This window comes from Epinephelus lanceolatus, chromosome 20 (genome assembly GCF_041903045.1).
Source record: "Epinephelus lanceolatus isolate andai-2023 chromosome 20, ASM4190304v1, whole genome shotgun sequence".
NCBI lineage: Eukaryota > Metazoa > Chordata > Actinopteri > Perciformes > Serranidae > Epinephelus > Epinephelus lanceolatus.
The window spans coordinates 20,658,041-20,783,241 of record NC_135753.1 but is presented as its reverse complement, the minus strand read 5'-3'; the positions used below and the strand labels follow the sequence as shown (position 1 = coordinate 20,783,241).

Below are 125,201 nucleotides of genomic sequence, written 5' to 3'. Positions count from 1 at the left end.
CTTCTCCATGCTCCCGGAAACAAGATCCTGGTAGACAAATCAGATTAGCTCATTGAGGAAACTGGAGTCAGCTAATAACATACCTATCATGTGTAAAGTTTCTAGCTGTATGCAAGCTAACAGAGATTCAAATAGTTAGCAGACGAGATAAATAAATGGTTAAAACAAATACATATTTTCTTCTTACCTGTAGTGCTAAGTGTTAGTGAATTAATCAAACTAGATGGCACTGGGCCTTGTGGTGCTGAAAGCATTAACAAAATACATTTGAAAAACAGCAATGTCTCTTTCCAGAAATCATAACCTGGTTACTCTCCATAATCCACAGACCTTGTTGTGAGCAGTTTCATGTGGGAACTATTTTCTTTCTACCGAACTACACCCGCCAACTGTATCAGTGCGCAGGAGGAAGTGTGTATCTACTACCAGCTTACACTAAAGCCTTTTTCACAGTATCTTCAGTGATAAATTGTTTTTGGGAACTCTGACGTAAAGTAGCAATAACAGTTTATAAATCTTAAGTGCAAAAACAAAAAACGAACATGGAAAAACTTAACTTTTTTAAAAAGTGACTCGGTTATTTCTGCTTTACTGGCTCATGATGAGGAATGGAAACAGTCAAAGTGAGTGAGATGACACAAAGTCATGCTCCGAGGCTGAAGTGAAACTGGGATGTCATGGCTGAACCCCAGTTTAATTAGTTTAAATGTAGAAAGAGACACTCCACACTCAGACTTCTTCTAAACCATTAGATACCCAATCAGCTGCTTTTTGGCTGGACTGAAATCTCAGCGGCACATGGTTGAGAACCGCCGTAGCAGAAAAAACACAAATTATTCAGTTTCTCTTTCTCTTTGCTCCCCTGTCTCTGTGACTAAAGCTCTAAATCTGTCTCTCTCAAATCTAGCGTTACAGACTTTTTAGGAGACTTTTTTCTCTTTAAGTACAGACAGAGAGAGAAATAAAGTTTGTAATAGTGGTCAGCTGCAGGGACACCGCCAGAAAAACAACACAGTCTGACTTCAAGTTTAAAAGGGGAGTGGGAAAGTAGGAAATGTAAGCTGCTGCCTCTGCTGAGGGAGAGCTATTGGAAATCAACAACCAATTTTCATGAAAATGAAACAGCAAGGAAAATATTCATGCCATGTGTCGTAAATTTACGTGGATTGCAATGGCAGGACGCTGGTACTCAAGTGAAATCGACCGCTGCCAAGATTTGACATTTTTGTGGCAATAGATTGGATCAGATTTGCAGCAGGAGAAATCCTATTCTGATACACTGAATGTTGTCAAGTAGTTTGCATCTTTTACAACTGGGTGAAACTGTTGAGGACACTGAGGTCACGTCTTTATTTCAAGTTTCAAAATGTTCATTAATCAATGTTTAATTACAATCACACTGTCAGTGTTTAAGTCTGCTTTGTTCAATTTGCGGTTACCACTTGAAGGTGAGATGTAAAAAATTATGGTGTCCCCCTTTGGCTAAGCTAACGTTAGCTAGCTCAGTGGTGCCAGGTGAGCTAGTAGTAGATGTACACCTTCTTCTGTGTAGTGATGTAGTCGGTGGGTGTATATAAAATAAATAAACTAAGCACAAAAAGTAAGGAAAGTTGTGTTTGGTAGATTATTTCTTTGTTGTAACAATGCTTCTTGGCAATAAATCTTATACTGTTGGAAATCCTGTTTATTTCCCTTTTAAATGGTGCCACATTTATAAGGAACATGCATTTGTGGGATGAGCAGCAGAGCTGAGTATGTGTGTAGCGTCCATAAATTTTTTTCCAAATCTTCTCTGCCAACGACAAACAGCGTTTTTTTGCTGTTGACTCGTGTTAGGTGTTGTTTGGTGGATTGGATGATTGAAGTCTGAAGAAACAAGACATATTGACAATTTAACAATTTATTCATTTAACAGACAGGAGCCTCAGTAGTGTGTGGAAGAACCATACACAGCCACATGTTGGTCACCAGCCTGGTCACACACTGCTGTGGGCATCCCATTCTTCAACCAGCATTTGTCACAAGTCAGCCAACATGGTTGTGTTGGTCACTCTGGCATGAACAGCACTCTCAAGTTGATCCCACAAGTGTTCAATGGGGTTGAGGTCAGGATTGCTGGCAGGCCATTCCATCCTCTCCACTCCCAAATTCTGGAGGTAGTCTCTGATAAACCCCGCTCTGTTGGGACAAGTGTTGTCATCTTGGAGGATAGAGTTCGGTCACAGACTGTGAAGATACGGGATTGCCACTGGTTGCAGAATTTCATCTCGATATCTCTCTGCATTGAGATTGCCTCCAATGAGGTACCAATCAGGCACCTGGGGGTACCAGAAGCTCAAAACAAGAGACAATAGCAAAAGCAATAAAAATCTGTTTGGCATTGGCAGAGAAAATTTGGCAAATTTTTCATGGGCGCAACCCACATACTCAGCTCTGCTGCTCATCCCACAAATGCATGTTCCTTACAAATGTGGCACCATTTAAAAGGGAAATAAACAGGCTTTCCAGTGGTATAAGATTTATTGCTCAGAAGCATTGTTACAACATAGACATAATCTACCAAACACAAATTTCCTTACTTTTTGTGCTTAGTTTAGTTTGACATGAAACTGCTCACAGCAATGTCTGTGGATTATCTTGAATAACGATTTGTTGAAAGAGACATTGCTGCTGAGCTTTTCAATTTTTTTTGTTTTTGGGCGTTTTAAGCACCACAATCTGAGTGCCATCTACGTCCATTATATTTGAGAGAAGGTGGATATCTCTACAGGCGATATCTCCAACAGTAGGCAGCTCACACCAAAACAATCTAAACTGATAAATAGCACTACAGGTAAGAGGAAAAAAAAATTGGGGGGGTGAACTGTCCCCTTTAAAGCAATACAATTTAAAAACTGCAATAGAGGCATGACCTCAGAAATACTCCAAACAATATAATGCAGTATAATGCTCGTGCTAAGAACTGACTACAACTTAAGGGTAGACAACATGTCAGGAACCCTTTTTCTAGTAATTGATTTCACAAACTCAAAAAATACCTCAGAGATCACCTCTCTGACCGCCCAATAAAGAATTAAATCCTACCTCATTACGAGGTGTATATTTCAAGGCTGTTGAGCTGCATTGGAAAAGAGTTATTTCATCCTCTTTAGCTCATGCTACTTTTGGCTTTTTATTTCTTCCCTGCTCTCAGTGTGAAATAGTAAATAAAATCTTGACATTTCTGACATGTCTCTGCTATTGACGACAATGTTTTTGTTCTCTCGGACTGACTCCAGTCAATCTTAAACATTCCTCTGGTTTATTTTCGACTCCACTGGTCCATATCATCCTGTTGCAAACACATTGCTGTGTTCTTTTCATGCATGTTGACTTGAGAACTGACAATATCATTGCACAGTGATTTAGTGAATAATCATGTTAGCACCACAGATAATCCCCTGTGTGAAGCAGGGTCCCTCCTCCTGCATCCTATTACTCATCTTTCACTGAGACAAGCCTAAAAAGACATCTCCTTCATGTCCACAGAGTGGGTAGAGTCAGAAAGTAGATCCGGGCAGGGTGACACATTCTGCTATAAATCCAGAAATACAATCTGCCATGCTATAAAACTCTACATTTTGTCCAGTATGAGCTGCCAGTGGTTATTTTCTGTGACGAATGTTAGCGTGGAGTATGACACTCATACTAATAATCTTATAAATGGCACATGAAGGTCAAAAACTGAGATTGGAGAGAGAAGTACAATTCATCTGCACAGATAAATGAATGAAAAGTCTCTCGGTTTCCGTTCTTTTCTATGTCAAAGAAGAATATTTCTCTGGATAAACAGACCACGTTTCAATTATCAGTGCTTTTAACCGTCAGTTAACAGTGACAAAGTTCAATGCAATTCAGTTTTTATTCAGTTTCAAAAAAAGTTTAAAAAATGTGAAGGCCACCATTCAGCTGGTGTTAACTTCCTCCTCAACAGACACAAATATCTTTAATTTAAAGGATGAGGCTGCTGTTATTCTATGGTTTTCTTACAGAGTGCGGCAGGAATGATCCCTCCACAATAATCCAATGGAATTTTTCCATTGGATTTTGGATTACTGCAGAAAATTTGTCACAGTTCTGGCTGTGATTTAGTGTTTCCCTCCCCCACCCCTCTCTCCCCTCTCTGTCTCTGTCTGTGTCTCTGGAGGGCGCGGCTACTGCAGTCAAGCACTGGGCAGAACTTCACACCTGCAACTCATCTCCTCATCAGCCTCAGTACAAGAGCCCAAGCTTCACCTCCGCTGTTTGCCAGATTATCCTGTCTGCTCCAGTGGTAGATATTGTTGGCCGCTCTAAGACTATTTATAGTCTGTGTATTTTCCTAAGTGTTATCAGCTAGATTTTCTAACGTGATCTTTCCTTGTGTTCAGATTTCACCAGCGTCTACTCCTCATGCTAGCACTCTTCTGCAGCCAGTTCTGAGAGGACTCAGAAAGAGGAAACCACTCTGCCTGCTCAATCTGCCTGCTCTCTGCCATTTTGCTTCAGCCTGCCCTTTCTACACTCTTCATCGACTCTGCCTTGCCCAATCTGCCGTCTGCAAGCAACCAGCTCTACAAATAAACTCACTGAACTTTATTCTGTCTTTTGAGTCTGCTTTTTGGTTACAAATGTTACTACAAACTTTAACAAAATAAGCTCTGTGGTGGGGATGCAGGACAATATCACATCATCGGTACTGGCTAATATTGGCTTTAATATGAAATACTGGAGTCGGCCAAAATGATGATAATACCAGTACGTCATCAGTACGGCTTTTTCTTAATGTCCACAATGAATAATTATTACATTCAATGAAAAGTATTGAATTTCATGTCTCCATCTGCTGGTGGGCCATCACGAGTAAGTGCAAGTATGCATGCATAATATGATGTTAATTCCACTACACAGGCGACTTGATGATCACTATAATTAGGTAGGGAAAAAAAGTGGATATATTGATATCAGTATCGGTTATCAGTCAAACGAGTTGTTACATATTGGCATATTGGATATTGGCAAAAAAATCCAATAGTGTGCTTCCCTACTCTGTGGCAAACAAAAGATGACACTTACGTGTTTTATTCAGCAAACTTCACAAAAAAACCCTCATGATTTATGAGTGAATACAAATGCTCCAAGTAAAAAGTTAACATGCTATAAGGAACTACACCACTGTCATATGACATTAATGACACCAACACTAATGGTGGACGAGTGAATAGATAATGTTAATGTCCTCTTCAGTCTCCATAGTCTCATTTAGCCACTTGTTAGCAGTCACCTTTGTGTTAACCAGAGACCTCATCATGATTTTTCAACCCGGTCTCATTCCAAAGTCTTGTGCTTAGGCAATGACTTCTATGTCAGACATGGACGAAAAAAGCCATCCTTTCACATCGGCATAATACGTAGCCTGGTGCCGGGATACACTAGCAATAGTGGATTGAAGATGGTGTCACAGGGAAATGTGGCTAGACAGCAATGTGTCTTAAAGAGGCAAAAAGTCCAACTAGGGTGGGTGGGTCCAACCACCACTGACTTTAACCTGGTAGGCCGGTGTTCACTTCCTGTATGAATATAATGCCAAACCCTGTTATATCATCCTGAACTGAACCACGCACATGTTGGCTAAGTGTATCCATGTGCGTTTGTTGAAGGAAAAAAACGGTAATTTGCAGTGTTGTCCCGAGGTAGTGCATTTTGAAAGAGACTGTATGCAAACTGTACATTTTCTGTGAAAATGGAAGCGTATTTTGAAAAGACACAATGTATGTAACAGGCTGAAGTTGACACGGTGATAGTCACGGTTCTGGGACGCCATGTCAAGTTCTGGTTGTTACATACATTGTCTTCTTTCAAAATACTCTTTTTCCAGTTTACATTCAGTCTCTTTTAAAATAAATGCACTACATTGGTGCACAACAATTCAAATTGATGTTTTTACTTCAACAACAAAAACACATGGTTGGATTTTGGAAATAAGAACAGGGTTTGGCTTTATAATCTTACAAGATACAAACACCGCTCTTCTAGGTGCAAGTTGGTGTTCCCTCCCACCCACTCTACTCGCCGTGTTTCCCCCTAACGCCGCCAGGTGCCATTAAACTATGACAGTAACCGGCCACTTATCATGCCAACATTAAAGGATGGCTTTTTCATTGGTGTCTGATGCCACAAGTCACTGCCCAGGCGCCACATTTCGACGACTTCGGAGTCAGACTGGGTTGATCGGGCACAGGCCCAGGGGCCCAAAGTGTCAGGGCCTCCCCTGGCCTTTATCTACAAAATGTCACTCAATTTCACACATACTGACCAGAAAGAGACACAAAAAGACCATAAAGTGATGCAAAGCAACCACAAAGAGACACAAAGTGTCCTTAAAGAGACACAAAACCACAAAGAGATGCATGACAACTACAAAGACACACAAAACAACATCAAAAAAAGAGGTAAAACCACAGCATAGTCTGAAAGAGGTGGTGTGAGCTTTGCATATCTGTGCCTAGGGGCCCATTGTATTCTAATCTGCCCAAGCATTGACCATAATCTGGGGTCCAGTGTTGAAGTTTTTGTCTGGTGATGCGGTTGGTAATACTCACTAGAGCACCAAATGAGTATTGTTTGAGTATCTGTTTTATAAAATGATTGAGTTAAAAAAGGAAGTATCTATTTGTGACCTGCTCTTTAGATCTGTTTTTTACTAGGTTTGAGGCTAGGAGCCACAGTCAGAGCTAGTGACACAAGTGTTGTCTTTTCGTGAACATATTATCACCAGCCTTACCCATCAATCAAATATTCACATTTGAACCGACCCTCACCTCCCACTTTGGTTTCCAGACAGGATGTTCACTGAAGGAAACTGAGGACAGGCCAGTCACGTTCAGGGTTATTTCTGGCTACAATCAAAGTCGGGCAGCTGGCGCCCTGTGGAGGGATGTTTTGCCAGGAGGCTCGTCAGAGGCTGTTTAAGGAGGACTGCCCACTCTTTCTGTCACACTCATAAAGCCACCAATTAGTGTAAAAGCTCTTTGGATCTTCCCTCTTTCACCTTGTGAATGTGACATTTGGAGCCGTATGTAATGCTGTTGAAAAGCAGCCAGTGGCCTCTGAAACCCATCCGACAGACTAAATTAATCCACAGCAGATGCTGAGTCAGCCCCCTCAGGTACCAAGAGCCTGAGGTGACAAATATATTTTACAAAGGTTTGTGTTGTTAAAGATCCCTCCACCTCATTTATAAATTAACTTATCGAGGAGGAGCAAAGTTTGAGAGGAACAATAAAATGAATTTAAATGAAAGACACACTTTTGGATCTGCTGTTCGGTATCACCAATCTGTGCTAGTACATTCAGTTATTAAATGATGTAGTGTCTCAATTTACTCCCACTCTCTCTCAGCCAGCCTTCATCATATCTCCTTTGTCGTCAACCTCCAATAAAGGACACTGGCTTGTTGCCCTCTGCTGTGTGTTACAGGTTTTAGCTCAACAGGCAAGAGACGAGTGAGATTTTACACTTCAGAGGTGCAGTTCTTACACTCATGAATACACTATGTCCTCTGGCTGTGTTGCATTACGGTCTGTTGATGCTGCCGCCACTGGAGTTATTGATTTTTCCTGTGCCTCTTGATTCTGGGGGACTGACGGCAGTACCTGGCTTAAACGGTAGACACTGATATGATGTTGTCCATGCTTAGCCAATTAATACAGGATTAAGAAATATATATGGATAGCTGCTCTGTTTACTTTAAACTCGTGTCATTGGTTCTGCTGCCTGCAGTCTCTCCAATAAGAAAGGAATTGTTCCAGTTAATTAGGCAGGACATTGTATTGTTTGTGTGGCAGATGTGACATGCCCAAAATGAGACTGCACTAATCAGCAGCAGCTGGATTTATAATTTCCTGGTTAACGTCATCAGCATTCAAGTCACAACATAATTGTGGCAGGCGAAACCCACCTCAAAGGCATGCGTATTTCCCACTTTGAAAGGTTCAATTTTAATGTAATCTGTAGTTTCTTAGCTAACCCACTGTGTGTGGTGTGTGGTGTGTAAAGGGTAAATGACACTGTTAGCAGCAATTGTGTGGGAGGTTTCTCCCCCGGGTGCTCTAACAGGCATGACATAGGGCTGAGCCTGTGGTCCTTTTGATGAGGGTGTACTGTGGAGCACAGCCTGAGGTAAACGTACGAAATTGTGTCATTTGTTCTGTTATAGAAAATTATTGCTGTGATTGAAGCTGGCAGCAGATGTTGGACACTTAGGTCAATTGTACAGCGATGTGGGCCCCTATTTCAAGAACTATGGGCCCCTATATCGGAACAAGCATTTATGGTAGTTCAATCAGGAGAGACTCATTCTGAGAGAAAAGAATATCTATTTATATGTGCACATAAGTATAAGAAATGTGAGAACTCTTTGGTGATTAGACCCCATCATGATGTCATATGATGTATGACACATCTCCCCCGTGGAGTCAAGAAGCTGGTGGTGGTGATAAGATGAGATAGAGAGGGAGCTGAGGATCTGAATGTGAAGAGCAGTGGGCTTTTGATGAGCTCGTCCTGGGCTCTGGATTCGACGATTCTGCCTAAAATGACAGGTGATAGGAGCAGAAAGGAGAACAGATTTTAATTTTGGCGGTAGCAACATGAATGGCTGAAGAAGATCGTGGTGAAGTTTGATTGGCTAACCTCAGAGAGGGGAGCCCAGACTTACTCCGAAGTAGTCAAAATGCGGCACTTAGGCAGCGACTTGTGGCGTCAGATACCAACGAAAAAAGGTGTTCTTTAACGTTGGCATGATACGCAGCTGGTTGCTGTTATAGTTTAACTGCGCCTGGCTGCATCAGGGGGAAACATGGCAGGACAAGGATGAAAGTTAAGTTGGCGAAAATCTGAGTGGGGAGGTGGGAGGGGCGGTGCGTAGGATGGTTGAGGCATGAACTGCCCTACTTAGCAAGTCTCACTCCTGATGCATAAACCCGACCAATCCAATCAATGGGGGCAAGGAGTACTGGCCAATCAGAGGGCGAGTAGGGTGGGTCATGCCTTCGCCATCCAAGGTGAGCAGCTATCCATCTATTTGTTTGGGTTCAGTGCCAGTGCATCATTTCATGCTACATTTCCATTGGTTGGTTAGTAGACGCAGGTCATATTAGTGGTCACAGAGTGAGATGGTCATCCCAAATCTCTGACACTGTTAGAGTTTTATCCTGGGAGTCTTTGATTGCAAGACCGTGACAACTGCCATCCTTGAACCTCTGAAAGGACGGCAGAGAAGATACACCAAAAGGTTTACTAGCTGAGATCAATGCAAAAAAAAAAGGCAATTTATTTAGAACATCCGTGCACACAAAGTTCAGAGTTCAGTCCTTGACTATCATCAGTGTTGCCGTTTTTGTTCACTTTTTATTCTTTTTCAATCTTTGAGCACCTTTCTGTTTTGTGCACGGATGTTCTAAATAAACTGACTTTTTTTTTTTTTACATCGATCTCAGTTTGTGAAGCTTTTTTGTGGCTGCCCAGCCCAGTGATATTAGTGTGCGGGTATCTCCTCTGCCGTCCTTGGTTGTCCATTATACTGACACATCCAAGAAGAACTTTTCTGTTGCCCTAGGTGGGTGCAGTTTCACAGCAGCCCTAAGACCATCCTTGAACCTCTCTAACTGTGTGATGCAGGACTACCGTTTTAGAACCACGACCAAAGATATCACCACGGCAGTCCAAAATTGCACAGTGTATACCAAGTTTATGGGGGTAAAGTGACTGGAAAGGTTATGGAAAGATTGTGATCAAGGTTAAAAGAAACCAAGTTAACTGATGTAGAAGACGTGATATCAATCATAAACTTCACCATCGAAGTTCGATACTGTGCTTTTTTGTTCATACTCTTCCTGCCTGTGCTTCTGACAGACAACATTATTCACACAGAGACAAGATCCTTCTTTATGTAATCATAGGCAAGATATTTTTTTAGCATTTGCCTTTATTCAATAGCAAAAGCTGAAGAGAGACAGGAAAGGCAGGGAGGAGAGAGGGGATGACATGCAGCAAATGGTGCTGCTGCGAAAAGGAGTGAACTGTAATGATACATGCTTTACCAGGTGATCCCCAAGTCTGAGATTGTTTTGTGCATTTGAGCACAGCTGGTATTTTTATGGTTCTATATAACTTCTATAATAAACGTGTTTCGTTATTTTCTATTTTTATCCTCTGTAAGGTTAGATGCTTGGAAATTATGGGTTAAGGTTAAGCGAGGTAATTTACTGAATGATGTCAGGTACTTCCAGCCAAGAAGTTATTTTAAACCCTATAAATATTCATCAAGACCATTTACACTTTGTAAAAACAAGAATCAATGATGAGTGCCAACATACACGGCGGTCCAGAAGCTGTTAAGTCAGTAAGTGCACATCTTCTTGTCTGACCACAATTGAAGTGACAGGTAGCCGTGTGCTAATTCAGCAGCCTGGCCCACGACTATCTGTGTGCACAAAGAAAAATGTTTTGAATGCAAGTATCTCCATGTACTTTGGTAAACTGGATCCTGCTGGACACCTGTTGTGTCAGCAGGAGGTTGTGAAAAGAAATTTATTCCACAGTTCTCAGTGCCTGGCGAAGGTGCACATGACTTTTATATGAGTTCTGGTTGTGTGTTGATAAATAGCAGTTTCATTTAGAGCCGGCATCAAAAGCTGAGAAAGTTAATATTCTGTCCCACTCTGCATGCCCGGCTGTGCGAGGCGACAGCATAAATACATCAAACACATGGAGGAGAAGAGATGGTGTCATAAAATAAAAATACATATGCCCACAAAACTCATTACATGGTGAGTTTGTTCACATGGAATCATAAATTTGCATCAATATTCTGCGTGTAGGTTTGGCTGTAGGTTGGTCATGGTGAAGCAATGTCTCTGATGCTTTTTATTCAGATGCTGCTGCTGGCTGCTGGCCGCTGGGCAGGTTGCCTGTGGCGAGGGTGCCTTTTGAAATAAATGCAGAGACTGACACACGGACACCTCTGAGTTTCAATTAAATTAATCTGACTTGCAGACGTTTTTTGGAAAGGTGTGTTGGATTGAAAGCAAGTGGTAGATGTGCGTCAGAGGAATTTTAATTAAGTTTTACACTTTGTGAAATAATGAAACAAAGTTCAGTTGAAGATAACGAATAAAGGTTGTGAGACATGTGGAGAGGAAAAGACCAGAAAGCAGCAGGGTGTTTGCTGCAGCGCAGTCACCAGAATTAATGTCGGCATTGTACGTTTCTACAAACCAAGGATGTGTATCATTTGTATGTTGTTATGTAGCTGATATGTTACAACTTAACGTTTCAATAAAGCTATGGGTAATGTGTGGTTATGTTTAGGCACAAAAACCACTTGGTTATGGTTAGAAAAAGACAGATGAGGTGAGGTGTGCAGGTCAGCAGATCAAACATCCAAGTAGGATCGAAACTTTGTCTCGATTAATCTTTTGTGGCGTGAAATAAGTGTGCAGGTGTTACTTTTTTCTTCTTGTAAGCTGTTTTTTCATAGTCTTGCACCTACTACTCCCCCTTAACTCATATGATTAGGGAAAGATCATATTTTGGCCATGAAGCCTCCCAGGTTGAAAATTGAAGAGAACACAAGTGCCAAAAACTGCAGTTTCTCTAATGGCCACTTGAGTCTGGCTCTAAAAGTGTGTCAATCCCCACAGACCCCCATGTTAAAATGCCCAACTTTACAGCAGAAATAAACACGGTAACAGCCTGATTATAAAGACAACCCCAAGGTGTTTGGTCTCTTTAGCTAATTTCACCCTTCATGACAACTGTACAGGGATGAATTTCGCCCAAATCTCTTCTGGCTCAAAAAACTAAGATGGCAACAGCTGAAATGCTGAGCTTGAGGCTTCAAAACAGGAGTCCAGAAACCACTGGTTGATGTCACAGTAGCTATGTACATTATTTTTTTACAATCATTGTTGGAAATGTGGCAGTGTCTCATAAAAAAACAACATTTGTTTGTTATTTGTTGGTCTACAGCCTGGCAGCAGTCTTAAGCTAGGTTTCCACCAAGCAGTACAGTAAGGTTCAGTTCAGTGTGGTATGCTTTTTTTTCTGTTTCCACTGTGAAAAGTTGTGGATGGTACCAATGAAACTGTTCCTTACCATCCCCATTTTTGGTCCCTCCTCTGTTGGGGTACCTAGCACACAGATCTGGTACTAAAAGGCGGAGCTGTGAACACTGCAGTTTGTTGATTGGTCAATAGAGGACGGTCACTCTGCTCAGAGCTGAGTTGTGGCTGGTTTTGAGGCTCATGTAACCGCTGCTTATACCGTGGAGAGTTTTACATATATTAGTAAACTGTAACTATAAAATGAAAGGATGTTTTGCTGCCTCTTGCAGCAGCTGCAGTCGGAGAAAAAAAAATGTAATTCCCTGGGCCGACTGCCAGCGACTTTTAAGGTGGAATGTTACTTGTAATATTACTCAGTGCATGAGTTGACGACATGAATCCATCAACACACCTTCAGTACGTGCGTTTACATGGAGCCATGTATTCCTTTTGCATTCGGGTTGGAAGCCCTACCTGAATAGAAATGCTCCTTGTAAACACCTCAACCCGAATGAAAACAGCCAACCCGAAAGAAAATCTAATCGGTTGCACAGGGGTGGAATATTCCTTTTCAGAACCCGAATGGAAGAGTTTTTCTGTCTTGTATACATCTCCTACCCAATTACAGCCATTCCATTCTTTCTGCGCATGCTCATTGCCGATGACGTATACAGCGTGCATAGCAACGGGCTGAGATTGAGCAGTCGGACACGGAGCATTCACCGGTTTCCATTCGCCAAAGCACGGTCATCTATCTCCCTTCTTCGACCTTCTACCTCCCTTCTCCTCCTCAACAAACGAAGTATTAGCAGAACAAGGTTGTTGTCGTACTGCTGCTTCAAGAATATAAGCAAAACAAGCCCAAAAAAGGCACTAAGAACGGCATCGTGAAGCATCTTGTTATCCGGAACGAGGACTACAGTGTTTTCTTCTGGTAAACGTAACATTGCCGCGCCCCCTATCCAATCAGAAACCTTGCCTGCCCCAAACCTTGAGCAGACCCAAATAAAGGCGATTAAACTGATCTCCCGTGTAAACCCTCATTCAGAATGAATATTTCCCATATAAACTACCCGGAAAAACTTCAATTCCAAATGATTTCATTCAGATTTATTTCTTTCCGAATGAGAAGCCATCATGTAACCGCACCTACTGTCAGGGTGACAACTTTGACCATTATTTAGTTTTTATATGACATGCACTTTTAGCAGTGAGTGGATCTTCAAGTGTATATATATATATATTAATTTCGACCAGGATGACATATACCCCAATCCTCACTCTGAGAAAAAAAAGTGGGGGTCGTGGAGCGTCGTTCCTGTGGGCTACGGCAACATTAAACCCCTGAGCTTGCCTTAGAAGGACTAAATGCACAAACTTGCTATTTTTGAATATCCCATAGAGAGGGACTCTCACTGCAGCCCGTTCTATTTTGTCCTGAAAATGTCGGCATGCAACCTCCTTCTGTGGATGATACACGAGGCGCAGACTTCCATCTGTGTCACCGGTAATGAGGAAATACAGTGAGTGCTGGATGGAGCAGTGAGTGACAGCAACCCTGCCCACATATTGTTTGCAGTGGAAACACTAGGGTCTAGGTACCATGTCTAAAGGGTTACTTTTGGTTCCATACTGAAATCCATCCCCTCCACTTTCCAATGACAAAACACAGCTCATCACTTTAAAAATATTGATATGATACAGATGAAACAATTGTAACACATCTATGGTTCACAAAAACTTTTTAATACCAACATTTTCTTCTGCCCACTGAGCTAGTGTTTGTCTGGACGTGGCCCAGAAGGAAGGTTTAAAGAAGCACTGTGTTCTTTGGCACTGAAACAATATTGATCTATGATGTAATCCCACTGGTATAAAGATGAAAGACCAGTATCTGTGATCACTGGGGCTGCACAGCACCAAACAGTGCTTTGCATAATATGAGGATACAAGTGTCAGAGAGCCACTGCGGCTTCACAGCCTGACATTTACTTATTAAACTAGTTACGCTGTATATTTTCCACAATGCCTTGACTTTACTTTGTCTTTGCTTTCTTAACCAACCGGCTCTGAACTGTTCATAGAAGCATGTAAATGTCAACAACTCGATGGTGAGTGCCCTAATCAAGAAATAGATTTTTTTTTTTTTTAAGCATTGATTTTCTCTGCTGGAGTTAGACAGATGAGGTGGAGTGTGCCGCTCTCAGGTGGAGCTGGAATAATTTAGAGGTGAGTTTATGCACTGAATCAGATGGAGCCTTTAATCCAGTCTCTCTAATTACAATAACATGCTGTTGAGGTCTCAGTCAACAACCCAGCAGACTCTTATTCGCTCAACTAACGTTAATATGGTGAAACCTTGGTATTATAGAATTGCATCTGTTTAGCAATTAATTAACTTTTATATGCAGTAAACACATCTAACTAAGCACCTTGGTATCAGCCCTTTGACTCAGCTGAATGCAAACCATATTTATGTAGAGTGATGTGGAGTTTTACAAAATTTTGAATCAATTTTTAAGCACAAATGGCAAATATTCTTTGGCTCCAGCTTCTCAGATGGGAAGATTTGCTGCTTTACTTGTCATATGTGATGGTTGATTGAATGTTTTGGGGGTTTGGGAAAAAAACAAGACATGATTTCATGACATCACCTTGAAGTTTAAAAACTTGTAATAGGCTTTTTATTGTAAAAACTACAAACGAACTAATCAAGAAAAAAAATGTTAGTTGCACTTCCAGGCCAAGTGATATTACATATAAAATTATGATTATGTTACATGTAATTTCACTTGTCTGAAACATGTGCCCATACAGTATAATGTGAATTTATCACATATTAATGTTCAAAAATAACATTAACTTGTATACAGAGGCTGAGAACTTTCATGCTCACACATTTTTTAATGCAGTTTTCTAGAGACCACACGTTAATTAGTTTGTTATCTCAGAAAACAAGCTTTGTTATCTGCAGATAATGAGATAATAAACCATTATTATGAGAAAACAAAAGGATGTTTTCTTAATATAATGAATAATTTATCATGAGAAAATGACTGTTTTCTTGAGATCATGAGATAATTGTGTAGAACTTGAAAAATGAATGTCTGGTTCATTTGATCACACCTGATTTCAGCATTTATCTCCAGTCTTATGATAATGATGACGACTGATCTTATGTTTTCTCAAATGCTGTGTTGACGACACAAGTGACAACGCAATGGCGTGACCATTATCACCGAGTCACCTTTGAAGTTTTGCTCAAGTGCTCATAATGTAGTTACACCACCACAGGCTTGTGAGTGTCTGCTACTCGCCACAAACCACCTGGACAGAACGTCATCTGAAGTTTGTATTTGGTCAGAAAATGCTTTTGATCCCATTTTAACATCACACTTCGCCATCCCATTGCATTCCCTTGTGTACTGCAATGCACATAAAGCTGGCATAGCATCAGCTAACTAAGCTAAATAACACAGCACCAGAACTAGAGAAAAACATATGATTGGCTTCACCACGTCATTGGAGCACTGAAAAAAGTTGATGCCAGCTCATCTTTGATTTGAAGCATGTCACACAAATGTTGGGCCTCAGTGCGTAGTTATGATTGGAAATGACTTGTAGCCTGTTGCTGTGTCGCTGGTCGTAACGTAGTCACTATAGGGTGACCATATTTTGATTTCCAAAAAAGAGGACACTCGCCCTGGCCACGAGATAGCCTACTTAAATGATACTCGCAGTTTACTCAAAGATGCCTTATAATTTTAATGTATTTAAAGTTTATGTAGCCTATGGATAGAAAATTCAGTTATGTTACAAAATAATATCTCTCAAAGACAGAAATTTAGACAGGCTTCTCAGAGGTTACTCAACTTGCTTTTATTATGCCTAAAATAATAATCTTTTTACAAGTTTCAGTTGTACAAAAATAAATATAAATGTATAATAAATGTAAAATCTCTGGAATGAAATAATGATAGAAATAATGTCTCTTCTGTATTAGAAAAATCAACTTGTAAAATAATAGCTATCTTTTCAAGTCTTACTGGACAAATAAATAATATGAAATAATGTTCTAAATAATACCTCTTCTGTATTAGAAAATCCAACTTTGAGCTCCCCGGCACCTTTATTAGACACAGAATCATATGTGCCAGCTTTGCACACGGTGCACTCAGCCTCCCATATATCCCGACCGGGTCGGGACGGTAAATTGGTAAAAATTTTTCTGCATCTATGAAGCTGCACTTGCGCTTCGGCATCTTGGAAGCGTAAAGAAAAACCGGACATTATCATCAATTTATAAACACCCCATGGACGCCCCGGACAGGACGTGAAAAGTGGACATGTCCGGGCAAAAGAGGACGTTTGGTCAGCCTAAACATAGTCAAGACACAATCAATTTCTACCTGTGTTAGACCCTGATTGAAGCCTACAGTCTGATGCATTGATCAATAATGGTTGCTCCTTGAGCCTGTTTGTACCTGGTATTAACGTGCGTCTTGAGTGATCCAACACAATTGGACAGCACTAAATATGAGTGTAAATGACCACCAAAAAGCATTGTGATCTGATCACTGAAACCACTTAGCGAGGTGGTTTGGGGCATATTTGACCACATATCTTTTGTGGTGTAAACACCAAAGCATCATCATGTGTCCCTGACCCTGAACTTTCCCATTTTATGATGAGTTGGTAAAGTGTTGTGTGACCATTCATCGTTTTGTCCTATGGAAGGAGAAGTGTTGAATTCTGCTGACAGTGATACCTCCATCTGTACAAACACAGTGGCTAAGGTGAATAGTGAGCATGCTAGGAAGAGTGTGGGCAACATAACAGTGTGCTCGACCCTTTAACCTTCTAAGATAAGTGGCACAGGCAGGAATTAAATCTGAATAGTGGTCAGCTGGAGATGGATTATAGATACAGGTATAAACAAAAATATGTCTTGCCTGTCCACTTGTGTTCAGATCACCAAATGCATGTTAATACCAGATATAAACAGGCTTTCAGCTTAAATCAATTGCTACTGTTGTCAAGACACCATCTAAGTATGCATGCTGGCATTGCACTTCTGGAGCTGTCTCCATGAAGCTTCCTGGTACAAAGAGTTTCTCCTTGTGAAAATCTTCTAAGAAAATTATTAGAATTCTGACGTTTTCCAAGACTTTCCCCTCAACGTTAAGACTATGCCATTGTAAAGATAAAAGTTATTCACAGAGCATCTTAGCTCTTAAGAGAACTCCTACGGTGAAAAACTGTCAGGAGTAGAGATGATGACCTTTCAGAGGCTCCAAAGTTTCTTCAGCAGAGGAGAAAATGGCAGACAGATAAAGAGGTCGGAGAGATGACAGTGAGTTAATGAAATTCTACCGATTAGATGGTGCAGGGATGTTTGTGGTCGATCGTATTTGAGATGCGCTCACATCTCCCACCCAACACTATAAAAATATAACACTACGATATTTGAATAACACTTCTTCACTAAGGTAAAAGTTTCTGTCCTTTCCTTGCCCAGCTCTGAGGATTTCCCTAAATCACTCCTAAGCTACGACTCCTTGCTAGAAATTTAGTTACGAGGTGGTAAGTAAGGAGCTCTCTGGGAGTATTCTCAGAGTGTGTCTGAATACCACTCCAGATCTTTGATAAACATTATAAACTGTCATGCACACACTCCTCTGCTCGTTCTCCAGTCAGCACCTGACAGCTTTTCCCACCAGTACACCGTCCACACCCATTGGCTCTCCCTGACTGTCAGTCTATCAGTGACCTGCCTGCCCAGTCTGCCACACAACTGTTGTCCGTCTGCTTGTTTACCTTTCAGCACCTATACCAGCCAGTTTGCCTTCGTTCTTGCCAGATCGTAGTGTGTGCTTCTGCCTACTTTGTATTGCCTTGGTGGATTTTGACTTATTTATTTATTTGTTTATTTAACAGGGACATTGCACAGCTCTCAGTCATACCAGAGTTAGCTACTAGCTAATTTTCATCTGTAGTCCCTGAGCAGGAACGGAAAACATATAGTGTTAAGACAGAAATCTAACACTATAGTATAAAACAAACAAGCACACATGAATACAAACAAATATAAAAACGTCGTCACAGAGCAACATCTTCAGACAACAACAATAACAAAAATTTCACACTGTTAAGACACAACGACAACAATAAAATCACAATGTTAAGACACCACAATAACAACAAGATTACGAACCAGTGAATTATGAGCCTGTGTTTGACAATTTATGATTGATGGGTGCATGATTGGGTTGATTTTAGCCATGATTTTATCTTGGATTTAAAGCCAGTAAAGGTGCTACTCTCTCTGATCTTGCTTGGTACTGAGTTTCAGTAATTAGTGGCTTTGACAGAGAAGTCTGATCTGCCAAACTCAGTATATCTGTGCTGTACTGCACAGTCACCTCTGCTGGTTGTCCTAGTTGTCCTCCTGTCTGGACGTGGTGATATGAACTCCTTTAATGGAGGAGCAGCCAAGTCATTAATTACCCTATACACTAGGCTAACATCAGCAAGACACACAAAACTATCAAAAGTCAAGAGTTTATGCCTTTGTATGATGTTACAATGATGATAACTTGATGGCTTTTTGTCTAGTGCCTTGAGAGTTTGTTTATAGAGTTTTGTTTGTTTTGTAGTTGAGCAAGTGTAGTTTTTCCTACTTGTGACCAGCTTGTGATGCAGTATGCAATATGTGAAAAAATCATTGAGTGCATATATAGTTTGGCGGCATCTAAGGGAAGCTGATTTCGGATATATCTAAAATTTCTTAGGTTGAATTTGACAGTATTACACACCTGCTTTATGTGTTTCTTAAAGGACAACTGTGAGTCAACAGTAATTCCCAAATATTTAAAATGTGACACAGTCTGGATCTTTTCCCCCTTTACAAGGATGTCTGGCTGATTTCCATTTTTTCTTATATAAAAGTACATGCATGCAGTTTTACTGATGTTTAGTGTCAGGCAAGACTCTGAAAGCCAAGTGGAAATTTTGGCCATTGCTGCTGTTAATTTGGCAGCCACTTCACATCTGTCTCTTCCATGCGCAAGGATAACCGTGTCATCCGCGTACATTTGAGTTTCAACGTCAGGACATACAAGTGGCAAGTCATTAACATATAAACTAAATAATAAAGGGCCTAAAATTGAGCCTTGCGGGACACCAACAGAGCTGTCAATGAATGACGACAGCTTATTCCCAACTCTGGTGCATTGTCTTCTCATAGTGAGGTAGGACTCCATCCATTTGATTACATCATCAGAGAAATTAAAATTTGACAACTTTGAAAGAAGAACATTATGGTTCACTGTGTCAAATGCTTTTTTCAAATCCAAGAAGACAACTCCTACAGCACTCCCACTGTCTAGTTTTGATTTGATTTTTTCAATAAAATAACAGGTAGCCAAATTACATGGGATGAAGTAAGGCTTGTCCAGAGTTTAGAAAATCAGTTAGTTGCTCAGTTACCACTTTTTCTGCAATCTTTGATGCCACAGGCAAAATACTGATGGGCCTATAGTTGGCTACATCAGTTGGTTCACCTGCCTTAAAAATGGGAACCACGACTGCAGCCTTCCATGCAGCTGGAAAAATTGACTGTTTTATTGACAGATTAACCAGATGTGTAATGGGGGTGCTGAGGGAGTGAATATTGTTTTTTAGAAATGTTGAATCCCACTTAAATGTATCTTTTGCCTTTGATGACTTTAAAGTGCTTAGGATTTTGCAAATTTTGCTTTGGGGGACTTCAGTTATCTTAAAAATTGGTTTGGTAAAATCTGGTGCTGCTATTTCTTTAATTCTTGCACCAAATGTGTATGATAGATTGTGCACTGACTCAGTAAAATAAGTATTAAATGCAGAGGCAATTTTATTAAGATCATTGGTTAAAATTCCCTGAATTTTCAGTTCATGTCCCTTTCCCTGATTTTGCTTGCTGTCTTTCTTTGTTAGTTTATTAATATTCCTCCAAATCAATTTACTATTTCCTTTTCCTTTTTTGATAATATCCATGAAAAAGTTTGCCTTTGCTTTCTTTAGTTCATTCACTACTTTATTACGAAGGCTTATAAAAATGTGTCTGTCATTTAGTGATTTAGACTTCAGTGCTACTTTCAAAGCAAAATCACGTTTTTTCATCAAGTCCCACAGGTGGTCATTAAACCAGGGTAGATTACTCTTACTGCGTCCATTTTTAAACATTTTGGTGTATTTTTCTTTAATTCTGTTTATTGCACCTATAAAGGATTCACAAGAGGCCTCTATATCATCTGTGAGTAAAACATCACTCCAATCAGTTTGACTTAGTTCTTCCTTAAATGCATTCATGTCTTGTTTCCTTATTCCATATGAGTATTTAATTATCTCTTGTTGGTAAATAAACCTGTTTTTTGTTAATTTCCTTGCAATAAGAGTCATATTGTGATCTGACAAACCAGTGAGGAGATTATAAGATTTAATGATTCTCTCAGGCTTATTACTGAAAATGAGATCAATTTGTGTTTTGGAGACATTTGTTATTCTTGTGGGTCCATCTATTAATTGAGTCAGTTCAAATTGGTTTGTAAGTGCTTTTAGCTTCTTTCTAGTTGCCTTTTCAGTCCAGTTTACATTAAAATCGCCAAGAACTATACATTCTTTCTTTGTATCCAATTCTTTAAGCAGGTTCTTGAAACGCTCATAAAACGTGACGTCAGATGACGGTGGTCTATACACGCCAATCACATTAAACGACATCTGCTGAGACAGAGTGATAGTAACGGCAATACATTCAATTTCATTTGGACAAGTTAGATCGATTTGTTTACATTTAATGTCCTCTCTCACGTACATAAGCAGTCCGCCGCCTCTTCCTTTATTTCTGTCTTTTCTGAAAACCTTGTAGCCAGGCATTGTGAAAGAAGCTACAGGCGATGATTTGGTTAGCCATTTTTCAGACAGACAGAGGAAGTCCAAATTTGAGTCGGTAAACAGTTTTTCAAGTTGTTCAGTTTTTGCCTTTACGCTACGAATTGTGCCTGCTTACCTAGTTTGCACCTTTGTCTGATGCCTCTGTACCTCTGCCTGATAATCTTGATTTTTGGTTTTGACTCCTGGAATGGTCTGTACTTTGCCTTGCCTGAAAACTTCAGTAAAACCTCAGGTTTTGTCTTACTCCTGCCGCTGCCCTGTGATTCTGCTTGTGGCTTCTCTGTGGACACAAATAGCCTAATAAGAGGAAATAACCTTTTGTTTTCTTGGATTGTCTTGTTATGTTGAGATAGTAGCATTAAAAAATACTGAAGCACGGCGATTTTCAGCTTGTACTCACGCTTATTTTCTACATGTTCAATGGTCATTCACATGTGCTATAACACATGGATAATGTGTAAATAAAGTCAAGTGATACACATAAATAACACCCTTTTTATGTGTATCAGTTGTCTTTGTGACAGAGGCATTAATTATATTATACTTGATCACTAATATAGTTTAAAACCAAATTATTTCATACAGCAAATGAACATGTCATGTCTAATTGTTGATTAACAAACAACTAGTCCATACCCATTGAGGGCACAGTTGCCCACGTACAACTGAACCCATTAAGAAGAGCAATGTATTCAGACAGAGTTTTTGTGAATTTGATAGTACGATTGCTTTATTGAAAGTACAGTAGTACCATTGCCAATAGTGGGATAGTTAGTGGGCTAAAACTGTACATTAGTAGTTGAGGTAGCACGTTGAAAGGCAGATAGTTAAAATGTTGAAATGCTGTATTGACTTAAAAGTGGGGCGCACTGGTAGTTCACATGGGAAAGTTGCGGCTAGCCCTTGTTGCAGCAGCATACCATACCATGACTTAGTCATACCAAAAATTAGGGGAAAAAAACAACAACATTGGGCCACAGGGGGAGCCACAGTGATCGGTCGCATTTTAGCCATTTTTAAGCATTTTTCTGTTGTTATAGTGCCACTGAGTTGCCAATTAGAGTTAAATGTCTCCAGTCACCTTGAGGCGTCCTGTTCTACATATCTACCAAGTTTAGTAAAGATCGATATGGTGGTTCGGCCTAGATAAGAAATTAGCTCTCTAGCGCCTCCATTTTGTTTGATGGGGTCAATAATGGAGGGGTCCCCTCAGATTATGTGTGGTCATATGCCTACAAAGTTGCGTGGTGATCAGTGAAACCCTTGAGATGTTATACACCTTTATGTGATGAGCCACACCCTCCACAATATTCATTGCCTTATAGAAGCTCAGTTTTAGTAAGTTTTCCAACTTTTGCCAAGAGGGAACTTTAGATATTGGTCCCTAGATTATGTTTACCCAGTTTCATGCAGATCGGGCAAACTTCCTAGGAAGAGATCAATTTTAAGTGTTTTTCAAAAAATTCAAAATAGCAGAAAATCTATATAACAGGAAGTTATGAGGGAAATTTGTTCCTCATGAGGAGAGGCATCTCTGTGCAAAGTTTCATGTCTCTACGGCATATGGGGCATGAGATATGCCCATTCAAAGTTTGCAATTTCAATCGGTTGCTATAGGGCCCCCCCCAGCGCCCGATTACACACTTCAAACACACTGCCTTAGCATTGTGAAGCTTCTCCCAGCATGCACCAGGCAGGGAAACACATTGGACATGTTGCTAGTGTATGACAGCTCCTCTTTGATTGTAGTCTCCTGAGTTAATGAGTATACATAAACATTATTTTAAATCACTGAGCTACTGCCTGTGAACCGTATTGATTCCCAGGATCAAAACTGAGACTGACAGCACTGAAGCCACAGGCAAACTTGGCCAAGGTTCATTTTCAGTTCAGAGAGTATAAATGTCTCTGTGTAAATTCCCTGAGCCTTTAGCTCACACCAGCTGTCTGTGGCCAAGGCTCAACACGCCTGCAGTTGAAATTGTGACTAGTTTTTATTTATATATTTAGTTTGTTTGTTTCCCCGAACAGCCTGCGATGGCCCGCTACTCCCAGCAGTGATGTAATTCTACCAGACAATCCCATAAGCATATTGTGTCATCTCTGCTCAAAACAGAAAATCACTTGACTTTAAAATAATGGAATATTATCCGGTAAGACAGAACATATCATGCTACTCATGCTCCATTCTGTGGAAGCAGATATGTGCTTTCAGAGCTAATTCACTCTGAAGAGGCGGCAAACAATCCCAAAAACATGTGACAAAGTCCTGTGCTCCAGTTTGAAGCTGCACAAAAGCGCTTCTACTTATTCTCCCTCTGAATTGTAATGCTTTCTGTTACTGACTGACTGGACGCCATCACTCCATAAAATCTCAGAGTTCGTGCTGATGATTTGCTCCTGGAGGCTGTGCATGACTGATGATGGGCTGCTGAGAGATGGAGGCTACATCAGACCATTTTATCTCTTTTCAACATGTCTTGAAGGGAAATGATTGTGACCCAATATTATGATGAGCAGGATTATGTTAATAGTTGGATGTTGACTCAGATGAAATCGCTTTTGTTTTAGTAATAATAAACAACAATAATCATATTCTTAGAGCATTCACAGACAGTTAACTGAAGAGGAAAGGCACATAAACAAGACTACGAATCTACAGCCATGTGAGCTACTTGTGGCTAGGGGGTGGCGATGTCTACCTTTTTGGGTGAAGATGCAAAAAAATGCATTTAGTCAACCACACGAACTGGACCTGACCAGCAAACTGCCAACTTTATGCACTACACTAACAAAATTATCAGGACTGAAGACAGAGACAATTAGGCGGTGCTCTCCAAGGTGTGTGTGTGTGTGTGTGTGTGTGTGTGTGTGTGTGTGTGTATTTCATATAAGGTTTTAAAGTTTGAACAGGGCTCAGTGGGACGTTCAGTGTAACAGCAGCATTTGTGTAATATCGTAAACAAGCTAACAGTGCTAACAATGGATTGGAAATGTGCAACATTTTTGCCCGACTCTAGATATCAAACAAAGCCAGAGATTGTATTGTATAAAGTATTTATGAGCTGTAAATTCACCACTTTGAAGCAGAGGAGAGAAGATAATGTTACCTTGGTGCCTTACAGTGGAAAGCTTCCCCCTCTTCTGTGCCACTGCTTTGCATACGCCAACACATTGTCACTACAACTTCGTCACATATTGATGTTTGGTCATATGGACTTTTCACGTCAATACAAAGTGCAAGGTACCCTGGGGGATTGGTTGTTGACATTCCGGGACACCTGTTACATGCATTGTCTGTTTTCGAAATACACTTCCATTTTCCCGGGAGATGTGCAGATTACATACATTCATTCATTCATTCATTTTCTAACCGCTTCATCCTCTTGAGGGTCACGGGGGGGCTGGAGCCTATCCCAGCTGACATCGGGCGAGAGGCAGATTACATACAGTCTATTTCAAAATTAATGTATACATTCATACATTTTTCCTTCAACAACAAACGTGGTTACGTTTTGCCAACACACACACGGTTGGGTTTAGGCAACAAAAGCACGTGGTTAGGTTTAGAAAAATAAGAACAAGTTTTGGCTTCACACTCTTAGCAATCACTTCTGTTGATGTCCCGTTGCGTTCCCCCTGACGCGACTAGGTGCCGTTAACAAATAATGGTGACCAGTCATGTATCACGCTGATGTGAAAGGGCAGCTCTTTTCTGTTGTTGTCTGATGCTGGAAGGCACAGACCAAGCACCAGATTTCGACAACTTCGGAGTGAAACCAGGCTGCATCTGCAGGTGTCTAAAAAAGCGGTTCCCAACTGGTCCAGCCATGGGGTCCAGATTTCTCCTTAGTCATTAGTTCAAGGTCCACACAGTTTAATATATTTAGCATAAAGGCCCATTTATGCTCAACGTTAAATACGGATCCAGATATGGACGGAGCCTTCTGTCTGTGCTCCGCGTTCATTTCCTCCGTATTTCTGCACGTTTCCATAAAACCCTCCAACTGGGGTCCCTCTGTTTTTGTCTTTTATGCAAGAGATACATTATCAATATCTCCTCCACAGTTGCCATGTTTGTTTTTGAGTTTGTTGTTGTCATAAACTTTTGACTCTGGGCTGCCCCCTGGTGGATATATTGGTTAACATCCATGCCAATGTAAAGGATGCATGGAAGTATGTGGGCAGTGACGGTAACATCATTTGAAACGGACGTATACATTTTCATACGTAAAGGGAGCATAAATGGGCCTTAATACTTGCATTTGGCTATGTCGTCAAGATAGTTTGCTCTCTCTGTCAAGGAGCTGTCCATTAGTCATTCACTCTACAGCAGGAAACGGCACTTCAAAATAAAAGCTCTGAGCTGCAAATTCATTGTACTCTAAAATAAAGTGGGTTTTTTTACAAACTTGACATGTTCATGAGTCACTTGTGGTCCATTCAGACTGGACCCATGACCCACTTTTGGACTGCGACCCACCAGTTGGGAACCACTGATCTATACTAAGAGTAACAAGAAAGTCAAGAGCGCTCACTCCACAGCAAAATCTGGGGACCAAAACATCCCGAGAAGTACATTGCACAGCACACTGACAAGCAAAAAAAAAAAAAAAAAAAAAACTGATCGACTTGAAGCCGTCTCAGTCAACTGAGGAGTCTCCAACTGATGATTCAAATCTCCAACTTTAAGGGGCAGCCGTAGTGAGATGCACTATTGCATGTGATGTTTCTGTCATTTTAAGCATTAATAAATTACCCAGAACGCTTTGTCGTTTTTGACCCCCCTGCCAGGATATTTATACAATGTTACCAGTGAATTTTTCTTAAAAAGACAAAGCAGTCAGTCCAGCAGATGTGAGCGGATATTGATCAGTGACAGTGGCAAATCTTCATGATGGTGGAGAATAAACTTGGTCACTTAAAAGGTTACCAATTCTCCCATCTGGTGGCCTACAGTTCATCAGGTATATGTGTCAGAATTGTTGCTTTTTAAGCAAGCAATGCATGATGTGTGACTCAGTGCTCAATGACTGATAGATGATGATAGCTACATACTTGGACGAAGGCATCATCATCAAGAGGTCCAACCCTATTCATGGCTCTAATTAGGTTACGGCAACTGCACTCCCCAGTATTAGTGGCCCCCCAGATATGAATGTAGAGCCTTCAGCTTGGAAGTCTTTGCATACAGTTTTTTCTGCATTGATGTCTTCAGTTCAGCTTCAGTCTAAATCAATCAAACAAGACAAACCACCAGTTTTAGTTGAACTAAATTAGACCAACACTGACTGATTGAGATGCTCTCAAAATGCCAATACCTACGTGTTAAATCAGCTCTTCTTCAGGTGTCAGGAGCAAACACTCGGGCCAGATCAAGATTTATTGTTCAAGTCCAGAAATCCTTTAACTGTATATTTCATGAAGACTGTCTCAGAGCTCTGCTGTCCTGCTGCTTCCAGACGGCTCTGTTGACTCCCTGCGGTTTAAAATAAATGTTACTCACCGGTGGAGCTGACCCACAGCAAACAGGTGTCACAGTTCATATCAGTGCTTAAAGAGAATATCTGATTGTGCAGCAAGATACTCACTTCATCAAATTCAGCGACAGTTTTTACAGCTGTGGCAACTTTCCAACTCTAAAACCTGGACACAGACACATACCGCACTGTTGTTATCGTGCCAGTATTTCATTATGTTGTAAAGGATTATGAGCGTATATAATTTTAAGGTTTTTGTATTTGGCAGGTGATTGGAAGAATCAAAAGCTGCTCACACAGATGTGACATAACTAGACACTGGACTGCAGTGTTTCCATTTTAACTGTCATGTCTCTGACAACTGAAAACTGTTTAACAAAGACTTTCAGCAAAATGATTCTTATTCTGCAGATCCAACTTTTAGAAATGGACCAATTTCATTTTGATTGCCAAGGCAGCTCTTCGGGTGTCCTTTCAGAGTGTGTGCAGTAAAGATCTTCCTGTTAGTGCACACACTGAGCTGCATCTGAATTACTGGTTATTAAAAGAGAAGGGCAACATGGAGCAGAGTCACTTGTGATTTAAAAATACTTGATTTCTTCCCCCAAGCCCAATAATGAAAAAGTATGTTATTTAAAAAATGTGCTACAAATAAATTAATCTCCTTTCATTTCCTGAATCAACTCACATTAACACTATTCATTCCCAGAAAGTAGACCCTTCCAATTTGAACCAATCTGACAGCATCCAATTAAGCTGCAGGAGAGAAACATGAAGAACTGTTGTTACATTATTGAGCAACAGTTGAGAGAAAAGATGATTTTGTTTGTGTATAAAAAATATTGGTGGAACAAGTCTCTACAAAGCCTAAGGTAGAGAGAGCACACCTCTCTGCCCTTCCACGTGCAAACAAGGAAAGCCTGAGGCAGAGAGATCAAACCTCCCTGCCCTTCCATGCGTCTACATGAAAGCCTAAGACAAAGAGAGCAGAAGCAAAGACCTCCGGGAACAGAACAGAGCAGCATCAATGACAAACAGAAATGACATTGATAAGTCAGACACAGCATGGAAAGGAGGAGCTGGGGTGGAGGCGGGTTGCAAAGCAGCTTGCAGAGGAGGCAGCAACAGTAGGCAGGCCAGAGCAGTTTAAATAGGGCGCCCTGAATGAGATTTGCCAATTGGGTGCATAGAAAGGAATCATGTGATCTATCAGCTGACTCCCTTCCATCAATCAGCTGACTGATCAATTGATTGGGCTACTTGAGATTAGCTGATGTAGCTGGGATGTGAGCTGAGCTTGACATTGTGTCCTGCCTGAACTAATGCTATGCTCAATTTGTATAAAGAGGGAGAAAGTTTGAGTAGAGTGATAGGGAAAGAGTGGTGAGGTAAGGGTCAAACAAACACAGGACTTTAACTCAGGAGACCACTGAAACCTTTTTTTTTTTTTTTTTTGACTGTTATGTAAATGACATTGCCAGTAGCCGCTACCTCAGCAGAGCCTCAACCATCATCACAGACTGTACGCATCCTGGTCACCATCTGTTCCACCTTCAGCCCTCTGGGAGGTGCTACAGATCACTCAAAACCCGGACTACCAGATTCAATCACAGCTTTTTTCCGACAGCAATACGCACCCTGAACAGACTCATAACACACACACCACACACCACTAATGCTCCTTCCGTGCAATACAAATAACTGACTCTTCTTCTCCATGTGCAATATTCTTGTTTTATTGATTGGCTTTAACTATTTATTTATTTATTTATCTATGTATGTATGATCTGAGATGAGGTATGTGAATCTGGCACCTAACAGAGCAGCACTTTTAATTTCGTTATATTGTTCTCAATATAATGACAATAAAGGCACTTTGACTTTGACGTAGTTAATGTCACATGACATACAATACATACATCACATGACAAGGTCGTTCACTCTGATAGACCTAACCAAGTCGTTTTGTTGCCTAAAAAAGTTTTGGTGACAAAGCCCAGTTTCCTGTGAACACAGAGCTCTCTATGAAAAGTCTCTATGCCTGTAAGTGGTAGCAATTAACACGCCATCCCTGAGCGTCCAAAACTGATGCAAGAGGGGTACCTAGAGCACCATAATTTGAAGGTTAGGTCCACTGACTAAGCTGCCATATTGGACAAGTTTGCAATGGGAACATGTTGGACCTGGAGCCACATAAACACTAGAGATGGGTCTATGGATTTAGAGATTGATCAGATGGAGCTGCAATAATTTCACCCCTAATTGTAACACCTCTGTCAGATTTAACTTTAATTAATTTGTGAGGAACTGTATACTATAAATCCTTAGCTACAAGTATTTAGGGCATCAGTAATGCTTTTGTCTGCCACACATCTTTCTTTCTTTTTTTACTCTACAGACATTGTGACACTGCAGGTCCTCCAAACATCTTTTTCTTTACTCTCCAGACATTGTGACACCGCAGGTCCTCCAATTACATTTCAAGGCCATAACCGTTTTACACTCCAGAAACACAATGATTACACTGGGGCAAAGGTGAGGTCTCCATGTGAAATAACGTTCAGCCAAGCTAATTTCCCCTCCGGGAGGTGTGAGTGAAGAGCACTGCTTTGTCAAAGATGGACACAGAAGTACCTGGAGGAACAGATGAGTTTTGGTGGAGGAGGATACAGTGACAGTGACTTTGGAAGGCTACAGTCGCTTCGCTCCCACCATCATTTTCAAATCCTCAACCAAGTGACAGATACTTTTATCTTGTCAGGACAGTGGTTGGGCATTTTAAAGCATCTTGTGCGGATTGCAGATCAATCTCTGCCTGTCTTTGTATTGGGTCACTTACTACTGATGTCAGCGGTAACTCAGTGACAAAAAAAACAACATAAAGATCACACTTTCTTTCCTCCAGCAGCAGCAGTCTGTTAATGGCTTCATGATTGCCAAGTACTCTATGAGGGTAAATCAAACAAGTGAAAAGAGGCCCTCTGTTTGTCCTTGAAGAGATGCTGCAGTCATTCCACTATTCAGGCTCAGATTGCTTTATCAAGTCATTGTCTTTTGTGTTTGTCTGTGTTGTTGCTTTACACCGGCGTCACCTTTGAGAAAAAAGTGTTGGAAGAGGTATTTAGATCCTTTACTTGATTAAAAGCAACAACTGTAATATACTTCATTGCAAGTAAAAGTCTTGCGTGGACTCCAGTGTGTAGGATTTAGGGGCATCTATTGGCAGAGATGGTTTATAATATGTGTATAATCACCTGAAACAAAGAATCATTGCGTTTCGTTACCTTACAATGACCCTTTTATCTACATACAGAACAGGAGAGCCCAGAACTTACAAACCAAACACTGGCTCAAGATAGGGCCATTCACAGTTTCGTTTTGGCCTCATTACACCCTTGGCCCATGGGAGAACTTTTAGTTCTACAACCTCACCACTAGATGTCACTAAATCCTAAGTACTAATCAATCACCAATACCCAGTCAGCATTTGTAGGTGGGGCCCATGTGAGTAGTAAATGGGGCCCTACATGGGACTGTCCGCAAGTTCCATATTGCCCCCCTGCCAATTGCCCACAAGGGTGGGTTCCAAATGGGTTATGCAGGGGCTACATGGATCGCAACCATGTATGAAACCAAAATGGGCACCTTATCTGGGGCTCACTTAGGTAAACCCAGCCTTGTTGGCAAATGGCATGGGGTCATTATGGAACCTGTGAACAATCCCACATACAGCCCATTTTCAGCCCATTTACTACCCACATGGGCCCCACATACAAATGTTGACTGGGTATAAAGGCAAAATGGTTTCTGTCAGAGTAATAGTCACACTAATGGAAAGAAATCATTATGATATAAATTTGAAAGCTGTTTGGTAATGGCAGAGAAGGTTTGGCAAATTTTTCATGGGCGCAACCCACATACTCAGCTCTGCTGCTCATCCCACAAATGCATGTTCCTTACAAATGTGGCACCATTTAAAAGGGAAATAAACAGGCTTCCAATGGTAGAAGATTTATTACCAAGAAGCATTGTTACAACAAAAAACAATCTACCAAACACAACTTTCCTTACTTTTTGTTCTTAGTTTATATAGTTCTATCAGTACTGTGACATGAGATTAAGTATTGTCTTAGAATCTCTTAATATCGTAAGTGCTGTCTTCTCCTGGCTTTAAAGGCAGCATTACAGTAAAGTGATGTAATTTTCTGAACTAACCAGACTGTTAGATGTTTCTTTTTGTTGTTTTTTACTTTGTTTATTGTTAATTTCGACAGGTAAATCAATGCAAAACATTATGTACACATAAAGACAAGAACAGAACAGAACTTAATGATGATAATAAAAATAAATAAATGATAATAATAACATGTCATCCTTAAATGAGTTATAACGTTATACTCAACTGAGATGCACATACATCATATTTGTATTTAGGTACAGTACTTACTTTCGTTATGTTCCACCATTTTGGCTGTGTGTTTGGTGCATGCAGAGACAAACATAAATGAGAATGTACAGCTGGAATATAAAGAACGACAGCTGAGTGGCTGTACCACAGCTGGCAGGCTGCTCCTCCATACCTCACCACAGAGAAAATCAAGTTGGCTGTCACTATGACTGCTGTCACCCCACTGTACTTCCATTATGATGCACCATGTTTATCATGTTTTCACCTCTCGCTTCTTCCAGCAGCTTGCAGCCATGTTTGGCACATCTCCACTACAAACAGCACAGAAGCCAAAGTGCAAACTACCCTTCAAGACATGTGGAGCCCTTAAGCAAAGAGAGCTTATCCTAAGCCTCCAGACCGCGCTGAGGGCTGGAAATTGAGGTCTGGCACTCACACGTAAACGCGTACCTCCATTACTGATATGCAAAAAACTTTCTGCAAAGCCAACCGCCTGGAGTCATGTGTATGGAAGTGAATCTCTTTTGTAAACCAAACAAAAGCTGAGACATACAGTCTATATACAATACAGCAGGGAGAAAACCCGTTATGTAACGTACTTCTTTTTGGGAAATGCTAGCATATTTGTTTTTGTACATCACCAGGTTGTGTTTTCCCCCAAGGGGGGAACTTTGCCACTGGAGCTGTTGCTTTAATGCATAAGGGTGCAGGAAGTGGTTGTTTAGTTTGCCCTCTTGACTGCAGCAGCTCAGATAAAACCATATTGATTCAACAATTTGCCAAAGACAGTGTGGAGTGTTTTCCTTGATCTTTGGATTGATGACATTAAAAAACAAGCCCGAGGGCAGCAAGCCACTCACACGATTCGTATCCTTCCTCCTCTTTCTCTTTTTTAGATTCCCAGCCTGCACAAGTGCCTGCGGTACAAATGAGACAAAGAGCCAGCTTAATGGAGGTGCGATTGACAGTAGTAGTTATCTACACAATACCTGGAGAGGCATCAAGCCATCAATCTCCAAATGAAAAATCAGGGTTTTCTTCTCGATGTTGTAGCTCTCAACCATGCTGATTCAAAGCTCATCATCGTCATCTCTCAGGTTGTGTTGCTGTCGCTGCCCTCCTTTGTGTCTCTGCTGTGTAGCTGAACAATAATGAAAACTCTGGCTGCAGACTTCCCATTCAGACCAAATAAATGCACTTGATCTGAATCAATAATGGCATACTCATTTGTTCTCATTGTTCACAGATAACAAAGGAATGTTTCAGGGTTTCAAGGTTCAGCATTGTTGTCATAATACAACACAGGATTGCAAAACGAAAGGCAGGTGTAGCACTTAAATGTTTAACTTGGAATGATTTAAAACAATAGTATAGATCGAGGTATATAACACAGATAAAGGTAGGACATATAGGCCTACACACACATATAAGTGATGTAAAATATGAGCATATGTTTCTAATGTAAAATGCATGTGTGATGGCCAAAAAACGCAGGTGTGGAAACTCACTTCCAATTTCCTCCTCTATTCACTGTGACCTGGCTCAGTTGGCGAACGTCCTGCCTGCATATTTGAATTAGAAGCTGACAATGTCACTCAGATACACAGACACTCTCTCTCTCTCTCACACACACACACACACACACACACACACACACACACACACACGACACAATAATACACATACTAATGCTCTCGCCTTCACCTTGGGTTAAGGCTTTTTTTTTAATGGAGGCTGAGAAGAGATGCTGCTTGGTGCCTCAGATAATAAACAACAGCCACAGAGGTGGGAGGATTACCTGGAAAGCATTGTGAGGACATAATAACTAGGGGTTATAATGACGTCACACATATTGCAACCCCGGTGTCACTGTTAAATTGTTCCGCTTTATTGTTTGGGACACACAAATAGATGAAATGTGGCTCCCGCTTTGAGAGTAAAAACCTTAACACACTCATTAATGTTTTATATTACATTTGGTTTTCATTATCATGCCTACAAAACCCCTCTCACACATTAATATGGCTGACTTGCTCAGATAGTAACTGGCAGGCAAAGATGAAATGAGGAAAAAAAGGAGGGGTATTTAATATTTGATAAGAAGTTCACAGATTATTATCAAAATTGAAAGAGATGGAATCAAGATTATCATGCAAAGGATTTACATAAATCCCACTAGCACCACTTTTTACTTTTCTACAGCACACACTTTATGAAAGTGAATGTACAATAAATCTGAAGTGGTCAAGACATGGCAGCTCAAAATGGTTTAGTACAAACACTTGGGCTTCTTTATGAGCATTAAAATGTTCTTTTAGTTCACAGATTCAGGAATGTGTTAGCTAGGCACAGGCACAGGAACAAGAGGTATTGAGCATGGACTGTAGATGGATGACACGTCTCCACTTACCCCCACAGAAATACAGAGGTGAAGCTAAAATATCCTGAATACAGCCGCTGCCATCTCTGGTGATGTCATTCTGAGCCAGAGTTCGTGGGATCAAGTTTCCCGCCCATACACCTGTACGACCAAGTGCGAGCAACACCGCTGAATGCAAGCCCACCTATTGGCTCACATATTTGTCAGTCATGTAGTTAAGTCCCTGTTTTATAGCATTAAATGGCTAATTAAAACCAAACTTAATAGAAAAATAAACACTTGAACATACAGCAGTATAATTAAAAAATCTTAAATGACAGAAACCATGTTTGGAAAACTTTATTTGACGTGTCCTCAAGTTTTTAGTTTGGCCCATGTCCCATCCACTTACATGGATGGGACGGGCATTATGACCTATACTGCAGCCAGCCAGCAGGGGGCGGAGGAGATGTTTCGGCTTCACTTTTGGGGAGCTTTCATGTCGTACATATTTATATACCGTCTATGGTCTGGAAATGCGATTTGACCAAGTAGAATTCTCTGGGTCTGAAAAGTGAAACTACTGCTCAAGTGCCTTAAATCTGCATTTTTTCAAACGGCCAGCAGGGGGCAAACATACTTCTTATGTAAAGAGTTATTGGTCTCAATGGCTGGTTTCAAGTCTCCTATACAGCATGATGTGCATTCTTAAAATTATAGTACCCTTTGGAGTTAAATAGACGATAAAGCATTGTATGCCTTAGGGCAGTGGTTGCCAACCGGTTGCTAGTGGTCCAAAAGTGGGTCACGGGTCTATTCCGAATGGACCGCAAGTGACACACTTTATTTTTAAATACAGTGAATTTCCAGCACACAGCTTTTATTTTGAAGTGCCATTTCCTGCTGTAGAGTGAGTGAATAACAAACATCTACTTATCAGAGACAGCAAGCTAGCTTGAGACACGGCCAAACAGAAGTATGACACTGAATATATCAAACTGTGTGGACCTTGAATTAATGACGAAGGAGAAATCTGGACACCGTAGCTGCACCAGTTGGTAACCACTGCTTTAGGGTTTGCTGTCTTGTGATTGACAAGTTGATGGTGACCTGTCAATCAGGATAGAGGTGTAACAGTGTGTGTTCTTCACTCTGTTGTCCAAATATGGTCACTTCTGGCTCCAAAATAAACAAGATGGCAACAGGCAAAATGCCAAACTCGAGGCAATAGTCCACAAAACCAATTAAAAGTAGTAATTTGCACCTTCCGGGAACTCAAAAGTTGTCTCATTTAAATGTTGTGTCTTCGCAGCTACCAGCTAGCCACCTGTAGCTTGAGTTGTAGACAGTAGTGCTGCATGCAGTCGCTCACCAGGGCTAAGCTAATGTTAGCTATTAATGGTCAGTAATATCCCCTGTTGGCTGGCTGCTTGTTAAATTATATCTTGCTTATGTATTTCTTCAGAAATGATTGAAGCGCAAAAGAAATGTTTAAACTAAAGCAACTTCAAGGAGTTTTAACAGGATAGGAAACAGTCTCAATTTAGAAGCCATCAGACCATCAGTGAGAAGATTCACAGTTTCTGTCAGGTTATTCCATCCATCCATTTTAATCCGCTTATCCAGGGGCCGGGTCACGGGGGCAGCAGGCCAAGTAAAGCACCCCAGACATCCCTCTCCTCAGCAATGCTTTCCAGCTCCTCCTGGGGGACCTCAAGGTGTTCCCAGCCCAGACAAGACATGTAATCCCTCCAGCGTGTTCTGGGTGTGCCCCAGGGCCTCCTACCAGCGGGACGTGCCCGGGACACCTCCAGCAGGAGGTGCCCAGGTCAGATGCCCGAACCACGTCAACTGACCCCTTTCAAGCTCCCTCCAGCTCCTCACCCTATCTCTAAAGTGCAACACACACCGCCGCCGGCGCGGCACTGTGGCCGTCAAGTGCCGCCCCCCAACACACACTGGCAGCGGCGCGCAGCAGCACGGTCGACGTGTATTTCCCACCCCAGCCTGCTAGGTGGCTGTACCTACACTAGTTGCCAACGGTTGCCAGCTGCTAGTAACGGATGAAGAGGAAAAACTTTGAGGCAACAACAGCTTGGATTTCACGGGTGAGTTGGAGTTTCTTATCAAAGTCGTCTTATTAAAGATTTGAAACAACCGGAGTTGATACTACGGCGGCTGAAAAGTACATAAAAGGCTTTTCTCGCAGCGCTGCCATGAGCGCCGGCCGCGCTGGAAATAGAGCAGTGGGCTGAAGCAGAGCGGCGCGGTGCGGCGGCCGGCGCCAGTGTGGGTTGGTTCATAGAATATAATGGAGGCGGGCGTTTTGATGCGTGCCGTATGGCGGCGGTGTGTGTTTCACTTCAGGCTGAGCCCAGCCACCCTTTGGAGGAAACTCATTTCCACCGCTTGTATCCGCGATTGCATTCTTTTGGTCACTACCCAGAGCTCATGACCATAGGTGAGGGTTGGGACGTAGATGGACCAGTAAATCAAAAGCTTCGCCTTCTGGCTCAGCTCCCTCTTCACCATGATGGACAGGCGCAGCGCCCCCATCAGTACAGAAGCTGCACCAAACCGCCGATCCATCTCATGCTCTCACTCGTGAACTCGTACCAAAACACTACAGTGGAATGCTATTTAACGTGACAACAAAGAGTTTATAACTTGAAACTATGAAACAATCTCAGTTAAATACTAATGCCATTATTTTAGACAGCAGTGCAGCCTGATGCCACCTTCAACCTGCAGTCGAAGCTTTGGCGGGAGGTGGGGAGCTCCGCAGCAGCAGCTCTTTCTCTGCTCAGGGGCAGAGCTTTGCTTCACTGCTCTACTGGTTCCTACTGATGACGGTCCTTGGGGCAGCAATGTCTGTCTGCAGCACCCTTTTCTACACTGTAGCACAACAGATGATGATGCAGGTAAACCCAGGTATGGCACAACATTACAAATGCAAAAGCTGAGCAATAGGAGGAGTGAAGGGGGAGGGGCAATAGTAAAAGTTAAACAGTAAAAACCATTAGTACCCGACATGAAAACGCCCTTAATGCCTGTCCCCAGGTCTGATTCCAATGAAATCAGATGAAACAATTTACAACACACAGACTTTAGATCTTGTTAATATTCAAAAAGGCATTTTACAGTTTCACAGAGAGCAGTATGTTGGCCAGTTAAAAGGAAGCAGGAGATTTTTCTTCAGAGAATTGTATATTTGACATTATATTTTGTGATTATGGCTGACACAAGGGCAGGATTAGCAAAGAGGCAGAGGACTGACAAAAAACTGAGGGGGCAGTGACAGAGCACGGCTGAAAACATGATCGGCCCTTAGCGAGAGGATTAAGAAAATTATAGGATTTTGACGGATTCAAAACCAATCTTGAATCGGCTGTCTTCCTCCTGGACAGGTATGGAAACATAATATGTTTATTTAATTGATGGAATATATTGTGAGACATGGTTTTACATCAATATATGGACTAACGTAGGTGGATTAAACACCACCATTTGCCATATTGCAGTTATTAATCTTACATGGTCACAAATAGGTACATGACATCATCACTTTTGACCCTGCAGTTGTTCTTTGAGACAAACAAATTTTGCAGTCAAAAGTGTGTCCTAGCACATGTGTATTTACCTCCATCGGCATATCTAAGTATGTCTGTAAGCTCCGAAATTCTCATTTACATATACATTGCGACCGGTGTCTCATCATGTACGTGCTCCATCTTTAAAATACAGGTATGTACAGGGACATACTTGAGAAATACGGAATCGCCTTTCGCGTTTTCACTTGTCGGTTTCCGGTTTCCACCTGCAGGTAGAGTGGTGAAAAGCAGCAGCAAGCAGGCTAGTCACAAGTGCCGGTGCATTTGAAAAAAGGCAACGTGACCGGCGATTTCAAAAAACAAGGGTCAACATGGGGGTAGCCTTTCCCAGGTGGAGAGAGCTGCTGAAGGAGAATCACAGCTAACAGCGGCTAACAGCTGTTAGCGGCGCTGCTAACAGCTGTTAGCCACTGTTAGCGCTGTTAGTCCTGTTAGTGTCGCTGGTCGCTAACAGCTGTTAGCGATGCAGTGTTGCGAGGAGAGGGATGAGGTGTGTGAGGTTGAGCCACTTGTCAGTTGTCAAAAGACAAGATGTGATTGGTTTGTTTCGATTTACACCCGGCCCAACAGTCCTACATTGTAAACACAGCCAGCATGGTGAGGAGGGGGTTTGTCAACTCGCGTCACGTTGTTGCAATACGCGTTTGAAACAGTGAGGCGCTAGAGTGCACTATCCGTTTGAATGCAATATACAATCTCAACACTAGATGGGAGAAATTCCTACACAGTGCCCGTTGAAAGTGTAATGGCATTCTCTGAGACCTAGAGGAACAGTTTATCCTGCTATTAATCAATGTTGTATTATATGAGCTGGTTAATTCTTTCTCATCCATTGCCTCTTCACATCACTGATCACGTCACAACATCACTGGTTACCTGTGAGCTTTAAAATTGATTATTCGATTTTTCTGCCTGTCTTTCAAGACTTGAATGATCAGGCTCGTGCCGATGAATTCCCCATGAGCCTGATTGCTGCCTGAGATCCTCCCGCAAGGCTCTCCTAATGGCTCCAAAATCTCAATTTGTCACCACAGGTGACCGAGCTTTAACTGTGTAACTCTCTGCCTGAAGATTTCAGGCAGACAAACTCAGTGACTTCTTTTTTTCTTCTTTTTATTCTATCTTATCCCAGTATTGTTTCTATTGTACAGCACTTTGTAACTCTGTTCTGAAAGGTGCTATACAAATGAAGTTATTTATTATTTTTATTATCCTGACACAGGTAGCTCCAGACTCATTCAGTACCGAAAGACTCTTGACCTTATTGACGTAAAAAAAATCCTTCATTTGGATCCTTGAGTTTTTCATGGTAGTCTGTTAATACATCACCCTCCTGGCTTCAAAGGTCAAATCTGTCTCAAATGCAACTAATCATTTAACGACTTAGAAAATGCTCTCCTCCAACAAAAAGGCTGCTCTTTGTTATCCATCTGAAAGGAGAGAGGTATGTCAGTTCATAGCGTCAAATACACAATATGTAGATGTTTAACAGGACAGGTGCTTTACAAGAACTCACAAATCAAGTTATACAAGACCCTGTTTACTGTACATGTTAATATATCATTTTATACAAGTTGTGTTTGATCCAAGGAGGAGTAAAGGACAAGTGTGACGAAAAATGTGTTTAAAAGGTGCAGATATGTCATCTGAACGCATGGATTAAGTTATATATTGCGTGTCATATTATTTCAACACATGTACAACACATAGACTGTGATCTCACAAAATAAATAAATAAAAAGATGAAATGAAACATGTTGTTGTTTTGGCTCGTGCAAAGCATATTTTCCATCAATATTAATGGGCGGGCGCATGCCGAGAAATGCCTCGCAGGGTGAGCTCAGCCTGTCACAGAGACTGAGGATGAAGCTGTGCTGTGAGGTCCGGTCAGCTGTGAGCGGCGGTCGATCAGCAGTGACACTAACAGCACGAGCATGGTGTGGGACTGTGGCCAAAGAAGAAGATGGAGGAGCTGGATGTCTGATGCTGTAGCCAGTAATCTGGAATGGATGAGGGGGGGTGTGGTGAAGAGGACAGATGGGTTGTAAAGGTGCTGCAAGGGTCTTTAGATCATTTTGCATCCCTCCCTTTGACCCCAAAAAGCCAACGTGACCTCTGTCACCACCTCTCTCAACTTCGCGTCTAACTAAACTGAGATGAGCAGTTAAAGGGATGGACACAAACTCTGTCTTCGTCTCTCTGCTTTGTTGTTTTGTTGATGACTGATATGGATTTGCTTGACATCTCATTCGTAAAACCCTTTCTCATCTTTATGCATTAGCAATCACAAGAGGATGCACAGGTGCAATTTGGGTAATGGACTTTTTATCAAAGCAAGCAGCTGTGGAGTTGATGCCTTGTTGTATATTTCCCGCTGCTTGTTTCTCAAATCTCACAGCTTTATTCAGACTTTATTCCACAGCACAACTGGACACCCAGAAGTCTGTCTGTAGCTCTCGCCTTCTGATATCATTGTTGCTCATATCTTTAACATCATATCTCCAAACTGTTGAATACAAGAATTCAGAAAATTGACTAAGGGTGATTTTCAGCTCTGAGTTGAAGTTTGTTCAGCTTGAGGAGTTCAGAGTGCTCTGGCAAAAATGCCAGACGCCTAAAACGCAGAAACGCGAGGCACATAGCAACACAAAAAGAGTGAGCAAAAAGCTTAGATTCTCATTAAAACAATTAGCTGCTGAAACACTTTCTGTGTGACTGGGGCCAAAGTGTGTTTACATCGGTATGATTTTACCTGCATTATCAATATGAGTATTAAAAACTGGCTGGAAAGGCTAAAAACAAATTTTATGCTCAGCTGAGGCAAGCAAATTGCACCAAAGTTCAATGAAAACTGATTAGCAAATTAATGAAGCATTTGATATAAACGTCCACTGAATCAACACGAAAACATCAGTAACCTTCCTCAAATTAAAGGTCCAGTGTGTGGGTTTCGGAGGCGTCTATTGGCAGAAGTGGAATTTGATAGTCATAAATATATTTTCATTCGTTTATAATCAATGGAAGCGAAGAATCGTTGTGTTTTCGTAAAAGCCATCTACATGCAGAGCTGGTCATCTCTCATGGAGTCCACTATGTTGTTTCTACAGAAATCCAGAACAGACAAACCAAACACTGGCTCTAGACAGAGCCATTCATGGTTTCAAGTTGGTCACCATACTTCTACACGTTTGACATGCAGGAGAAGTCGGTTGCAATCTGCACCCTCACTGCTAGATGCCACTATATCCTTCACACCGGGGGTCGGTATCCTTTATAAAGAGACTGAAAGCCTGAGGCCCGCCCGGCCTGACCTCCGCAGTCCTCTTCAATCCTTTCACCCACACTTGAGCATCTGTCCAGGGATGGCCACAGAGGTCAGGCCGGGCAGGCCGACACTGTGTATCCCAGAACAGGTGCTCAAGTGTTGTTGTTGGCTTTTACTCTTTCTACTCTTTTATTTACTTTTTTATTCTAATTTTAGTTTTTTTAATTGAGCTCTTACTATTTCCTTTATTGTTTTATTTATTATGATATTTGTGTATGATTATATTATATTTCAATAACTGTACAGCACTTTGGTCAACTGAGGTTGTTTTTAAATGTGCTTTATAAATAAAGTTTGACTTGACTTGACTTGACTTGAGAGGAGCGGAGAGGATCGCAACGAGGTGGAGTAGCCACAGTAGATCTACACTTTGCTGAAGAAGCGTTGATAAAATCAACAGGGTGAGCAGCACAAACAGAGTCCGCCATTGTTGTTGTGATGGTCGACTTATTCGCACATGCCTAGTGACTGGATCCGTAATGCGCATGTGTGAAAGGTCTCCGTTTTCAGAGGAACTGCATATTGCAAGTTTACATGACAATGGACAATGGAGCGCCGTTTCCAAAACATTGCACTCTGGAACCTGTTTTCAAAACGCTGCGTTTTCAGGCACCCAAAACGCTGCTGTCATATAAACGATCAGCCAAAACGCAACTAAAGTTTACCGTTTCAAGTTGAAATCCTTGTCATATAAACCGGACCTAAGTCATCTGGCCTTCTTCTTTAGGGGTCTTCCTCTGCTATGGCACCTGGAAAATTAGCGCCACCTACTGCTCATCTTGATAAACCTACTCCTGACAAAGCCCTGCATTTTCTTTTGCAGATTTTTTGAAAATTCGGTTAAAATTTGCACCCTATTTGGTTGGAAACTTATTTTTCTTACATCACAAACGTATTCCCAACATTTAATAATAAACCTAAGGGGTCTTCTTACTTCCAGCATCCTCCTTTAACCTCGCATTAGCCTGGCACGCACCAGCAGCCTGACAGCCTTGTTAACAAACTGCCTCCTGGGACACTGAGGAGTTGTGAATGGGCGGTGGGGGGGCGGGTACAGTCAAACAGACGCAGCTCTCCTGCTGGAGGAGCGCACAGAGAAAAGCGCAGTCCGATAGAGCAGCGGTGACGCTTTATCTTCCCTCACACATCTGAACGCACCAACACACACACAGCCTCGCTTTTCCACACACACCTTTACATATTATCAGGGGAGTTTTGCAGACATCGAGGAGTCTTTCATGAGAAAAGTCCACAAACTAAAGACAGAATGGATGCTTCACAGCTGCTGTTTCTGCTGCTGCTCTACGGATACCTGCCAAAAGTAAGTAACCGCTTATTTTATCATTTTTTAAAACATTTTATTTTAAAAAGAAAATGTCTTGTGTGGTTAGTGGTGAAGAGTCGGTTCACTTAAACTATTTTGTATTGACATTAAAGCCACTTTAAACACTGTGGAGGCGGAGGAGGACGGTAAACCTTTAATACAGACCAATTTAGATGAGTTTGGAAATCATGATCCAGCTGCTTGCTGTGCTGCTGTGTGAATTATGAGTCGATATGAATTTGATTTTTGCAGTTACTGATCCAACGTAAAAAAATGTTAAGCCCCTTTGTATTTAAATATATGACATATATACATATATATACATATATATATGTGATATAATTTGACATTGTTTTACAAGCCAGTTTAATTCATATTTTGTCTGAGGATGTCCTCAATTCATGATGTCTTCTCTCTCAGACGTATTTTATTCCATAATCTGAATTGGGATTGTTAGATTAAGAGTTTTTAGGGTCATTGCATACCAGGTGTTTGTCTGAGTTTAGCCACTTGTACATGCAGTCTGATGTCAGCAATCCCTTTGTGATAAAAAGTATAATTTTCTGCTGTTTTTTGCCTATTTTATATGTGAATAATTACCATAAAGAGCTGCTTACAGGTCTCATTTTAAGGGCAATTGGATAATTGGTTCATCAGAAGTCTTTTCAGTCAGAAAATTATATTATCACTGAAGGTGATGCTGCAATATTTTCAGTTTAATCCTGCTGAATTAGTATCTGGTGATTATACTGAAGCACATCTCATGAGCAACAAGGTTATGCCTCCCTCTAATCTCCCATGAGGTTCATGTACAGTCATTTATCGCTACTGAATTCACAGTGTTACAGTATATATTTGCATCACTCTCTCAGGGTTTGGATTATTGGTGGGGAAGCCTTTGAGCATTCAGTCACCGTTCAGTGCAGAAGAGCTTTGCTGCAAGGAATACTCTGTGCACATGAGAACATCTGTGGCTCTTAGTAATCTTGGGAGTTCAGTTTTGTCATTAGGCTTAGGCAGGTGTCATCCGCAGTTATGTCTTATTCTCCAGAAATGTTTTATCTCCATTAAGAAATGTCAGAAGTGCTCTGCTGCTGCTCCTCTCTCCCCGTACGCAACTCCTGACAGGGATTTATTTAACTTCTTATCTCTGACAGCCAGGTATCAGGGTAATTATCAGGAATGAACATTTTTCTGTTACAATTTCAGGAATATGTGACAGAAAATCAAGAAGAAGCCTAAATTTAAGAAGCTGGAAAAAAATCAGATTATGGTACAGGTTGTGTCCTTGGAGGGATTTTAGTAATCTGACTCTCACTATGATTTCCTTTAATGCCTGTGAGTGAAGCTCTTTCAAAGCAAAATAGACTTAGAACACTCGAGTGACTGTGTGAAAATGTCTTCCACCTCACCTCTGACAACTTTCAGATGTCTGGTCTGCCCCGAGGCTTTAAAAGATCAACCAGATACGTCATTTGTTGACATATTTTAGTGGCTCTTATGGGCACCAGTGTGGAAAACATCTTGCTGGTGTGCCCCTGGTGTGCTGCTCTCCTGTGCTTTCCACGGTCCTTGGCGACCGCTTTACAATAACACAATCTGACATGTTTCATCAATATATCTAGTGAGGAAATGTGACGTTGAGGGCAGCGCAGAAAATCCCATAAGTGGTTAAAAGAGCATGTTAGTGGCTGGCGTTATGTGTTTAACACAATACAGATGGGAGTAGAGGAGAGAGGAGTGTGGAGGTCGGACAGGAAAGACCTCTCTTTCCTGCCTTTTTCTAAACATTAAACCACCAAATAGAAACCAAATTAACATTTTAAACAGAAAATCATAGCTACCATGATTAATGTGAAAGCAAACAGCTAGCATGGCTCATTTAAAGTTCAAAATTAGAAGTTTTATTGGGAGTTATGTGTTGTGTTTGTGCAAAAGTGCTTGCAAATTCTTTGTTATCACTGGCTAGCTTCAAATAAGGCTGCACCATAAAACCTGAGTAACTGTGTCAGCTAGAAGTCTTAACATGTTAACACAAAGTAAATGTAAGCTGTACAAAAATGACATTTTAAAGTAATACCTCACGGCCCAAAATGACAATTTGTATATCAATTATTCACCCCCCATAATTTTTCCATAACTGCTTATCCTGTTAGGGGTTGTGGGGGGGCTGGAGCCTATCCCAGCTGACACTGGATGAGAGGCGGAGTACACCCTGGGCAGGTCGCCAGACTATCACAGGGCTGAGACATAGACAATACATTTGCAGATAATTTATAGTCACCAAATAACCTAACCTGCATGTCTTTGGATTTTTGGAGGATACAGAATATGAGTGTACAGATTAGCAGATGCTTTGTGCTGATTAAGATTTAACAGAAGTCTTTGGCACTTGAATATCAGAGGAAGATTTCTGTGATCGAGGGACATCTGAGCAGCAGCAGGATAAGTCCCCCCCATGGAGTCCAGACACTGGTGGTGGTAGCTGATGACTCTGAGGCTGCCGACTGCTTCAGCAAGAAAGAACTACGGCAGAGAAAGAATCACATTTAAAATGAGGAGCAGTGAGATGATAGGCTGACAGAGAAGGTGTGTTGCTGTGCTACTGGTTGATTGTGGATCAGCTGATGACTGAAATTGACCCTTCTTGAGTCAACTTTCACTAGACCCTCATTTGCATGTTCAGTACTTCCCAAAACACCAGCCTTTTCGCTAAAACCTTACTATGTATAACATAACTGAAAGTGAAACTTATCTATGCTTTAATGTCTCCACTGATAAAAACAGTTATTTTACCATACTGAACTGTTCCATCACTGCTTCAATCAGTTCATTTGTTTTAGTGTTGTGTCGTTCGCGAATGAATCGTTCAAACGAACAAATCTGTTGAGTGAACGTACTGAACTGAATCCCATCTGGAACTGATTTGTTCATTTCTCAGTTCACTTGAGCTCAGCAGCGAGCGCGCAGGCCGGGACTGCCTAAAGCGTGACGAATCACTCGGTGAAGGACGTAACCACCAATCCCTGAGTGATTCAAATCATTTCTTCTCAGCGAAACACTTTCATAGGGACCGTTTTCTACAAGCTAACGGCTAATGTAGCCAGGAGTCAAGCTACATGAACACAATCACACACCTCCCCATTGTTTAAAAAGACTTAGTTTCCAGATAAACTTAAAACGTTAGGCTGGCCAGTAATGAGACTCACCAGTGCAGGGCAGACGCAGCAGCAGCTCAGCCTTGTATCAGTTCAGTGAGCTGGACGCAGTACACAGTCAGGGCTCCTCCCGCCAAGCACTGAATGATTCGGTGAACGAATCTTTTGAACAAATCTTTTTAATGACCTGATTCTAGTGATTCAGTAACATCTAAAGAACTGCTTTGCCCATCACTAATTTGTTTGTGCTGTTGTGTGACTTTGGTGTTTTAAAGGGTTAGTTTGGATTCACTGAAGTCACACAATAACACAAAGTAACCAAGGCAGCAGAAGAGCAGCAGCTCCTGTGCTCAACGAGGTGAAATTATTGTTTGTGTCAATGGATTCTGGCTTTGAGGAGAGCGCTGATAAGCTCCCTGTGGAGAAATCTGTGCAACAGCAAGGTAATGTAATGTGTTTGGGAAACACTGAGCATACAACTGTATAACTGAGGCTTGTATTATAGACTAATGCTCGAGTTGTACAAGCTTGTTAACAGATTTTTTGATGTTGCTGTTGTTAAACACAGACCCCTACAACTTCAATTCATCATGAATTTTCTAGAGCTGTGCCTCTAGCTGGAATCCAAAGCACTCAAACAGGAATAGTTCCAGCACATAACTCGCTGTGTGTGCAATAAAGAAACAAGGTATGATGTGTTAATTAGTGAGCCTTCAGGTATGCATATATTTTAACATTGGACAGAGTCAGGTTTCCTGTTTTATTTTTGCTAAGATAAGCTGTTACGGCTTCAGCGTCATGCAGACATGAGAGTGATATAACACAACAATTTTCTTTAATACATATTTGGGAGATGCTATTATCCAGAGCAACTGACTCGATTTATTCCACTTTGCACACTTGCACACTGTCCTGCCATGTTTGTTTGGCTGGGAAAGTGTTTAATCTTTAAACCGAATGAACCCCGAGTTAAACAACATGAGGCTGAAGAGGCACATGCAGGATGTAGATGTTGCTCTCCAGTGAAGTGTAGGATGGGGATAAACACATTACTCTGCGTTGCGTGGCCACACACAGACACAAGCTCCTCATTTCATTTTCCTGTCCGCTCTCCTCGTTTTTTATTTGATCGTTATCTTGTACTCAAACAAAGCAAGACCGGCGGCCATTTGAAATGACAACAATCGCTAAAAACTTGGAGCAACAAGCCCGGCGGCCCTCGTGATGAGCTCTGTGCTAACAAAGTATCAAAGTTGGCAGGTATTTATGTGATGTTTTGCTCATGGAGACACTGTGTGTGTCCCTGAGGCTTTGCAGAGGCCCACTTATCATCAGCATAGTTTGAGACTGACAATTTGATTCATTGCCTGCTACAGCAATATCCATGGCTGTCCAAATTTCAGATAGGTAAGTTCTCTGCATCTCTAACTGGCAGGGACTTAATATTTGCCACAGTGAGTATAAATCACTGGGACAGGACCCTTCGACTCATCTCTTGTATCTTCATACATGAGTAAATGTACCCCACATTCAATCCCTCCCATAAATCACACACTCTGAACTCTTATGTCATCATCGGCCTCCCTCTTTGTGTATCTAGTCACATTTATTTTATGAATGAACTAATAAACTAATGAGCGAATGAAACGCAGCCCAAACTTGTTTCAATAAGTTTAAATAAGTTGTATATTTAGTCTTTTGGCCCCCCTCTCTGTAAAAACTTTTGCATAAAATAGCCTATCTACAAACAAACATGCACTCCCCCAGGCACTGTATGAAATTTTGGATGCAGTAATTGGCGCACCGCCTGCATCACAGAGCTCCAAATGTTGCTTTCCTCTCTGGGGTGACGCTGATGAAGGTCCTCATTAGGGCATCAATGTCCAGGCTGCCCAAAATATTGCCAGACTCTTTCGTGCCAGTCGTTTTTGACTCAATTGTTGCGTGTGTTTTTTGTGGGGGCATAATTTTTGTGTGCTGCAGCGCCAACAACAGCAGCAGCACCCCTGCTTCCTGCGGTAATGGCAACGTCCCACTTTCATATTTAATTAAAATGCCAGTTAACTTGAGTTTGGAAAAAAAACCCAATCTGTGCCTTAATTTTAAGATTTTTTTAAATTAAAATTAAGACTGGCACAATATATCAGATTTGTACCACATGATTATCTATATAACAATGTTGTCGCAATAATTTTAGAAAAACTGAAAAAAAAATTCTATTTGCCAAATTCATCTTGAAATTGAGATTTATTTATTGTGTGTCTTTTTCGCAGATAAATTAACACTAAGAATACAAGTGAAATACTTGGGTCTTTACGTAGATGAGTACATGAATTTTGTTCAAGGCACAACAGTCCTCTCTGAATTGGCAGGTAGAGCACTAGGGGGAGTTTTTGGTAAAATTAAGATACTCAAAGATATTGGTTTCCTTACATATACCAAACTTTTGCAGGCTTGTGTCTGTCCAGTCCTGGACTATGGGGCTGGGATCTGGGGTCATGGTAGCTATCCTAAGAGTGTAGCTGTACATTATCGGGCCATTTGATACCCAGTGAAGTCCGTTGGAAGGTTTGGGCTGCCAGATTATGGAATAGGTTACTCAATATGGATGATAATAGATTAGCAAAAAAAAAAATATTCAAATGGGATATACAACGGAATGGACCTTGGATAATGGACATGTGTGATTTGTTTTGTAAATATGGATATGAACAAGTATTCCTCAGAACAGAGACAATTGACATTGTAACTTTAAAGGAAAGGCTGCTTTATGAGGTTCAACAACAGTGGGCAGATGAGATTTGGAGTAAACCAAAGCTACGTACCTACCGTGAAATAAAATATGAGTACTTCACTGAAAATTATGTTCTGTATAACCTGTCAAAGAAACAAAGATCACTCTGTGCACAGATCAGAGCAGGCATTTTGCCACTTCATGAAACTGGGAGGTATGTAGGGTTGGAAGAAGACAGTCGAATCTGCCCAATGTGTGACCTTAAAGAAGTAAAAAATGAGTATCATTTTGTCTTGTACTGTCCTTTTTATTGGAAGATCTGCGAGGAGTTGTTTAGTAATACAAAGATTAAGGTAGATTGGATAAATGCGGATGATTCACAATGACGGACTTGGTTGTTTGAAAAAGAAATATTTGGACTGGCAAAGTATTTGGAGAAAGCTTGGGACATGAAAAAGGGAGCATTGTATCAGTAGATGTATAACTTTACTTTTGTACTGCTGTAAATTGGTTTTCTGTTGTTGTTATCAAATGCTTGACCAGCACGACTGGAAATTTAACTTATGTAATGAAATATGAAATGTATATTGTTATTTTGTTTTGCAAAGGTGTCATATAATCCTGTGGGGGATGGGCCACTAGGTGGCATGACACTAAAAAAAAAAAAATCATTCAAATCCATCCATTTCCATGTGGTAGAAAAAGTCTGTCACCATAACTGTGCAAAATCGAATAAAAGAAGTGTTTCACTTAATGTATAGTAAAAAGTCAACCACATGGCATTGGGAGACCAAGCAAGAATTTAATTTATTTACCATGTATTAGTAACATTATGCCACAACACCCCTAATTTAAACGTCCCACTAGAAACACCTTGAGTAGCATTTTTCGGTCTTATATTACGGCAGACATTTTGACTTGTCAAAGGAAAAGCACAGTATTTATTCAATGATTTTGCATAACCACTTATCCTGCTGGGGGTCACGGGGGGCTGGAGCCTATCCCAGCTGACACTGGGCGAGAGGCAGGGTACACCCTGGACAGGTCACCAGACTATCACAGGGCTGAAACATAGAGACAGACAACCATTCACACTCACATTCACACCTATGGACAATTTAGAGTCACCAATCAACCTGCATGTCTTTGGATTTTTGGAGGAAGCCAGAGTACCCTGAGTAAACCCAGGCTGACATGGGGAGAACATGCAGGCTCAGCACAGAAGGACTCCCCCACCCCAGGGTTCAAACCAGGAACCCTATTGTTGTGAGACGACAATGCTACAGTGCTAACCACTGCGCCGTCCTAATACATAGAGTATATAATATGACAGATGGCTCTTTTATATTCAATTGTCTTAGGAAGCCATGACACTGTGATGGTGTGTCAGCATGCACAACAGCAGAAACCTGAAACCGGAGCAGCAATATGGCATTGAGCCATCATTAATTTTAATATTTACAGCTGTGCTTTTGCAACCAAATGTCTCAAAATTTCGCTGTGTTTCATTTAAGCATTATACTGCTTTTACAAAGCATCAGCAATACCTGCAGGCTCAGTTATTTCAATGAGGCAAAGGCGTCTTTGCAATACATTGGCCGGCACTTGGTAATAGAAATGTCCACGTTTGTGATTCTCATAAGCCTAACTATTATTGCTACTGCTACTAATGTCGGAATAAAGAAATCACACAAGCTGAACAGCACAACAATCTAAGTAAATATTAACTGCAATTGCTTGTATGAGATTTTACAGTAAAATATTAAGCTAGCAATAAGATCCCAAGAATATATTTGCCAATATGTGAGTGAACCTATATACATATAAATCTACCTATACAGACCTATATGACATATTTAGTGGATTTATTGCATTTCATTTCTATTCATTATTTTATTTATTATCCAATGTATTAATCTTTTCTGTCTTCTAAGGTAAACAACCAGAGTTTTATTACTGCTACCAAACCACGGATCTATTTTCTTGCTGTTGCTTTTAGCCACTAGGGAGCAGCTGAACAAGCTAAAAGTTGATGCAGCTAATATCTTTTATCATTTCCAATCCAGTAGACATGGAAAACATTCATGTGGAGTCACGTTTCTGGACACCTGAGAAATGTAAGTCCAGTATTTACCCTCCTTTTAACTTTGTGTCCAACAACCCCTGAGGGAAATATCTCTTTAGCTTCATTGCTCCACTAGTTCACTAGTTTGCATTAGCCGCTAACTCAGAGCTCTCCGACTATAAACACCTGCCTGCTGCAACTGGAAACAAGGTTATTAAGAGTAGTGAAGCAAAATAGTAAAGTAAAAGGAAAAAGTAGGAACATTCTGCATAGTATATCTTTAACAATACCGCGATAATACTGGTAACTCTTATAACTTTGCTCAGTATAATCATGATACTGAAATTTTTCCGTACATTTCATCTCTCCACACAGTTAAAAACTCACTTACAGACCAGTTTGTACATGTGGAATATTATATTCTCTGTTTTAAGTTTACAGAGATCACAAAGTATTACCTTTCCCTCTGAGGGGCTTCTGGACTCAAATCCTCCCTTGAGTTCTCTGTTGCTACGTTGCCCGACAATCAATTGCATGTTAATCAAAAATAAGGTTACCAAAGGGTCTGGCGAACAAGAGATTTCCTCCTCCGTCCCTGTTGCTGTGCTCAGATAATGTTAGCAGATGAATCTCCTGCCTCCCAGCCAGAGCTGCTGCTATTACTTCAGGATATGTTGGATTTTTGTGCTGTAATCAGTTGCAGGCAAAGACTCCTGTGAGCAAAGTTCTGTAGCTTGTGATAGTGTCAGGACGACCTCATCCACAGGGGGGGAGAGTGAGTGAGTGAGTGAGGCAGCGAATGAGCCTCAGAAATGTTGTGGGGAGAAATGATAGAGGTGTGACATGTTTTGTACTGTATGCAGTGCCTTCATTTTCATATTTCCCATGAATGTTGTTAACCTACAGGTAGCTGTTGCCCTTGATGTAGTGTTTTTGTAATGCATACAAATCAACAGTAGCTTGTTTGGCTTTAATGTAGCTGCAGCAGCACAGCGAATCAGTTACCTTTACATTGAGCCAAATCTTTAAAGCCACTGTGTGGATTTAAAGGTCTCCTTCAGACATGTTTTAGGAATATTTAAAGTATTGTGACTGACTCTGACTCCAGCCCTGCAGTAACCTCTTTCCCTCCAGTGCTAGTTACCTGACCTTCACCACCCACCTCACCTGTTCCCACTTTCTCTAATCAGCCTAGGTGTATATACCAATTAATTTACTCCAGTTCTCTGTCAGTTTGTCAAAGTTGCTACACTACATTGTTGTTTCATGCTGTTGTTTTCTGGACACCTGTACGAACACCTGCAAATGCATGTCTCTCTACCTGACAGTAAGCTGAACTCTTAAACTACTGATAAACGATCTGCACTTGTGTCTTTCTCCTGTTGCTTTACACTCCAGTAGTAGTGACAACATGCATCATTCAGCTCGAACATCAGTGACAGAACAATTAAAAAGCACATTTTGGAGTAAAAATTGTGTATGACTCCAAATGGTGGTAAAACAAAAATCCCTGGGAGAAAGAAACACTCAATGATACTTCCAGAAACTGCCCACACACTCTGACTGCATGGGGCCGGGCATTGTCCCGCACCAGGAGGAACCCAGGGCCCACTGCACCAGTGTAACGTCTGACAATCGCTCTGAGCATTTCATCCTGGTACCTAACAGCAGGCAGGGTACTGTTGGCTTTGACATGGAGGTCTGTGCGACCCTCCAAGGATATGCCTCCCAGACCATCACTGACTCTGGATGATGTTACAGGCAGCATAACGGTCACCACGGCGTCTCCAGACTCTTTCACACCTGTCACATGTGCTCAGTGTGAACCTGCTCTCATCTGTGAAGAGAACGGGGTGTCAGTCGCAGACCTGCCAGTTCTGGTGTTCTCTGGCAAATGACAATGGTGCTGCATGGTGCTGGGCTGTGAGCACAGGTCCCACTAGAGGGCACTGGACCCTCATGGAGTCTGTTTCTGACAGTTTGGTCAGAAACATGCACACCAGTAGCCTGCTGGAGGTCATTCTGTAGAGCTCTGGCAGTGCTCCTCCTGTTCCTCCTCCTCACACAGAGGAGCAGATACCGGCCTTGCAGCTGGGTTGATGCCCTTCTATGGCCCTGTCCAGCTCTCCTCATGTAACAGCCGGTCTCCTGGTGTCTCCTCCATGTTCTTGAAACTCTTTGTGATCGCACGTATGGATGTGCCATCCTGGAGGAGCTGGACTACCCGTGCAACCTGATTGGGCTGCAAGTACCGCCTCATGCTACCAATAGTGACATGGACACTAGCAGAACACAAAGCTAGAGAAGAATCAGCCAGGAAGAATGAGGAGACCGACTGTCTGTGGCCACCACATGTAAAACCATTCCCTTTTTGCCTCTCCATTGCACCTGTTGTCACTTTCATTTGCACCAAAGCAGCTGAAACTGATTCACAATCACTTGGGCTTCCTAAATGGACAGATTGATATCCCTGAAGTTGAACTGACTTGGTGTTACACTCTGACGAGTCACAAACAAATATTGTGTCTGACGTTGTGCTGCACCATCTGCTCCTTGCAGAAATCCCATTTTGTGCTGATGTTTGTGTGCTCTCAGATATTCCTGCACAAGCAGACATCCCAAAGCACAGCAGGCGGTGTAGATAGTGTGCTTACTCCTTGTTGTAAATGACAAACAAAGCGTACTTCTGGGGTTATTCTGCCTCATTACATTGAGTCATTTCACCGCCATGCATATGCTGAAGGAGAGAAGTGCTATTTAAATTAATGATGGTGTGTTCGTCCTGTCTGAGGTGAGCAGTGTGCTACAGACTGCTGTTTACAACTGTGTGAGGTTTACTGGGAGCTCAACCCTGGACTAAACATGGCATCTGTGGATGATTGATGGGGATTATTTTGTGTTTGACAGCAGAGGGGTGGTGAAGGCTCTCACGAAGACATCTATAAGGACCAATTATCAGAACATGAATTGTACAGTTGTTAATATATTATGTGTTTTTTGGCTTTATCGCTCCTCTCACTGTGACCTTTACTGCTTTGAGTCTTGTAGCTCTGGTAGCAGGGTGAAGCTCTTCACCGAGAGTTCAAGAATACACTCTCTCTCTCTTCATCTCCGCTGACCTTCTCAAGCTCCTCGCTGCTCGTCTTACACATTTTCATTGACCCAGCGGCTCTGCGCTGGTGGCTGTCAGCCCGCATTTTTCAGCCTTTGTTGACACAGATGAACAATCGTGGTAGATTACTCAGTGGCTCCCCCCTCGTTTCCTAATCCATTTGCATGATAGCATCTATTTGCCAGGCAAGAGGGATTTCAGACATAGAGAACATTTCTGTGTATTATTAGCTGGGGGTTCAGTCTAATCGGAAAACATAAAAGGCCATAGCTACGGGAATGTGATAAAAGGAAATGTGAGGTAGAATAGTCACCTGTCTGCTGAACTCAGCCTCACTAATTACAACTTCTTTCAGTGTCTAATTGCAGTGTGATAAATGCATATTCAGTACTCGACACCTAAATGTGCTTTCTGCCTCCTCCACAGGTGTCATCAGTGCAGATGTGCGATGTGATGAACGACATCAGACTGGAGAAAGAGCGCTGTGAGAATAGCACCTATGGGAACGTCACTTCAGGTCATTCTCGAAAACACATTTTCCTCTCTCTGTTTAGGGTGTGCAGGAGGCTATTTAGCGGAAATGGGAAACAGCATGAGTAAATAAATGGAGAGGTAAGGTGATACAGTGTGGGAGTTTATAGATAAAGCGTCATTATAGCTGGCTGAAATACAGGCCGCAGTTTCTCCAGAGAAATAGTTGGATTATGCCGACTTCACTTTAGATGGCTCTTACAATCACGCCTCACTTCAAAGTAAAGAGTGCATATATGTACACCGCGTTCCAAATTATTATGCAAATGATATTTTTCTCTGATTTTCCTAAATAGTCGATGCAAATGACAGTCAACATAATTTTCAAGTCATCAACTGTTAAAGTTTAATTCAAATGTTATTGAACAAACCTCCCAATGAAAACAGTATTTTTTTCAAAAATAAAAAACTTAAAATGCACTGTTCCAAATTATTATGCACAACAGAGTTTCAACACATTTTCTAGGTTGTAAAGAACTGAAAATAGTCATTTGTTGAATTTGCAGCATTAGGAGGTCATATTTACTGAAATCAAAAGCTATTTCAATCAAAAACATCTTAACAGGTCAAGTTACATTTTAACATAGGACCCCTTATTTGATAGCAGCTTCACAATTCTTGCATCCATTGAACTTGTGAGTTTTTGGAGAGTTTCTGCTTGAATTTCTTTGCAGGATGTCAGAATAGCCTCCCGCTGCTGTTTGGATGTGAACTGCCTCCCACCCTCATAGATCTTTTGCTTGAGGATGCTCCAAAGGTTCTCAATAGGGTTGAGGTCAGGGGAGGATGGAGGCCACACCATGAGTTTCTCTCCTTTTATGCCCATAGCAGCCAATGATGCAGAGGTATTCCTTGCAGCATGAGATGGTGCATTGTCGTGCATGAAGATGATTTTGTTTCGGAAAGCACGGTTCTTCTTTTTGTACCATGGAAGAAAGTGGTCAGTCAGAAACTCCACATACTTTGCAGAGGTCATTTTCACACCTTCAGGGACCCTAAAGGGGCCGACCAGCTCTCTCCCCATGATTCCGGCCCAAAACATGACTCCACCACCTCCTTGCTGACGTCGCAGCCTTGTTGGGACATGGTGGCCATCCACCAACCATCCACTACTCCATCCATCTGGACCATCCAGGGTTGCACGGCACTCATCAGTGAACAAGACTGTTTGAAAATTAGTCTTCATGTATTTCTGGGCTCACTGCAGCCGTTTCTGCTTGTGAGCATTGGTTAGAGGTGGCCGAATAGAAGGTTTATGCATAACTGCAAGCCTCTGGAGGATCCTACACCTTGATGTTTGCGGGACTCCAGAGGCACCAGCAGCTTCAAATACCTGTTTGCTGCTTTGTAATGGCATTTTAGCAGCTGCTCTCTTAATCCGATGTATTTGTCTGGGCAGAAACCTTCCTCATTGTGCCTTTATCTGCACGAACCCGTGTGTGCTCTGAATCAGCCACAAATCTCTTAATAGTACGATGATCACGCTTAAGTTTTCGTGAAATATCTAAGGTTTTCATACCTTGTCCAAGGCATTCAACTATTTCACGCTTTTCAGCAGCAGAGAGATCCTTTTTCTTTCCCATATTGCTTGAAAATGGTGGTCTGCTTAATAATGTGGAACATCCTTCTTCAGTAGTTTTTCCTTTAATTGGGCTCACCTGGCCAACTAATTATCACAGGTGTCTGAGATTGATTTGAGTGATCCAAAGAGCCCTGAGACACAATACCATCCATGAGTTTAATTGAAAAACAAAAAATTTAATCTTTATGACACTTAAATACAATTTGCATAATAATTTGGAACGCGGTATAGTCAATTGAAGGATGGTGTTTCCACTCAGGGCTGGGTGGGTGTGACCTTGCTTGACTGACACATCCCAACTCCCAGTTTTCTTGCACCTTTTAGGGCGGGACAAATTACGCTTTTGTCATTTTCTATTACTATACAGATTTTGGGTGACTCCCTTGTTCACTCATACACTATTCCAGAAAAGACATGCAATCATTTACTCTGTAGCAAGGTGGAAAGACTGCGGAGAAATCATGAAAAAAGATGCTCCTTTGAACTCCAGAACATGAGCCTCACATTTTAAAATTTTCTTCAGTGTCAAAGTAATCCAGCTGTCTGTATATCCACGGGTACGCTGCAGACACAAACTGCTAATAGCTAATTCAGCATATTTTTAATGATGCTAAATGTCAAAAAATGTCAGCAAAGATATTAAAGTTCCACCCAAGACATGTTTTGAAGCATGTAAAAAGTACTCTGCTATGATTAATATCTTGTTTAACATGGTTTTCCCACATGATATTTAATCTTCTCCACTGAGAAATTCTGGATATGGCCTCCGCCACACCCACCAACCTCGCTTGCGCTATGTTAAGGAGTGAATGAACATTGCACCAGAGAGATTCAGTCAAATATTTTTGAGTTTCAGTCAAATTTAGACTCAGATAAAGAGTCTGTTGAGCACCATAATTGGCGACAAATTGAGAATCAGTATGGTATGTAGCATCTTTTATTTGTTTATGTTGTTTGTTAGCTTGTTAGGTTATAACTGGCAGTGACTGACACAGCGTAAACGGTTGTAAATATATACAATAATATCTGCTATGATGTCAGTGTGTTCACGTTATCACATTGTTATTGCGTAACTATATACCAGAGGTCTAATCAAAGTTCATAGAAAGACATCTTCCATCTTGCTGAGATTTTTAGATTACCCATAAGTCTGCTCTGAGCTCTAGTATTAGACAGCGATTGCTTCCATATTAGTGATGTACCAAACCTAGCTTGCCCGGCGTACATTCAGTAAACGATTATGAAAACACCTCTTTTGCGACAGACTTTGCACAGACACAAGTCAGAATAGTCAGGGTCAGACATTTGAGGGAATATATATGGAAGAAAAACATATTTTGAGTGGAGGGGGACTTTAACGTTTTTACGTTTCACTATCTCTATCTCACTGCTCTATGATGAGTAATAAATTGAGATTTTGGACATTTATGAATCATCATCATTTTGTGTCATCACTGACAGGTGAAGTGTCGCATCAGAATAATTGAAAAACAGCTTTGTGAGTGTGTAGAGCCATCAAAGCTAGTAAGGATGGACTTTGTCATGATGGACATGACACATGACATTTGACACATTTACATGCACAAAACATTCAGTTTTTTGCCCTTATTCCGAAAAATACAATGTTTCTACTAAGCTGTTTTTATGGCTAATGAAAATGAATATTCTACTAATATTCCTGTTTAACTGCAGCTGTGCATACTCTGATTAATGTGCCCTAACATGTCATTTATCACGTCAAAATATGGAACAGTAGAACAGCTGAAGCCACTTGTCATTTTGCTTCTTTACTTGGTAAAGTCTTCTTTCATTCCTTTAGCCACCCATTTGAAAAGGCCAGCATTAAGATAATTGCACATATCCAAAAACCTGCTGATATCTAGATCTTTTATAATGTTTAAAGTATGTGTGTTTCTTCTCCCTACCAGAAATAGGGTATTTTCTCTTTGGAACGCATGTCCACTTCAGCACTGCAAAGTGTTGGCTAGCTGGTTTGTGTCCAACGTGCAGAGCCGACCATAAACAGTTTGTGTGTTTCAAACTGAAGTAGCAACCTTAGCTGAGACATATATTCTAAATGGGCTGTGAACATATCACTTCTAAAACTCGAAAAATATTGGCATATCCCTCAGAAAATGCTATCAAATTTAGAATATTGTCATATTTGGAATGACAGTGGAATATTAGTGTGTGTGTAAACACAGTCATTGTAAGGTCAAAGCATGAAGATAACCTTGCATATGATGGGATTTTAACTAAATACTCCCACGCAAAGTCACAAAAACACGTGATAACGTCATTGTCTGTCATAGTGATTAACGTTAGAGTTGAACACACACTGGCTCACCCACTGTGTCTGCAGCAGTAAGTGGATATATAAAGTATATACAGAGTCCGACCTCGAGTCTGGATGAACACACCTCAGTAAGATGGCCATCATTTAACTTGCTATCTCCATTTTGTCTCATTTTAATAAAAAATCACTGCACATACTGTACATTAAGTGAATATGCATGAACTGTGCGCGTGGAAACAGCTCTCCTCCTTATCTCTGCCATTACTCTCTACTTCCCTATCTGCTTCCTCAACAGGAAGGTAGTGCGCGCTGCTCTCACAGGTCACGTCCCTAATAAATGAATTAGTGTGCGCGTTTGTGAGAAACCATACGTTCACTGCCTGCAGTTATGCAACATATTAAATATAGAGATTGTCCAGCAATTCCACGACTTCCTTGAAACAGAACAGTCATAAAAATTTCTTGACAGCTCATGTCCTCTGGTGTGCAGCGTTAATGTAGCGCTACACACACACACACACACACACAGTTCATTGTACAGATTCAAAGATGTTCTGAAGAAGCTGTCTGCACTCTGAATTGTTTATAAGCGTGCTTTTATCGGTTTTTCAACCTCAGATCAATATCTGTCAGAAATGGTTCATCACTTGTGTTTTTGTCATTTCAGATTCTGTGCTCAGTGCTGTGACTTGTATTGTGATTGCACATATAGGCACAAAAAACTGTCTTCCTAATGGCATGTGTGTGTTGATGCCACGATAGATGCTATGTCAGAGTATATTATGGAGTTCATTTGGAGGTTGACATTGTTAGGTTGTGTCTAACCAGTCACCACAGACCTAAATGACTGAGGCCCTGTCTACATGCATACGGATATTTTTAAAAACAGATATTTTCCCCCTCCGTTTAGAAAAAAATCTGCCCACATGGCCTTCATTTTACAAAATATCTCCAAAAACACTAGAGTACAAAAAAAGTTTCCAAATGCTCACCAAAGAATTATCCCTCCATCTGCTGATCTAAAACTGTTATGGACCCCAGACACTGAGGTGGATGAAATAACATTAGGTGCAGCAGATGTCTTCATTTGTCTGTGAAGTGGTGCAGCAGCACTAAGTTAAAGTGTAAAGAAGTTAGAATCAGCAGTGTTGACAAAACTTAAACAAACTGGTAGTTTAAGCCGCATTTCTCTCAGTACGGTACAGTTCAGGTATATGTGCTTTTTTCCCGTTTCCACTGTGAAAAGTTGTGGATGGTACCAATGGAACCGTTCTGTACCATCCCCATTTTTGGTCCCCCCTCTGTTGGGGTACCTAGCACACAGATCAGGTACTAAAAGGTGGAGCTGTGAACACTGCAGTCTGTTGATTGGTCAATAGAGGACGGTCACTCTGCTCAGTTGGGCTGAGTTGTGGCTGGTTTTGAAGCTCATGTAACCACTGTTGATACCGTGGAGAGTTTATTAGTAGACTGTAACTATAAAATGAAAGGATGTTTTGCTGCCTCTTGCAGCAGCTGCAGTCGGAATAAAACATTTACTTGTAATGTTCCTCGACGCACGAGTTGATGACGTGAATCCATCAGCACAACTTAAATTCCATGTGTCAGCTTTGACCATTACTTTAGTTTTTATATGACAGCATAAGTGGATTTCCGAGCATTTATATGTATTAATTATGACTGGATTATGTGAACTGCATATATTCCGAGCCTCACTCGTCTTGGAATGTCAGTCTACAGAACACTGAACCCCTGAGCTTGCCTTCGAAGGACTAAATGCACAAACCCGCTATTTTTAAATATCCCATGGAGAGATGCTCTCACTGCAGCCTGTTTTATTTTGTCCTGAAAATGTGGGCGTGCAGCCTCGTTCTGCGGACGATAAACGAGGTGCAGACTTCCATCTGTGTCACTGGTAATGAGGAAATAAATTGAGTGCTGGACGGAGCAGTGAGTGACAACAACCCCACCCACATTTAAGAGAACTGTTTGCTGTGGAAACGCTTGGGATTCATTACCATGTCTGAAGGGTTACTGTTGGTTCCAGAGGTACCATACCGTTTTTTATTTGCACATACATGTGTATAGAGGAGACAGGCATTATTGTTTCTGGTGCATGCTCATTACACAAAGCAACAATTGATATGCACAAACTGAGGAAATGACATCATTGTTTTCCAAATGCTTCGTTTTACATGTCCACATCAATACACACTAACTGGAGTTTTGAAAAGTCTGCACCTTTAAAGTCTTTTTAAAGACATCTGATCAGTTTTAGTGTAAACTCTGTTTGGGTGTGGACGGGAGGCCAAAATGTAGAGAAAATATACATGCAGACAGGGCCTGAATGTCTTCAAACCAAATTTAAAGTGGATAATGAAAACTTGAGATTGTTTGTGTTCCTCTTTATCTGTGAAAATGAAGGAATGCAATTTTATTTGATAAAGTTGAGAATGAAGATAGATCAACTCTTGTGCCACATTTATACCATAACCATCCTATCTATAATAAGTTTTCTATCCCTGAATTAAAACTGAAAAAATCAGTGTGTGTGTGTGTGTGTGTGTGTGTGTGTGTGTGTGTGTGTGTGTGTGTAATTGGGTGTCATGTTAAGCACATGATCTAATTTTGTCCTTGCAGCCTGCATGTGTGTATATGTATGTGTGAGTGATGCCATGTTAATGCTATTGTCTCCTCCTGGCAGGTTGCCAAGGCATGTGGGACATCATCGCCTGTTGGCCTTCAGCCAGAGTCGGAGAGGTGGTTACAATAAGCTGCCCCACTTACTTCAGTTACTTCAGCGACGAGCACAAAGGTAAACACATCTTCCCTCACTTAACGTAAATACAACATGCATGAGGAATATTTTCTCTGCTTTGCCTTTAATCAAAACTGGATAAACATTCCAGAGTGAAATCATTTCAAACTCCAGCTTGAGAACAAGAAAATGACAGTGTTCATAATTTAAAATATCTGTAATTTAATCATGTTGTGTTAGCAGAGTAATTTAATTGGAGGCCAACAACCCTGTAGGTGCCAACGCTGGACCTTGTGCTGTCATTTGCTATCAGCTCTGGGCCAGTCAGCACATTCATATGTTTTCATTTATTCTCATTTTTTATAGCTGTGGGTATTTTGATATTTAAAAGTGTATTTGCATACAGTCAAGCCTTTGGGTAGATAGCGAAGGTTTAATGTGATGCTCGCATACAAATGGACATTTTAACGTCATCAAACCGGTGGTTTTTCTATTACCTCCTGCAGACATCGGAAAATGATTAGAAACCCTGCAGAAAGCTCACGGCAAACAATATTAATTCATAAATAGTATTATTACATCGTTGATATTTACAAGAATGATACGTAGAGTTTCAGAACTCTTTTTCATTTGTATAATATTCTATCAATGCAAAGAGCGAGAAGAATAGACCACCCTCCTAATCTACACCAGTGCTTTACCCACAATGCTCTGGGGGGAAAAAATCATCCACAATAGCGCTGACCTTCTGAACTACTGTGGTGCATTAAAAAAAATCAGACAGATATTGGGAGTTCTTCAGCTACCCCAAACCCAGGATCACAGTTGATCCAGGTTACTGTAAACAGTATGCGGCATTTACAGGAGCCAGATTTAAAAAATGTACATGTAAACTGAGTCGCAGCTTACAGTCAGAGTCTAAGCAAACAAGGAGGAATTCAGTTTATCCTTTAACCTTTATTTTGGAACAAGCGCAGGCAGAGAGGGGGGGAGGGAGAGCGATGATTCACTAACCAAAGATAAGGAAGAGAAACATTAGAAACATTTTTGTGTTCTGTTGAATCACCTTTTGTCCCTGTACCAGGAGCTTTGAAAATGTTCCTCGTCAGTTTCCTCTGCTTCATTAACAGGGCTTCATTTTCTTCTTGGCTCATTTTAGATTACCAAGGATGTTTTAATCTTGTAAATGGTCCCACTGAATGTCTTTTGCATTTCAACTGTTTGCCTCCCATCCTTTAAAACCTTGTGTCCTTGTTTGTCGCTCTGCTGCATCAACTCTTAACTCGCATTTGTGCTGTGATGGTAGGCGATTTGAGGGAGGTAGTGTTGGAACATCTTATTAGCAAACTGACCAAAATACGTCCTCCTTGTTAAACTGCCATCCCTCTCCATCTCAGGTGCGGACCCATGGCTCTAACTGACATAACTGTGTGTCTATTTTAACCTGTGCAGCATTTGTAACACTGGTTTAGCGACCAGGAAACTCACAGACCAATTGCATGTGTTAAATCATCTCGCAGCTACTCAGCCAATCAGATGTGTGCATTCTGATAAGCACTGCAACTGGAGTTAGTGAGGTTAACCCACGGGCGAGATAAGACAAGAGACAACAGTCGTAGAAATAACAGTCAGAGAAAAGTAATTCATGGCGTGCTCTAAAGAGAGACAGGTAGATGCGAATGGACAGACTCTTACATGTTGGCAGGTCAAAACCATGTCTCATCATATGTTCTGAGACCATGGGGATTATTAAAAGCAATTATGTGAAGCACTACTGTGATTCAAAGCACAGAACATCCCCTGAGCAAACATACTCACTCAGATCCAAACTGAGGGCACAGAAAATAAAATAGTTGGTATGGGATTGAATCATAATGCAAGTTAGACATTAGAGGAGCTGCTGGCAGCTACAGGTTTGGTTTAGGTGTTTGTGTTGGCATGAAGAGGCAACTGTGGGTTAGCACAGATGCTACAATAGCATCACTTGTGTCAAAACTGAAGAGTTTTTCTTCACTGAATGAAGAGCAAAGATTGGCACTGAAGGCTTTTCTTAATGGAAAGGTTGTTTTCACGCTTCTGCTGACTTGCTTTGGTTGATCTGATTGGTTCAAGATAGCCAGTGATAGATGGTGACGGACAGATAATCCATGCAATCACCTGCCAAGTATGTTTGGAAAGTGCCTGCCCTTTTCCAAACAGTTTTCATCGACAGCACTGGATACAGCTTTGGACGTGGGGCCCTGGTCGAAAGTTGTTCAGTGGGGCATGGAGCCAAAAAAGTTTGGCTTCCTGAGTATAAAATTACCAGAATCTTTCATGTCTTGGGGCCCATAGATCAAGTGCAGTGGAGACTTTCACCAGCCAAGTGGCTAACTCCCAGTTTGGCATTCTTCTTTGATGGATATAAAAATGATTTAATCGTGCAGCTCTTCCAGACCTTATCGTTATTGGACTGTATTGATCAAATCCAGATAGTGAAAGGAGTCATTTTGTGAGGGTTGTGATGCTAAAAAATGTATCAACTGATTTACAAACATCTCTTTCCCAATGTGAGTCTATGGGAAAACGTCTTCTTGGGCTCTATGACATCACGTGACAAACCTGGACGTTGTGATTCCACATTTTGCCTCTATGTTAAATTGGCTTCAAAGCTTGCTGCTGCTCCTGGGGGCATGGAAACAAACTATGTGGCACGTTGGGTTACATCAACTTCTCCTCTCAGACTATCAAAACTTTTGCTGCCTCAGCAACCTGACCCAACAACCAGGGAATTATTTTCTGGCTCAGTGTAACACAAGCGTTTTCATTCATGACTCTGTCGCCTTCATGAATGAAAGGAAATGAAAATGGCCCTGACATCACCAGTGATCTGCGTACACGGTGCCACATTTATGAATCAGTGTATCTAATGCTTCACTGTGTTGTACAGTGGGTAGAAACTTTCAGTTAGTGATGTCACAGCAGATTACGTCTGCTTCTGCCTTCAAAATGCGATTGTGAGAACACGGTTTCTAGGTTAATGATAGCTGGACATTGCCTTCTTCTATGCCTTTCATTTAAACTGATTTCATTATTCTGCATATTAACATTTTAACTTGGGCTATCAATTGATTAAAATATTTAATAGTTATTAATCGCATGATTGTCCATACTTAAATCGATATTAATTGGACATTTCTTTTGTTCTCGTATCTTAAAGGGATATTTTTCAAGTTTTTAATACTCTTATCAACATGGAAGTGGACAAATACGCTTGCTTTATGCAAATTTATGTTTATTGTTATTGCAACAACCCAAAACAACGACAAATACTGTCCAGAATATTCTCCAGAATAACCTCAAAGATACTGCATGCTCAAAATATATGCTGAACCATGGCAAACTCAGGCCCTCCCTAGTGTAGTGGTCAGAGCATTTGTCTTCTATGCGAAGGTCCAGAATTCGAGTCCTGCTGGGGTCGACGTCAGCAAAGGCATGCGGACGCAAGAGGTTCCCCCCACCGAATCAAACGGGATTAGATTCCTTAAGGAGGCTTCAGGATAAGAGAGTAACTCTGGAATCTGAGCCAAGTCTTCAACGAAGGTGCGTCTCAAGCCTGTTGTAGACGAGAGGTTCCAGACATAAAAGCGGATTCATGGCAAACTCAAGGCCAACAAGCAACAACACAAAGACATACCTGAATGATTTTGACCTGAATGTAACATTTCTTAGTGATACAAACACAATGTAATGTCCAACTTCACTCCTGTAAAGGTTAGCTAAATATCCCCTTTTTTTTTAAAGCATCTCGATGTACTCCAGTGGTAACTCAATTCCTATCAACAGCAAATTCAAATAACTCTGGTCTTGTCGAGAGAACCATCTGGCCGAGCTTTGAAGCTGAACATGCCTTTGGTTTTCCGTTTCTGCTCATGGAGGTTTGTTTCTGCTTGCAGCCACACGTTACTGCTGCATCACTTCCTGATTTCCCAAACTACGGGGTTGGCAGAGGGTCATCATCACAGAAAGCACATGCATTAATCGTGCATCAAGAAATTGTGGCATTAAAAGGAATTTGCATTGACTCGTTATTAATGTGTTAAATTTGACAGCTGTAATTTTAACATTAATTCTCCTGAAAATGTCACTTTTTTTTTTTACTTAGCGCTGCCTCTCTCAGATCAACATCATATTTTGGATAACTGTGTAAGTGTCCTGCTGAAAGTGACCAATGACATGCTCTTCATAGTGAATTGTGTTGACCTGGTCCTCCTCATGTCACCTCCTAAGTAAAGTATGTGATCTGATTAGCATTTAAGTGGTTTAACTCGTGAGAACACTGCCAAATAAAAAGGACCTTTCCTTGTTTATTTGCAATGCATGCATTCATCAGTGCAGTCACTCTCTTTGCATTTAAATTAGGCTTGGGCAGTGTCTAATTTTTAATACCTTTATACCTGCCCTGAAATTTTACCAGATAGTTCATTGGGAATTTAAAACCCGAGGACAGGCATTAAAAAGCCAGTCTGATGGTCCTGTTTGCTAATGTGGGTCAAATAAAGGCATCATTTTTAAACTGAAACTGTTTGATAACCAGACAAAAACTCCTTGTAGCTGATTTAATGTTTAAATGGGGCTGAGTGCAAAGGCCAGAGGTCATCACAGCCATATATATAAAGGTTTTTGTCCTGTGCTGTCTGACTGTAAACTTGACTTAAACTGAATATTGGGTTAATAATCATCACAGCGGGGTCGACTGTAGTGCAGATCAGTACCAGCTTTCTGTTATGCTTTCTGACCCAAACTTCTCCTTCACATCCAATTTTTTTTTACCTCCACCCAGAGTCATTTTCACATCTCTGCTGATGGATATCCATTTCTTCTTTTCAGCACCTCTGGGCTATTTGCCTCCAGCTCTATACCTGCTCCTGTCTCCGTGACCCAGCCAGTCAATGCTTATTCTTTCCCCCTGACTGAGAGATGTGCTGTAATCCAACTATTCATAACTATTGGAGATGGGGCTGATGGGCTTTTTACGGTTCCACTACCTTATAGATGTCACCTCACTGTGAAATATATACTGTCTGGACCCTCTAATGAGTCAGAAACTAACTTGGGAAGAAATCTTGCACTCACAGCAGGTTTTCAAGAGCAGAGCCTCTCATTAGTTTCAAATTCTTCAATGTAAATGTGTAATAACCCTCTCTGTGTCCGCCCTTTTTTCCCTTATACTTTATACCTTTGCGTTAATAATTGCTGGCTCTCACAGTTATTTCAAGACTGCACCTTTTTTAAACCTTGTGTTACAGTAAATTGGTTCATTAATCATTCTGATTTCCCCTGAATCTTGGTCGCTTCTGTTTCCATTGTTCTCCTAGTTTCACTTTGTTCTCAAGGGAAAAAAATAATGAGTTCATGCTGTAAACATATATAGATACCATAGATTTGTTGTAATCACCTTTTGTTTGGTCAGCTTGGGACAAAGACTGGAAACAGCTAGCCGGGCTTTATCCTTAGAGGTACACAAAGGCAGATTTTACTACATTTGAACAAAGCCAGGCGAGCTGTTATCCATGTATTTATACTAAGCTAAGCTAACAGGCCTTATTTAATATTAAATGAGAGTGGCATCATCAGTGTTTAAATGCTGAACCATATATATTTGTATGCTTATTTAAAAGAAGGATTAGCTTTAAATCTGGATTTAATTTGTAATTAAGTTTCAGACAAAGTTTCTAAAGTTTTGACTGCAGTTCCACAGTCTTTTCCACTTTTGGATCCTGAAACCTTTGCATATTCTGTGGGTGTGAATAAATCTTTATTTTCCCACTGATCTATCTCACCTAAGACAGTTGTGCATCCTAATGTACGCTGAAGTGCTGCTTCACTCATACAGGCATTAAAAACAGTGAAATGTGACACTTCAAAGATGGAGGATGCACTTTTTAAACTCTACCTGAACCGGTGGCAGCATGGTAGAGTTTAGGGCTGTGACACACCAAGCTGACTGTTGACCATTGGTCAGTGCCAGGTCATCTGTGAGCCTCTGTTGATCTAGTTTTTGCGGTGTGTCCCGCACCGTTGGCACTAGTCAACTTTTGTTGGCTGTTTTGCAACCTATTCAGCATGTTGAATCTATGTTTGAGACACTGGAGCCTGTCAGTGAATGATCATCACTGTGTTTGTCAGTTTAGCTCAGTGCATGAGAGAAGAAGTGAGGAAAGTAAACAAACAGCTAAAGTCAAGAGGGCAAGATCAAAACATACTCTTTCTCTTTGGCAGAAAGGGTTTGTAATTGTTTATTGTTTGCTAGTGCACAGTAAATATCCTTCATTGAGTGTATTGTTAATATGCTAACTGGCTAACTAGCATCATGAATCCGCCCTGTATGTCTTCCAGTTTGTGTTTTTGAATGACAAATACAGGCTACCACTGTCTGCTGGTATGGAGAGTTATGTCCTCTCACACAGGTGCAGAATGATGTTCAAGTGCAACTTTTTGGCCAAAACTCAGGTGATGTCAGACAATGCAAGAGTCGGCCTTTGTCACTGCTAATTCTTTAATGTTGGTTTGGTGTGTGTTGGCTTAAAGCTGATGGAAAAAAATCTGGGGTAAGAACGCTTTGAATGGACCGCCACAGACATTGAGCAGAAGAATTGTTCAAAATACCTTAGAATTAGGATTGTCAAACGATTCATTTTTAAAAATCACTACTAATAGTTGAATTTCCATTATTAATCGTGATTATTCGCACTTTTTGATTGCAGGTTTAAAATTTCAGAAGCTTTGAAGTCTGCATTAATAAGGTGAAGCAGTTCTTACCAGTGTGTTCTGATTAGGAATCAAATGAATGCAAAGACATTTACTTTATGATCTTGACTTTGAGATTTATCTCTTCCAAATCTGCTGCACTGCTACAACAGTGTGGTCGAAGAGACAAAATTGCAGCGCGCAATCAACTCTCTGAGACCCACAAACTGTAGACCAATTTTTGTATTTTTTCAGGTGGAGAGGGGATCTTTTGAGGGAGATAGCAGGTCAACAGTATATGCTACATAGAAGTGGTATATATCACCTGAAAGCTGGATTATTGTGCAACATTGCATGCAAAACAGTGCATAGTTTGTGCCCCAAACTATATGGGACTAACATAAAGTGGACATGTCTGTGCAGGGGAGACTCATGGGTGACAACAGAACCCATTTTCATTGAGATATCTTGAGGTCAGAGGTCAAGGAACCTCTGCGAAAATGGCCAACAACTCTTTTATGTGTCTTATATCATACTTAATGTAGGCTTGATTATCAGGTTTTAAGTTTTTAGTAAACTGCTCTGTGACAGTGATTTGCAGTAGACACACATCAGTATCAGTAGGTCCTCTGTAGAGCACATCAGAGAATCCCCCCTCGGATATTTATTGTGGGTATACATCAGTATAATAGGCCATTTGGGCTTTAATAAGAACAAGTTCTTTGTGAGTTGGAGACATACTTTCATCTAATTGGGAGCCATGAGAGCCTCCTAACATTGTGCTGGACAAACAGTTTTTCCTGTTGTTATTGTTGAAATAATTTGTTGCCTGATTCCTTGTTGGCCTGAGAACAAATGACATAAATGACCTGTCCTGAAATCTTTGTTTTCCCACTGAGGCAGAACTGAATACAGGACAACTGTCTTGTTGTCATTTTTATCATCAGTAGAAGTATACAGTGGAACAACCCATGACATGAGTTCTGACAGTGATAAATGGTCCAAGCAACATGTTTGAATTTGCATTTATAGTGCTGTTTGTGAGTACTAATAACACTTGTCAGTGTCTCAGCAAATATACATTTTACATGAACATCCGTGGACATTAGTTATCATTGTTTTGCCAAATAATACAAAACATTTAGAATTATAAATTAGTCTTTACTAAATTTCCTTGCATATATGACACAAGCAATTGTGGTTAAAGCATGTAAAGCTGACACGGTAAATTAGCCACGTACATGAACTGCGGTCACCAACACACACACATACTCCTACAGAATCATTCATTCTGCATTACATTTCATTATTTGCAAGGATATCCCTGGGCGGCACGGTGGTGTAGTGGTTAGCATTGTCACCTCACAGCAAGAGGGTTTCTGGTTCAAACCCAGGGTGGGAGGTTCTAACCCTGGGATGGGGGAGCCCTTCTGTGTGGAGTTTGCATGTTCTCCTCATGTCAGTGTGGGTTTTCTCCGGGTACTCTGGCTTCCTCCCACAGTCCAAAGACATGCAGGTTTAAATTACCCATAGGTGTGGTGGTTGTCTGTCTTTATGCGTCAGCGTCAGATTTTCAAAGCTGTTATGAGTGAATCGCCATTTTTACAAAAAAACAAAACAATTTAGAAGAATAGATTTTGGCATAAAACCAGATTTTAATGAAGGCGCATAACCTTGTTCTTTTAAACTAGGTGGTGTAGGCGTCTTCAGTCGAAGGCAAATGTCATTTTATAATGAAATTTCTCACTTTGATACACTGAAAGTAAAAAGTATTCGTGACCTTTTCCTCCTATTGAGTTGCAGCCCTTTTCGCACAAGCCACATCTCAGCTGTCTCTTAGATTTAAAACACGATTTGGACTTTTTCTTTTTTAATACATCTCCTCCTGTGTGACTGCTTTACCTTCAATAAAGAAACTCAATGAGGAGGAATAGCTTTTGCCTTGATTCAACTCACCTCTGCGTTTTATGAAAAGAACTTTGCACATTCAGCAAATACACACAAAAAAATCGAAGTTGCAGTAAAACGAAGCCACAACTTGATAAAAACACCTCTCAGCCTGATAGTACAAAGGCATGCTGACAGACTTTTACAATCCATAAAAATCATTTTCTTCTTAACTCTCAATTTCAGGTTTAACTAAAATTGTCTTTCATTTATTTATTTCAGACATAAAACCATGCAGACATGTTCGTTTAACAGTAGTCCTGAAGGTCTAATCCAGTATATTAAAACATACATGGAATGTGAGAAACTAGTATCAGGTTATTGCAGAAGTGCTGTGTGAATTTCTAGAAACCTGCAAAAATAAAATGCAAACTGGTGCAGGTTTGATGGTATTAACTCCTGTGAGGATGGTGCTGCTAACAAGGATGACAGTGCATGCAAATACTGCAGGAATGTACCTCCAAACTCAAGGCAACTATAATGAGACAGAAACAGCTCAACATGAACTCCACCGGAGAGATAAACAGACACAGACTGAGGCTGCACAAATCTCTCTAAATCCACAACTTCAAAAACTAAAGTTTCCTGTCCCAAGTTTAGCTCCCTCGTACTTTTCTTTTGTACTTTCTTCACACGTAGCCACACAGACAGACACTGACTCTGACGGCAGGTTGTCTGCTGAGCTTTTTTACTATTTGACATTTCCAGGTTAAGAGGACACTTAAAGTCTGACTATGACCTGAGGGACCAGCACAGAAATGACATCAATCTGTCTGTTTTGTTAAATTCTATATACCTCGTGTGATTTAGAAATTATGCCTGTGTTTCGGGCGGTGGTTTCACACGGAATAAGTCAAGACTGCCAGCACAGTCATTTGTAACTCCACTGAAAACACACTGTCATGTTACCCATCTCATCATCTTTTGAAATCTGGCTCTTCCGATGCATTTTAGTTTGCTCTTTCTGTGAACGGGTCTCCGTCCTTTGTAGCTAGACGAGCCTACTGCATTCAAAATGCAGCAGCCCTCTATTCCTTCCAGCATGGGACATTTCATGTTCGTACAGCTGTTGTGTTGTCATCTCATAAAATATCATTTCACACATTCAAGCCCACATTCAAAGGGTCAAATATGAAAACTGATACAGCCCTCAAAAGTTCAGTACAGGTTGATCTCTTATCTTACAGAGCTGAAGAGGTTGGATGAGAAGGCAGGCAGGATGGTGTCCTGCACACAAAACATGAGGCTTTCACAACCTGTGCATGTGTAAATCTGCTAAAGCTGCCAGAATATTCTGTCTGTGAAACGACCTTGAGTCCAGGTGGAATTGTTCTGCTTTCAGGTGCTTGTGCGTCCTTCCCCTTTCTGCAGTTCTGCAGTGCAGCAATAAAGCTGTTGAAAAGACTGAACCTCACCCCGCTGACTACAAACAGATGACTTCAAATCTACTTGAGTCAGTGCTTCCATTCAGGGTTTTTAGCGACACTCAGCCTGTGCCTTCCTGCAGTGTGTGTGTGTGTGTGTGTGTGTGTAACTTACACAGTCATGACAGTGGTCAAAGGGGACCTATCATGCTCATTTACAGGTTCATATTTGTATCTTGGGTTTCTACTAGAACATGTTTACATGCTTAAATGTTCAAAAGTGCTCAGTCTGCTCTGATTGGTCAGTCTTTGTGAGTTCTCCGTATCTTGGCATCGCTGTTCTGTCATTGAAACCAAGGAAATGACTGTGAGGTTAATAGCAGCACTTTCTTTTTTTTTTTTTTTTAAGATATTTTTGGGGGGCATTTTTGCCTTTAATTGACAGGACAGTTAAGCCTGAAAGAGGGAGAGAGAGAAAGAGAGGGGGGGAATGACATGCAGCAAAGGGCCACGAGTTGGAGTCGAACCCCGGCCGCTGCGGCAACAGCCTTGTACATGGCGTGCCTGCTCTATCCACTAAGCCACTGACGCCCCAATAGCAGCACTTTCAACTGTTAAAAATCACAAATAAAAGCTTCTGCAAACAAATCTCAACTACCAGACATGTTTCAGCAGAAATATGTTCAGAAATCGGGGAACATTTTACATCAGCACCCAAGATTGTACAGTGCCCTCATGTCGCTACATGTAGGGGTGTGGTTTACGTAATGTAAACACTTGCATCAGCATACCTAGAGGAGACCATATAAAACATTTGTCACAATCTGACGTCATCTTGTAGCCAAAGGAGTAAAAAATGTTGGTATTCAGAATGGTCTGAAGCCTGAGGTTTTGCTCATGGGGATTACTTTTACATACATTTACCTCATTGTTTGAAACTTTGGCCACTTTTAATATGAACATGCGACACTTTAGCATTATATATACATGATAGAATATAAGTACAAACAATATAGGTTCCCTTTAATAAAAGAAAAGATTGAGGAGAAACAAAACAGAAGATGAGGGCAAATTCACAAACATCATCCCAGGGTGACACTCAATTTCAGCCACATCAGTGATGATAGGAAAACACTTACACAGAGAAAATGGGCTGTCGGTCACATTGTAGTTAAGGTCTCATTTGAGTTAAATGTTTACATAAAAACCCCAATGCTCCCAAAATGACTAAACCATTAATGAACCCCAATAATAAGCCTAATGACAGACTATTTCTGGTGCTCCTCTCACAGAGAGGTTCATGTCTTTGGCAGAGAAACAGGAGGTTATTTCTAATACAGGAGGAAGAAATGATAATCTGTGTTCAACACTTTAACAATCATGTCTTTATATCTTGTGACCAACTTTTGATTAAATTTATGCATTGACAACAGAGCACAAAAGAAGCAAAAGAAAACCAAGCCAGCAGCAACAAATAATGAGCACGCGCCTAAGAATAAACACAATCGCAATAATAGGGAATCAATACAAATGACGTAATAGGAAGCGTCACCACCAGAGAGGTCACGACTCTAGATGGTCCTGTTTTATATTCTTCATCATCACAGAGCCAGGACTTATGAAAAAAAACAGACTGGAAATTTACAGGTAAGAATAGAAATGAAAGAAAATATTAAAATAAAAGCACGGACAAAAGGACAAAAATCCCACCTCAGCACGACAAAAAAACACAAAATGCTTAGCCAGTCCAGCTACAAAACAATATCACAATACAGCCTGCTTTCTGAATCATCTGAATATGTTGCTGCTTGTATTTGGCCTCAAAGACAGTAGGTGGTGAAAACCAGACATGAAATAAGGAAGCTGTTAATCAACATAATAAGGTGTTGGTAACTAACATAATCTGACAAGTAGCAACATGTTAGACTGAAAGAAAAATTTAGCTGCTAGAGCAACACAGGCATGATTTAACTTCCACATACTACTGATGCACACACAGCACTCAGTTACAGTGGGTCAGACTCACTACCACCTGCACTGCATGTTGCACTGAGGCAGGGTCAGGGAAACCCTAAGTAATTTGATGTGTGGGAGAAAAAGTTATAAAGTTAGTTAAAGTAAGTTATAAATATATAATAAATATCGTCTTCCATTGCTTTTTGCTTTTTTCCCTTTTATTTTGAAAAAAAAGTATAATTTTCTAAATCTATTATTTTTTGCAATTTGTGGGACATTTCTTACTTTGAAACCTGAGATAATTGTCTTGATTTCTTTTAAAAAATATGTTAGGAGGGCAATGAACAGCAAAAGAAGAAATGACCCAAAAAACTGCAAGAAATTAGTAAAAACGGAAAATTAAAAACAAGAAAATTAGAAGAAGAAAAAAAGACAGACATGAAAGTTTAAAAACACAAACAAACAAGGAAATAATTTTAAAATGTAATAATAATAATGATAATAGTTATAAATATAGTTTTCCCTTGGTTTTTTTCTTTTTTCTGTAGTTTTTTTTTTAAATAAAATTTCCTAAATCTATTTTTGTTTTGCAATTTGTGGGACATTTCTCACCAAGTTGCTCATTCCCTTTTTCCCCATATTTTTTAAAGAATTCGCACCAATTTGCTCAACATTCAAAGGTTTAAAAACCTGCAAAAGGAATCTTAATGCAACACAAGAGAAGTGATGTCGCTCCAGGTTTCAAAGGGTTGATACAGAAAAAGGCTGCAGAGGATTAAAGCACACAACACTGTATTCATTTTAAATCAAAACCAAACTTAACTATAGTAGTTTTATTGCCTAAAGAAATAAAGGAAGAAATACAACTGAAATTGTGAATGTCTATTGTAGGAGACAGGCTTGTTTTAACCAGATTTACACTGATTTATTAGAGTTTAGGAATTTTAATACATCATGGTCTGACTTGACATTTCCTTATATGTCATGTACACAATTCCTTAACAAGAGCATGTTAATCTTCACTTGCGGTTGGATGAGTGACAATGGAAGGATCAGAATGTCAGTATCTGTAACAGCCAAGTGCCTTTGTGCAGGCACACATAATGCACAAGTCAGTAAGAGCTCACATCAGCTGGAGAGAGTCATACAGCAGTTTGTGGAGTTCGAGGCTTTGCAGTTTCTTTGCAGATGACCCAACAACCGAGCACATGAGGTCACTGACAATGTCACAGTGTGTCTCACAGCAGTACATGAAGCATTGGACCAAATTGAACTTGGTGAGCAGGTAAAAGAGAAATCTACAGTCTGGGTGGCCGTGACCTTTTTATGTCATCTCCATCTCCAGGTAACCTCTCCAAAACCTGCACAGCAGACGGCTGGACTGAGATGCATCCCATTGACATCGCAATGAACTGTGGATATAATCTCAACAGCACCAGCGATGATGTGAGTAAGACACGGCAGCAGTGCAGAGACCCAATGGTCCCGTTGTGAGTGAACTCAGCAGCACAGTGGGAAACCATGTGGAGAGCCAGTGGGCAGGAAGAATTGAATTAGGAAATGTTTCTTCTCTCTGTGGGGGGGTGTTGTTGGGTCCATCAGGATAAGAGCTAGTTATTGTTGGTTTCACAACTCCAGTGTTTGCCCCTTGTTGTGAGTAGCATGGAGGGGCTGGGTTGAATACAACAGATGTACTGAATTTACAGCAGGACACTCTCAATCAATCAATCAATCAATTTTATTTATAAAGCCCAGTATCACAAATCACAATTTGCCTCACAGGGCTTTACAGCATACGACATCCCTCTGTCCTTAGGACCCTCGCAGCGGATAAGGAAAAACTCCCCCAAAAACAACCCTTTTAACGGGGGAAATAACGGTAGAAACCTCAGGAAGAGCAACTGAGGAGGGATCCCTCTTCCAGGACGGACAGACGTGCAATAGATGTCGTACAGAACAGATCAGCATAATAAATTAACAGTAATCCGTATGACACAATGAGACAGAGAGAGAGACAGAGAGAGAGAGAGAGAGAGATGCAGGTAATGACAGTAGCTTACAACAACATTATTGAAAGTAATAATATTATAGTTATAGTTCTGGCTACTGTGGTACAATATGTTGAAAGTATGTATTAATATCTGGCAGTATACATGTGTGACAATAGTCATATGTGTATAATAACAGTAGAAGTATGACTAATGATGGCAGCAGCAGCAGGAGGCATCTGGCAGGACCACGGCAGCAGCACAACCACACACGTCACGCTGTCCAGGCACCGCTGCGATATGAGTTAATCTGAGAGACAGTGGAGCACAAAGGCTCCAGAGAAGAAGCCGAGTTAGTGACATCCAGAATGGCCGAGTTAGCAAGATGCAGTAATAGAATACGAGAGAGAGAGAGAGAGAGAAGGTGCCCAGTGTATTATGGGGGGTCCTCCGGCAGACTAGGCCTAAGTCAGCCTAACTAGGGGCTGGTACAAGGCAAGCCTGAGCCAGCCCTAACTATAAGCTTTATCAAAGAGGAAAGTCTTAAGTCTAGTCTTAAATGTGGAGACGGTGTCTGCCTCCCGGACCGTAACAGGAAGATGATTCCACAGGAGAGGAGCCTGATAGCTGAAGGCTCTAGCTCCTGATCTACTTTTGGAGACGTTAGGGACCACGAGTAACCCTGCGTTCTCAGAGCGCAGTGTTCTGGTGGGATAATATGGCACTATGAGCTCTCTAAGATATGACGGAGCTTGACCATTTAGAGCTTTATAAGTTAACAGTAGGATTTTAAATTCAATTCTGGAATTTACAAGGAGCCAGTGCAGAGAAGCTAAAACAGGAGAAATATGACCTCGTTTCTTAGTTCCTGTTAGTACACGTGCTGCTGCATTCTGAATTAGCTGGAGAGTTTTTAAGGACTTACTAGAGCTACCTGATAATAGAGAGTTACAGTAATCCAGCCTAGAGGTAACAAAAGCGAGGACCAATTTTTCTGCATCTTTTCGGGTCAGGATAGGCCTAATTTTCGCAATATTACGCAGATGAAAAAATGCAGTCCGTGAGGTTTGTTTTAAATGAGAATTAAAAGACAAATCTTGATCAAATATTACTCCGAGGTTTCTTACGGTAGTGCTAGAGGCCAGAGCAATGCCATCTAGAGAAACTATGTCATCAGATAAAGAGTCTCTGAGTTGTTTGGGGCCAAGAACAATAATTTCAGTTTTGTCTGAATTTAACATCAGGAAATTGGTGCTCATCCAAGTTTTTATGTCTTTAAGGCAGTTATGGAGTTTAGTTAATTGATTACTTTCTTCTGGCTTCATCGATAAATACAACTGTGTATCATCCGCATAACAATGGAAATTTATAGAGTGATTTCTAATGATGTTACCTAAAGGAAGCATATATAGAGTAAATAGGATTAGTCCGAGCACAGAACCTTGCGGAACTCCAAAACAAACTTTGGTACGTAAGGATGATTCATTATGAACGTCAACAAACTGAAAACAATCAGATAAATAAGATTTAAACCAGCTTAGTGCAGAACCTTTTAGGCCAATGAAGTGATCCAGTCTCTGCAGTAGAATTTGATGGTCAATTGTGTCAAACGCCGCACTAAGATCTAATAAAACAAGTACAGAGACAAGTCCTTTGTCTGAAGCAATCAGAAGGTCATTTGTAATTTTAACTAGTGCTGTCTCCTTGCTATGATGCACTCTAAATCCTGACTGAAATTCCTCAAATAAATTATTATCATGGAGAAAATCACACAGCTGGTCTGCGACTACTTTCTCAAGGATCTTTGACATAAAGGGAAGATTAGATATTGGTCTTTAGTTGGCTAACACCTCTGGATCCAGGGTGGGCTTTTTTAGTAGAGGTTTAATTACAGCTACCTTAAAAGACTGTGGTACATAGCCTGTTAATAAACTGTATGTCCATGCTAGGGCTTCAAAAACAATACTAACAATAATTTATTAAAATAAATCATTTTATTTAAGGAACTTATTGTAGGAAATTTGCTCTTTTTTACTTTATTGCCAATAGTCAGATGAAAAGAACAACAGTATGTCACTCTTGTGTGTTAAATACAAGGCTGGAGATAGCTGGTTATTAGCTTAGCCGAGCTAGCCTGTCACAGATTTCGCAAGACTGGAAGCAGGCTCTTTCCAAAGTTGGAAATGGTGTATTTGGACCTGCACTTGTATAGCTTTCTCGTCATCTGACCACTCAAAGCGTGTTTTCCGCTACGACCACCGACAAGTTGGGGTTTGGCATCTTGCTCAAAGATGCCTCAACATGGGGACTGAAGGAGCGGGGATCAAACTGCTGATCTTCAAATTAGTGGACAACCTGCTTTACCTCCTGAGCCACAGCTGCTCCCCATCAATGCACCTCTCAATACCTCTAAAGGTCATTAATTAACATTAGTTACCTCTGCCAAGGAGGTTATGTTTTCACCGGCGTTGGTCTGTTTGTTTGTTTGTCTGCAAAATAACTCAAAAAGTTTTGAACAGATTTTAATGAAATTTTCAGGAAAGGTGGATAATGGGACAAGGAGCAGATGATATAATTTTGGTGGTGATCGGTTGAAGCAAAGTGGATAAAATAATAAATAAAGTCTATCGTCTGACAGCCTCAGCAGCAATCCCAATTTCTATAGCGCCATCTGGTGGCCGGAAACCACATCTTGTTCTACTTGCTAAATATTGTTGTAATTCTAAAGTTGAAATTAATGTTCTGTGTTGGAAAAAAAAGAAAGTGAAAAATACAAAAAAAAACATATTATATTCTGTGTTGGTACAAAATAAAAACGAAATTTTTTGACTGACTGACGTGACCACTGGTTTTGGTGAGACTTTAGAAATGTCTGTGCAGTGCCTCCACTGGTTAACCAAGAGAAAATTATTGCACAATTCCTGGTTTGTAATTCTTACATTATGTTAATGTATGGTTGATTAATTAATTAACTAATGTTAATTCATTGATTGTGGCTAAGAAGGTAGAGCGGGTCGTCAACTAAACGGAAGATCAGCAGTTTGATCCCCAGCTCCCCCAGTCCGCATGTCGAAGCATCCTTGAGCAAGATGCCGAACCCTTACTGGTTGCTGATGGCTGTTCTATTGGTGTGCAAGAGTGAGTAGTAACTGAGTAGTAGGTGGCACCATGTATGGTAGCCTCGGCCACCAGTGTATGACTGTGTGCGTGAATGAGTGAATGTGACATGTAGAGTAAAAAGCGCTTTGAGTGGTCAGACGACTAGAAAGCTGAAAGAGCCTGCTTCCAGTCTTGCTCAGTCTAATGCCAGGTCCACACTACATGACTTTCTGATGGTTCTAATGATCGTCCTGGCAGAGTTTCCTGTGGTGTGAGGTTTCTTACGTGTTTTGTTACATCACCCAGTCTCTTGGAAGTCCATCCTGGCTGCTTCAATATGAAATCACAAATATTAAATAACCAATATTTGCAAGCCGATGTCCTGTTGTGAGGGGGGGGCTCTGAGGTTTGCCGTCGATTTCTTGGGTCTAAGAGGGTTTCACTGCAATATCAAATGGGATTCAACTCAGAATTTTATCACCTACAGCTCGGGTTGTAACATGTACACTCTATGTTCATACCGTCTCCATGACTTCATCCATGTTTTTCTTTCTGAATTTTCTTTCTGCCATGTTTCTTTACTCTAAAGTCACGTTTGATTGTTAGAGATATGTGAGATTTCCAGTACTTCCGTTTTTGAGAGTTGGGACTTTATGAATAGAATCTGATAGCATGTGGTGCGCTGTTTTGCCCTATTTCGACCAAACTGTTGCTGTCCACACAAGTACAAAAGTGTTAGATTTACCATTGCATGTCGTTGTGTGGGGTCTCTCACATTTTTAACATCTGTTAAGATTTCAAAAATCTTTTAGTTTGGGCCAGTCTCAAGCAAACCACTTGCTGTCACCAACCTACTGCTCACTGCTGACAGTGTAGCGTACTTAAACCCGCAATACCTAATTTCTTCAGCCAACTGGGGGTTATGGAAACAATCCACCAACACAACATTAATTAATTATCACCTTTTAAGTTAATATGGCAAACTTGTAAACAAACAGTTGGCTATTTACAATCCAGCAATTTAATGCAACATTAGCATTCAGTAGGAGTCGTGTTCCTGGCCAATATTCACTCCCCAGACCAACTCCTGAGGGAAATATATCTCTCTTTAGCAGCTATATGCTCCACTTTGTCCACCACTTAGTCCCTAACTGTGCCTTGGATGAAAGACTGAGAGGAACTGCAGATTAAGGTGATAAGCTGGTTGGTACAGTGAGTGACTCATTTCACATTGCACAGAGCTTTGACCCACTGTAATTATAAAAATAATTGATTATGATGATTATTAAAAATGTTTGACCTAAAAAGCAACAATATTCTGACTACATTTAAAATGAATAGACCAATAAGTTAATATTGTTTGCCAAAGCAGGCACATCTGTGAAGAACAACAAACTTGTCACTGACGAGGCCAAGTCAGCTCGTAGTTCCTGCCTCTATTATCAGCATTATGAGTCATTAGAGGTTATTCATGTTGCCTTCAGGGATAGGAACTGAATGAATACATCAGATGTTGCTTTTATTTAGTTTACTTTTAATGCAGAGAAATCTAATCTGGTCTGTGCTGATGGAGGTGGAGCAGGGTGAAGAGTGGATGTGCACTACAGGGTGGTAAAAGCTTTCTTGGTGGGCACTCTGCTCTCTGAGTCACAGCAGCCGCCTCATCAGTATGCCACATAGGAAGTCAGGAGGGACCTGGCTGGTGGAGTACACTAAAAGGAATTCGATGTCTGTATTTCTGCATACTTAATGCCGTGGGGTGCCACAGGATGCAGAGCTCTTAATCTCATTTTCATAAAGCACCAAACATAAGTGACATGGCAGTAAGACTCTGAAAGGCTCCACTTGTGCTTAAGAACAATCCAGTGTGCTGTTATATTGGACGAGCCTGGAGTACGTCAGCAGAGCCAGTTGTATTGATTCTTTTTGGGGGCAGAAATCTCAATTTTAAACACTTGAAGGTCACTGGAGTCAGGAATTAGCTCACTTTCAGAAGAGTATGAGGATTTTTTTCCCATTACTTTTATGATAATTTCTACAGATAAAGACTTAAGTGGTGTTGTCCTTTGCAGTGGTGTTACGTTTGTTACGTATGTCAACTTGCAACCCCTCTATCACAGTGAATGTTTATGAGTTGTCGTTTGAGGCCAGTAAAATACGGTATCAAGAAAAAAGATTAGCAACTACCCCCCCCCCCCCCCACCCCCCAAAAAAAAAGAGCAGCTGTGGAGGATCATAAAACGACAGGGAGTCTGTGACATAAAAGTGGGAACGGCCATTTAATGCCTAAGAGAAAGACTTTAAAATCAATCCTAAAAGATGCAGGGGGCCAGCGCAGGTTACATAACACAGGAGTTATGTGCTTTCTCATTTTAGTTTTTGTGAAAACCCCAGAAGCAGCATTCTGAATGACCATTTTTTGTAGGCCAGTATAAAGCAGAAGGACTTCTCAAACTAACCATTAAAACAAATTGATGTATTTTAGATATACAAATACAAAATATTCTAACCATGTGTGTCAGTTTCATTCACTGTGACTTGTTTTTTTCTTCAGGGCAAGTTTTTCTGGCAAGTGAAGATTGGCTACACGGTTGGCCACAGTGTTTCCCTCATATCTCTGACCACAGCCATCGTGATCCTCTGCCTCTTCAGGTACGTAGAAATACAGTCACATGGTACACGATTACATGGTACAACAGAGCTCAGCTGTTGTCCTCCCCAGGAACATCATCATTTTCAATTTATAAAACTTTGCAAGAAAGTTTGAAAAAGTAAAAGAAATGTTTTCACTCTTGACAGCAGTTTACAATTTGTACTGTTAACCACCTGCACCTGTTTCCCACAGTGCTTTGGGGGATATAAACAGGAAGTATGTTACTATGGAATCAGTTAGTCAGCTGTGTTCTACAGCTTTTTAGCATATATTTTTCGAAATTGGGACCTTTAAAGGTATGCCGGTACAGTATTAGCAGTACTTAAATGTAATTTACTCACTGATATACACATGGCTATCACTGGATTACTTCAACACTGGGGAAAAATGGGGAAAATGTAAGATTTGGAGTTTATCAAGCATCTTTTTTTCTTTGATTTGGAAGCAAGAATGATGTCCCCAGAAAGTGTAAGTCACATTGAATCTATAAATATGTTTATCATGTCTCTGTTTTCCAATTTGACTGAGTGAAGACTCTGAGAAAGAGCACAAATTTTGACCCAAAGTGGGCAGTTTGTGGAGAAAGTCTGAAAAAGAAAACTCTTGACAGCAGTTGTTTTACTCAACAATTCACACTTTTAACTTTTTTTGATAACTCCTGACAGATAAACTTGTTTCTTTGCCTTGTGTGGTCGGTTGTTTAGAAGAAGGATAAGAGGATGAAATAAAGAAGAAAAAGAACAAAAGCAGTCACTGCTGCTTATCATAAAGTACACTGACACTGACATTATATGCCTGCTGGGCATATGGACAACATGACAGTTTATATACATTTCAGTGTCACACATCAAACACCATGAAGTGGGATTTGATCATCTCTAATCAGCACAGCTTCAAGGCTTTTGTTAAACTATGAAAGGCAAGGAGAAAGATACAAATACTATCATGCATTTCAGTGTCTTGATCTTTTGATGGCATATTTCTGCAGCGGTTTGGAGATTAAAGTACAGCGGGATTAAAGAGACTCATGTTTGATATTTGACGGGTCAGGGATTGATTGAAAACTCCTCAAAGATGACAGAGATAACAGATTTCAGTTGCAAATACTTCATTCTAAAGGACAATAAATAGACAATATACACAGTATATTTCTCAGTATTGTACGTAATTTATCTATCTCAGTTGTATAAGATTCATTTTGTCAGTGAAAACACATTTTGCTCTGCTGCACAAATGCCCACAAGTACACTAGCTGCAAAACACTTCCTCTTGTTACATGAGTCCTCTGTGTTCGCTTCATCTCCCTGAATTCACAGCCAAAGTAATGTGATGCCGTCCATTCTCTGCTGTGTACCCACCTCCACAGGAGAGGGAGGGAAACAGGAAATTGCTTTTTGGGGGTAGCATTTCATGTATCTCCTAAATAGTTTCTCTGCTACCACACGGTGTGAGTTAGTCACTGATCAGAGCTTCGTTTCATGTTTTCCCACTGTAGGTGTGAAAGTGTATCTACCTGAGAGTTTTGTTTGCAACAAGGAACGCCAAGGTCAGAAAAAAAAAAAAGAAAAACGGAAAAGTGTGAAATCAAGGCAAACCACAGGTTTGAGCCAGAAGGAGAGTTATGACAGGGCAGTGGGAGGTGATGGGAGCTGAGGGGGTTACAGTGAGGGAGATTAATGAGTGTTGGTGGGATGTGGAGAGTCCCACCTGTTTCTGAAAGACACCACTGATAAGAGGTACAGGGCAACAGTATGAGTCCGTTTACCGTATGTTGAAATATAAGCTTTACTATGGACAGCATGACATCACCTCCACTGTTGCACGCTCTCATTTAGAGGGATTGCATTGGCCCATGGGGTTTGTTTGGCTGACATCTTGTACTGATGTCCACAGGAGTGGCACAGATAATCATAACTCCTGAACTAGACAACATACAAAGCCAGACCCATTTTTACCAGACACCAGTGATCAAATGGAAGGTGTTGGTGTCCAGGGTTCTCACTACTGCCAATGTGAAGCCCAACTTCCTGGCATGATGCAAGTGGAGTATAACCCTGCTGTCCGTCTCCTCCTGGTTGACTAACTGTGCATTCACACCAAAAGTGTCATGAGCGCCAGCAGTCGCTCAGGTCGCTGGCAGGGCTTGCAGAAGGGCTTGCAGAAGGGCTTGCAGAAGGCTGCCAAGGGGCGGGGCTTTAAAGCTGCGCTGCAGAAGATCTCTTTCTTTCTTTCACTGTCCTGCCTTGAGAATATTCATGGTCTGCAATTGGCTGCTGCTCGCTGCTGCTTCAGCGGCGGCGCTGCTCATTTGCATAAAGTTGAGCTTCACAGTGACGCTCTGGTTGCTGGCATCGCGCTGCTCGCTGCTGCCGACGCTCCAGACGCCCTTCGTAGCAAGCGTACATTGAAAATGAATGGCTGCCGGCCACTTATGACGCTCATGACACTTTTGGTGTGAATGCACAGTAAGGGCTTGGATCCCAGTGGCCTTGACATGAAATGGCACAAAACACCCCAGTGCATAGTATCTTATATTCTTGGCAAACAATCTGCCAACACAAGACCTCATTTAAGTCTCCTAGGTATGAATCAGTCAACTTATTTCTCCATCTGATTATGACATTAGCTGATGAGCTGTTCCCTCCGTGATAAAAGCAGCTGTCATGCACTTTGCCAACTGGGATGTTGCCTCCTTACTCCCCCAGACCTTGAGCATCAACTGGTAGAGCTGCTGCCTGTTGAGAGCATGAAGTCCTGGGGTTTCTTGGTGGCCACACCCTGCACTATGAACTTCTTAGAAAAGCAACACCTCACCCTCTCCTGTGCCTTGATGGAGTCAGGATGGTAGGAGTCCATTGAGAAGATCCTTTTGGCCACTATCTGTTTCAAGACCTGCAGACAGATTGCTCCAAATGTATGAGGCAGGTTTGTGAGGGCATGAAGGGGGCATTGAAGATCTTTGGGGTAGCGTATTTATCTGTCATCCAAGAGGGAGTGTAGCATGTTGGCTTTCTTGGTCTTGATGCCTATCTCTACACCTCTGTAGTGCTGATGTCTTACCAGTCATTTGAGGACAGGCTTTCTCCTGGACTGACCAGAGGCTGAAGGTCATCTTAGCTTGTGACAGCCTTTTGGGGACAGAGGCTTGTCCCATGATGAGGTCCTTTTCTGTTGGGCAGGACAGCTTTTGATGGAGGTGCTGGAAAGTTGGGTGTCACCTTCAGGGTCCAACGATGAGGTCCTCCTGTGTTGGGCAGGGCAGCTTTAGAGGGAACTCTTTGTGCCAGGAACCTTCAAGGTGCTGCTGGTGTTTGAGGTGAAGGGTGGTGGACTAACTTGAACTTCTCTAGTCTTTTCACAAGTTTCTCCACCTCAGTTGTAGTTGATTGAAGCTTGAATCCATCAGCTACCTTCTTGTCTGTTCAGTTTAACCTACTCTATCAAGTTTGACAGCCATCACTGAGACACGAGACGATCTCCTTGTTGTTGTTGGAGGAGAAGAAAGGATGAAATGCCCCATGGCACTCAGCTTAGTTAGAGTGGTAGAGATGAGGGAGGAGTCTGAGCTTGGGTTCCTGCTATTGTCAGCTTAGCCACCTTACGGGCCAGTACTGCCATCTGACTGCCCAGATGTAGCTTCTTCTCAAAGAAGGGACTCTCTTCGTCAAACGTCTGTTGACCCCTGTTGTTCTCCCACACAATGGGCCCGATCCTCCTTCCTCAAAGGGAGGATTATGATGACAAACCTTCAAACTGTCATTCAAAAAACATCAGAAGAAGCTTTGAATGTAAAAAAGTGACATTTGGTACGACCCTATGGCCATTACTTACTTAGCATACAAGATGTGGTGTATTGCCACTACATACTGAAACTGGAGGATAAAGAGAAGTGGATGAAAGGTCTGTGGTCTGCAGCCAGCATGATGTTGGAGATTAGATCTCACATTCGCCCCCAAAATACAAACAAATCATTAAACCTGTTGTATTTCATCACTTTCATTCTGCTGAGCTTTCTACTGCTTCAGTATATGCCAGTTAGACTGATTTCATTCAGCCACAAAAATTTTCTTAATATCTAAAATGTTAAGGAAATGTTGATGTTTACATTGCAGTAGCAGCTGAAAACAAGCATTTAATGAAATAATAGTCACAGTTTGCATATTGTCATTTTTAAATGGATGTGACAGAGTGTTAACAAGCTCTCCTGGCTGTGAGATAAGCTCACATGAAACTTTAATGATTCCAGAGGGGATTTTTAAGTGATTGGGCATGTGCTGTGTCACAGCTGAATATTTCACCACCCTGAGAACAGCAAATTATCTGAGCTAAATGGGAGCTTTGACACGACTGCAGACATTTGCACTCATCTCTCTCCCTAATCATTTTACCATCTCAAGTATGATAATGCAATCAGAAAGTCAGAAAAAATTCAAAGGAGGATTTCTAAATGTTTGTGATTAGCCATTTTGAGATCCACCTCTCTTGATTTTATTGGCGAGGCGTGTGAATGACTGGAAAATGCATTCATTGTGCGCTGAAGCAGATCCACCCACATAAAAGGAGCTGATGAGTTCAATTATGTGTGATGTCACTCTGTGATCTGTTGTCATTTTAAGCCCTTACTCCAAGGACATTGGATAATTAGCATGACGACCCTCTGTCAATTGTGTGTGTCTCTTTGTCTTGACCTGTATTCTTGTATCTCTTCTTGTACTTAGGAAGCTCCACTGCACAAGGAACTACATCCACATGCATCTCTTTGTGTCATTCATCCTGAAGGCCATCGCTGTGTTCATCAAGGATGTTGTCCTCTACGAGGTCGGGGAGGTGGACAACTGCTCTTCAGGCTCTGTGAGTTAATAACCCAAGACGCTGCTGTCGTTTGCTGTGGGTGTTGTGAGATGAAAGACTCGGGGATTCTTGCTGTCCTTGAACCCAGCCAAACTCCGTAAGAGGCTCAGTGAGTGAAGATGACAGTGATAGGCTTATTATCCACATTAAACCACCATTAATGAGAGACCTCCTCAGCTCAGATGGGGATGAAAAGATGGATCCCTGTAGTGCTGATGTTTGACAGCAGAGAAAGAGGGGACCTGAGTGCTTCTGTCAAATGACCACTCTCATTAATACAAGGACAAAATCAAGCCAAGTTATCAATTAGTTATGATTTAAAAGTTTTACAGTACATAATAAGAGCCTCAAGCAGGAGACAATTCTCAGTATCCTCTTTGACCACAAATAACTGAGTCAAGTGATGTATTTTATTGCTAAGGGATATGAATTAAATTACTTTTTGAGTCTGCTTTATTGCTCTGTTGCATCAGTAGATATTCTTGTGCATCATTAGTAGGAATTGTTTATTAGAGCCCAACTAATACTGGACTTTTGAGGCCAATCAGTGAGACTGGATTACCAACCTCAGAACTCCAGGGACCCCTAAAGTTCCTGGTTTACTGTGCTTAAATTTTGTTTGGGAGTTCGCAGCACTTAGGTACAATATCTACAGATATAACAAGGGTAGAATTAATCATTCGAGGCCCTGTGTCGTAGAGAGTCCCTGTGTCAACGTCTAGTTTTAAGACTCTAATTATTTCAGTTTTGTGCCGGTATAATACATATTCCGTATTTTAGTATTCCAGCATAGACAAACTGTGCAAGGAGAGGAAGAAAAGGTGGGTGAATGGGAACCCAGAGAAGGTTAATCCAGTCATGCCAATCACATTCATAGGTTTTTTTAAAGGTTTTTTAAACTGTCGAACTCAAGTCATGTGTAATGGATAACAAAAACAAGACAATTACTGAATATCTAAACACCATTCTAAGCAACCAGATATTGTGTTGATGGAGAAACAATATAAGACGGCAGTGGCAGCAATGACAGCAACATCAGGAAGAAATAACATAAGTAGTTTGCTCAAGAATACCAAGGACTGAAAGAGGAGCTAGAAAAGATGTGGGGAGTAAAGGCAACAGTGATGCCAGTGGTAATTGGAGCACTGGGGGCTGTGGCCCACAAACTGGGAGTGGCTTCACCCTCTTCCAGGTAACATTTGAGGTCTTTGTCCAGAAGAGTGTCCTAGGGACAGCTAAGGTACTGTGCAGAACGATCAAACTCCCAAGAGGCTTGAGGAAGACACACCACCAACCCCCATTGGGATGGGGATGAGAGTAGGGGATTCGTTATATCTATCTATGCATATATATATATATATATATATATATAACAGAGTGAATTGTTTACCTGAAAGACTGCTAATATAAGACTCTGATACTTTTCGACAACATCAAAATACAAGTGTGGATGCAACCACAACATATTAAGGACAGGTTGTAATCCAATTGGCAAAACCACAGAGACACATTGTGACCACATTAAACACAATAGCAAATGCAATTGTGTTTTCAATTCACATACAACAGCTACATGGGTGGAAATATATAATCCAGACTGTTCCAAACCAGTGCAGTTGCAGCCTTTGCCAGTTACTGAGCTACTAGCGAAAAGCTAGCAAGTAAGCTTACGAATATCCAAGACACTCTTGGATAAAGTGGCTGCTTTGACTTTGGTTCGACGAAAGTATACAAGCAGAACTTGGCAATTCATGCCACAACTGAGCCATTTAATTAACACTTTATTTAACCAGGAGGTCCCTTTAGATGGATGACTCTTTTGGGAGAGACCTGGGAGAGAAATGTAGGAGAGAGACATGGGAGACCTGGCCAAGAGAGCACACCAGTTACAGTTAAGAAATAAAACGCTACAGACAGGAAATACAGTCATCAAACACATAAGGAAAAGACTAAAACCAGCATAAATGAAGCAGTTGAATTCCTCAGTTACATGGACTTTTAACATGGAGCAATGGCTAAGCAAATGGTGGAGAACGGCTACAAACATTTGTTTATTTTAGCAAGACAGAGTGATTGTATCTCATTAAAGACACTGGAGACACAAACCTGGTGCTAATAGCAGTTGTAAATGTAACCAGGTTAAATCATATCTAGATACAGTCTGGATAGAAGATGTATTTTGATTCAAGGTGTTAAGGGGTCTCAGACAAAACTGCATTAGACAATAGCTGAAGATGTTAAACACATGGAACAAGGCTGCCCTTAAATAATGTGAGGGTTACAAGCCATTTATGCTTGGACTTATATCAAACCACAATGTTTGGATGTGTTCCCATCAGCTTTCCCCCACCACCTCGCTGCATACCGCTGAACCACAGACCATGATCTTTATGTTACATAATGTGGCCACACGACAAGAGGAGCCTCTGAGGGTATTTATTAACGCACTCTCTGTTGTGTTAATGGAAGTACTGGGTTGACGGGAGCCAGCTGCTGTCATGGGTCAGATGGAAACGACATTATAGGGACAGGTTTGGTGCTGCAAGGCTCATCATAACCCGGCAATACCTCCATTACAACTGTTGGCTCAGTTACTGTTGCTTCCAGTGTGTGTGTATAGGTGTGCATGTTGTGTTTGTGAATGTAGGTGTTGGCGTGCTTGGTTCGTTACCCTTCTTCCACTGTTGGATGTTTGCCGTAGTGACCCATTAGATTAGATTAGGGAGGAATATGACAAATGCATTATTTAAGGTACATGTGTGTTTGTTACTGTGTGTGAGTGTGTGTGAGGCATCATTCCTTCACATGCCACTGATGACAGGCTCTTTGAAATGGAGCTCCACCGAACAATTTGTACTGATTTGCATGCATTAGAAGTAGCAGAGAGCTTCAGACAACCCATCTGGGTCCATTTTCTTCCTCTCAAGATGCCAAGTGGGAATCAATTTGTACAGACGACCAAATCCCTGTCAGTTTCACTGCCAGCTGCTTTAATGAGCTCTCTGGAACTTTACCCCCATGTAGAAGTAGTGGATCTCAGAAAACAAACACAGGAAGGTAATTTTTTTATTTATATGTGTAAATTTCCACCCGTGGCCCAGGTGTATGAGATCCAACAAGCAAACTCACCCGCTATATATGAGAGGCAGAGCTGATACCAGGAGGTCTCACTACACTGATAACCTGCTTCAGCAAGTCGTCTTAATAACAGTAGAAGATGTGTGCAGATCTTATATTTTAAAGGGAACCTATTGTGCTCATTTTCAGGTTCATACTTATGTTTTGGGTTTCTCCTAGAACATGTTTAAGTGTTTAAAACTCATTATATTGTCCGTGCTGGGACACCTGTATTCACTCTCCGTCTGAGACGCTCTGTTTTAGTGCTTGTCTCTTTAAGCCCCCCTCCCGAAAAAACCCTGTCTGCTCTTATTTGACTGTGTTTCCAGCTCCTCCACATCTGAACTCCCGGCATCTCTGCACCATAATTTCAGCCGGGGGAATGACTGGAATAAAGCGGCACTTTCTACTGTTAAAAATCACCGATAAAAGCATCTAAACCTGGAGCAGATTACAATATTTTAAAATATCCATCATGAGCTGACGTCATTTTGTAGCCAAAGTAGAAAAATTGTTAAAACAGAGTATTCAGGATGATCTGAAGCCCGATGTTTTTGCTCACAGGGATTTCTTTTACATACGTTTACCTCATTATTTGAAACTTTGGCCACGTTTATGATGAACATCTAACACGGTAACATATATCCATCCATCCATTTTCGTAACCGCTTATCCTCTTGAGGGCTGGAGCCTATCCCAGCTGACATTGGGCGAGAGGCAGGGTACAACCTGGACAGGTCACCAGACTATCACATGGCTGACACATAGAGACAGACAACCATTCACATTTCACATTCACATTCACACCTATGGGCAACTTTAGACTGTGGGAGGAAGCCGGAGTACCCAGAGTAAACCCACGCTGACACAGGGAGAACATGCGAACTCTGCAAAGAAGGGCTCCCTCCTGGGATCAAACCAGGAATCCTCTTGCTGTGAGGCGACAGTGCTTACCACCACACCACAGTAACATATATAAGAAAATAAGAAAAAGAATAATAGGTCACCTTTAAGTAAAAGTAGCAATACAACTAAGTCCGTAGCTCCCCGTCACACCAGTTGCATCCAGCTACATGTTACCATGTCTGGTATTGATTGATGGTGCGCCAAAATGATTGTACGAATACATCTGGTACACATTTGCAGAATGTGTGTAAAATGTAAAGATCAATATTTTTTACAGATTTTTTGATACTTGATTTGTTAAAAAATGCTTATCATACAAAAATGTAGTAATGTCACAATGTAACTGGACCACACTGACTTCCTGACTCTGTTGCTGCCATAGCTAGGGGTTAGACCAGGGGTGTCCAAACTTTTTTGAATGGGGGCCAGATAGAACAACGTGAAAGTACCTGGGGGCCAACAGATTCTCTCATCAAATGGATTTAAAAAAAAAAAAATAGGGATGCACCGAAATGAAAATTTCTCACAAATATTGTTCACAAATCTGTCTAAATCTGTGTTAGTGCTCTCCTCTGCCGAGATAATCCATCCCACCTCACAGGTGTGGCATATCAAGATGCTGATTAGACAGCATGATTATTGCACAGGTGTGCTTTAGGCTGGCCACAATAAAAGGCCTGAAATGTGCAGTTTTGCTTTATTGGGGGGGGTCTGGGGGGGTCAGAAAACCAGTCAGTATCTGGTGTGACCACCATTTGCCTCACGCAGTGCAACACATCTCCTTCGCATAGAGTTGATCAGGTTGTTGATTGTGGTCCACTCCTCCATAACCCCACCGCCACCATGGGCCACTCAATCCACAACGTTGACATCAGCAAACCGCTCACCCACACAACGCCCCACACGCTGTCTACCATCTGCCCTGAACAGTGAAAACTGGGATTCATCCATGAAGAGAACACCTCTCCAATGTGCCAGATGCCATCGAATGTGAGCATTTGCCCACTCAAGTTGGTTACGACGACGAACTGCAGTCAGGTCGAGACCCCGATGAGGACGACGAGCATGCAGATGAGCTTCCCTGAGACGGTTTCTGACAGTTTGTGCAGAAATTCTTTGGTTATGCAAACCGATTGTTGCAGCAGCTGTCCGGGTGGCTGGTCTCAGACGATCTTGGAGGTGAACATGCTGGATGTGGAGGTCCTGTGCTGGTGTGGTTACATGTGGTCTGCGGTTGTGAGGCCAGTTGGATGTACTGCCAAATTGTCTGAAACGCCTTTGGAGACGACTTATGGTAGAGAAATGAACATTCAATTCACGGGCAACAGCTCTGGTGGACATTCCTGCAGTCAGCATGCCAATTGCACGCTCCCTCAAAACTTGCGACATCTGTGGCATTGTGCTGTGTCATAAAACTGAACATTTCAAAGTGGCCGTTTATTGTGGCCAGCCTAAAGCACACCTGTGCAATAATAATGCTGTCTATCAGCATCTTGATATGCCACACCTGTGAGGTGGGATGGATTATCTCAGCAAAGGAGAAGTGCTCACTAACACAGATTTTAGACAGATTTGTGAACAATATTTGTGAGAAATGGTCTTTTGTGTGTATAGAAAATGTTTTAGATCTTTGAGTTCAGCTCATGAAAAATGGGAGCAAAAACAAAAGTGTTGCGTTTATATTTTTGTTCAGTATATAATACATCAATGATATTTCAGTGGAATAAATTACTTATTGATTTATTCATACTTCAAAAACAGCATCAATAAGTGATTAACATAGGGGGGATTGAAATAAAATAAATAAATAAAATAAAAATCAACCAGCCACCCTCATCCCCTGACAAGTAAAGAACAGTCCCTTCATAAGTAAAGAACAGTCCCTAAAGTGCGGTGAGGTTTGTGGGCCGTTACCTGCCACAAAGAGAGAAATGTGAACGGCTCGTTTCTCTTCTGACACGTCACATACCTGTGTGCCGCCACGGCTCGGTTTTCCAGGTACTTTTGGGCAGTCATGACGCCAAGAAGAGGACATTATTGGAGCCGGATTTCTCAGTCGCAGTAAGCCTATGGCCGCCGTATTTGACAGGAATACATTCCTGTCTGTGTCTGTGACCCCCGTTCAACCCACAACCGGCGGGATTCGCCTTTCATTTCTGCTGCTGGTTGAAATCTGTACTCGCACAGCGTGCTGAATGATTTATTTTGCTCGAACAAAACTATTTTTAGTCGCAAATGTGAGTGCGGTGACGGATGGAGTAAAATATCGTAAAAAGTCAAGCCGAGGGCCGATTAAAATTGGCCCCCGGGCCAGACTTTGGGCATGCCTGGGTTAGATCCACTGGCCAATAGCCCACTGTGACGACTAAATTCGAGATACTACAGCCGCCAACTTAAGGTCAGTCCCCAGAGCCACTGCCTGCCCTCCCCCAAGCAGTTCATAGGTGGAGGGATCGCACTGTGTGGTAACTAGCTAACTCTTGTCTCATTTGTGGTCTGATAAACAGAGAGAGCTCTACAGTGTAATAAAATTAAATGAGTCAGTGTACAGTACAGGCCAAAAGTTTGGACACACCTTCTCATTCAATGCGTTTTCTTTATTTTCATGACTATTTACATTGTAGATTCTCACTGAAGGCATCAAAACTATGAATGAACACATGTGGAGTTACTTAACAAAAAAAGGTGAAATAACTGAAAACATGTTTTATATTCTAGTTTCTTCAAAATAGCCACCCTTTGGTCTGATTACTGCTTTGCACACTCTTGGCATTCTCTCCATGAGCTTCAAGAGGTAGTCACCTGAAATGGTTTCCACTTCACAGGTGTGCCTTATCAGGGTTAATTAGTGGAATTTCTTGCTTTATCAATGGGGTTGGGACCATCAGTTGTGTTGTGCAGAAGTCAGGTTAATACACAGCCGACAGCCCTATTGGACAACTGTTAAAATTCATATTATGGCAAGAACCAATCAGCTAACTAAAGAAAAACGAGTGGCCATCATTACTTTAAGAAATGAAGGTCAGTCAGTCCGGAAAATTGCAAAAACTTTAAATGTGTCCCCAAGTGGAGTCGCAAAAACCATCAAGCGCTACAACCAAACTGGCACACATGAGGACCGACCCAGGAAAGGAAGACCAAGAGTCACCTCTGCTTCTGAGGATAAGTTCATCCGAGTCACCAGCCTCAGAAATCGCAAGTTAACAGCAGCTCAGATCAGAGACCAGATGAATGCCACACAGAGTTCTAGCAGCAGACCCATCTCTAGAACAACTGTTAAGAGGAGACTGCGCGAATCAGGCCTTCATGGTCAAATAGCTGCTAGGAAACCACTGCTAAGGAGAGGCAACAAGCAGAAGAGATTTGTTTGGGCCAAGAAACACAAGGAATGGACATTAGACCAGTGGAAATCTGCGCTTTGGTCTGATGAGTCCAAATTTGAGATCTTTGGTTCCAACCGCCGTGTCTTTGTGAGACGCAGAAAAGGTGAACGGATGGATTCCACATGCCTGGTTCCCACTGTGAAGCATGGAGGAGGAGGTGTGATGGTGTGGGGGTGTTTTGCTGGTGACACTGTTGGGGATTTATTCAAAATTGAAGGCACACTGAACCAGCATGGCTACCACAGCATCCTGCAGCATGCCTTCCCATCCGGTTTGCGTTTAGTTGGACGATCATTTATTTTTCAACAGGACAATGACCCCAAACACACCTCCAGGCTGTGTAAGGGCTATTTGACCAAGAAGGAGAGTGATGGAGTGCTGCGGCAGATGACCTGGCCTCCACAGTCACCGGACCTGAACCCAATCGAGATGGTTTGGGGTGAGCTGGACCGCAGAGTGAAGGCAAAGGGGCCAACAAGTGCTAAACACCTCTGGGAACTCCTTCAAGACTGTTGGAAAACCATTTCAGGTGACTACCTCTTGAAGCTCATGGAGAGAATGCCAAGAGTGTGCAAAGCAGTAATCAGAGCAAAGGGTGGCTATTTTGAAGAAACTAGAATATAAAACATGTTTTCAGTTATTTCACCTTTTTTTGTTAAGTACATAACTCCACATGTGTTCATTCATAGTTTTGATGCCTTCAGTGAGAATCTACAATGTAAATAGTCATGAAAATAAAGAAAACGCATTGAATGAGAAGGTGTGTCCAAACTTTTGGCCTGTACTGTATGTATGGGAAACACTGGGTTACTGTGTGAAGCATGTGCATATGCCCGTATTCATCTGGTGAAAGGGTGTTTTTTGCCTTTTAAGAAAACTGCCCACCCCAGATTCAACAACCTAGTGAAATATCAGTGCACTAAACTTTGAGAAGCAGCCTGACGTCGATGTCTTCCATCTTCATTGATGATTAATGGTGCTCATGTTTCCATGAACAGTACAACTCCTCTGCAGGAGCTCAGGCATTACACCTCCCTACTCATTCATCATTCTTAGGACTTCAGGTTGAGACAAGAGGTGGGGCTTTCTCAGTGTAATATCATGGCTTGTTTGTCCTTGATTCTGTTCTAATGTCAGTGGATTGTTCCTGCTGTTGCCTCATTCATCCACTCTGTTTTGTGTCTTTATCATATTTGTGTTGCCTTCACTTCTCTGCCCTGCTATCCACACTGCCATATCTGTCAAGTGCTTCACTTTGTTCCTAATCACACTATGTTCTTTTCTCCCTCCTCGCAGTTCATCCTGTGTCTCGCATCTTGGTATATCTGCTAAAGTGCTAAATGCATTCACTCTCACGGAGTCATTTTCAATGGGCACAGTATTGATTTTTCTTATCTACTTGGTGCCCTCCCTGTAGGATCACTAGGATCCCAAAACAGCTTATATGTGGCTTATGAAATGTGTATCAGCTTTGGACCTGTGAGAGAGCCACACGCTCAACCCACCCACACCATTAGGAAAATGAACCTTTTATACCCATTCTTGTTGTGTAACAAGTTTAATAGCAGCCTCGCAGCGCGGTGTTCAGCAGCAGCAAACTGAATTCTGAATGAATTCACCCTTCCTGATGGAACTTTTGTGCTCTCAGCCAACCAGAATAGATCTGAGTGTGTTATCCTGCGTGGTTGTTTCAGTTGTTCCTTTCTTGTCCTTTCCCTCCCTGCAATATCTGCCGGAACATCTCTGCACTTTGTATTATATGTTGCCTGTATTGGTTATATCTCTTCGGTACCAACTGTCAGTGCAAATTATCTGATGCATAAAACGCAGTTTGGTAAAGAAACCAAAGTTCTGCATTTTTGAAATGATTCGATGGTCCCATTTTCTAATAAGTTACCCTTTACAGAGGTTTACATAAGTAGAAATTAATGGCTTTACTGGTTCATTAATACTTGATAGATTAGTTTTTATCAGTGGTGTGGTGGTAGTTGATGAGGTTAGTGTAATACTAAGTAGATAGGTATGTTACCAGGGAGGAAGTGGGAATACTCTCCTGCATATTCCAGTGGCTTTTAGCCTGATAGGTAAACAGCCAGGAAGGGAGATGGGTGTACCCTGTATACTAGTGTATACCCTCCACTACACCACTTGTTAGTACCCATTAATAAGCACAGCATCAGGGCAAATGTCTCTGGCTGTCTGGTCAATATTTTAATCAAAGTCGCAGTTGTAAATGTTAAGTTCTTACTGTAAAAAGTGACTTTTAGTTCTGGCTACTGTAAAATTACAAATCAAGTGTCACACTGCCTGCAGGAGGACAAACCAAAAGTTGTTCTTATCAATGGACTTATTGACCAATAATATGGCCACTATAGGTTCATATATTCTTTATAAATGTTGCCTTATTAATCAGTGGTACAGATCAGAGTTCTACATGGGTCTGATTTTCAAGACCCACTCCCGAACCAGAACTGTGACGTGGGATATCGCATCCACCTTGTCACCCGCCCAATAGTTTTACAACTCGACCTGTCACCACAAATCACCTTTTAACCATGCACTGTTTAAATAATTTGGTTAGGCAGCTAGCGCAAAAACAAAGAGAGGTGACACAAAGTTAGTAGTCAGGGGAATAACATGTTAAAACATTAAATTAAATTATTGATATTGTCATTTTATTTTAATATATTTCACATCGGACTGTAGCCTCGCAGCAAGAGGGTTTCTGGTGCGAGCCTTGGGGTGGAGGAGCCCTTCTGTGTGGAGTTTGCATGTTCTCCCCGTGTCAGCATGGGTTTTCTCTGGGTACTCCGGCTTCCTCCAACAGTCCAAAGACATGCAGGTTAATTGGTGACTCTAAATTGTCCGTAGGTGTGAATGTGAGTGTGAATGGTTGTCTGTCTCTATGTATCAGCCCTGTGATAGTCTGGGGACCTGTTCAGGGTGTACCCCGCTTCTCGCCCTATGTCAGCTGGGATAGACTCCCAAATGAATGAATGAATATTTCATATTCAATCCTTACAAAATACCAGCAGCGAATCACCTTTTTTGTGGGTCACCTGCCTGGAACTCTTGAGTACCTGACCCGATGCAGGACTCTGGTACAGATTAATTCTTGAATGACTTTCAAGCTCAATGTGTCACACACTTCAAGAAAGCCAATTGTGCTTGAAGCACATTTCACATGTTCAAATCAGTGTCCTTTCTGACATCATGCTCCTTCATTTTAATGGCCCCCGGGAGATACTCCTGTCATTAGACATATTTTAAGGGAATAAAGCTGCTGATATTAGACTAAAATGATTACCTTTGTGATCAGGGGCATCATTTCAGCAAAAGCTAAGGTATAGCAATATGACATGACGTCACAGAGCTACTGATGATGGAGTTTCAAAAATATGAACTTATATAAACCTTCACTTTGGTCTTTGACCTGTCAGAAGTACATACTATGCTACTGAAAACTGTTTCAAAGGACATGAAGCTGTTTCTCACATTCATAATACCTCATGTTTGCATGTAATGTACGACTTGGTGAGAGCAGTGAAAACATCAGACCTATTTCGGCGCATATTTCAGCACCACAGACAGTGAGCGGATGTTTAATTATCATTAGTCATGTGTTTAACTTCATAGAAAATAAAGAAAATAAATTAATTACAAGCTAATTTCTAGAAGATAACCAAGGGGTCCGGTGTATGAAACACAGTAATACAAAGGCCAATTTGGTACAATACTGTATAGGCAAATTTATTCCAGAGACCGAAAATACAAGCTTAACATGCCGACATGAAGAAAAAAACCCCACATACAATCAGACAGGCTTCAAGACCTCATTTAGACAGGCTGTCTACAGCAGCAGAGCAAAATGATTTTACAACACACAGATAACTCACATAACTCACATAACTCATAACTCGCGGAGGAGCAAAGTGGCGAACAATTTGATTCACTAACACTCGTATTCACTGATGAGCATATTATTGACCTATTTAAGCGCAATACAATGAAAACAACCAGCCAGTGCGCCTCGGACTATCTAACATATCACATCTGATCACTTGCAACAAATATGAGGGACACTCACAAGTAAGATGACTACAGAACCTCTCTCTTTTTTTTTTCTCGAGATTCCAAGGTATGGCAACTGCCATACCTCGCCATACCTAAATGACGTCTATGGTCTGTGATGCAGAATAACCTCTTTATTACCACCTCATTATTAGCCTGCAATCACTTCTAATTCACTGACAGCTCTGAAGTAGATTTGTCTGATTAACATGTAAAATGACTGCTCACAGGCATGTCAGCCAGCTTGTGCTGCCTTCAGTTTGCTCTCATGGTTAATTTGTTCTTGTTTGATTGAAACTAATGGATCTGTGTGTGCAAAAATGTATCATCTTATTTCAGAGGTTAAATACAGGCAGCCTGAGCAAAAGAAAGAGAAAATCAATATGTGCATTCTTTTGTTTTCTACATGTAATTTTGCCATCATTCTGCACTGTAATGTCTTAACTGTCCGTGTTTCCACAAAGGACATCATTGTGAGATTCATGCTTTTGTGTCTTGTGCCCATTGCCAGGTTGGCTGCAAAGTCGTGATTGTGTTCTTCCAGTACTGCATAATGGCCAGTTTCTTCTGGCTGCTGGTGGAAGGCCTTTATCTTCACGCATTGTTGGCTGTCTCTTTCTTCTCCGAGAGGAAGTATTTCTGGGCTTACATTCTGATCGGCTGGGGTGAGATCACCTTCCTTTATTGCTTTGATACGTCTCTGCTCCTTTTGGAGTGAGACCTCAGCTGAAGACAAGCTACAGGTTGTGACCCGTGCCGCTGGGATGCAATAATAACTTCAGGTGCACACTTTTATGTATTTTTTATGTCCCTAGGAGGTCCAACAATTTTCATCACAGCGTGGAGCATTACTAAAGCCTACTATAATGATGTGGGGTAAGAAAAACACCAGGAAACTCAAGAGTGTAAATCTAGGTCTGATTTTGCTTTTATGTCATCTTGTATGTGAATATTGTTTCGTTCTTCACCAGGTGCTGGGATATAATTGAGAACACTGACGTCTTCTGGTGGATCATTAAAACCCCTATTTTGGCGTCAATCCTGGTAAGTTTACAGATTACTCTTTTAACATGTATGCACCTAGAGCTGTTCACACTCTCAACCCAGACATTTCTTAAGTAAAACTAATTGCCACTGACAGAAGGAACATATTTGTCAGTTATTATCAGTCCATCTCAGGCTTATCTGCAGTGTAATTTATCTGATTTCCTTTGAACTCATCTCCTTGGTATTTCTGCTGTACGTCAACACAACTGAGAGGTAGCCTACGACCTCAAAGTTTTCATTTCACTTGGCAGTTGGCAGGATAGTCAGCATCGATTAGTTTGACTTGCCTGTCATCATTTATCTCATTTTTCAGCACCTTCATTGCTGTTTTTCCTTCAGTTTCCATTTTCAACATCAGCATCAACATCTGTGGACATAAGTTTAGCAGTGTTTGTAGATGCACTTGAATTACCCTTGAAAAATAGTCTGACATTTAGATGTTCCTCAGATGTTGAAGGATTAGTGTGACATTTTTCCAAATAAGCTTATTTGCTCATCCAACGCACAGATATGAGAGTGGTATTGATCTTCTGATATATATCAGAAGATCAATACCTGTGCCTCTCATATCTGTGTGTTAAATACGGAGCTGTGTTAGCCTAGCTTAGCATGCCCAGCAGAAGGGGAAAACAGCTCAGCTGCTGTTAGCCAAGAAAAATAGCATGTAACTCTTCTGTTTGTGTACGAATTAACCAAGCAACATATAGCCTACTGTGTTACTTGGTGAGCTTTCAAGATAATATTGGTAGGTACAACTTTGTAGAAAAACAAGCTAGCTGTCTCTGCCTGCTTCTAGTCTCAATGCTAAGCTAAGCTGCCTTCTGCCAAGCTCCCCAAGCAATAGTAAAGCATTTTTTGGAAATATCCCTACTGCTCTAATGCCACAAGTTATGAGGAGATCAATACCTCTCATTTTTGTGCAGTAAATGTGAAGCTACACCCAGTATCTTGTTAGCGTAGCTTAGCACAAAGACTGGAAACAGGGTAAAACAGCTAGCCTAGTTCTGTCCAAAGGTAAAAACAATCTGACTACCAGCACCTTTTAAAGCTCACTATTTATTATGATATATATATGTATAGATTTTATGCCTCTGCGCCGGGGCTAGCTGTAGCTGGAGACATTTTGTTTTCAGGTTGTCTGTCCATTCCATTTGCATGAACACGATATCTCAAGAACGCTTTGAGGGAATTTCTTCAAATTTGGCACATACATCCCCTTAGACCTTGAATCTGTCTCATTTTCCTGAATGCGATATCTTAACAACACCTGAAGGGAATGTCCTCAAATTTAGCACAAACGTTCATTTTGACTGAGGAATAAAGTGATTGGAATTTGGTGGTTGTAGGTCAAAGGTCAAGGTCAGTGTGATCTCACAAAATATGTTTTTGGCCATAACTCAAGAATTCATAATCTAATTATGGCAAATTTTCACACAAATGTCTAATAGGATAAAATGATGAAGTGATGTCATTTTCTATCCAAAAGGTCGAAGGTCAACTTCACTGTGACATCATAATTTCCTGCATAAAACATTTTTCTGGCCATTACTTAATGTCACATCTCAGGAACAGAAGGGGGGACGTTTGGTCAGATATAGAACTGGTGGCACTAATCTTTGGTATCCACCTTGAAACTGTGCTGATTGTGTAGGTCTGTGCCGCGCGGGGATGAAATGTGTGCGAATCATCCATGTTTTCACAGGCATGGATGTTAACTGCAAGAGAAACTTGACTGGTGCACAGGGGGATACAACCGTGGGGCAGTAATTCTGGTTAGAGATATATTAAGAAATGCCAGTGGGTGGATTTTTTTTATTGTAGAATATAACCAAGTTGGCTGCTTGGCCCTACTTCAAGTCTTTGTGCAAAGCTATACTAACTGGCTGTCGCTTCATATTTAGTGCCCCAATATGAAAGCGAAAAGGTTGAACTCCCCTGAGCTTTAAACCGCAGATTGAACCACTTATCTCACAAGAAAAAGAGACGGCAATCTGCATTGGCAGCTTGTTTGTGTTTGTGTGTTTGTATGGGTATGTCACTGTGAGTGAGATACACTTGAAGAGATGTCAAAAGGAGGGTTTAGATTATTTCAACAAGTAGCACTCAAGAAGCTGCAGTAGAGTATGTTAAGTGGTGAGAAGGAAAAGTACTTACATTAAATGAACTGCGTCTCTGCCCAGCATTTTTGCACTGCTTTACTGAATGCTTTTTTCCCCAGGTCTGTGATTTCTTGAAAGAACTATTTAATTTGGCACTAATTATATTGATGGCATTGAGTTTAATTAGCCGCTATAAGTGTGCATTTAGCTTTTGATTCCTCGAATAATTTCTTTGAAAGAACTGCTCCATTTCATTCAAAAGAAATGTTTCCTCATTATTCCTTTATTACAGAACACTTTCCTTTCTATATAGCTTCAGCTTTTTTTTAAAAAAAATTTTAATTAGCCAGGGTCTGATCAGTTTTACAAGTAGGTTTGCTAGTGGAGGGTGATTGATATCAATCAATAAGGCCCAGACACACTTGTGTTAGGCCCTTGAGGCTACATTAAAGATCCAGTCTTCTCATCATCAGCAGTGATGATAGCCGCAGATGGTGGTGCACAAGAAAAAGTCAGGGTACAGCAAAGAGTAAAATATAAAAGTGCTGAGAACCGGCCCACTAAAAGTGTCTTACACTGGAAAATAATTAGAATTAATTGACTGTGCTGTTTCTAACATTGTCTCCATTCACCTCATAGTTCATACCAAATGTCCTTTCTAGGAACCTGCCTATGAATTTACTTACTAGTTCCGTTTTGGGGAGTTACATAAAGACTATACCAAATACCAGAGTTTTAAGAGGACATTATGGGATGCAGAAAACATTTTCTGAGATAACGCTCTTCTACTGATGTCTGCTGATGCCTTGCTTTGTGGGTCTTTGCTTGGCAGCAGACACAGCAGGTTTAATTGTGTTCTTTCACATTAGGATCAGGATCAGCAGCCTGGCTGTCAGATGCCTCTGTCTCTTCTCTCCGCAGCAGCTCTGACTGTGATGTGTTGCCAGTTCAGAGGTCCAACACAAATTAACAATTTAGAAATGCTCTTTTCCCCACAGGGCAGCGCCACAATCCAGTCAGAGTGAGATTAAAGTCGGCATCGAGCTTCTGTTCATATCCTTTAGATTAGACACTGAAAACATGTGGAAGTGACCTTAAAATGGGCTTTTTATCCATGTAGGAATTTCATTTTGGAAAGATTTTATGTTTCTGATTGACATTTCCTGTACCACCGGCACTAAATCCCATTTAGATTATAAAATACTGCTATACTGTCCTCCACAGATGAACTTTATTCTATTCATCTGCATCATACGAATACTTCGCCAGAAGATCAACTGCCCAGATATTGGAAGAAATGAGTCCAATCAGTACTCGTAAGTATAATTCCATGTTTTTTTCCATGCTTTAAATTTGTATTATTGACTAAGTCAGATAGGGTGAAACGTTATCGATCCCTACCAGCCCGTTCTCACTCCCACCTCATCAATTACCACTGCTTTTTCTGTGATCTCTGTGTGAGATACCAATGCACAGAGGCACCTTTCATGCTGGTTCGATACACACCAGGCAGCAGCTATTTCTGACGCCGCTGGCAACAACCAAACTTCTCAAATTCAGCTGCTTTGTCAATGGATGGCAGCATCAGGCACCAACATAGAGATACTCTTTGCGGCGATATGATACAAACCAACTGGCAGATATTTCTGATGCTGTCGGCAACTACTGTAGAGTGAGACAGTCCAACAACACTACTTACTTTACTCACTTTATGCCAAACCATGATGTTTTTTTCTAAACCTAACCATGATCTTTTGTTGCCTAAACCTAAATAAAGTGTTTAACGTACATTGTAAGTTCATTTTGAACAGGCTGTATACATGGAACGTACATTTCCTGTGAAAATAGAAGTCTATTTTCAAAAGAAGCAAAGCATTTACAAGCGTCATTTGAGCCACTGTTCTTGACCATCCAAAACAGATGCAGGAGGGTACCTATGGCATCATATTTTGATGTTTACATCTACTGACAAAGTCGGGTTATTTGACCAGTTTGGATGAGAATGGATTGTCTCCACACGCTGGGGAAAGTCTACACCACTTCAACAGTTTCTGTCCTGGGTCCACATTCTGTGAAAGTTAGCTGCATTCACAAAAGTAAACGAGTATGTCAAATCAACACAGGAAGCTGATATTAAGATAAACATATATGTCCTGTTGGTCCAGTCTGCTGTGAATTCCATTTATTGTCCGTGGCTCCTTTAAACTTCCAATGCTCAAAGCAATGCAGGGATGACCAATCCTTTTTCAACATCAGAAAAGAAATTCAATGCCTGCCTTATGCGATAGTCATCACAGTAGCCTTTCTCTGACAGCTGCTTTGCACAGAGATATAGTGCTTGATATAGTGTTTTCTCCTGTGATGGAGAGCGTCTCATAAGCCGGTCATAATGCATGAGCTATTTTCCCACTGATTCTTTTTAATGGTGTTTTTTCCCCCCACCTCCGGTCCTCAAAGCTGAAATGTAAAATGAAAAGTACTCTTGAGTTGCATTTCATTATTGACACATATAGAGACAGATTCAAAATTGGTTTCACCGGAGGGAGAAATTTCCCTTTTTTCCTCTCTCTCTCTCTCTGTCGTTTCAGGAGGCTGGCGAAATCAACGCTGCTTTTGATTCCTCTGTTTGGAATCAATTTTATCGTGTTTGCATTCATCCCAGAGCAAGTGAAGACTGAGCTGCGTCTGGTTTTTGACCTGATTCTGGGGTCGTTTCAGGTAAAACGTCAAGTTTTTGGGAACAATTTTACTTTGAGGAATTTGTATTTGATGCCTTTCATGAAGGTCATTCAACACCGAGACACATTTTTCTTGCATTTTTAAATTAAACTTTCCTCAGTGCTTAAAGTAGCGATTTGGCGTCCTGTCAGCTCCAACCTGTGAGTGTTTCTATTGAAGGAAGCCTTGCAGGAAATGATGGCAGGTCTCCAGGGGTTTTGCTGGCTGATTCAGTGGCAGTGTTACCATTTTAAACCCCAAGTGTTATTTCAGTTCATCACATAATGAGGAATGATGGAGAATGCAGCCAGACAGCACAGCTGCATTACAGGCTGCCTGGAAACCAAGGAAACCTTTCCAGAACATTCCTCCCATCATTCTTCTCATTATGACTGTAAACTAACCCTCACACACTTTGCATTGTTTTTCCATTTATATGTCTCATGAATGTCACATGTTTTGCTTCAGTGAGCAAATAGTTGTAAAGACAAAATAAACAGATGCAACTGGAGAGTTCCCCGTGACACACGCCGTTATCTTATCTGTGTTTTTCTTTCCATTTAGGGCTTTGTGGTCGCGGTTCTTTACTGCTTCCTCAACGGAGAGGTAGGTGCCCCCCCCTCACAGTGATGTAAACACTTTTTGTATAAACACACTTTTAAAAGATTTCCATGTAGAGACAGTCTACAGTAATTCTCAGAAAATGTAGCTTATCTGTAGTTTTTCTGACTCCCTCGGTGCACCACTTACATTCACACACAGCTGAAAGGTGGATGGAGCTGTGAGGATGAGTCACCAAGCGCTCAACGCCTCCCTTGGACCTCCCCGCAGCATATTTTCTGCACTCTGCCTGCAGGGTGGGAAGGCTGTAAAAAGCACAGCCTTTTTGGCAGGGAGCTAGTAGTCGGTGATGTCTGCAGAGGCTCTCTGTGTTAGTTATGTTCCCAGTGCTGGGCCAGATTAAATCACAGTGATGGGCTGGATGGCAAGGTTTGACACGATGCTGCCGGAATTTTAATCCAGTGCAATGTTCAGGTATCCTTTGTGAACTGTTAAACCTAGCGTGTAGGGTTTTAAAATTACTCGAGCCACAGGAATGCTTTACAGGCCTGGAATCATTTCTCATTGTTTGTCATATTACTGGTATCGACAAAAACACAGGACATGTAATATCGACATATGGCAGAAATTGCATTGTATTCACGTACATGTAAACTACAATAAAACAATGGCACAAAAATAACAATGGCAAGTATTCTGCAAGAGGCAGAAAGTCAGAGAAATAATTATTATTTATTTATTAAAGGTGTACTGTGCAGGATGTTTCCTTCCTTACAATGTACAGACTCACACAAAAGAAATCCCTCTCACTCTGCCATCTGCCTGTATTTTCTTATCGTCTTCATATTTTGCTATGTTCGGGATGTTCCTGGGTGCAACGCACAGGTGAGGTGGGAACTTTATAAAAAGGTAGCATCCAGCTGCCAGACTGTACGCAGCAGGCATCCAAGAGGAAACCATGAAAAATCGCAGACACAGCGCCAAAAAAAGCAAATATAGCAAGGCAAAACACCAAGTGGACAAAGCTGCACAACTGGTTACTAACATCCATCCATCCATTATCTCCAACTTGTTCAGAATGAGGTTGTGGGGGCAGCAGGCTGAGCGAGGTGTTCTAAACGTCCTTCTCCCCAGTAACACCAGCTCCCCTGGGGATCCTGAGGCATTTCCAGGCCAGATGAGGTGTATGATCCTTCTAGTGTGTTCTGGGTCTACCCTTGGGCCTCCTAACAGTTAGAGGTGCCTGGAAAAGCGCTAACAGGAGGCGCCCAGGAGGCATGATCAGATGCCCGAACCACCTCAAATGACCCCTTTTGACGCGAAGAAGCAGTGGCTCCACTAGAGCTCCTCTGGATGTCTGAGCTCCTTACCCTATCTCTAATGCTGAGCCCAGCCACCCAACAGAGGAAACTCATTTCGGCCTCTTGTATCTGTGATCTCATTCTTTCAGTCACTATCCAATCTCACAACCATAGTGTAGGGTCAAAACATAGACGGTCTGGTGAATCAAGAGCTTTGTCCTCCAGCTCAGCTCCTTCTTCACCATAATGGACCAGCACAATGCCCTCATTACTGTTGATGCCGCACCAATCCGCCTGTCAATCACGTGCTCCATTTTAACCTCACTTGTGAACAAGACCTATGTTCACAAAGAGCATCTGACAATTCCTGCATAATATACCTTTTAAGCAGGGACGTAAATATAGACAGTGCAGGTAGAGAGGTTGCACTAGGACCCATGGGATGAGGGCCTTCCAGCTATATGTTAGGCAGAAAATGGGTCCTTGTGATATATTTAGATTGCCACCCTAGAAATGTGCCTGTGTTCAAAGACAAACTCAAATTTAATCAAAAATCATAGGGGGGCAATAAGTGGAAAAAGTAAGGAGGACCGACAATGCCACCTGGGGGAATCCCACCCCAGGAAATACTTTTTCAAGAATTTTAAATTGCGATGAAAATTAGAAACAGTGCACACAGACTTGTTACTGAAACAAGGACAGAGACGTGAAGTCAAAATAAACCAAATGTTTTATCTACTTTAGCCAAAATGAGCAAATAAGCAGGGACTGGAGCTGCTGGGAGGAAAAAAAACATTAGTAGTCAAATCAACACAAATACCAGTAAGGGGGAATTAAAGCACTTTTCTATCACAGTTAGCTTAAAAGAGTCTTGATCCAAAATCTAAAACCACCGGTTAGATAGAATATTCTGTCCAACACAAAACTAAACTAAACAAAACTAGGAGAAGTACGCAGAAGCCACTCGTGGAGAGGCAGACTACACTGAGGGGTGTGCAGGGGTGCCACCACCTATTCACCTCAGGTGCAACACAGAAATACTAACAGCAAAATTGTGCAATCTACACTCGTGTCCTGGTGCTTTTACTCGCATGCATTAAGTGCAGGGACCTCACCATAGGTGCCAAGCCTCCCAACAAGGTGGCATTCTGCTTCACTGAAAGAAAAGAACTCATACAAAAAGAATTACAATTGGTTTGATATAACAGCACATCCTGATTTAATATTATCATAGATCGCTCACCAATTCACCTCCCATGCAGTGTGTATTTTCAATTACACAACACTACATGGTAAAATTGTGGTCTGTATTAAAGTGATATTGTTTTAATCCATTGCAGGTCCAAGGAGAGATCAAGAGGAAGTGGCGGAGGTGGCACCTGCAGAGATACATGGGCTCCGACACCAAATACCAACATCCATCAATCGGCAGCAGCAGCAACAACTTCAGCACCCAGATCACCATGTTGACGCGATGCAGCCCGAAAACACGGCGGGCTTCAGCTTCCTGTCACGACGACCTGTCTAGCATATGACGCACACAGACAGCGATATGTGCTGTAAAAAAAATACTGTGGTGCCAAACATTAGGCAGACTGTGAGCTCTAGAATAAAGAAATACGCACTCCCTCATTAGCAAATGCATTCTTGGAGGAAGTGCTACTTGAGTCTGATGTGAACGAAGGAAAGTGTTGAGACAGCAGACAAAAAGATATAAGAAAATAGTGTGATGGCTTCTAAGCAGCTTTTAATCTCCACACTTCTTGAAAAAAATTGGTTGAAGTGACAAAGATACAAGCGCGTTGCTTTGCAGACACAGCTTTTGCACATTTAAATGAGAACTGTTCACTTTTTTTGTATTCCATGATTCAGTGCACATGTACAGGTGAATTTGTGAGTTTTACCATTACGGATTGTTTGGTCAGTTGTTATTAGGCTCCCCGTGTGCTCAGACACGATGCAAGGCAAAATGTCACATAATAATGGGGTTAGGTGAGGGAATCTAAATGTGAATGGCACCAGCAGCCTCGCACTAGATGTAATTACGCGCTGATTAAAAATCACTTAGTGGATTCCTGCAGTGCTAAATGAACAAGGCTGGTGCGAAGACACAGCCGTTTGAAGAAAAGGAGCTGACGCTTTCCAACAGGGAATCACATTATTTACATTGTTACAGTGTGCAGCGACACCACGGGCAAAGAAAACTACCAGAAATGCATTATGGGGGGAGTGTTTGAATGTGAGTGGTGAGAGAAAAAAAAACACATTTTAATGCATTTTTATGCGACTAAAAAGAACCAAACTGTGTGTAGGAACACAGAAAAAAGTTTTTTCCACAAATGCCAAACGAATGCAGCTTCAGACCGGGTGACCAGTGTGATGCTGATTCACAATGATGGGTTTGGAGTATAAATGCCCTTCTCTGCACTATCACTCTCACCAGAGACTGATTGCCCTTTGCCTTCCCTTCTATCAGCACAGCCCCTCCTCTTGTGTGATTCTGAGTCTGTCGTAGGTTTGTTTTCTGTTATTTGAGGCACTGTGGCAGTTTTGTGCCAATCACTGACGAGTGGCTGGTTTCAGTGTTTTGAAGTGACACTTTCAGTCGAATCTTCACCGGCTGCTCTGGAGAGGAAATGCCTTAAAGCAATTCAGTCCTTGAATGTTTACATTCATGTGGGAGGTGTCATTAAACATCACACAGAAAAACATGTTGTTGTGCCATACCAATCGTATTGTGGCTCCGATATCAGTAATGTTATTGCTGTTTATTGCAACATGTAGGATTTAAAGGAATATTTAAACAAGCTTGTTTATGTAGCAGTCTGTGGCTAAATGCTAACAGCTAAATAAAAGGCACTGCATTACACTTAAAACACTCCTCAGACCTGTACAGAGAAGCTGACTTGGTGCTGCTTCAGTAGATCCTAAATTGTCAGAATCTCTTTCAGAATCCTCCGTTGGTTTGTCAGGTTTAAGCTGACATGTCAGTAGAGCCGCTATGTAAAGCAAAGCAAGGTGACAAGGATGACTGGTCCTGTCACAGCGATGCTATCGTTAAGCTTTTCAGCTTATGAGGTTGGACTTGAAAGTCACTTGCATGTTCATGCAAGAGGGAACAGAGGAAGGTCCGGCTTTGCCTGGAGGAAAAAAACCATAATCCCAACCTGCATCTGATATAAAGGGTCAGACTACCACACCACTACCACTACCATGTGAAATTAAAGGGAAATTTTGCATTTTATGTGGATGTCCAGTTAGTGTTGATGGTAAATGTTGTCAACTGAAGCAATGAATTCCTCAGTGTGTGTGTTATACTGACCAAGAATGCTGAGTTCTGCTGTTTGCAGAGCCATGGAGACAGTCCCAGTACCAGGATCCACTGCAAACAAGCTTCTGATGCCCATTGCCATTACTTTGTTAGCCAAAACAGCGTAAAATGAAACAATAGTCAATGGTTGGATGCCATCTCGGCCCTGCTAGGCTTAATTATGTTTTCCAGCTTATCTTCAGGATCCTGAAGACTGTCTTAAGCCCAGTCCAGACCAGTGATTCGTGCGGAGACAAAACCGCTTTAGAACGTTGCAGAGAAAGGTTGCAGTGGTGTGAACTGGCCGGCTGATGGTATCACCTGCAACTCAGCTGGTCAGATCGCATCATTGTCAAATCACCCATGGACTATCTCAGGGTCTGTGTTGGCGACAACATCCAACAAAAACTATTCACGCTTTAATTCATTGTAGCGGAGTGATTCAGTTTCTGTTGGCATCAGAGGGCAATTTGAGCAAAGGCACCGCCAGTCGGTGTTTGCTCTCTGCAGCTCAGGTTCTAGATGGGGCTCCAGCAGCCAGATCCTCCTGCAGCCACAGCCTCATTTTTTCAACTAGATTCTCTGGTTCAAATAAATACAGCTGAATATCAGTCAGCCAAAACACTTTAAAATATATTCTCATCCAAAGCCAATTTTGCTGTTGGAAACATACTTAGTTTGCAATACAAGCACAGAGAACAAGGAAGTTCTTTATTTGAGTGGCGTCAAGAGCACGGTTCCCAGCTAGTCAGAGGAGAAATCAAAGCTAGAATAACCTGTAGTTCTTCCCTGCTTCCAAATGAAGCTCTAGTGAAAGTTAGTCAGGAAGACAATACTCTTCATGCTCAGGCTCTAAGTTTCCTCCACTCCTTGCACGCATGCTCACTCACTATCTCTACGTATCATTGTCTGAGTAGGTCAATTGACTCATCAGCTGATTCACAATCAACCAGTTCACACCTTCTCTGTCAGCCTATCATCTCACTGCTCCTCATTTTAAATATGGTTCTTCCTCTGCTGTAATTCTTTCTCGCTGTAGTAGTCATCACCACCTAGTTTTTACAGATTCATCAGCCTCAAATGCCTCAGCAGTCATCAGCCTCAGAGTCATCGGCCAGCACCTCCACCAGTGTCTGGAGTCCATGGGGAGATTTATCCTGCTGTCGCTCAGATGTCCCTTGATCCCAAAATATCTCCCTCTGGGGTCCAAGTGCCAAATAAAAGACTTCTGTTAAATCTTACGCTCATATTCTGTATTAAATATTATCTATACTTCATTCTTCTGTCTCCTGATTGAACTATACCCCTGTCACATCTAATGATGGCGCTAGATGCAGGAAGAACAACAGATTTTGCTGCTGAGAACTCGTCTTTCTTGGTCAATATAGCAAGCATCGAAGAATTTATTGCTCCAGTGGACTTCATTACCATCAACACTGACTGGACATCTACATAAAAGGTGGTGAACTTTCCCTTTAAATAACACACGTTAATGTTGATGAACATCAAAGGCCTTCATAGTGTATGGGAGGTTTTGCTTGTGATAAAGGCTTAAGGGAGCAGTACAATGTTTTTGGAAATATTCACTTTCTAGTAAACAGATGAAAAGACTGATACCACTCTCAGTGGTATCAGTCTTTTCATCTGATTCTTGGCAAGAGAGCAAGTCGGCGTATTTCCCAAAATGTCAGGCTATTCCCTTCAAGACTCATTATCCCACATTGTTTTGTGCCTGTCTTCTGTTGTCAGTAAAGTTCAATGTAATTGTGTGAATTTGTACCTCTCATAATGGTGAATGTAAATACATATGTACATATTGAAGTAACAATCTAAATATACAGTGTTTTCAAGTCACGGGTATAGGTGAATATACAGTAATCTTCTCGTGTTAAGGTGACCTGGCATGGTGTTTTGTACCAGTGAGACAATATTAAGAAGTGATATTGAATCAAGAATCATCCAATTGTGCACTTACAATAAGTATTCAGTATAGAAGCATGTGTAATATAGATTTGTTTATTTGCAAACTGGATATTGTGTTGTGTATATTTAAGATTTGTTTGTTGGTATAATGTGTGTAACACTGTTGCATAAAATTGTGGAGCTACAAATGTACTGTCAGTATTTATTATCGTAAGTTTTTATTTCTGCTCACATAAGACCACTTCTTTTGTCTATTAATATTATTATTACTGTTACTATCATCATAGTTAATTTTGTTATACAGTGCATGTAAAGACTTGTGTTGGCAGGAAATTTAACTCACCATAAAATTTTCACATTGTTCCACTCAAACTGTGTAACATTAATTATTTAGAAATACAGAAAAAAGAAGTTCACTTTTTCATGGAGATTATGAAAAAGAACTCCACGTCATATGTTGCTACAAAGATGCTTTCAAGGCCATTGAAAATGAATTGTCTTTTATGCCCTTTTTACAATACATACAAAACAACAAAGCACACGAAAGGTACAGTCAACAAATTATACAACAAACAGGCCAAGGACATCAACATGAGAGACAACATCAGTTCATAGAAAACACACATATTCACACTGCTCTGTGTCAGTCAGAAGGGATTTAAATTAATTAGAAGGATTAGCTTATTTCATTTTACAAGCTTTTGCAGACATTTGCACTCACATGGAGCAATAAATGTATATAAAAAGCACTATTAACCCTTTGAAACCTGAACAAATTGGCTTGATTTCTTTCAAAAATGTGTTTTCAAAAACACAGGAAGAAGGCAATGAGCAATGAAAGAAGAAATGACCAAAACATTTGCAAGAAATCAGCAATAAAGAGAAAATTCAAAACAAGAAAATTAGTAAAAAAAAAAAAAAAGAAAAAGAAAAAGAAAGAAAGAAAGTTTGAAAAAACAAACAAGGAAATGTCGTGGAAAAAGTGCTTACAAATTATAATAATTTTGTACCATAATTTCAAATATGTAATCATAATAATTACAAATATAGCTTTTCTCTAGTTTTTTCTTTTTTTCCTATTTTATTTTAATATAAAAATTTAATATGTTTTAAATCTCTTTCTTTCTTTTTTGTTTTGCTCAGGATTCAAGGGTTTAAATACTCACAAAGGTGCCTGAAAGCAGCACAAGAAAAGTGATGTCATTCCAGGTTTCAAAGGGTTAAACAAATTACCTTGCCTGTTCCCTGAGTCTTCCTTCACACCTGTTTTGTATTTAGTCTTGTCTGCTCCGCCCATGGTGTCAGCCAATCCCTGTTTCACTACTTTTCCCCGTGTCCTCCTACTCCAGCTGTGTCTCGTCCTGGTGATTAGATTTCTGTGGATATATACCTGTGTGCTCATCCTGGGTTCAGTTCCTCTTGTGTTCGTCCCGCATCCATTCCTGATCATTGTGTTTTTCCTCGGTTGGGTTTCACTTTTTTTTTTTTTTTTTTTTTTTTGACTTTGAGTTGCCTCTCGGCCCTGGATGTTTTCAACCACCTTCATTAAAGCTCGCCTTTTGTTAAAACCTGCATACCTGTCTGTTGATCTGCATATTGGGTCCTTCTCTGGACTGAATTGTAACAGGTTATTGGCGCATATCAACACAAAATATAGTGTTCAAACTCGTGCAAGTAACGTGAAGTGAAAACAAACAAAACCAAAGTTTTCTTCACAAGTTGGGTGTTACATAGGGTGAGTAATTGATATACAAATGATCATTTGGGAACTGAAGTATTCTTTTGATGTGATGATTTTCAAGGACCAAATAGTCTCGCAACCTTGTGCAGCGTAAAACTGGTCTGTAATTAAAAAGATATAAGATACCCAGGTAGTTTGCCAAGAAGTGCTCTGTAAATATATACATTGCAGTGCCGTTCTCTTCTCACTGCCACCCAGCTTTCCCAAATAATAGGCATTTTCTAACTTGACAACACAAACATTCTTAATGAGAGCCTTTGTATTTCCTGTTGAGATGTTTGTTAATGCAGCAGCTAACAAGGAACCTACAATAATTATAGCTTCCATGGTAACTGACAGGAAGTTAACAGCGACCAAAGTTGTTCCCATAGCAACAGAATAGCAGTGAAAAGGTGCATTCTAAAGCCATCGTCATTATGAAGCTAAGAGCAGAGTGATCGACTGTATAGAGAGGTTTAAGAGTAGAGATAGGAGAGTGCACGAATTACATCCCCTTAGTCCATACTGGATAAAAGGTTGAACAATTTGCTCTCTGAAGTTCTGGGTAGTACATGGATTAATATTTCTATTTTAGAAAATGCAGCTTTTTGCTTTTAAGGACTTCCAGCTTTAAGTGTCTATACCTTTTGTAATAATGCAATCATCTCATCATCAGTAGGTCAAGACCTTTTGTACTGTCTGTGTGTCACCATTCATTAATGCGTTCATTCTCCATAACTGCTTATCCTGTTAGGGGTCGTGGGGGGGCTGGAGCCTATCCCAGCTGACACTGGGTGAGAGGCGGGGTTCACCCTGGACAGGTCACCAGACTATCACAGGGCTGACACATAGAGACAGACAACCATTCACACTCACATTCACACCTACGGGCAATTTAGAGTCACCAATTAACCTGCATGTCTTTGGACTGTGGGAGGAAGCTGGAGTAAAACCCATGCTGACACGGGGAGAACATGCAAGCACGGCACAGACGAGCACGCCCACCCAGGGTTCGAACTGGAAACCCTCTTGCTGTGAGGTGACAATGCTGACCACTGCAGCACCGTGCCAGCATTTTTGCAACCAGCTTCATTTAACACAAAGTGTTGTGTAACTGAAGTTGTGCTCCCTGCTACTTGACAAGGGCATGACCTCAAGATGACGCATTTATTATTTTACTCCCAGAGATGCTCACTGAAGGCTCAAGTTGTTGTTTGTGAAGAAAAATAATGTTCAGGTCTTTTTCATTAAAAATATTCATATTTCACTTGCACTCCAGAGATGACTTGATCAAATGATATGCAAGCAGACAGCATGATGTTCCAGCAGATATGAATGTGTAATATCATCAGAAAGCAGCACACAACGTTCTTCAAGAAACAATATATTTGTAATGGACAGCTCAAAGGGTCCGAGAGAAGTTATCCAAATAAACGACTTTTTCCACTTCATTGTGCGCTGCTAAGGGTCACAGTGCCCTTATAAAGTTTTTTCAGGGGCTTCAGATCTCAACTCAATCAAGCCGGTACAACCGATTTAACATCATATACAAAAATTTAGTCAGAAATCAGTAATTTTTTATATTTATTTAGATACTTCAAAAAAAGTTTGCTATACATTCGATACATGTCAGAGAGATAAATTGTACATTACATTGTTCCACTGCTACACCTCTGTGAGGGTTATATTGTACTTTTTATTTCACAGATTTAAATTTTGCATGTAAAACATGAATAAAATCATAAAAAATGACAACTACCAAAACTACACAGTTTGATTTGCTGCAACAGTATTTAAGCACCACTGACACAAAATTTCAACTATAATTTAAAGGCACAATCTGAAATGTAAAACAAACACGCCTACCACTAAAATTCAAAACACAGGATGAGACTGACTTACAAATTAATTGACATTGGACGTGTTGCACTGCAGCTTGTCAGAAGATGACCATGCAAAGTTAATACTACTGTTACTAAAACATCTGTACTTCCTTCACCGCTGCATTAGCTTAAAATCATGTGTGGACAACCCCTAAGTAAACTTGATTTCTCACCTGAAGAGCCGATCTCCAGAGCTATGACTCGCCAAGAAATATCTTTTGGCCATTGTCTAATGACAGGATCGTGGGTCGTTTAGCTCTGAATATTTCTCCAACCTCAATGAGTGCTCTTTATACATCAATGGTGAGGAGAGGAGTCGAGCAGCCATAGGAGCAGAGAAAAAGAGCTGCTACGGGAGTTGGTATGTACAAGCAGAGAGCAAGTGGGGGAAAATGCATTTAACTCTGGGGGCGGCAAGGCTGGAAATAGGACAGTGGCATGAAGTGCCGCAGCGCAGCACATCCAGGAGCGCCGACTACCTGCTGCCGGTGTGGGTTTGTGCATTGAGAATAATAGGGGCGTATTTTTTGGACATGCAGTGTTCGTCATCGGTGTGTTTTGGCCCTAAGTTATTACAATTTTCTAGTGTTGTCAATGGTTTGTTTTTGTAAGTGAACACAGCAGGCCCAATATTCAGCTATGTGAACACAAACAGACAGCTACAACATTAAAAGTTACACTATATGGGATCATTTTGCAGAATGGGTACTTTGCTGCTCATACTCAGATAGAATTTTGAGTGCAGGTCTTTTACCTGTAATACTGTGATGTTTCTACTTTTCTCAGTACTTCTTCGTCCCCTGAGTAAAAGGATGTGAGTAATTCTTCCACCAGTCAAAAATCAAAGCAACTCTCGCTCCAGTTCCTCCCAGTGCCAGTTAAACTTCAGTTACAATATTTGACAGGTACGACTGACCCGCTGAGTTTGCTTTGGTGTAATGAAACTCCAGCTATTTGAGTTAATCCATCTGTTGTCCCTCAGCTTTATTGGTTCACTCACTTCCTTTGAGCACGGCGCACCCCTCGCTGTGCTCAGCACCATGAAGAAGAGCAAATTCAGCCAGGGCAAAACGCTGTGTGCCGTAAAAAGATTAACTAACACACCATGGTTTCACAGATCAGCCGCTCTCAGGTCTAATGTTTCATTAGCTCTGTCCATGAAGTGGAAATGAGCATGCATATAATGTGATTAACTATTCATAGGAACTTTTGAATGGAGGGATTTGCATGGTTGAAGGTTGCTGAAATATTAAGTTATTAAAACACCCTGAGGCCCATGTGTTGAAATATGCTGATCAAACAAATACAAATGTGCTTTATCGTTGTTGTATTTGACACATTTGATTATTTTTTGGCTGGATTTATACACTGAGAATGTCAGGTGAATATGTTTTAGATCCTAACCGTCAGAACAGAAAACAGGCAGTGGGCTGCAGACAAGAGAGAAGATGCATGAAGTTATTTTCAGGTTCACAGTGACTCTGAAAATGTGGGACAGGTGTCTTGCCTTTAAGCATCTTTCAATATTCATGACACCTGTTAAATATTCATGTGACAAATAAAGCAAAGTTTGGAAAGGTGAGTGACTGAGCAAACAAGTGCAGCTCCGTCCAAACGGCTAAGAGGCTGCTTTGATTACTTCTGACTCCTTGACTGATCTGATCTGTGGGCGGGAGTCATGCTGATGAACATCAGAGGTTTGCCCACTTTTCAGAGGGAGAGCCTGGAGAAAGAGCCAGTGTTTATCAATGACTACATGACCTCTTTGGTCAGGATTTGCTCCAGTGACTGGTTATAATTCACAGCAGCGACTGCTTGAAAGAATGATGGCTAAAGTTTGACTTTCTTCTTTACACAAAGACTTACAGGGAGGATGTCTTTCATCCTTTCATTTGCATATGGCTCAGAATGTAAAAACAAACCGCATTACCTTGAACTTTCTGAACATTTCACACATTAGCATGCCAACCACTTCTGCCATCCAATGCCAGGCAGCATGAAAGAACAAAATGGCCCTGGACTGACGCACCAGAACCGTGCCTTGAGGACACACAGTACAACAGTGGCATTTTACGCTTGGCACCCTCAGAAATGTTTTCGTAGGGGGGTGGCCAGATGGGGCCACTGAAAATCTTGGGGCGCCACACCAAAAGCTATAACTGAATTTAATGAATTCTGTTACGTTGTTGAATCAAAAAATGTACTTTCATGGTCTAAACTACATCTCAACAGATTTGGGATGACTACAAATCCTGAATTTACCACTTATAATTAACATAACACATATAATAGATTGATAATAACATGTGTCCAAACTGTGTCACTGAAAGCAGAGCAATAACTGTTTTGTATTGATACATTTTTGTCATTGCAAATGATAATATCAGCTCAGCAATTTGAGTGAATAGTTGAATCTTTGAAAATGTGCACCACTCTCAGAATATCGTAGTTTTTGTATGTCCCCCATTTTGCTTTCAAGACAGCATGCACTCGAGCTGGCATGGACTCCACAACTTTGTGCAAAACCTGATGACACATGCTATCCCAGCATGATTTGTCAAAACCCAAAGAGCTGCTTGTGATGCCACAGATTGCTTGACTTTTTCAGTCATCAAGTTCCCACCTAAATGTTTAATGGGGTTGAGGTGAGGTGACTGTGGAGAAAAGTCCAACATGTTCTCATACCAAGTCATCACATATCGTTGCTTTGACAGTGGCCTTTCACGTCTACATGTTACAAGCTAGGTATCTTTCTGTGTCTGCTGTTCATGTCCCAGGATGGCGCTACCAATGTTGGAAGGTCAACAAAAGTACATGGTTAAATTAAGAAAAAACACATCATGGTTTGGCTCTACATTCATACGGGAAGCGAATACAGGGCTCCCAGGTGAAAGTCCAGGGTTTGTTGAACCCATCCACCAACCCCTCCCACCTACCACACAAGGACTTTCCAGCCCCTCAATTACATTATCACCAACAGCGTTCAACCTGACACCATCCAGCGGCGTATCATACCGCTGCAAAGGGTGACTTTTGGCGTCAGGTGTCTGGTGCCGAAATCACTGACAAAGCAGCGGTATTCGACGACTTCAGAATGAGACTGGGTTGGAAAGTCCATGACAGTCAGAACTCGTTGATTTTCTTGGGTCTTCATGGTACATAGAATGCTTAAGATCCAAGATGGCAACATCCAAAATGCCAAACTTGAGGCTTCAAATCGGAAGTCAGCAAACCAATGGGTGATGCCGCTTTCTTTTAATGTCTTTCAGCTCATTGTTTTGATTTAAAGGCACAAAACTTTAAAGTTTTGGTTCAGTGGAGCATTTACAGCTAAAGAGAAAGATATTTCCTCAGGTGTTAGTCTGGTAAGACCATCCTGATGACGTGAGCTCAACATTGTTTTGCTCTCTGTATCAGTCAGGACTTGGTGCTGCCCCACTTCATATCCAGAAATTAGAATCCAATTGGGGCCAATTTGGACCAATCAAGAATCCACATAGTTGTTGACAACATAAGCAACCAATAAGGCTCTGCTTTGGTGGCTTCCGAAGCAACAAGCACTAAAATGAATGTTAGTTAGATACTGCAGAAATAGAGTCAATAGTAACAATTAAACAAGAACAAGAGTATTCACTCACTGAGTTTCCCGGGGGAAATGCCTTTTTGCCGTTTTTCCGACTGGATTTGGCAAAGCTTGATTTATCAACTGGCTCTGTTAGTGATGAGGAAGATATTCCCTGGTGTTTTGTATGCTGATCAGCTGAAAGAATTTGTCTATCAAAGCGAGTACTTCTGCCCACTGAAAGTGTTCGAGGCAGCACTGAGTCCAGACTGATAAAGGGGCTACTCAGGTGTTGGTGGCGACCAAAATTGGAGCAAATAGAGACTGGCTTTTAGACATATATTCATCAGGTGGACACAAACATGACTAATGCTTATGTTGCTCTCAGTCTGCTATAATAAGACCCCGTTTGCTACCAAGTTCAGCATAACAAATCTATATGGCGCCTATGTTTAGAGTTTATTTTAGCTTGTTCTGCTGCTGCAAACTGTTCATGAAAGAAAAACAGATCAATCAATTAAAGCAGCTATTAGGAGATGTTATTTTTCCCTTCAGTTCTGTGGTCGTAATGGTGTATTGTTGCTGTGCCGCTCTTTCATCCTGGTTTGTTGAGCACACTCAGTCGTGATTAATGCACACCACAGTTTATTACAAAGCTATTCTTCTAACATATGCACTGACTTTCAGTATGTTAGGTGATCTGTCATTGCCACCGTACACTATGGAAGAAACTATTATAAAGCTCCACTCTTTGATTCATGTTTAACCAGGGTGTAAACAAGCTTGGGAAATTGTTCCACACATTTATACAATGACAGGATGCTTGATCTCACTTCTGACATAAATACATAATTCAGTTTGGGGAAAAAAATGACTCATGTAGTATTTAAGGCATGCCGTCTCGTCTGGGTGAAGTGATTGCATTGTGCTTAGGCTGGGAGAGTTATCGCATGAGGTTGGGGAGCTGGTGGTGTGTATTGTACAAAGAGAAACTACACCTATGTTGTGTATGTTGTGTATGGCAGTGTCTTAATATAACTGATACAACTGTGATTAGTGAATCCATTATGAAAATATCTTTTAAAACTGTATTAAAACAATGATGTTGAACAGATGAGAAAAATAACCTTGTCTTTGCCTTCATTTGATGTTTCTGTGCTGCAGCTTTACACATGCAGTAGCTCTCAATGGAGCAGTAAGTGTTGGACCAAGAGCAGAATCAATTTCAGGCTTTCTCTGGGTTCTCTGAATTCTAAAAGGAGGTAGTGAAAGGAAAAGTAATCATGAACGTATTTTCTTTAAAGGTGCTTTATGTAACTTTGGAGGAAAATAGTCAGCTGCTGAGTCTCATTCTCAGGTGCTTTATTTTGGTGTTCGGACCAAACCACCAATCCAAAGCATCAATATTCAACGACCTGGGAATGAGACTCAGCAATAAACCATCTCTACCCAAAGTTCCATATGAACAGCACTTTTAAAGAAAGAGTTGGTAACTTTTATAGAAGTAAGTTTTTGTCATATTTGCCGAAACAGGAAATGCAGTTATATATGATGCATATTTGATCAGGGCTGCCTAGTTTGATAGTTTTACCACAGTTCACGAGTTGGATTGACAAGACTGACAGCTGTATTAGAGAATTCTCGGCTCTGATTGGTTGTCTTCTTTCAGGTGTAGTGGATTTAGGTAAATGCCATTATGAGCACTAGGAGGAATCTAAGGAACATGACTTTTTTCACAGATTTTCATCCTCTGTCACTGTCAGGATAGTGACAGTTTCAGCAAACATGACATAAAGGTATCTTTATAAAAGTTGACCAACTACAACTTTAAAGATATATTGAAATGTAACTGTAAACATCAGAACAGGCAAAATAAACAGCACAGCTCAACAGGAAATGTGTGAAACGATCTTTTCTCAAATGAAGGTTTGGGCAAAGTCCACAACCTTTAGATCTATGTTTCTCAAATGGTGTGCTGTGATGCCAGTTCAGGTGTGCCGTGGGATTTTGTGATAACCACACAATATTCAGCTGGGCCTATACAAAAAGTTATGAATTCATTTTTAATTAACTGTATCAGTACATTGTGTGCACCCATTTTCCAATAAAGAGACAAAGAAAATTAATTTCATTCAATTTAATTTAATTTGAAAAATATTCACAGGGAATGTTGTTTTATATTTCAAATGACTTTCATGTTTAGCATTGACTGGCTGAAAGAAAGAAAATTAATTGAATCCCCAATCCACCAATCTCTAGCATATTTTTAAATATAATTAAATAAATTTTTAATTCACTATCATCAAAATTAAAACCAGAAATTCAGTTCACAGCTCACTCCAGAGCAGTTACTAAATAGACATAGTGGTGAAATGGTGCTGTTGCTAAGGTGAATGATGAAATTTGAAACTCAAGTTAATCAAATTCACTTCATCTCTTTGGGTCCATTATTCTCCCAACTCGAGTGTCAGGAAGAGCAGGAGACCCTGTGAGTAAAGTTTATGGTTTGATTTGTCTTTGGTTTGTGATTTCATGCGTTGGTTGAGTCGAGCCAGTGAACAGGGAACATCAAAGACTCTGGGTTTAAGAAATGTTGAACATCCTAATAAGCATAAGGGACATGCTGTAGAGCCTTTAGGTCCTGAGTACCAGACCGGCAATCAACACATCACAGCTGGAACATGGTGTGAATGTAAAAGCTCAGCCATTATTTCTGCAACACTTGAGAGAGAACACAACGGGAATCTGAAAGGTGCAAGAATGCAGAACTGTAAAGGCTTCTGGATTTAAACATGAATTGATCTCTTCAACAATCATCAGTCTACATATATGATATTTATTTAAAGCTTCTGTAATAAATATTTTATATATTAACAATGATTCAAATAACCACATATATAAGAGTGGTTTACATAGAATTATCACCTTACTCCGTGACAACCAAGTACTGTCTTTTAGATATCACAGTGCTGATGTTTTAGTTCAGTCTCACTGCTCTCATTAGCATTGTTTTCAGACGCTTAGCAAAAAAATCTAAAAACCTACTGTAAGCTACCAACCCAGGATCAAACAGCAGTGGTGGAGGAAGTGCTCAGATCCTTTACTTTAAGGTCCAGTGTGTGGGATGTAAGGGGATACATTGGCAGAAATGAAATAATATGAAAATGTTTTCTTACATGTAAAATCACCTGAAAATAAGAACTGTCGCAACTGTCATCCCTCTCCTCGCATCACTGCGTCGCTGAGAGGGATGACAGTTGCGACAGTCGCCGTTTCCCAGCTAACAGCGGCGCTGGCCTGTGATTGCATTACCTTTCTCCCGCAGCAGCTCTCTCCACCTGGGAAAGGTTACCCCGATGTTGACCCTCGTTTTTTGAATTCGCCGGTCACATTGCCTTTTTGATTCCCTTTTGCGCTTTCTTGGTGACGAGGATTCCGTCTCCCGTGATGCTGCATATGCATGATCCTGCATTGTGCTCAAAGAGCGGGACTTTGTTATGCTGCAGTAGTGCCAGGGTAGTAGCGAAGCGCCTCTTTCTCCTCTCCTTTGGCTTCTCAGTCACGCAGCGCTGGCTCTCAACAAAAACGCAGAAGGCGGGGCTGTATGTCCCTTGCTGGTGGATGTATTCTCAAGATGGCGAGACGTTATGAAAACCCCCAGACGACTTACCCACACAATGTACAAACAAATCTGAAATCCTCCTTTTACGAGAGTAAGTCAGATTATTGGTGGAGGTAATAATACACCAATGATGACATATTTATGAATGCATACATAATTTTTTGCAAATAAACAACTGAAAATGTTACACAATGTCCCTTTAAAGTATTGAGAATGAAAGTACTCAATAGTTTCTGATTCATTTTCTGTTAATAATGATTATTTCAGCTGTGCTTGTTGAAGTACACACTGTTAGGGTGTTTAATTTATAACAAAACTGTATATTTTATAAGCTCTTCATGTGTTTTGTGTCACAGTCTTGTTCTGTGACAGGCTGTTGAAATGTGTTTTTCTATGAAAATGAATGCATACATATTCACACATATCCCGCTTATTTTGAAAGGCTGCAATCACGTGACCAATGTGGACATGGAGGCGGTCCCAAGTGGTCTTGTAAGGAGGCAGGCTGTGGTGGTGAATGGGTCACAAAAAAACTGACTTTCCCCTGGAACTTTCCCCCAAAGTCGTGCGTTTTGAATTGTGTGAACTTTGTGTCATTTTATGGTACGTGTTCACCAGTGAGAGCCAGTAGAGCTAATGTTGTTTTGTCTGTTTTGGGCTACTGTAGAAACAGCTTCCACTGACTCTGTGGAAGAGGCTCCATTACGTAGATACAAACGGCTCTGAGGTAACACAACACAACATTTTTGTTTTTTTGGGTGTCTACTCTAAAGAAGGCACTTACTTTTATTATATTTCTGCCCATATTATGTCCCCCTAAATCCTATAAACTGGACCTTTAAGTTTGTTATAGCTTGTCAATAATCTGTCTCTGTTTTAATGTTTCATTATCATAAGGATTTTATTTTCAAGGTTTGGGTTTTTCTTAGTTGGATTTATTCAGTCAGTTATGTTTCCTGTTTTAATTTGTCATATTTACCGTATGTGTCATGTCCGGTTTCACTTCCTGCCTTTGTGTATTTTCCCTCCTGTCTTGATTGTCCACCACTACCTGATAAGTTTCACCTGTCCCTCATTAGTTCTGCAGTCACCCCATTTCCTGCTGACCTGTTTTCACTTCATAATCAGTCACTCCCTGCATATACCAGCCCAGTTCTTATGTGTGTGGGTTTTTTTTTTTTTTTTTTTTTACCAGTTCGTTGTCTGTGTTTTTGGTTTTTTATTCCAAATGGTGTGTTTTTTTTTCCTAGTTCTGGATTTACCCTCTATCTTTGCCTGACTGCCGTTAACTGCACTCCTGCTCTCTCAGGTTGAAAGATGTTTTTGATAATATGTCCCTGAACTCTTCCTGCTCACCTCATCATCAGTCTGTTCTGCACTTTGGTTCAAACTAACATTGTCAAACTCCTGAAAATTCTGTATGCAAGAACAAAAATCTTAATTTGTAGAGCAACTATGAACTGGAACTGTGCATTTGTTCGCCCTGTAAAAACATGGAAGGAAAGGAGGACTTTTACTTTGACAAAATTAAACACCAGAGTGCAGAAATTTAACTGTCTGATGCTCAACATTTAATGACAGAGGGCCTGTGAACTCCCCATTTTATGTCCACCCACAGTGTTTAAACAACACCTACTCCCCTGCATAAACTCAATTCTAAGTCAGTGCTGACGATGCTTTGAATCAGCTGGATGTGTAAGCACCTCTTTGTTTACCGTATCAGTGTAAACAGTAATAATACATCAGCTGTGTTTATAACTTGTTTCCACTGCTCCAAATTGGCCAGACAGTCACTTAAGGCTTAAATATTATCTGTCTGACCACCCAGACAAATCAATTACCAATTTTTCTGATTTATATACTCACTGTTATTGAAGCAGAGAGAACTATCTGTATATGATTCTCTAATTTTTGATACTGGAGACCTCCACAGAGAGACTCCTGGCCCCGGGAAAGAGGGATGAATAATGTGTTTGAAATTAATGGAAAACGCTAAAGTGTGGGCAGCAGACATGTTGCATGGGCACTGGACCTGAGATAAAGATTAATAGTGGGTGACAGAGTGACTTACCTTGATTAAATCAACCACAGCTCAAAGTGATTTCATACAGTCCTGGAGCTCTCCAAAAGACTTTCTGCCAACAGAGAGGAGGTCTGACTCTTCTGCTGTAGCCCCAGTCATATCCTATATATACCCTTTCTTTAATTGATTATGTAAAATTGAGTATTACATTCATTATTTAGGTGTCTATTTCAATGAAAGCTCGTTACTTTTAGCATTTTCAACCATTCATCTATAGGCCCTCAGGTTTGGAGAGCAAGACTCAGCCAATTATGATTGAGTCTCTTTGGGTGTTTTCACATATAGTCCTTTTTAAATGAACCAAAGTCAGTCCTCCTGAAGTGCACCAAAAGGTGGACCAACAGAAAAGAGGACTCACTTCTCTTTCTGGTCAACTTCAGCTCTGATGGGGCTCCAGTCTTCTTTCTGTTCACACTATAAATAGTATTGACATGGTTCTGTTTTAACTTTGACGTGGCACTGCAGTGCAGTTATGAAGGCCCTCGCTTTCAGATGAACTTAATATTGGAGGAAACCCTTAGTGTTTCTGTGTTGTAGACTGAATCTGTTTGATGTATTCTGCATTCCACATATGGAGACGTGCATTATCTTCCATGGACCAATTTACACCAAATCCTGCGTCCTTGCAAGTGTTACAGGCCGACATGGTTGCGTCTATTTTTTCAAGCACCCCAGTGCAATAGCATGTGATCTAGATGGCTAAATGCAATGGAGAACCTGTTGCTCTTTGTGTTCACAAGGCACAGATTAAGTGGACACCACCCCCGCTTGAAGCAAACTGAACTCTGACTGTCTCCCGAGGTGGTCTGAGTTCTCTTGGAGTTTTCACATCTGTGCAAAAAATAACTGAGTCACTGCTCTGAGTCTGTTTAGAGGGATGTGAAGGACCAAGTGTGAAAACACCCTTAGAATGCCTAAATTGAATCTCTACTGTAGGGAAGAAATTAGTGGATTAAAGTTTCTCAAATCAGTCAACAAAAATGTGCCTACAGCTGCCCGGCCGATCCAGCACATGTCTTCCAGTGCATTCAGTTGTCATCCAAAAACTCAGGCAGTGTCCTTCTCCTTGGTCTGGGCCATAGTCCTCCAAGGGCCAGCACACTACTGTATGAAAAAGGGAGAGATGTAATCAGAACAAACCAGCAGAATCTGTGTCAATAAAGTCACCTGGTACTACTCTCATGAGCCATGCCCCCACACTTCTCCCCTGTATCTGAAGGGCCAGAGCCGTCTCTATTTTCTGAGGCGACTGAGGTCCTTCAACATCTGCCAGACTATGCTCAGGATTTTCTGTCTGTGGTGGCCAGTGCTATCCTCTATGCTGTTGTGTGCTGGGGCAGCAGGCTGAGGGTGACGGACGCCAACAGACTCAACAAACTGATCCGCAAGGCCAGTGACGTTGTGGGAACGGAGTGTGACTCTCTGATGGTGGTGTCAGAGAGGAGGATGCTGTCTGAGCTACGAACTATCTTGGACAATGTCTCACACCCACTCCACCATGTGCTGGTCAGGCACAAGAGTACTTTCAGTGGGAGACTCATACCACCTAAATGTACCACTGAGCGCCACAGGAAATCATTCCTGCCTGTGGCCATCAAACTGTACAACTCCTCCCTCTAAGTGGCCCTGAGACTTTTTCACACACTGCAATAATCTAATTTAACTTGTGCAATAACCCCATTCACCCTGACTGTATATATTCTGTTTGTGTAAATAATCTTGTTCAGTTTACAATATATATATGTATATATATATATATATATATATATATTTACGTTTATGTTTGTTAATAATTCCTGTTTATTTAACTATATATTTGTAAATACTATTGTTTAAATTTCTTATATTTTCTCGTATCTTTCCTCTCTTGCAAGGAGCACCTGTAACATAAATAATTTCCCCTCGGGGATCAATAAAGTATTTCTGATTCTTATTCTGATTCTGATACCTGAGTACTAACCACACCCACCTCCATAGGTTCATTATTTGATAACAGAAAAAAATGAAGATAAGATTAATCCTTTGGTTATAAATTCTAGCACTGTAAATAAAGTGTTCTGTTATACTTCTTCCAGTCCAGGAGGCTGTTTGCAGAAAGTATTGGATTCATATCAAAACCGTGTACTTTCTGCGCAATTGTTAATGACAGTGTATGGCTATCAACGGGTTGGTTATTTACAGACAGCACACCTAACGATACCTGGTGATTTACACAAATATGTAATGACAGATAAGCAATATCCAGCCACAGTGTTGGCTCATTCATCCACTTGGATGGGGGAAGACTGAACGGGCATTACAGCGATCAACCATTGACATTCTGTGAAGTACCTGAACATGCCGGTCTGGGCCTGTATTCACAAAGCTTCCTAGTACTAAGAGTTGCTCCTAGTGGAAAAATTCAAAGAAAAGTCCTAGATGTTTTCTAAGAATTTCCCCTTAAAGTTAAGACTAGGTCATTGTACAGATTAGTTATTCACAAAGCATCTTAGACCTTAAGAGGGCGCTTAAGGTGAAAAACTGTTAGGAGCAGGGAGGAGGACTTTTAAGAGGCTTAAGAGTTTCTCAAGCAGAGGAGAAAACAGTGGAAACATGAAGTGGTCTGAGAAATATTCTCCAAAAAGTGAATGACAGTTAGTCAATGAAATGCTACAGATTAGATTGTACAGGAATAATGTTTGTGGTTGATCTCATTGGGGATATGCACGCATTTCCCACCCAATGCAATAACGCTATAATGCCAAAAATAAAATGATCACATCACGCAGATATTTGGAACACTTTTACAGTCTCATATTGTGATGCAGTTCATTTCATTTCCACTGGGCATCTACACCTTGCTTGTCTCTGACAACCAATCACATCTGTTAAAAGACTGCATCATACCTAGCAGTAGGGTCAACTACACCTCCTCACTAAGGTAAAAGTTTCTGTTCCATCCTTGCTCAGAGTTGCTTTGCAAACTTTCCTAAATCACTCCTAAGACTCCTTACTAAACATTTTTAGGCTAAGTTAGGAGCTCTCTCAGAGGATTCTCAGACTGTGTGTGAATACAGCCCCTGGTCTATTGGCATATGCAGCCAATTTCCGACAATGGAGTAAAGTTAGCAAGCGCTGGCAGTTTGCTTATCTGCAGATGTCTGGGAAATGCTTCTTAATGCATGGCTGTACTGATGTATAGACCTACTCATATCAATCCACTTAAAGTTGTGGAAATAGATTAAAATATTATGGAAAAGTTTTGAAGATTAATTGGTAAAAATATGCTGGAACCCTGTGTTACTGTCTGTGTCATTAGGGATGTTCTTTCACTTTGTTCTTGCCTCTGGTGGGATTTCATCATCTCTCATTCTGTTTGAATGCAGCCCTCATCCTCTCATTAGTCATATTTTTGTCTATGTATTTTTTGCAGATTAAAAAAGGCTTTCCATATATACACCTCAGACATTTTAAATTAGTGTTACCCAAAGTTTTTCAGGTCACATCAGCTGTAGGAAGTTACACTGTTG

General features: G+C 41.1%; 1 protein-coding gene across 1 annotated transcript; it reads left to right on the top strand.

Moving 5' to 3' along the window:
* The first annotated feature begins 41,275 nt into the window (after positions 1–41,275).
* Positions 41,276–109,010, top strand: vipr1b (vasoactive intestinal peptide receptor 1b). Its single transcript, XM_033638162.2, has 13 exons — positions 41,276–41,560; positions 53,059–53,149; positions 59,746–59,856; positions 73,141–73,241; positions 79,437–79,534; positions 84,254–84,386; positions 96,375–96,528; positions 96,679–96,739; positions 96,835–96,907; positions 100,234–100,325; positions 101,598–101,727; positions 102,292–102,333; positions 104,930–109,010. The coding sequence occupies exons 1-13, from the start codon at positions 41,507–41,509 to the stop codon at positions 105,122–105,124; spliced, it is 1,335 nt and encodes a 444-aa protein (XP_033494053.1). The 5' UTR covers positions 41,276–41,506; the 3' UTR covers positions 105,125–109,010.
* The last annotated feature ends 16,191 nt before the right edge of the window (positions 109,011–125,201 follow it).

What these genes read in the sequence shown, in the direction of transcription:
- vipr1b (XM_033638162.2), top strand. Translation starts at nt 41,507, where the DNA reads ATGGATGCTTCACAGCTGCTGTTTCTGCTGCTGCTCTACGGATACCTG. An exon ending in TCTACGGATACCTGCCAAAA is followed by an intron (nt 41,561 to 53,058) that starts GTAAGTAACCGC and finishes CCTCCTCCACAG; the next exon opens with GTGTCATCAGTGCAGATGTG. An exon ending in CTATTTTGGCGTCAATCCTG is followed by an intron (nt 96,908 to 100,233) that starts GTAAGTTTACAG and finishes TGTCCTCCACAG; the next exon opens with ATGAACTTTATTCTATTCAT.